The 144,179-nt window shown below is 37.7% G+C and overlaps 1 pseudogene; it reads left to right on the forward strand.

The window, feature by feature from the left end:
* Window positions 1–47,172: 47,172 nt before the first annotated feature.
* Window positions 47,173–114,576, forward strand: LOC130855005 (uncharacterized; annotated as a pseudogene).
* The last annotated feature ends 29,603 nt before the right edge of the window (window positions 114,577–144,179 follow it).

Below are 144,179 nucleotides of genomic sequence, written 5' to 3' on the forward strand. Positions count from 1 at the left end.
TGGTCAGGGATACAAGTAACTTGTATTTTTCTTCTTAATTCAACAGCCAACTATGGCACTCAGGCCAATTATTTTCCTTTTATTATCATAATTTCTTACAAGTGAAAAAAATCTGCATCCTAATTATAAAATGTAACAAGAGAGTTAAACCTTTTGGCCTCCCTGAAACAGGTGTTCTATAAATGTTAAGATTTTTTTTTCATATTAAACATGAGATTAGGCCTTTTAAAATTGCACTTTAATACCATCTTGAAGTCATGAAACTTACACTGATCACGTGTAAATTATGTACTCTTTGAATTCTTCAAGTACAGTAGGAGTCTGTGAAAGACTAGTTGGCAGCATTGTGCACAATCCTTCCTTTTCTGTGTGCAGATGATAAACAATGTGACTATATCTCTTTGTTATTTACTTCTCACTTTCCCTTACATCACTGATTCTTCTCAACCTTTGCACATTAGAATCACCTTCAGGGGAGAAGAGGAATCTTAAAAAAAATAGGTGCCTGACAAAACACTTACATAGACATTTCTGCAGAAAAAATATTCAAGCAGCCAAGAAGCACATGAAAATATGTTCATTAATCATTAGGGAAATGCAAATCAAAACCACAATGAAGTATCATCATCATACAACTGCATACCCACTAGGATCTTGACAATCAAAAATAAATAAGTAAATAAAAGTAAAATAACAAGTGTTGGCAAGGATGTGGAGAAGTTGACAGCCTTGTACATTGCTGGTGGGAGTGCAAAATGGTTCAACACTGTGGAAAAGAGTGTGCACGTTCCTCAAAAAGTTATGCATAGAATTATCATACGATCCAGCAATTCTACTCCTAGGTATACATGCAAAAGAAATAAAAATGGGTACTAAAACAAATACCCGTACACGCATCTTCACTGATGCACTCTTCACAATACCCAAAAGGTGGAAAGAGTCCTAGTGTCCATTAACAGATGAAAGGATAAACAAATTATGATGCATCCATACAATGGAATATTGTTTAGCTATAAAAAGAAAGGAATTACTACTACATGACACAACACAGACGAACCTTAAAGACATTATGCTAAGCAAAAGTAGCCACACACGAAAGGCCACATACTACATGATTCCACTTATACAAAATACCCACAGTAGGTACGTCCACAGTAATGGAATATATATTGATGGTTGCCAGGGGCTATGGAGAGGAAGAGAATGAGGAGCACCTACTCAATGTTTTGGGGTTTTCTTTTGGGATGTAAAAATATTGTAGATCTAGGTAGTGGTGGAGGTTGCACAACCTTGTGAATATACTAAATACCACTGAACTGTTCACTTTAAAATGGTTCATTTTATTTTATGTGAATTCATCTTTAAAAAATATAAATATACATATTTAAATATGTACCCACTCCTTTCCCTGGATCAAGTGAACCAAAATCTTTTGGAGGCCAGAATTTTGTAGTTTTAAAAGTTCTCCCAGTGATCTTATTGTGTATCAATGGTTGAATCTGGGCCGGTAGTTGTATCTTTATTAAGATGAGTAGCTAGATATTCAAAATCTTAATAATTTGAACTTTGAAAGTTACTTTTTTTGGTTATTTATTAAAAATTAATAGGGCATCTACTGTGCTTTGTACTATCAGTATTTTGGACAGATATTTACAAAGAAAGAAAGAAAGGAGAGGAAGCTCATTTTTATTGAGAGTCCTTATCAAGCACAAGACCTTTATCAAATATTATCTCAATGACTCCCACAGTAGCTTTGAGAGGTAGATGTTGGACTGTCTCTACCCATAAGGAAAAGGAGGCTCAAAGAAGTTACATAATTGACTAGGGTCAACTATCTGTTGAGGGACGAAGCAGAGATGATGTTAAGTTTGTAAGTTTGTAACTGGCATCCTGAGGTTCCTGACACAAAGGAAGTGATAGCGTGATTAAATGAACTGTGGATCAGAGCAGAAGCTTTGGAGCAAGACAGACCTGGATTCAAACCACAATTCTAAAAAAAAAAAGAAAAAACCACCGTTCTGCCACTTCGTTATCAGCTATATGACAGAAGCTAGGCTAACTAACACAGGTTTCCTCATCTGTACAACGAGATAATAATTTCTACCTCCTATAGTTACTGTAAGGATTCCATGAGATACTGTCTAGAAATCACTTTGGCATAGTGCACATCCCATATAAGCACTGAATAAAGGGTACCTGTTATTAATTTTGTTTTTATTTTATTTTTTACTAATACTGCTACTAATATCATCCAGGGAAGGATGAACTCTGACCCACTAGCCATCTCTTTTCATATTGGGCAGTAAATGTCATCAGTCCTGGACTCCCAACTATCCTATTTATTCTCCTCTGGGCAGCCTAATACTATTGTTCTCTCCTATTGTTCTATCCAAATGCTAATTTTTGAAACACTTAAAAAATTTTAAATAGCAGAACTTACTGGCACAAGTTGATCATAAATTCAACAGAGGAACTAAAGAGAAGTGTCTATTTTAGGGATAAACAAGCTAATTCTAATCTAATTTTGCTCATTCTTGTAAGTATATCTTTTGGTGATATGAACAGATGAATTTTACTGTAGGACTCACGTTTTTCTTTTTTTTGGAGATGTGTTAAAGGACAGATTCCAAGAAGCAAGAGTGTAATTATAGATTGAGCATCTCCTGTATGGCCTGACAGAAGTCTACCGTCACTTAAGAAGCCATTACAGCATATATTTAATGTCAGCTTGATAGAAAAAAACACTTTCATAGGTTCTCTTTGATTGACACATTTGAAATGACATCAGTTTCCAGCTTTAAAACCTACTGTTATTAGGTCTCTGTTGCTATTTATGTTAGAAATATGTGCACGTGTGTCAAAACAATATATCAACTTTGCTGATTGGCTGCATCTAGATTCTGTTGCCAAGGGTAACAGAACAATTGCTTTTAATCTTTCCTAAATTGCTTCTTGTTTTTTTTTTCCCTAAATACTTGGCGTTTTCAGAGATTTGTTTTTCACCCCAGAGCAAAAATAAAGAAATTTTATGTAAGGCAAAAACAAATACATATTGTCTGTGTGTTAAAAGGAAAATTAGATTCAGAAGGTATAGTTGGTATATATGTGAATTTGTATTGCCATCTATCACAGATACTGTGGTAGCCCTGATTATCAAGGCTGAGTTGATTAGGAAAAGAACATCTCCACTTCCAAATAATGCAGGACCCAACCACTTGCTCTTTGGGATCACGGTCTTCTCTCTTTTGTCAGAAAGCCAACTGCACAGATTCTTTATTGTAGGACAAAAATGTATATGAAAGAAAATAATGTCTTCAAAACTTTGTACAGTCTTTCCTGCCTTATTTGCTGAGCACAGGGTCATGAGCAAGTCCTTACTGATTATGATGAACTCAAACTCCAGTCTCTGGACCTTAGAAAGACTGAGAAAACTGATCTACATGCTCACAAACGTACACACTATGCCTGTAAATTAACCAGACAGATTCTTTCGTATAACCTGTCTTATTTTGTTATGTTAACAGCTCTCAAACTGCATTGGGTACTTTTTAGAAAGGTCCTAGACAGCACCTTCAGAGACTTTGGTTCCAGCTTCAGCCTGGGGTGGGCCCAGGAATTTGCAATTTAAAAGAGATTCTGAAGGAGGTACACATACAGAGTGAGGACAAAGTTAAGACACTGGGAGAACACCATCTAAAAGCCAAGGAGAGAGGCTTGGAACAGATCCCTCCCTCATGACCCTCAGAAGGAAACAGTCCTTCCAAAACCTTAATTTTGGACTTGTAGTCTCCAGAATTGTGACACGATAAATTTCTGTTGTTTAAGCCACAGAAGTTTGTGGCTTTAAGTTTGTGGCACCATGTTACAGCAGACCTAGGAAACTAACATACCTGAGATAAAGATTCAGCAGAGGAAGAATATATCCAAAGATCAGTGTCTCCAAAACAAACTCTTCCTATTTATGCGTTTGCCTCTGTTTGTAGCTGTCTTGCTTAATAGGGTAAAAAAAATCAATAGTCTTAGTTAAATATGATCTTATAATCATAGAAATGAGAAGAGGCCTTATTATTTAGATGCAATTCAAAAATTATAACTTTTATAAGTTATATGCATTCTAGAAGCTGATAGCTGTCCAGCAATACCACCCAAAGCAGCATTCTGAGATGCTGATAGCCAGAGTTTCAAATAAAAAATAAAATAAAACAAGTTGTTGTTTACAATTTGGTGAAGGGATATACTTTGCAAAAGAGAAACAACTGCATACACTAGCTGTGGGAAACAGCTTCTCATGGAAAACATTTCATTTCGGCAAGCAGTGAAAGAAATCATTTGGAACTAGCTTTCCAGGGTAGCTTCACAGGAATCAAATTTCTCTGAAATTGTTGTTTGCGTTGCCAAGTCTGTCTTTAATGTTGTCTCACCACCGCTTCTACTTTCTACCCAGAGATGTCTGTTATGGTACAACATTTGGCCAAGAGCGATATGATCCCAATCACCAAGCTCGGACTGTAATCTATCTGCATAAACCTGCAGACTGAGAGTTTCAGGAAAAGTTTACTAGGAGAGGAAAAAAAGAAAAGAAAAAGAAAACAAGAAAGCAAGGGATTGAGTTGTAGACTTAAAAACAAAAGAAGGTGTAATGTATGCTGTCACAAATTTCACCAGTAAAATAATCAATGTGAAAAGCCAGAGGGAAAGCTCTTTATCTATGATAAAACCAGCCAAAAGAACTACTGTAGTAGACTTTAAGTGATTTATTAAAAAGAAAAAAACAATATAATCAGATCAATATAATCAGATCTACATGCAAAGAGCAAAAATTAAAATGTAATAACACCACGTTCTTTATTTATAATGTGAAGAGCTGAGTGGAATAGAAGACCAGTTATATATTCAATAGAGTGGTTTAAAAAAAAAATGACAAGCTTGGAAGAAAAAGAGAATTTAAGTCTTAAAAAAGAAGTGATGAGAGGTGAGAAATATACCAAAACATTTGTCTAATTTCACAACCTTAAAGCAGTTTGCAGAATTTTTATCATACCACCAGATATAATTTAGTGTTTGGGGCTCAGGAAAGCAAGTTAGTTTCAATGTTCAATATATTTATATCATTGACTCCATGTGCCACAGAGTCCATTTCAGCAGGAGAAGGATGAAGCCCAGTATTTAGTTTTTATGTCCACTACTATTGACATGCAAACAAATAAGAAGAATTTGCTTACGCCTTTCCCACTGTAGAATTAATCCTAATCAATTGAATGGAAGTCTTTTCCCCTCTTTTAGCAATTACATTAAAAAAAAAGAAAAAACAAAACAAAAACAAAAGAACACCTGGAAACTCTTCCTGTTACAATCAATTTGATTTTGTTGCTCATTACAGCTTATTGTAGAACAAGATCTAAATTACTTTTTTGTCGAAACAAGAAGCCAGCTCTGTTTTTCCAATTTCTTGACTTTATTTCCTTTCTCTATCTGTCAGTCTCATTCTCTCTTCTTCTCTCCCTCTCTTTTATCTGTTCCCCCAATTCACTTTCACGATTTATGTTTACAAAAGTTCCCAACATCATGAAGGACATTTTATTCAATCTCTAGACAGCACAGTGTAGGATTCTTATGAGGATTAAAATAGGTAACCAAATAAATCACCCAGAAATAGACCCCCACTACTGTCATTTGTTTTTTAACAAAGGCACCAAAGCAACCCAATAGGGAAAGGAGACTCTTTTCATAAATGGTGCTGGAAAAACTGGATATTCACATAAAAAAATTAACTTCAACCACTACCTCATACCATAACAAAAATTAATTTATGATGGATCATAAATCAAAATGTAAAAGTTAAAATGACAAAGCTTTTAGAAGAAAATATAGCAGAATATCTTCATGATGTGGGGATTAGCAAAGGCTTCTTGGTCAGGTAAAAGAAATCAATAATCATAAAAGAAAAAAAATGGTAAGTTTCATAAAAATTAAAAAATTCTCATCAAAAGACTATTAAGAAAATGAAAAGACTAGCTACAAACTGGAAGAAGATAGTCACAGAACATATACCTGGCAAAGTACATGTAAAGAAATTCTATAATTCAAAAATAAAAAGACAACCTTATTTTAAAAAATAGACAAAAGATTTGAACAGACATTTCAAAAGAGAGATATACGAAAGGCCAATAAGTACACAAGAAAGGTGATTCAACATCATTAGTCATGAGGGAAATGCAAATTCAAATCAAAATGAGATACCATTACATACCCACCAGGATGACAGAAGACCAACAACAATAAATGTTAGTGAAGTTGTGGAGCAGTGGTGTTTCTTATACATTCCTGATGAAAGTGTAAAATGGTACAACTTCTTTGGAAAAAGAACTCAGCAATTCCACTTTTAGGTATTTACTCAAAAGAAACTAAAACATGCCCATGAATGACTTGTATAAGAATATTCATGGCAGCATTATTCAACATAACCAGGTAAAGCCTTTAGCACAATGCTCTACTGTAGTCAGCTCTTAAGAATTATCACTATTTTTTCAAGTTCTGCTCCTCCAGTTTCCTTCCTCCAGTTCTTGAGTTTATTTCTTCAGATCCATGTTTTATTATGACTGCCTAAAGTTAGTCCAGAAGGAGAGGGTTTCGAGTTGGTCATATGTCCAGGGAGGACTGGGTTGAGTAATCAGAAATCTCAAATATGTAGAAAGAAACAGACAGTCAGGGCCAATTCAACTGTGTGCTCAAGTTGGAGTGTCCATGTAAATGGAAATAATCTTCTTTCAAAAAGAACAGTGTAAAAAACAGTATATCTACTTAATTATCCTAATTAATTTAAAATATAAAAATAGAAATTATGTGTACAGCATATATGTATGTGAGTTTGTCTGAGGTCTGAAGTAAGTACATATCAACAAGTAATATTCTCTGGGCTGGAATATAGACATTTTTTATGTTCTTTTAAATTTTCTTATATTTTCCTAAGATTGTATAATATATATGCATAATTTAAAAATTGTAAGAAATGAATAGAATTTTTTTTATATAGTCTGTGTTCCTTAGAACAAAAAATGATGGGAATCTCAGCCTCGTAAGCTCCAGATGACGTACCTCAATAACATGAAGCCAGCAAAGATAAGGACTGGAGAGGGCAGGAGGAAACCCTACAAAAAAAATCTATCTATCTGTCTATCTATCTATCTATCATCTATTTGGCATTAGGCATTTCCTGAAATTGATGACACACGCACACACACACGCACATGTGCATGCATATAAATTATTATTTAAAAAATGGTATTGATGAACTCAGTGGCAGAGGAAGAATAAAGACACAGAGGTAGAGAACAGACTTGAGGACATGGGGAGGTGGGGAAGGAGAAGCTGGAACAAAGTGAAAGAGTAGTATTGACATTTATATACCACCAAATGTAAAATAGCTAGTGGGAAGCAACTGCCTAACACAGGGAGATCAACCCGATGATTGCTGATGACCTAGAGGAGTGGGATAGGGAGGGTGGCAGGAATGCTCGAGATGGAGGCTCAAGAGGGAGGGGATATGGGGATAAATATATAAATATAGCTGATTCGCTTTGTTGTACAGTGGAAACTGGCACAACAGTGTAAAGCTATGATACTCCAATGAAGATCGAAAAATAAAATAAAATAAATTATTATAGGAATTGGCTCATGCAATTATAGAGGCCATAATCTGCCATTTGCAAGCTGGAAAACCAGAAAAGCCAGTGGCATAATTCAGTCTGAGTACAAAGGGCTGAGCACCAGGAGCATCAAAGATCAAGGGCAAGAAAGGATAGATGGGGGCTTCCCTGGTAGCACAGTGGTTGAGAATCTGCCTGCTAATGCAGGCACACGGGTTCGATCCCTGGTCTGGGAGAATCCCACATGCCATGGAGCAACTAAGCCCATGTGCCACAGCTACTGAGCCTGATCTCTAGAGCCCGTGAACCACAACTACTGAGCCCATGCTCCGCAACTACTGAAGCCCACGTGCCTAGAGCCTGTACTCCAAAACAAGAGAAGCCACTGCAATGAGAAGCCCGCACACCTCAATGAAGAGTAGCCCCCGCTCTTCACAACTATAGAAAGCCCGCGCGCAGCAACGAAGACCCAACACAGCCAATAAATAAAAATAAATAAATTAAAAAAAAAAAAAAGGATAGATGCTCCAGCTCAAGCAGAGAGGAAATTCTCCCACTCTCTGTCTTTTTGTTCTATTCAGGCACTCAATGGATTGGAAGATGCCCACCTGCTTTGGTGGGGAGGATCTTCTTTACTCAGTCTCCCAATTCAAATGTTAATCTCTTTGGCAAACATCCTCCCAGACACACACAGATATAACGTTTGGCCAGCTATCTGGGCATCCCTTAGTCCAGCCAAATTGACCCACAAAATTAACCATCAGAGGACTGTATCCATTTGACAAACAAGCAATCCTTTGTGTGGTGCCCAGAAGAAAGGAAAGTAGAAAAATTCTGAATTGAAACAGACTAACAAAGCCAAAAGAAAACAAAAAAAGTGTGGGGGGGGAGGTGGGGGGACCCCAGGCTTCTTGGGATCCCCTGCTCTGCACATGGAGGCCTATGCTCATCTTCACTACCTACTGGAAACCTGCTTCTTTGGTGGCAAAGGCTCAGGCATTTTCCAGTCTGGGGTTCTTCAGCTCTGCAGTAAGAATTGACACTACTTACATAGGATGAAGCAGAACCTCTGCTGCAGGCAGATGAAGACCGTGTCCCAAGTCCAGCGTCCCCCATCCCAAGCCCTAGACCATAATTACTTTCTCTTCACTACATGCTCACAGTGTCTGTTCATGCCTAACTCATAGTAGGTGCTCAATAAACCCTGTTTGAATACATGAATGAATGAATATTCATGAGGTCCATTACAATAATTCTTTCTCTGTCTCATTCCTCTCCCTTCTTTCGACAAAAATCTAACACAACCTCCAAAACCTTCTACGTTTCAGCTCAAGGTAAGATGAGTTCTTTCCAAGCTCTCCTTCTGAGTCCCTGAGAGGAAAATGATATGGGCAAATAAAAAGTGAGCAGAAGCTTTGGTGTTGGTCAAATCTGGTTTCAAATTCTAGTTCCTCTTTTAGGAATTTCTCTGAGCTTTGTGCTTCTTCACTGACAAAATGGGAATAAAAACTCCCAAGAGATCACTTTAAGAACTAGATGAGATATGTTTAAATTCTTAGTACAATGCCTGAAATGTTGCAAGTACTCAGTAAATATAACTCTCATCCCTTAAGTTCTGATACTTAATCCTTTCACTATCTCTCCAATATTTAGAATTGCCCCCATTTTTACATCTTAGAAAATGCAAGAAAAAAGAGCTTAAGTATATTATTCAAACAGACACATTTCATGATAGAGCCTTTGGGAAGATCATATATTTTATAAATTTATTTATTTATTTATTTAATTTATTGGCTGTGTTGGGTCTTCATTGCTGCACACGGGCTTTCTCTAGTTGACACAAGCGGGGGCTACTCTTCATTGTGGTGCGCAGGCTCCTCATTGTAGTGGATGGCTTCTCTTGTTGCGGAGCATAGGCTCTAGGTGCGTGGGCTTCAATAGTTGCAGCACATGGGCTCAACAGTTGTGGCTCACAGGCTCTGGAGCACAGGCTCAATAGTTGTGGCGCACGGGCTTAGTTGCTCCGCGGCATGTGGGCTCTTCCCAGAGCAGGGCTCAAACCCGTGTCCCCTGCATTGGCAGGCGGATTCTTAACCGCTGCACCACCTAGGAAGTCCCGATCACTTATTTTAGAAACAGACATACTTAATCAGGGAAGGAATAGACTTGCACCAAAAAACAGAACCAATATTACAAGGACAGTGAAACAAACAAAATAACAAGAACAACCAAATAGGTTAGTTTAAAATGAATTTAGACACTAACCTCACACCTTTCACAAAAATTAACTCAAAATGAATCATGGACCAAAATGTAAAACGCAAAAGTATAAAATTTCTAGAACATAATAACATAAGAGAAAATCTACGTGACTTTGGGTATGGCAATGAGTTTTCTGGTACAATACAAAAAGCACTATTGATGAAAGAAAAAAATTGATAAGTTGGACTTCATGAAAATTAAAAACTTCTACTCTGCAAAAGACACTGTTAAAAGAATGAAAAGACAAGCCATAGGCTGGGAGAAAATATTTACAAAACACATAGCTGATAAGGGACTTGTATCCAAAATACACAAAGAACTCTTAAAAGTCATCAATAAGAAAACAAACAATCCAGTAAAACATGGGCAAAAGATTTGAACAAACACCTCACCAAAGATGATACACAGAAGGCAAGTAAGCATGCAAAAAGATGCTCCACATACACCATTAGAAAACTTCAAATTAAAACACAAGAAGATACTACTACATACTTACCAGAATGGAGAAAATCCAAAACAGTGACATCATTGAACATTGGCGAGGATGTGGAGTAACAAGTACAGCCACTTCGGAAGACAGTTTGTCAGTTTCTTATAAAGCTGAACCTAGTCTTAACATATGATCCAGCGATCACACGTCTAGATATTCACCCAAACAAGGAGAAAACTTACATTGACACCAAAACCCACACATAGATGTTTACAGCAATTTTATTCATAATTTCCAAAATCTGGAGGCAACATGCATGTCTTTTAATAGGTGACTGAATAAAAACCCATGGTATTTCCATATATTAGAATAGTATTTGGCAATATAAAGAAATGAACCATCAAACAATGAAAAGACATGGGGGTATCTTAAACGCATTTTGCTAAGTAAAGGAAGCCGGTTTGAGAAGACTACGTAATGTATGATTCCAACCCATATGACATTCTGGAGAAAGCAAAACTATAGGAACAGTTAAAAAAAAATTAGTGGTTTCCCGGGTTTAGGGGAAAAGGGAAGGGATGAATAGGTGGAGCACAGGGGATTTTTAGGGCAGTGAAACTATTCTGTATGATACTGTACTGGTAGATACATGACATTATGCTTTTAGCAAAACCCATAAAACTGCACAACGCAAAGAGTGCATCCCAGTGTAAACTCTGGACTTTAGTTAACAATAATGCGTCAATATTGGTTCATAAGTTATAACAAATGTACCACAGCAACACAAGACATTACTAACAGGGGAAACTGAGGGAGATAGAGGAAGTATATGGGAACTCTCAGTACTTTCTGCTTAATTTTTCTGTCAACTTAAAACTGCCTCCCAAAATAAAGTCTAAAATTGTTTTTTTTAAGAGAGAGATAAAGATAAACCAACTGAAGGCTATAAAGTCTAGTTGTTTATCTGTTTCTGCATCATTTTGATTGTTTTGTATAATTTTCATCTGCCCCAAACCCTCTATGTTTCTCTCTATACAACCCCCAACCTACACAAATGAGGCCCATATCTCTCTGCACCTTTCCATTCGTGGTTTTTTTTTTTAATTAAACACTCATTTATTGAGTAACAACTTTGTGCCAAGCACTATGATAATTGTTGGAGATATGGAAAGAGGAATAAGATCAGACTTGAGGATCTCACAGTCTAGTGATAGAGACATGTTAATTACAGTGGAACAGGATATTAAGTGCCATAAATAAAGGTAAGAAAAATCTCTTGGAACCACAATAACTCAGTACTTTGAACTCTAGAAGGCATTATTAAGCTATATTGTCACATCATCTGTTTTTAGTAATGCCCTATCTTGCTTTTGCCAGTGTCTCATATTTAAAATTTATTTTAAACCTCTCCCTCCTGTTCTTATTCTTCAGCCTTTTATTTCTTCCTCAAGATTGCTAACTCTTGCTGATTTTCCATTTCAGTCAAAATACCAGGCCAACACATATATGTTCATCCAACATAATCACAGTGATTCTTCCACGAGAAAAAAAAAAGGAGACATGAACTTTACTTAAGATTCAGTGTCATTAAGCAAGGGGATTAGCAACATGCGATCTGAAGACCATATTCCAAAAGAAGAGTGGTGTGGTCACAAGTGAAATGCTGATGTGGAGTGTAGATGAAGGAGCCAGCCGTTCCCCTCCCACTGCACAGCACTGCGCCAGGGACCAAGCTCCAAGGTGGACTGAAGATCGGGGGAGAGCTTTGAGCAGTGAGCATCTGGTCACAAACCCCCCCATGCTGTGTCTTCCCTCTGGCAGCAGACAAGAGGGAGAAGCAGGTGCTGACAGCTTCGTGTTTTCCATATTGCCAAGGGCAGGCCATATTAAACACTCTTGTCTTCGCCTTGGAGACAACCTATCATCAGTACCTCCCACTAAACTCCTGCCTACCTCTCTATGTGCATCTGGCATCTCCAGATTCCCACTTCATATTTTAGTGACACCATGTGGGGACTCTCCTCATATCCACATTATGGTATCCTGACTTTCTGCCTCAAATCATGCACTTTCTCCCTCCTGGAATCACCTGCTGGGCTTCTAGTCAAATCCTCAGCTAGTTTCTATCTCCAGGGATCTTTCCTCAACCAGTCTCCATCCCCAGGTGGACTTCCTCTATATTCTCTTTGTATTAAATGAACCTGTTTCCAATCCTGATCCTCCACGAGTCCAGCAACTTAAAGTCCAGTACTAAAGCAACATTATGTCTGTACTACTGTCTCTCTCCTTTATTGTGTAAATACATGTAATATAGCATAGCTACCCTGTCTACGTTTGAAACCTGACTACCATTTACTAGTCATTTACTCTGACTTTGGGGGCTGTACTTAAAGTAATTGTAACGTCAGTTTCCTCAGATGTGAAATGGGATAATACTTACCTTACAGTTTTGTTGAGAGATTTAAATGACTCGACAGATGATAGATAGATGGATGGATATTTTGAATGACACGACACATAGCAAGTGCTGGTTAAGTGTTAACTACCATCATCATCAGATTTGTAGTCTTGACAAGAGGTGCTTGGTTCCCTACAATGCCAAGGATTACCATAATACTTGTTTGGATTTATCTGATTTCCAGGTTATTCATATTCAGTGTTTTGTGTCCTGGTCTACTGACACAAACTCTAGTCCAAAGGGGGTTCTGGTGATTTGAATAAATAGAACAACCTTTCAACAGCACTCTGGACAAAAACCACAAACTCTTCTCTCAAACATTTGCTATTTAAAAAGAACTAGCTATTTATATGGGGCTGGGGCGGGGTGGGGGTGGGGAACCACAAAGAAATGAAGACAAAAAAATGAAGAAAGAAAGAAAATTGTGGTATTATTGGTAATGACCTTGCAAACATAAGAAATGTTCCTTAAAAGAATTTGTGAGGCTGTTAATTTTAGGAGATTATGTTCAAAATGCTGAATTTCTTTAGAATGACACATTTGTTGAGAAGAAAAGTGCTAAGAAGAAGGAAAAAAAAACTTAGGGGAAAAAAAAAGCTAGCCAGGGAACTGCAAGAAACTCAAGCCAATATGTAGCTTGCATCTGCTGGCAATACCCTCATCAAAGAAGGAAATAAGATACAAAACTGAAATTGCTATTCACAGGAACTTGATAAACAAAATAATCCATTCAGTTTAACAGATGGCTGTACAATAGTGTGCCATGACTAAAATATCTGACCCACCCACCTACCCACTGATAGTGCTACCAAAAACATCAATTTAAACTCAGCAACCTGAAATGTACCAAATAAAACTGGCTATAACTACAACATCAGCAAAATTATATTCATGCTGAAAAGACTGGACATATTCCAAGTGCATCATCTAAAAAGTGTACTTTCAAGTGCTTTATTCTCACTGCTTGGCCCAGGTATATATTTTGTCCTTACAACATTTTTACCCCCAGTTCAGTTCACTGGTTCTATAACTCTAACCACATAATCAAAACTACATTCAATCTAGTTCATCTCAAGAGATACTCATGTTACCTCTACTGTGTTCCACGCCCTGCGGTAGTTGTTAGAGATGTAAGGTAAATGACACATTGTCCCAGATCTTGATCTTCACACTCTAGGGCTGTTTACTTGCTTAGCAATAAACCGAAGCACCACTTTGGATATACCTGAGTCTCTGTAAATCTGGAATCTCTAAATGAATGATTCATGTTGACCTGCTGGTCAGTACTTTCTGGACTACCATACTTCCATTAAGAACATGCATGTCACCTAGTTTAAGGTTGCCATTATTGACTGGTCTAAAAGATTTGTTATAAGGCAAAAGAAACTTTATCACTTTGCAACCCAAATCTGATCAATAAAAAAGTTACTTATTATCTTTACTGCTTCCATGTATACAATTGAATATTTGAGCAATGGCTTAGTGCCTTTCATGGGTACTGTGAATACTACCAGGGTGAAGCAATGTCGTACTTCAGGAAAAACAAAACTCGAAGCACAAATGAAAAGTGTCAAAAAACTAATCACCATATTTCCCTGTTGCCTAATTTCTCGATTAACTTCTGATGGGCCTCTGAGACAATGAATAAACATGCTCAAACATGAAGGATTTTAAAAGGAGATGAACTTTTATTGCACAGTATTTCTGATAGCTTGTTCCTAAGCAAAGCAACTGTTGTCCCTGGGGACTCATTCAACATTCATTCGAATAGTGGAGAAAGAGACCCAGTTTGGAAGATGTTTTTCTGGAGTACAGGGGGACTTTGATCCTAGCTCAGATAACTGCTGCCCTCCATGGGAGGGTTTTCTGGCTGCTCTATCCCTCAGGCCAGGTGAGTCTCAAGGGAGGTGTCTAGTTGACCTCAAAGCTCAGCCAAGCAACTGATACCTGAGGGAGGGTCTTTGAGTGGGCAAGGGAGCCTGGCATCGAGTGTTATCATTCTGTCAGTCTCTCTCTTGGCTAGACACAGAGCACACAGGAAAGGGACTCCTAAAGGGAATCAAGTCTCACCTTGATTCTCCCCTCATTGTAAAATTAAAGGAAGGCAGGAAGCCAAAATACCATGATAGATTTTAGTCTCTACCATTGCATTTTCTCACTATTCTGGGATTGTAACAAAGTCTTTCCTTTGAAATTCCTGACCCTTGGCTTTTAAATACAAAAGGAAAGGTGAATATGTATGATTAACATCTTAGAAGAAAATAAAATGTGCCATACAGTTAATAAAGTAGGCATAGAAGAATACAAGTTTACATCACTTTGTAGAAAGCCATTTTTCTTTTAGAATGAGAGGAATTTGCAAAAGAATTGGAGCATCCCCTTTAAAATGTAAGAAACTAACCCAGATATTGACACTGTGAGGTAAAATTATATCTTTGTCATTATTTGTTGTATTTCTGGTATGGAACATCAAGGGAATCACTGAAGTTAACAAAGACATAAAAAATCACTTTAATGATAAAAATTTGATTGAAAAGATGAATATCAATAGACCTCCAGCCATTACAAAATTATCCTGCCATTCATAATTAAATATGCCTTTATCCTTTGCTCATGTACTCATTTAGTAAATATTTATTGAGATTTATTATGTGCAGCACATTGCTTTAGACAGTATAGGGCATAAAGATCTCAGTGACAGTCCCTATACGTAACGGAACAGATTGAAACTGTACATGGTAGGAAATGATAAATGCCAAAGAGATGACATAAACTAGAAGACTTAACAGACCTCTCAATGACCACAAGACCTATGAGCAGTTTTGGTTCCAACTACTTATTCAATTAAAAGCTAATTTCAGGATGGTAGGATATTTAGCCAATCTCCTCCTCTGTCACAAAGGGGAAAATGGGCTGCTATTGGCCCACAGAGAGACAATAGCACCCCTCACACCAGTCAGAATGGCCATCATAAAAAATCTACAAACAGGGACTTCCTAGGTGGCACAGTGGTTAAGAATCTGCCTGCCAATGCAGGGGACACGGGTTCAATCCCTGCTCCAGGAAGATCCCACATGCCGCAGAGCAACTAAGCCCGTGTGCCACAAATACTGAGCCTGCACTCTAGAGCCCATGAGCCACAACTATTGAGCCTGTGTGCTGCAACTACTGAAGCCCATGCACCTAGAGCCTGTGCTCCACAACAAGAGAAGCCACCACAATGAGTAGCGTGCGTATCACAATGAAGAGTAGACCCCGCTAGCTGCAACTATAGAAAGCCCATGTGCAGCAATGAAGACCCAACACAGCCAATAAATTAAAAAAAGAAAAAAAAAAGTCTACAAACAATAAATGCTGGAGAGCATGTGGAGAAAAGGGAACCCTACTACACTGTTGATGGGAATGTAAATCGGTACAACCACTATGGAGGACAGTATGCAGGTTCCTTAAAAATCTAAAAATAAAACTACTATATGATGCAGCAGTCCCACTCCTGCCTGGGCATATACCCAGAGAAAACCATAGTTTTCCCAGGATACATGCATGCCAGGGTTCACTGCAGTGCTGTTTACACTAGCCAAGACATGGAAGCAACCTAAATGTCCATCAACAGAGGAACAGATAAAGAAGATGTGGCATATATATATATATATATATATATATATATATATACACACACACACACAATGGAATATTACTCAGCCAAAAAAAATAATGAAATAGTGCCATTTGTAGCAACTTGGATGGACTTAGAGATTATCATACTAAGTGAGGTAAGTCAGATAGAGAAAGACAAATATGATATTACTTATATGTGGAATCCAAGATAAAAGATACAAATGAACTTATTTACAAAACAGAAACAGACTCACAGACTTTGGAAACAAACTTCCGGTTATCAAAGAAGGAGAGGGATAAATTAGGAGTTTGGGATTAACATATACATACTACTATATATAAAAGAGATCATCAACAAGGACCTACGGTTCAGCACAGGGAACTCGACTCAACGTTCTGTAAGAACCTATATGGGAAAAGAATCTGAAAAAGACTGGATATATGTATATGTATAACTGAATCACTTTGCTGTACACCTGAAACTAACACAGCATTGAAAATCAACTATACTGCAATATAAAATAAAAATTAAATTTAAAAAAAAGCTAATTTCAGGATGGTAGGATATCTAGCCAATCTCCGCCCCTGTCACAAAGAGGAAAATGGGCTGCTATTGACCCACAGAGGCATGATAGCACCTCTCCACAGATTCATGAAGGTGAGTGAAGGCAATTTGCCTGCATCTCTCTGTCTCCTCTCCTCTTCCAATCCTTATCATTGGGTGTGACGTATGACACTGGCTGCAGTAAAACAGCTCAGACAAGAAGAGAAAGAAAATGGCTTCTCTAGTTTTCTTTCAGCCATCTTGTATTCTTGTGTAGACCTCCCTGGCTCACCTGGAAATATGTGTTCAAAGATCCATCACCTAAAGGGAAGTCTGGCATTACATCTTGAGCTGATGGTGCTCAATGACGGCAAGAGCCAGAGGCTTGATGATGGGAAGACAGGACATATTTGCCTTTCCCTTTGAGTCCTCCAAAGCTAAAAGCATTGTTATTAATAAGAACTATAGACAAGCGTTCAGCAGCAGTGTGTGTCAAACACACACGTGTCAAAGGCATAAACTCCACATGATGGTTTTGTATCATAGATCAATAAGCCAGTGAAACATGTTGCCATGCGTGCTGGGCACCTGCTCAATGATTGTTTTCTTCAAAGGAGATTTTTAATACTTAAAATAACAAAACTAGTGGAAGAAACCCAAGTTTTCACCCTAGGATTATGTATCAATTATACTCAGATGTATCCATTCTTTCTCCTTTTTCTTTACTCTTTTTAACAATTCAGAATGCCCATGGTAAGATTTGATTAGGAAATCTGCTTTCTACCTTGACTTGTTCATCCCTGTGAATTCACTTGGACTCTTAATCTTCTGTATTTTTATCCTTTTATGAAGATTTTGCTTTTTATTCACTTTCTGATATTACCCTTCCGGAGACTTTCAGTGTGAACATCTTTTAAAATCATCCTTACGTCATGGTGCTCTTTTCACATATGTCCACCTACCTATATTTGTATTTATATATGCGTGCATATCTATATAAATATGGCTATAGGTATACATATAGATATACATCGCTCTCTCATGCCGGGGCTGCAGCATCAGCATGACCACATGTTCTGCATGGACTCTTCAACTGCCAACCAGAACATCTTTGATTGTTTTCAAGATGTACCCTCGCCTTTTCATTATTTTCCTGTGGCAGCAGCAAGAAGTCCAGAACCACATCTAGGTAACTAAAAATACCTCAAGGGCTATCTTTTTCCATAAAGACTTGGAGTTGAGCTATTTGAACAAGATATCCTCTGAAATTCTTCTATATGATATCTCCACTCATTCTTCCCTTGCCTGTTTCACTATATGATTAGCTTCTAATACTGACTAGATGAATTTTGCTATTGGTTAGCTATATGTTTTAACACTGATCTTTCATAATGTAATATACACGTGTTTATCCAACTGGTATACTAGCTGCACACTGCATTAGGCACCCAATTAGACCACAAATATCTCAAATTCTGTATCTCCCTAACTGAACGCATTGTTCTTTGACGTTTCTTCTCTTCTATTTCCCACCACAGTCAAAGGTAGCACAGCCACCCAGTCACTGCAGCCAGGAACCTGGGAGTTGTCCTTAACTCTTTACTTCTCTGAGGTTCCCTCACAAGTTCCATCCCCATTTACCCTCCAAAATCTAATCAGCCCTTAAGTCCTGTTGATTCTCACCTCCTAAATACCTCTCAAATCCACCCATCCTTCTATTCTCACTTCCTGAGTTCAAGATACATGATTCCCTTCTTGGACTATTGCTATAGCTCCATTATCTGTCATTCTGCTTCTATTCTTGCTTCATTCCATTTACAAACAACATCAGAAGCATCTTTGGAAAGTGCAAATCTGATCAAATTAGTTGCCTGATTAAAAGCCCTTCATGACTCCCCTGCTTCAGCATAAAATGAAATGCTCCTAGGCACAGCATGGGTCCTTCATGATAGATCCACCTTTATGGTCTCATCTATCTACTCCTCCATCCCCAAAACACACACCCTGTCTTCCAGCCATACAATTATTTGCAGTTACTTTTGCTATATGAACTACAGTTCAAGCTACCACTTCAACCTCTAAATTCACCACATCAGTCTGTATGTACAATTTATAGACTGATTGACTTAAGAACAGTAATTCATTATTTAAGGTACATCTCACTTCCTCTAGAAGCCTATTTCTACATCTGTGCTCCTCCTTCCTTGGGCCCCACAATAGAGAATGAACCAATCTTGCCTTTGTGCCCCAATTATATTCTGCACATACTTGTATCATAGTTCATACTACACTTTTTATTTATCTCTCTGCCCTCCCTCCCTCCTCCCAATTCTGCCATCACCAGGCTGACCTCTTTAAAGATACAAAGCACCTTTTATTCCTTGGTATTTTCATCACATCACACATTGCCAGGCTCATAGTAGGAATTGCACAATGGATGTGAGGATTTTTCAAATAATATGAATACCGTAAATTCAGATACAATAAAAAAAAACTCTATCAAGCTTAACTTAAACTTGCTTCTTGTGATTTTGTTAGGCTTATTCTAGTTATTTGAATTATAAAAGTGTTTACATTTTGGATAAATGAGAATTTGCTATATCTCTTTCCTAGCTGATATAATAACCATATTTTTATATAATAAACAATTTAGTGCTTCTGTGGAATAGTAAATTTGCAAGCCAATACATTTTGAGTATTTAGAAATAAACTATCTAGCACAAATTGACAACCACTGGGCAATGAATAACAAAATGCCTCAAAATTCTTGCACCAAAACATATACATAAGAAAACCCGTCCCTTAGAACTTTGTATTCCAAACTTGCAATAGATTATAAGCAGAAAATTAATAAGAGAATGAGAGAGAGGAACTGCTACAGGCAAACCTATAAGCTACGGCAAGAAAAGACAGCTGTTAGCCAGGCAGTAGACATAAAAAAGTAGATCTAAGACTTCAAAAGGGAAAATTATCCAGGGCCTGTAACAGTAGGAAAAACAGTAATTTGTGCCTTAACTAGCCTATGAATATTGCTGAATTATTCTATACAGGTAATATATAATATATAGTGCAGTGTACAGTTATTGCTTACATTGATAAAAATACCTTTTCAATTAAAATTATGTTCAGCATATTCTGAATAAAAATTAAAGGAATGGTGTAAAACACTTCAGAATTTTTTCAAAATTATTAATTTTAAAAAACTATTTAAACCTTATTTGCCTAAGATATTCAAAATAACTCATTCTTAAATATTTATTCAATTTAAATAACAAATAGAGGTATCATATATTCAATACCTAAATGCTATATGTGCTGCACTTTAACTAAAGCCTATAGGATAAGTACTATTCTATTATCCCTGCTTTACAGATGAAGATACCACAGCCCAGAAAGTTCAGGTAAATCACCTAAGGTCACTCAGCTAGTAAGCAGCTAAGTAGAGATTTGATACAAGATACTTTCATTCTCATCATCACTGAAATTTAAATAGCTGAGAGTTCATAAGATTATTTATTAATAAATTGATCTGTAGAAGTTCAACTTGAGTGCCTGCCTTCAATTCAGAAATTTGTGCCACAATTTAGTTTCCTTTCACAGTGAAAAAACACTTAAAATAATTGCTTCACCAAGATAACCTCAGCAAAAGCAGAAATCATCCAGGATGAAATGTTTCTTATGTAATGCCATGCATGTTCGCTAATAGAGATCTAAGCATTTACTAAAGTAAGCTGTTAGGAAAAAGCACATGAATTTATTGCTGTTTCTCAGAGGCAGTCAAGAGTTAAGCAGCTTTTTACTTAGGATATGATAAAGTCATAATCATCTACAAACAACAATGGTTCTTGTAAATGAAGACATACAAAACACATCAGCAAGAAACATAAAAGCCAAAATGACCGCTAGAATTAATATCTTAATGAAAACAATAAAAACAAATATTTGAGGAAATTTTTAATCTAAAGATAGATTAATATTAACCTTTTAAATTGTTAATGTAATCATTAAAACACTAGAAATGTCCCTAAGAGTTATTTATTTAAGGGCTTTGTTCTGGAAAGTCATTACATTATTCCAATAAAGACTAAAGAGGTTATTTTCTCTAAATTATTTAGGTGTAAGAATTAGCCTTCAGTCAGGTGTTCTGTTTATGCAGATGGCAAAATAAATTATTCAGAAATAGAAACAGGTAAAACAGATGGAAAAGCAGAGTAAACCAAGAAAGCCATGAGCAGCTGCTTAATAGGCCCTCAGTAAAACACCCACTTCTACATTATGGTCCAAGTTACCCAGTTAGGAAGAGTTCTAAATACATACACTGTTGTCCACTTCTCAAAAACACCTCTGGGACCTTGAATTCACTTCAGTGATACTGTATTTAAAATACGTCAACTGAAATTCTTTATGGAAACAAATGTCTTAACCTAAACCATGAAATATTCCTGAGAGCAGTTTTCCTACCAGATTGGAGAGTGAATTGTATTTCCAAATCACTTGACTCTTTTAAGAAAGTTCTAATTCTTATATTTATGCAACGAGAGCTGTATTAGGTTTTCTCCTAGCACCTTACACAAATTGATGGAGTTGCCCATTAAGACCCCCTTTTGACAGCAAATTTCTACCTCTTGCTTCACTGATTCACTGATTCAATGTCTATGGTAAAGTTGCCAGAGAGACCTACCTTTTGGTAAATTCTGCACTAGAAGGGTTTTATAGTGGCACACCATCATTATAACGTGGTGAGATGCTGAAGAAACTCTGGAAAGTAACCTGTTTACAGAAATGGACTGTTAAGGCAAAAAAATGTTCAGCTCTACATATACCTGTCTTCCTTCAGCTTATTTAATAAGGCAAACAGAGACTAACCACTTAAGGGAGGAGGTCAATTCAGGCATAGGAATTACAGGGACAGAAGAAGGAATGCTAAAGGAAAGAGTGGCAGCATTCCCTAGAATGAAGCACTCTAGCCTAGACTCCAGGAGACTGGTTTCTAGTCTTGACTCTGTCTTAATCTGGCCTTAAGACCAGGGCGTGTTAACTTCTCTCAGCACCGGTGTTTTTACTGACCAAATAAGAACGTCATGCTATCATCAAGCTTCGTTGAGCTCTTGTATTCTACCAGTCTTTATGAATTTGGAGAAGGGAAAAAGATAGCAGTGAAAGTAAATGAAATCCATAAGCAAAAGCACTTTGAAAAGCATCCTGTCTGCTTCTTGTGCTTTCACTTTTAATCTATATTGTAGAATTTAGAACTACTATTTCATAGAACAATTTTTAGGTAAAACGAACCAACCATATATGCTTTTCACAAACAGAGATTAAATGAGGAGAGCTATGGTATAAGCTAAACATCCAATCTTCTAAATGGTTTCTATGATTTGGGTGTTTGCTATATAGTATGAAAGCTAACCATTCAAATATTTGAACTGTTCACTTTCTACTGAAACCATTTGGTATTTTGTATACACTGCCTAAAAACACTTGTTTTGAACCAGTTTCGAAAAAGCATGTCTAAATAGTCACTGAAATATTTCAAAAGATGGATATTGAAGATGCTATCTTTACTGACATTGCTATTTTGTCTAAATATCACTTGAGCAATTACCATCAACCCAGGCCCTTGTCCTGGCACTATTCAAATCAAATTTGCTCAATTTCATTCACTCAAAAAAATAGTTTACTTTTCCCACATGGCCACATTGTGAAAGGGCCAGCACTGCTCTACAAGAACTCGTGGTCTAGTAGGGGAGACAAATATGTGAGCGAATAATTACAACTCAGTGGAATAGGCTACGATTGCTGTGCTGGCCTCTCAGTATTGGCCTCAGCCCCATTTCACTTATTTTGTCCTTTACTTAATATTCTTTCTTTAAGTGAAGTTGCTATTATAACCTAAGATGTTTATGTCAAAAGTACATTTTATATCATCTCTATAAATGGAAAATCAGAAACCTTTGTCAATAACAGCAACTCATAAAAGATAAATACATAACCACTGAAGTAAATATATTTGTTAGTGAATTACCTAAAACCCTCTTGTATACCATCAGTGGAATACATAGTATAGAAGTGGGACTTTTATTGGTCATGCTAAGAATCCTGGACTTTCTCTTAAAGGATTCTTTTTTTTTTTTCCATTTAACAAGAGTGTACTGAGCACCTATTATGAGCCAGGAATTATTCTCTGATGGTTATCACAATCTATGTAGAGACTTTAAATAGTACAATGACAGAAACAGCTTTGTAGTCTAGAAAGTTTAGTTTTTAATTTCGTTTGGAAGATTAACTGAAAGGGCACTGAGACTATGAGAGTAGGGGTTAAGACCCAAATGATGACCATAATAATTGATGTAGAGATGATGAGAAATACTTCAATGTACGTGCAAGAGGACAAGCCAACAGGACTTGAGGATTATTTGCTTGTGGGGAGTAAAGGAGAGGAAGGTATCAAGGATGATAGCCAGGTTTCTGTCCTGGGGAACGGAGTACAGTTAGCTACCACGTTCCTGGATTCATCTGGTACCTGGCATGTTTAGTGGATCATTAAAGGTCTTAATTACCACCTTAGAGATTTACTAATGATACATTATGGTATCAGTTTCATTATGCACTGTTATAAGGGTAAGTTTACCAAAATAACTGTATAGATATTGACATGTTGGGGAAGGGAGATAAATTGAACCAAGAGACTTAAGTCATGAAATAGACCCCAAACTGCATTTTGCCTTTCTGAAAAATTGAATTCACTCACAGACTTTGTACAAGGGCAGTCTAAAATGGCCTCAGAAAATAAAAATCCAAGGTTCTGAAAAAATGTGGTCCTTGAGTTGCTCATTCCCCTTTAAAAACAAACAGATGAGAACTGTCGTAAATGAGGAACAGATGGCAAAATTGTTGATACTCCGATAATGTCACTGGAAGCAAGTCCCCATCCTTCAGATGTGGCCTCCACTTCTGCTGTCTCAGTCAATAATGAGTGTTTCTGATGAAGCAAGCAAAGGTATAAAGATACCTAATTATTACTCAGAACAGAGATGTCAGTCAGCACAGTGAGAACAGCCACATTGACCTTCTGTCAACAGGAAGAGGATCCTATTACAGTTGCTCTTTGCTGTGTGATCCAACAAGTTATTATAGCCATTCTTTAGAATAAGCAAACAAGTCAAATAAACAGTCGCTTTCAGTAAACTGACATATAAATTATGGGACACCCTATGCATACTCTTAAGGTAATTACTTTCATCATTATAAAACTATCATTTAATCTTCTAGGTAGGACATATTGAAAGTTGGAAATTTATGGATATCATTGATAAAGTTGGTCTGGGGAGTCAGAAACCCCAAAATACTTAGATGTTTAACTGTTTAGGATCTTGGAATTTTTTAAACATTTTTTCTGTAGAAATGAAATCCAGAAAGAATAAATGACAGGCATAACTAGAAAGTGGCAAGAGTTGGGAGGAAAACCCAGACGTGCTGATTTCTAATCCATTCCATACTAACAAGAAGCAGTTTCCCTGAATGTCTCCCAGGCATGCATCCAGCTTTTATTTATTTTATTTTATTTTTTTAGGCTCCTTATTGGGATATAATTGCTTTACACTCTTGTACCAGTTTTTGAGGTACACCAAAGTCAATCAGCTGTATTTATACACATATCCCCACACTCCCTCCCTCCCGTGACTCCCCCCCACCCTCCCTGTCCCGGCCCTCTAAGGCATCACCCATCATCGAGTTGATCTCCCTGTGTTATACAGCAACTTCCCACTGGCTATTTTACAGTTGGTAGTATATCTATGTCTATGCTACTCTCTCACTTCTTCCCAGCTTCCCCTTTGCCCCCCGCCCCCCCCAACCCCATGTCCTCCAGTCCATTCTCTGCATCTGCATCCTTATTCTTGCCTTGTCACTGGGTTCATCAGTACCTTTTTTTTTTTTTTAGATTCCATATATATGAGTTAGCATACAGTATTTGTTTTTCTCTTTCTGGCTTACTTCACTCTGTATGACAGACTCTAGGTCTATCCACCTCATTACATATAGCTCCATTTCATTCCTTTTTATGGCTGAGTAATATTCCATTGTATATATATGCCACATCTTCTTTATCCATTCATCTGTTGATGGGCATTTAGATTGCTTCCATGTCCTGGCTATTGGAAATAGTGCTGCAGTGAACATTATGGTACATGTTTCTTTTTGGATTATGGTTTTCTCTGGGTATATGCCCAGCAGTGGGATTACTGGATCATGTGGTAGTTCTACTTTTAGTTTTTTAAGGAACCTCCAAACTGTTTTCCATAGTGGCTCTACCAACTTACATTCCCACCAACAGTGCAGGAGAGTTCCCTTTTCTCCACACCCTTTCCAACATTTAGTGTTTCTAGATTTTTTGATGATGGCCATTCTGACCGGTGTGAGGTGATACCTCATTGTGGCTTTGACTTGCATTTCTCTAATGATGAGCAATGTTGAGCATCTTTTCATGTGTTTGTTGGCCATGTGTATGTCTCCTTTGGAGAAATGTCTATTTAGGTCTTCTGCCTATTTGTGGATTGGGTTATTTGCTTTTTTGGTATTAAGCTCATGCATCCAGCTTTTAGCAATTAAATTCAAACAACATCTACTCTTTAGGAAGACCAGTATCTATACCCCAGCCCCAGGAAGCCATCTTTCACAGGTGGCTTCAATAGCATTGTTGAGAAAACAGCTCAAAGTGCCAAAGACATTGATGCAGGGTCCAAAGCATCATTTTTACATAGGAAGCACAATGCACTCAGGTTTTTTTAAAATGTATCTATTAATTTCCATAGTGAGTTCTTAGAATTTCACTGTAACAAAACAGACACTTCACCATTAATAAAAGAATGATTTTCAAGCAAATCTTTGATCCAGGAAAATCATTCTCATTCTATGAAAGAGCTACTGTGCATACGTTTACAAAAATGAGGCTAACATTTAAACACTTCTTCAGAGAATCTCACTTGAGAAAGGGTGGCTCATAATGGCTCATCAAAGAAATGTTGCCTCTCAGAATTGCTTTTTAAAGAAAGCTAAACACAGATCCCACCAACTTTTCAATGCTGACATAATTCAGAAACTGTTCTTCTACAGAAGACTCGGAAGCTCTAGCTTTACAGTGCCTGAGACTAAGGAGCAGGAGTTGGGAAACGAAGTATGTTTAGATATTTTTATGAGCAAGAAGAGAAACACCCCTAAGTACTCAACTGATTTTTTTATCCTTGAAAATATGTATGGTATATATAGAATAACCATCTCAAATTTAATATCACAGTCCTGTGACACTCCTTGACTAGGTTAGACAACAACGAAAGCTATACTGGATTGTGTCCATTTGTTCTGCTTAATGGAAGTATGAGAGCCCACTATGTGCTACCCAGTGCTGAGAGAATGAGTGGAGGATGAAAAGAAATGATATAGAAATAAATACAACAGGGTCACCAACTCCCAAAGACTCTAAAATGTAATAGAAAAGACAGATGTAAAAACAAATAATAGAGATGCTGAACATGAAAGTATTTGCATTCTGTCCTGGAAATGTGTTAGTGAGTCCTATCTCAGTCTGAAGTAAAGAAGGAAGTAATTTTGAAATCTTCTCTATGTGCAATAATTCATCTGTTCAATCATTTAATCATTCATTCAGCAAATGTTTACTGAGGATCAACTGCAAGAGCAAAGCAAAAATCCATGGCCCAACAAAGCTTCATTGTAGTGAAAGGAGACAGACAATAACCAAAAACAAATAAATATATGTTTTGATACTAGTACTATGAAGAGTATGCAAGGGGGCAGAGGTTATAAGAAGAATTAAGGATGCTACTATATAAAGGGGGTAAGAGCAGACCTTACTGATGAGATCTGAGCTGAAAGGAGAAAGTATTGAGGGAGTGAGCCATGTGGGTATCTAGGGCAAAGTGTGCTCAACACCACAAACACAAAGGCCCAGAGACACACCAGGGAGGCCCATGTGGCTGGAGCACGGTAAGCAGAGAACAGAGTGGTAGAGGATGAGGTCAAAGAAGTAACTGAAAAAATATATGCAGGTTTTGGACATTATCTCCAGCAAGACTCATTAATTTAATATTAAGCCCTATATATTTATATGAACCTCCATTATGTCTAATCTGAAAATAGCAGGTGATAAAATCACAGAGGATAATTTCTTATAATTAATATCATTTCAAGGCTAAAATATATGGAAGGTTGAAAAACACCTTCTACGTGCATCTCCATTCATTCCAATGAAGCAGGGTTGCATTGGGGACAAGGGAATGAAAGAAAAAATGAAATAACAGCAAAAATGACAAACCTTGTATATGTTCATTCACAACTATTATGTTACTAGCTCCTTCCTTGAAGAGCTGAAATTTTCTCTGAGGTTAAAAGATGTTCCTGTCTTCTTTATCATTCTTTGTAATCAGATAAGTAAGGAAGATTACAAGTGTCACATCCCAAGCCTGGGGCAGTATGCGACTGAGCAAAAAGCTGCTTTCTTTGCTGTAGTTTGTCATATGCATTTTCGCATCATGAGGTTCTTTACTGCTTGAAAAGTTAACACTGGTGAATCCCCTTAATTGGCCCTGACTGGTTGAACTTGGGAAAGGTGCCAATTATAGTCTTCCTGATTTCCAGGGTTTATAGAGTACACATTGTCTGAGAGATAGTGACATTATTTTCTGATTTACTTTTAAAGGTTTATACCACTGAGCAATAAAACTTGAGTATTTTAACTAACAGATCTTTGATTCATTAATCTGTTATAGTTCAGAATAAAAAAATTTTTTTGAAGGACATATTAAGTAGGAACGGGAAATGTAGAAGAAATACTGTTACTGTCTGGAAAAGAGAAAACCCAAATTCTAGTTATCTCACTGTAAAATTGGTCATGATGGTGAGGATGCTGAACAATTATCTCAAGGATTGCTCCAGATCCAAGATTCCAAAAGATGTTCTAGCCACTGATGAACTTTTTGCTCAGATGTCCAGGTCTGCCATTGATCTACAGCTTTCTCATTAAGAAATGTTGAACTGTTTTGCTGAGTCCCTGTTCTAGCATTTCTGAAGAATATTCCAGTTATGTGGTAGTGCCATTTATCAGAGAAAAGATATCATAGTAAGTTGCCATTTAAGGTGGATGTATGCTTTCATTCAAATTATTTCCTAAAATGGGTGTGTGCTTCTCACTATCTTTGGGGAGGGGGACGTATAAGAATAAGGACTAATATTTTAAGTTTTTATTCCTCCAAATGTAGAGACATATTTATATCTCTGTAACCCTTCTCTAAACCATTTTCATTATTTAGACAATTTAATTTCAACATGTGTTTGGCTGCAACTGCTCCAAGTTCTCAGTGCCCTATTCTCTGGCATTACCCACAACTTAGCCTTAATTGGAATAAATGTGTACAGCCACAGGAAGGTTTAAGTTTGGTAATGCTCCTTGAAACCACAGCTGTCTCCAACAAGCTTTCAACCCCCTTGGCTTCACAATGTACCACTCCAGTGAAGTCAATCCTGCAATGCCAGTGAAATGTCAGATTTTTTTGCTATTTTTTTTAATTGACTTTGAAGAATAGTTTGTATGTTCTAAGTGGATAGTTGTGCTTTTTTTTTTTTTTTTTTTTTTTTTTTTTTTGCTGTTCTTAATAGTTTCTCACTTTATTGCTTTGTGCTCAGGGAATCCAGTCTGTCTGACTTCAGTTTTCTGCAATTAGCTGAGATCTTATTTACAGACTAATAATACATGGTTAATTTTCTGTGCTATATATGTTTGACGAGACAGTGTATTCATTGTTTTTTTGATGTAAAGTTAAATATTAAACATGTTAATAATGTTATTTACAATTCTGGCTCCTTTCTGGTTTCTGTCTAATTGTTCTGTTATTTTCTAGGGAATTGTCTCCCACTGTGATTGCAGATTGTCATTTTTCCTTTGTAATTTTAACTGTTTTTGATTTATATACTTTAAAGCTATGTTCTTAGATACATAACGTTCATAACTGTTGTACATTATTGTTGATTTTTCCTTTTCTCAATGTGAAATACCCTTCTTTATCCCTTTTGATGCTTTTTTCTTGGACTCTATTTTGTCTTACATTAATTTAATAATACTTAAACTTTATTTTAGTTAGCATTAACCTGGTATGTATTTCTTGCCCTTGATTTTAAATTTACCTAAGTAATTTGTTTTGGATATCTCTTATAAATAAAATATAGTTGGGGCTTTTTTTTAACCCAAGCTGAGAGTCTTAGTAGTTGAAATACATATATTGTGATTACTTATATACTAGAATTTCTTCTTGCCATCATAACTTAAATTTTCTGTTTGTCACCGATTATATTTTTTGTCATATTCTCCTTTTGTTCTGTTGATTAGGGTGGAAAAGAATTATTATACTAATCTGGGAATAGAAAGAATAATTCTATTGATTTTCCTATATGGTTGGAAGGTTATGCATTCCAGTTTTTCCAGTTGTTACCCTTATATTTCCAACACATATATTGAAGGTATACTTCCTACAAGCGAGAAGATTCAATTAGAAATGAGATGCCTTAACATACTTTTATGATGCTATTCATCTCATCTATTGAGTTTTTGATTATAATATCAATTTTGAAAAGCTATTTTATTTTTTTAATTGGTGATACACACACATAGAAAAAAATCAGAAAGTACAAAGAGGGATACTGCCAAATATGAGCCTTTCTTTCATCCCTGTCCCCAGCCTTCCAGTTCACTTCCCCAGACACAATTGTTGGTTCTAATTTCTTGTGTATCCTCCCAGAGATAGTTTGTGCATATGCAGCCTTGGAGTCAGGTTTTCTTTTTTTTTTTTTTAAACACAGTAGTATCATACTCCATACGCTATTCTGCTTTTGTGTTATGTTTATTTAGTTTGCTTTTGTTTTACTTAGTACTATATTTTTATATATTCTGATATAAATACGTATGGAGCCATTTCATTTTTCCACTAATTCTTCTTGATATTCTTTATTTTAAAAATTAAAGAGATAATATATTCATTGAAGAAGCAATGTATTAACATTATTCATTTTTTAAAATTAAGATACACAATGTAAACTCTCTAGCTCTTACTCCCCTTTTGCCCAATTTCCAGCACCAGACCAGGAACCACTGTTTCTATTTTCTTGCAATGTTCCAGAGTTTTTCTGTGTAAGCACAATACAAATGTATATATTTTCCTCCTCCTTATTAACAAAAGACAGCATAACATATACTTGCCTTTTCACTTAATTTATCTGAAGAGAACTTTCAGTATCTTACCCATAGAGTTTCTACATTCAGTTTTACAATGGAATGGTACTTCATCATTTGCATGTACCACACTTTACTTAATCAATCTGCTATTAATGGGCACTTGGTTTAATTCTAACTCTTGGCAATCACAAGAAATGCTTCAATAAATAGCCTCTTTTGTATATTATTTCATTCACTTTGCAAGTCTATCTGTGCAAATACATCGCTTATATGCAAGAATATTTGTAGGGTAAATTCCCAAATATAGAATTATACTCTCTTTTAAATACACGCTTTTCCCGATCGCTATAATTCATTTAACCAGTTTCCTATCGGTAGATATTTTGATTGTTTCCAATATCGCACTAATCAAAAAAATTCTGCAACTGCTATCTTTACATACACACAAGTAAAATTTCATTTGTGCACATGCATATCTGTAAGCCGACTTCCTAGAAGTGTCATTGCTGAGTCAAGGGCATTTTATAACTTGACATGTATTGCCTGTCTTAACAGCTCTTTATACAGATTGGGCTGATATTATTCTCAGCAGCAATGTAGGGAGATTTATTTTCTCACACTTTCACCAAATCAGTGTGTTAGCAAAGCATTCAAACTTTACCAATTTATAGGCAAAAATGTTATCTAATTGTATTTTTTTCACATCTTTATTGGAGTATAATTGCTTTACACTGTTGTGCCAGCTTCCACTGTACAGCAAAGTGAATTAGCTGTATTTATACATATATTCCCATATCCCTTCCCTCGTGAGCCTCCCTCCCACCCTCCCTGTCCCAATCTAATTGTATTTTTAGTTTGCATTTTTCTTACCATGAGTGGGGTTGAGTATATTGTCAAATATTTAAGGACCATTTATATCCTCTTATTCTTGTCCATTTTAGTATTGTATTGGGGTTTTATTGATTTATATTAACGCTCCATATATGGAAGATATTAGTCTTTTGTGACAAATGTTTCATCTCCAAAATCTCTAGTTTATTTTTGATGGATGCAATCATCTCTTGGAATTCTCTGATATTAATTGCACTTATTTTAAATTCTTCTTCTGTTTGTTCTATTACTCCAACAATGCGGGCTGATCTTTGAAAATCCCTGTACGTCTACGTGCTGTGTTTACTCCAACCCAGCCTCAGTGATTACGGGCGAAAGACAGGGCCTGCTCGTATCCTGTTTTCTGGGTGTGGAGACTCGCCAGCCTTCCTGGGGAAAGGAAGAGCAATACCCTGGCCTTCTGGCTCCAGAGCCCTCTCACTTTATCCGGTGGGCAGGCTCAGCTGCTGCCCACAACCTGCGCAGGTGGGAGAGAGAAGGGGGAGGGCCTGCTCTGCAGCAGCCACAGGCGCTGCCCATTCCACCCCCTGAGGTGTGCCTGGGGACCTCCCCTTCTCAACAACTGACTCGGAGCTTGGCTTTCCCCAGAATCGTTCCTATCTGCAATAAGTGCTCTTTTGTGCGTGTTTTGGGCCATATTTTCTGCAGAATATTTCTCCTGTGATCTGATCTTATGTAAGTGGTTTGGTTTTTTGTTTGTTGGTTTATTTGTTTTAATATGTAGGAATTCCTCAAGATTTCTGGCCTGCTGTTGGCACTCTTTCTTTTCATAGCACTGCGACTGATTTTTCACGCTTAAATATTATTTCTGCCATTTTTCAGCACTTTTGGCCTCAAGAAAGGTATATGCTTAGGATACTATCTTGATCTAATCTTCCCAAATTTCTTTGAAAACCCAAAGATAGGAACAGTACCTATCTTTTTTTTTTTTTTTTTTTTTTTTTTTTTTGGTGCATGGGCCGGGAAGTACCTATCTTTTTAATTGCACAGCTTTACTCACTGTGGACCTCTTGAAGTCAGGCATGAAAAAATATGTAACTCGGTACTTGTCTAGCATGGTGTCTGGCTCATAAGATAATTCAATAAGTGTTTATTGCATGAGGAAAGGAAGCAAAGAAGGAAGGAAGAAAAGAAGGGGAAAAGGGAATTTTAAGAATTATTTCTATTAGGGCCAATTCAGCATGTTTGTATTGAATATTGAATTTTATTGAATACTACCTGCCAGGCACCGCTAGGCACAAATGCTATACGAATGAATAAAACACTCTCCTTGCCCCTCTAAAGAGCATATGTGTGGGCAAGAGAGATAGAAGAGGATAGAGGTATGCTTCCTGAAGCCCAAGAGTTAATATGCAACAGAAAACCTAATACATTGTAGCTAAGTCTATAGGGCTTTAGAGGAGAGCAGAGAATTACTTGTTACTGGGACAAATGGAGAAGCCTATTTCAAGGTGACTAAAACTAGAGGTGGAGGAGAAGAGAGAGGTCTAAACCAATGTTTTATTATCTGCACAGAAAAGTTTTGGCAGATGTATATCCAACCCTTCAATATACTCTCAGTCATACAAACAAGCAATAACTGCATATTTTTAAAAGATGGCCTAAAAGTTAGTTTCTTGGAAATACAAATGACAGATAAATTATTGCTTGCAAAACTCATTTCAAATATTGTAATAAAGTATCTTTTGAACTTTGTTAACTTTACAGTAAATTTTGCTTTCAGTATACATTAGGCTTGATGCATTGAAGTTATAGGAAAGTGGCTCGATATTAGCAGGAGAGAGGTTTGCGTCTCTAATGGGTGCTCAACTCTGATAAACTCAATAGCTCACTCTGCCTTCCAGGAGGAATACTCCAGCGCGAACAGTTTTCATCGGCTTAGCCTGATACAAAGAGCAGGGCCTAGGATCCCCACAACCAGGATCCTGGGGAGACAGCAGAGAGGCCAAGGGGAGAGAGTCTGCTGTGCTTCCATCTGAGGTTAACCCTATGATCTGACAGGTGACATAATACACTAAACCCTAAAAGAATGTTTTCCAACAGCCTCTGAATTTTGCCTTTTCATATTCCATGGTATGTAAGATTGGGTTCTTTAGATAAATAAGCACACCTACATGCCTGTACAGATACGGTAGAGCCCAGTGGTGAGGCAGCATTACAGTTATCCAGAATGTGGCCATCGTTTTGTAGGATGGTATGAAATGAGAACATAGAGGAACTACCAGTAGGTAGTGGTCAAGAGCACAAGCCCTAGAGGCAAATGCCTTGGAGAGCATAATCAAGTTGCTTGACCTCTTTTTGCCTCAGCTTTCTAGCCTAAGACATGGGGGTATCAATGGCAGTTTAGCTCTTATAGCTGTAGTCAGGATTAAACAAAATCATATACTTAAAACTCTCAGCACAGTTCTTGACATATAACATGCACTCAAAATTATTAGCTATTTGTTATGATTAATCTCTTCAGACCACCCAGCTGAAATACGTCAAATCAGACATTCTTAAAGTATGGTCTGGGGGATACCAGAATGTTCTTAAACCCTCTTAGAGAGTTAACGAGGTCAAAATGATTTTTACACAAATATCTTCATAATGGTAATAAATACATGATTTGCCTTTTTACTCTCATTCTTTCATGAGTATATTGTGGAGTTTTTCAGAGGTTATATAGCATATAATACCATAACAGATTAAATGCAAAAGTAGATGTGAAAATCCAGCTATCTTCTGTGAAGCCAGACATTAAAGATTTTTGCAAAAATGTAGAACAATGAAGCTCTTCTCACTGAATGTTTTTGCTTTGGAAAAAAATAGTAATTTTTTCATAAAAATATGTTCATGTGCAATGGGTTTACTATCATTTCAAATAAATCAATGCATAGATATGTTACAAATTTCTTAGTTGAAATTTCTAATTTAGTAAATATAAATATATAAAACCCACAAATAAAAGTTCTTCAGATGTCTCAATAATTTTTAAAAGTGTATAAAGTGGTCCTGGGACCAAAACATTTCAAAATATCTGTTTTAAATCACATAGGTAATCACTAGGATAATTTCTTTTTTATCTATTTATACTGATTTTTAATACATATCTTTTATTTACAAAGAGGTAGGGAAGATTTAGAGTATAAAAATAACTAAAGAGAAGGATTAAGTGTGCTATAATTAAACCATTCAGTGGTAGCCATTATTAATATTTTGGCATATATCCCTCTGGTGTTTAGTCCATTCACATATCAGGCATATAGAATTAAACTGGTATGATATGATACATATTTTGAAACTTTTTTTACTTAAAATATATCATAACATCTATCCATATCATTAACTACAATAGCCTTTATAAGGACTACATTATCATTTATTTCATTAAGATTCTATTTTTAGACATTTACATTGCTTACATTTCTTTATGTTATAAAAACTATTATAGTGAATGCCTTTTTTATAGTACTTGATTATTTCTTAGAATAAATCCCTAGAAGTACATTGTTGTGTCAAGGGTATGCATATTTTAAGGCAATGTGCTGCCAAACTGCTCTTCAGAAATATTATGCCAGCACATGTTAGCAGCTTATATTTGACTCTCTTGTTATTCAGCATTATTTCATATCTTTGGCAATCTGATAGCTTGAAAGCAGTATTTTATGGTTTTAATTTACATTTATTTGATTACTAGTATGTTTGACTATTTTCTCATATGTATCTTGGCTTTTTATATTGGCTTATATATATATATATATATTCAGTTCCACTAGATAGGATAAGATAGCATAGGATAGGTAGCATAGGGTAGGATAGGGTAGAATAGGAAGAGTAAGGTAGGATAGGATAGAATAGGATAGAGCCATCTGAGACCCTCTCAAACAACAGTATCTACAGAGTGCTAGATGAGTGTGGGGTGAAGCAACAGACCCATCAGGCAGTGGGCTAGTCTAAAGTCGGGTGGGGATGCGTCATTCCAGGACGCACGCCATCTTCTTCCCGCTCTCCTAGACTCCTTCCGTCCACTATCTGCGGCTAAAATAAGTGAGGTGAGATCCTTGGGGAAGACACTGGAAAGCACTGGGCAGAGCAACAGCCCCCAGCTAGGGGCTTATCCCATTGAAGGACTCCAACAGGAAGTGAAAGCCATGCTGATTGTATAGCTCAGTCCACGTAATGGAGGCAAAAAATTCCGTGGAGCCAGCCTCACATCTCAAACCAAGGCAGCAACACCAAGCTCCTAAATCCTCCCTGTCCTCTATAAGAAGGGCGAAGGAAGTGGGTTAGACCAAGGCTGTAGCTGAGAGGAGCTGGAGAAGGGATAGGCCAACTGAATACCAGCTGCTTCTAATGGATTTTAATGCCACTAATCTCATTCTGCCCCTGACACTCCAGGCAGAATCCTGCACATATTAGCTGAATGAAAAAAACAAGTAAATAAATGATAGATGAAATTTGCAAAATCCATGAAGCCAAGTAACAAATAATCCATATCCTTAAGAACTTTTAACTCTTGAAAATAAAGATTTTTTTAACTAAAAAAATAGAAAAAATAAAGTCTTTACCTCCATTTATGTCAATGGTCATTGCATCTATTTAAAGTTTCCTACCAGGAATCCTAATGAATATTTAAGCCGTTCTGATCTACCTTGCCAGTTGGTTCTTAGGGGGAATTAAGCAGTGGATTAAAAGAATGGTTACTTTGGAAGCTTTGAAGTCTACTGTTTTAGGCTGTATGATCACAGGAATGTCTCATCCACTTCCCTTTCTCCTTTCTTTTCTAATCTTTTGCTAAAGAAAAGTAGCTATAAACACACCAACCTATGCTGCTATAATGATTTTCTTGGTTAACACTGTAGTTAAGGTTACATACTACAGACTTTCATTGTAATCCCTCATCTTCACTAGTTCCCAAGGTTTTGAACATGTCTCTTCAGCCTAAAGCTCTCCAGGCTTTGTTCCTTATTCAGATAAACTATAAACTCAGTCTATTCAGCTGCTTCTGAGAAGAGAAAATAAGAGGTATAATGTTTTGCCCATGAGTGTCAGAAAGGCTAACTTACAAAAGTTGACATATTCATCATGGCTATGTGTTACCTGGGAAAGATGTCATCATCCAGGGAACTGTCAAGAAATCAAAAGACCAGGAGAGAATAATCAGGTGATGTCTAAAAGCCAATTTGGCTCTTTTAATTGAACCTATTATCTTCACAATTTCAATATGTCTGAAAAACAGCCTATTAATAGATGGGCCAGATACTAGAATTTTCTAGTATACACTTGAGGGTTTAACTTTTGTGAACAGATAATACTATTTTGTAGTTTACTTTGGTTTAAAAATTAATATTCAATTCATTATGGCTACAAAAACAAAACTTCCTTAAGCTTTTAAATTTACTACACAAAACTTATAAGCCTAACACATTTCAGCAAATTTTAAAATCCTTAGATTAATATTTGGTCCCATTTACAGACAATTAAATACCTTAAAATATTCTTAACCATATTTATAAATTCGATATATTAAATTTTCCCTTTTAAGTATAATTTTGACTCAATAAACCCTTCCAAAGTGCTTAAGTAAATCATGTAAATGTCATAAATTAAATTTTTAACTTAAAAATCTTATCTAAACCAATTATTCAATGCCATATTTAAAATTTGAATCATATGCCTGGCATTTATTCTAATAAGCCAAATTCTCATAAACAAATTACAAATGTTTAAAATACCAAACATACAAAAGCTTAATCACAAGCACCTCAGACTCATACGGAAAGAATAGCAGTACACGTTTATGGTCTTGTCATAGCTCTATATGTTAACCTTCCTCTTCCCTGTTACAATACAGTCCAGAATGACTTTGATCATCTTGATATTCCATACAACACACTAGTTCACTTTCTTAATGAGGTCATACTAATTGGATTGGTGAGCTGGTAGTGGCAAGTACTCTGGATGTCCTAATTAGACACATGCATATCACAGGGTAGGACAGAAAACCTATAAAGATTCAGGGGACTGACACATCAATACATTTTCTTATGATAAATAAAAAATCTTTTTCCAATGTCTCATTATGAAAATTTTCAAGCATATAGAAAACTTGAAATAATTTTACAGCAAACCCCTGAATATCCAACATCTAGATTCTATAATTCCTACTATAATTGCTTTATCATATTTAATAAAGTATTTAGGAGTTCAAAACTCTGGGACATGTCAGGAAAATAAAAGGACAATTGTTGCATCTTCACCCCCTACCACTAAGGGAAAAAACAGTGTTTAGCGACCCATTTTGAATTTTGGTGGCAGCATATACTGCTCTTACGAATACCATTCTGATTTAATGTTGGACAACTTAAAAGGCTGACATTTCTGATGGAGCCCAGAGTAGAAAGAAGGCTCAGCAGCAGATCCAGTCTGCACTGCAAGCTACCCTCCCCTCCAGACTATATAGCTCAACAGATTCAATGACACTAGGGGTATCCATGATGAATACAGGATCCACAGTGAATACAGGTGTGGGATCCCTAGAAAACAACAATTCAAAAGCTACAGTAGAGAGACTTCAGATTTTGCAGCAAGACTCCGTCTTCTATGGCAGAAACTACATACTTTTTTCGAAGCAGTCCCTGGCTGCTACTAAGCCCTGGTAGAGACTAAATGCCTGACCAAGTGGCTATGTGAATGTTGCAGCCCATCATGAATTGGCGTTTTCAGACCTACCAAATTATAAGGTCAGAAATGTGTAGCAGCCATCAATCACACTATAGAAATGGTACAAAATCAGAACTAAGAGAAGTCAGAGGATACAAAAAGCTACGTGAACAGGACTTCTGACTCCCACGCCACTTAATTCTGCTATACCAACACCTAACCTTTAATTCATACCTAACATCTTGTTGAAGGGATGGGACGTATGCCTAAAGCCAGCTGATGCAGGAGGAAAAATCTTGGGCCTAGTTCATAGCTGGGTCAGCACAACACATTAGTAGAAACTAAAAATGGTCTTTTCCTATACTATAGTCCTACTTGGAGGATGGCTCTAAATGTCAGTTGTAAGGGACAATCCTTCAAATGGATAGAGCTGGGAGCAGTACCTTTGATTTTTTTACTTTATACGCAAAAAGAAGTAGCTTGAGAAGTATACACATGGACTCCTGATTATTGGCAACTAGCTTGGCTGGTTGGTCAGGGCCTGAAAGGAGCAAGTTTGAATGATCAAAAGGAAAACAATAGTCTAAGGAAGAAGCATATACTGGACACACTGCAGCAGGTACAAAGTATGCACAGATCTTCTATTGCCCCCCAGAGAACATCCAAGTCAAGGGAGACACTCAACCTATGACTCATCTTGTGGATGCTGGCCAGCTTCCTTCCTCTACCACCCTCATGCTTGCATAATGGGGCCAAGAATGGAGTCACCATGGTGGCAGGAATAGAGGCTTTGCATCGGCTCAATGGTATGGACTCCCACTCACCAAGGCAGATTTAGCTGCTGCTACTGAACACCCAACCTGCCAAAGTGTTAACAACCTGATACAAAGCCCATGACAAAAGAACAAAGTTTGAGATCAGCCAGACACTTGGTGGCAGGATGGTTACATTAGACCTCTTCCACCCTGGAGGATGCTATAATTCAACATCACTGTAATTGATACTCACCTATGTCTGTGATTTCCCTATCTGCCATGTCTCTGCCAGCACCACCATTCATGCGAATACAGAATGCTTAATTTACTGTCATGGGATTCCCACATAATATCACTTCAAACCAAAGGACCTACTTTACAGAGAAGGATATGCAAAAAAACAATGCATGACCAAGGGATCTATTACTTCTACCACATAGGACAGTACATCACCTGGAAGCAGCCAGCCTACCTGAATAGTGGAATTATTTAGTAAAGGTTCAATTATACTTAGTAAAGGTACTAACTCAAGACAAAGACCTCAAAGGATTTGGGACATTGCTCAACAAAACAAAGTAGACAAACAGCTGTGATGTGCCCCCCCAAAACTACAATAAACAGGTCTAGACACCAAGAGATAAAAGTAGGATGTGTCCCTCTCACCATCATTCACAGTGGTTTACTTATAGAATGTGTGCTTCCTGTCCCCATGTCTTTAGGTTTTACAGGATTAGAGGTCCTGGTACCCAGGGGAGTACTGCTTCTACTAACAGAAACAGTGAGTGTTCCATTAAACTGGAAGCTATGAAACTTTGGGTTCCTCATGCTAGTGACCCAGCAGACAAAGAAAGGAGTTACTACACTGGAAGGGGGAAGAGGGTAATTGAATATGATTATCTTGAGCAGTAGGGTTTCTTGCTACACAATGGGGTTAGAGAGAATATGTCTGGAATACAGGGGATTCGCTGGGTGTCTGTGGGTACTTCCATGCAAGGTGATATTGGTAAATAGCCAATTGTAGCAATTGCAGCTCAACAGGGACAAGGAAATAAAGGCTCATATCCCTCAAGGATGGAGATGCTGGCACACCACCCAGCAAACAATCTAAAGGAACTGAAGTGCCAGGCAAGGATGAGGGAAATCCAGAATAGGCATTGAAGGAGTTAGATGATGAATAGCAATTACGACCTCAGGCCCAGTTGCAGCAGTAGGGTTTGTAACTTGTTACACTAACCCAATGTATTAACCTCATTTGGGAAGCAACTGCAGCTGCCAACATTTTGAAGATTCAGTGACAAACCGGTCTTAATATGTGGTGCAAGCAAGGGGTGGACTGTATTCTTGTTCTCTGCCTCACTTTCTTTTGGTCTTACTTCTGATTCCATTTGCAACTGTGGCAAAGGGGTGAAGAGTTCCAATACTGACCACATCTTGTCTCAAGCATATCTTTGGCTTGCCATGGTGTCTGTCTGATTCTGAAGGAGTGGGATATCCACAGGCATTTACTGGACATGGATGCTTGCACAGGCCAAGTACAGTGGAGTTAACAAGGCAATCCTCAACCAATAAGAGATGGGAGCCAAGGGACAAGTGCTTCTACTTGCTAATTCTGGCATCACCTCCCAAATAAACTACCTGAATGCAAGTTCTTTTCTCAAGCTCTGCTCTCCGGGGTCACCCAGGCCAAGAAAGAAACCAATGAGAGTCAACACTATCTCTTGCAAATACGATATAAAATGCTGCAGAATAACAATAACAGTTTTCATTCTGCAAACCCATCAGCTTTAAGAACAACAGAAAATATCAGTTTTGACTCACTCCAGCCAATCCCTCCTTTTATTAAGTCAAACATTAGAGCAAATATACTCCTTTACAAATTCTTCCTCAGCAGAACTTAATAATAAAGAGAAAGTATTATAGAAAAGAAAGTATATTTGTATTTGTTTTCTATTGCTCCAGCAAATTACCACAAACTTAGTAGCTTAAAACAATAAAAAAGTCGTATCTTACAGTTCTAAAGGTTAAAAGTTCAACACAGGTCTCACTGAGCTAAAATCAAGGTGTGAGCTGGGCTAAATTTCCTTCTGTAGGCTCTAGGGAAGAATCTGTTTCCTTGCCTTCTCCAACTTCTGAAGACTTACCACATTCCTTGACTTATAGTCCTCTTCTTCCATTTTCAAAGCCAGCAATGGCATGTTGAGTCCTTTTTATATCACATTACTCTGACTTCACTTCACTCTTCTTCAGGCTCCCTCCTCTACTTTTAAAGACCCTTGTGATTGTCCTGCGTCCACCCAGATAATGCAGAATAACCTCCTTATCATAAAATCACTAGATTAACAAACTTAATTCTACCTACAACCTTAATTCCCCTTTGCTGTTTAATGTAGCATACTCATAGGTTCCAGGGACTAGGACTTGAGACATCCCTTGGGGGTTGGGTGGAAAGCATTATTCTGCCTACCACAATATTAAAAGAAAGAGAAAATTTAAAAATTTTCTTTAATGTCTACCCCCATATTTACTTTAGGCCCAAATTCTCATTCAATTTAATTCAATGCCAATTTCTTGGTTGTAATTATGTTAATTTATATCAGATTGGTGAGTCCATTTTCATTTTATAGGTGAACAGATGAAATATGAAAAGTAAAAAAAAAAAAAAAAGACTAAAAAAAAGTAAAAGGGAGAGAGGGAGAGAAGGAAGGAAGAAAGGAAGGAAGGAAGGGAGGGAGGGAGGGACACTTCAATTTTCTTTTCATGTATGAAAAGTATGCTTAGCTACTGGACCCAAGGTCATTGGGTTGTTGTGAAGGTTAATTTTATGTGTCAACTTGACTGGGCTAAGAGATGGTCAGATAGCTGGTAAAACAATATTTCTGGGTGTGTCTGTGAGTGTGCTTCTAGAAGTGACTAGCATTTGATTCAGTAGATTGAGTAAATGTGGCAGATAGCCATCAATCTGTTGGCAACCCAAATGGAACAAAATGACAACGGGAGGGCAAATTCTCTCTTTCTTCCTGAGCTGAGACACAGGAGCTCCTGGTTCTCAGGTCTTTGGACTCCAACTGGAACTACACTCCCAGCTTTCTTGGGTCTCCAGTTTGCAGATGGCAGACTGTGGGACTTATTGGCCTCCATAAAAGTATAAGCCAATTCTTATAAGAAATTTCATATGAAATATATCTCTACATATCCTAACGATTCTGTTTCTCTGAATAACCCTGACTAATACAGTTGGAGAAGTGTGTCTAAGGAGGAAGCACCCATCTTCTGGAAGTTAATAATGTTATTCAAACTCAAAATTCTGAGGAGAGATTCTGGTCATCACAGCTACTAAGAAAAAATCTAGTCAAGTACAAATTTTCACTAGTATTATTTCTTAAAAATTATAATTTAAATTATTTGCACATTGTAAATTTTTCTGGCTAAAATTTTCTTGAAACAAATCATATTCTTCTTGATTCTGATGACAGAGACAATACTGAAGAGTCAATGGCAGACCATACATGTTTTGGGAAAACAAATGGGCATTAACTGATAAAATTTATTACATAGCCATTTTCACTCATTACCATTCATTGCTCTCATGTGAATTGTTCATATTTTACAATCTCCAAATCTGATCTGTAAGATTAAATGCGATGAAATGTTTCAATTGACAACATGTTATATTTTATTTCACTATTGATCTTAATCCATGTGATTAAGGTTAATTCTGCAAGACATATTTCTTTTGAACCAGTAAATCCAACAAAAGTGATAAAGAAATGGCAACGAGGTAACATCCTGAACATGCATTTGGCACTTCAAAACAAATGGATTGTTAAAAAGTTATTTGAGATTAGTTGAGCATGAATAGGTATTTATTGCTTTTTTCTTGGCCAGAAAATTTTAGAGAAATAAGACTAATGGTAGAAATATTTCCTCTTGTAAAGCATAATCATTTTTTAGGAGATTGGCTTTAAAAATATCCTAATGCTTTTAGATATTGTGTCTTTCTGGTTATGCCAAATATGTTTACTTTAGGAAGCTAGTGTATGAACTATGATGCATTTAGTACAGGGAATTAAAGAGAAAACTGGAACCAGAAAAATGTTTCAGGAAGGAAAGGTAGCACTTGTGTCTGTTTAACTATGCCATTCCTCATCTAATAAGATACTTTGAATCCCTTTAGAGACTAAATTTCCACTCCTGAAATCATCTATTCCTAAAGAAGCCTTCCCTCTTCCTGACTCTCAAATTATTTCCTGTTTTGATTCTCCTGGCAAAAATACCTATTGATGTGCAAACAATATTAAGGGAAAGAGTTATGAGTCAGATTTAGTTAATCATAGTTATAAGTGGAAACTGAGGGAGACTTCCTGTAAGAAAAAGTATTGAAATTGAGTAATTTGTGTTTTTTGTGATTTGGGTGTGGGGAAGGTTGGAACTGGAATTACTCAAGGGTTAATTTCTTGAAAAAATGGAAGGTAATTAAATTACAATTAATTTTATCAGAAGAACTGAAGGTAAAACAGGAAATGTACTCCAATATGTTAAAAATAATGTAAGTTGTCCTTTTTCCAATGTTTCCTTGATGTAAGCAGTAATTTAAAAGTTCTGGAGAAAGTAAAGTAAATATATGAAAAAATTAATCATAAATTACATTTTAAAAGTCACTGACAATGTCCAGTCAATCTACAGACATTAGTCTCTTTAGCTGTTTTATTTTTCATCATATTCATTAATGAAATTCTGGCATACAAAGGCTTCACCAAATTCTAGTAATTCTTGAAGGAAAAATATCTAGGGCACAACAGTTAGAACACTATAATGAGGAAGATGACAACATAAGGAAATCTCTTCCATCTGTACACTTCTCTGTCTACAGAACTCTTCGATTAGTCACAATCTCATCTGACTTTCACCAACTCCCTATGAACTTGGTATTGCTGGGTGGGCACCTCTACCCATATTTACAGAAAAAGAAAGTGAACTCAAGATGTCTTAGTTACTCACCAAGTAAATGCGCATCTGAGTGTGAAACTTTTATCCAACTTACTAGGTAACTGCTCAGAGAATTCATTACCTAAAGACATAATAGGAATTGAAGACATAAATACACCTTAAAAAGGCTGAGATAAATTTGATATATAACAAACTTCTAATGGGTTATAATGTGCTGTTTTACATGCAGCTATTTAGTTCCTTTTTTAAGATAAAAAAAAACTTCCTTTATGAAACACTTTTCATATTGCATGGCTTTGTCTAGTAAAAACCAGACATACGTATTTACCATATTATATCTAGAATAAGTTTTAGCAGGAGAGTTCTTTAAGTATAAGTAACATACACACATTCTTTTGGTGATGAATAAGGAAACTATACTACTGTATATTCTTGTTTTACTTTCTTGAGTTAATCATAGCTTATTATTAAAGCGAACATGAAGCATATCTTAATACCAATACTGACGCCTACCATAACATCTGCACTGTATATAGTGGTTCGTCTGTATGTAAAGATTTAATATAACCATCTTCACATATTCCCATTTCTACTAGAATTATCAGATTAGAAGGTTGGCTGATCTCCATTTCCAAACATTTCCATGTTAAAAATATTTGTACATTATGACTGGTGCCCTTTTGAGGTTTTGAGAGTTTTCAATTCAGAATAATATACCAAATCCCAGCTAGTCAAAACACTAAAAATTGAGCACTGCTCTCTAGGATTAATATTAATAATTCCATCTAATGAGTATCTGTCATGTACCAAGCATACACTAGTCAATCTACTTCATTCAACCCTTACCTCCCCCCAAAATCTCGATAAGTAGGCATCATCACCCCATTTTACATATGAGAAATATGAGACTTGGAGAACACATGTAACTTGTCCAAGAATATGTGGCTAATAAATGGAGGATCTGGCATTTGACCAGGGTCAGGTAATTCAAAATTCTTGGACTACTAGTTTAATGATGAAAAGATATTATCACTTTAACAATTATCACACAAGCTTTATAATAAGGAAGAGCTTTGTTTACCATGATATTAAAATGCCATTATTACAAGAAACCCAGTCACACTGAATTTCTCTGCAAGTGTCTCTTACACACATTGTAACTATCCTCTCTTCTTAGAAGATAGCCACTTCTGTCAATATTTTCTTAAATGACAAAACACAATAAACTTTCAAACAGTGTATTCAAAACTGTAGAACAGAAGGCAAGAAATATTTTGGCACACAGATATTATACAAAATATTGGCAGATAACTGTATCTTGTTGTAGTGAATCACATAGATATTAAACAAGTTTATCAGTTGAAAAGAGACACAACTTTTCTTTCAATCATGGTAGACCAATCAAATGACTGCATGAAATTCTATAGCTATTTACTCTAAGCAAGATAAAACATGACTAATGGACAGAACCATTAAATTTCAAAATTAAAACAATCTCAGCACACATTTGTAGAAGACATGGAAATAATATTTAGCTTAACAGAAGGAACAACCAGAGTCTTCCTATCCAAAGATTCTTTTATCAGATTTAGAAAGAAGGAAATTACTGATGGGCTCTTGACTCGCAGTGAATTGTGGGCCCAATATTGTGGCTGGCAGGTGTCCCTAAGATAGGGACATGTAGGTGTAACAGCTGCACCCTGAGACAGTCACACTGCACCTGTACTTTCCTCCTGGTAGGTACAAGTGGCTTCTCTCCTGCCTGCCCAGCTCTGAAGGCAAGCTGTTAACTGGCCTTGCCTTGAGTTCTCCCCAGTTGGGAGGGCACTGAGGCCCCCCACAGATGGAACTCTTGGCTGGTATTATTTGGAGATCCTGGAGTCAATGCTAAACCCCAGACCAAGGGATGAGGGGAAAGATCGATGGGAAAGATAACCTAGGTCCAGATCCTATTTCTGCACCTTACTTTGACATCTTTAAAGAAATTACCCAACCCCTGGGTGTATCTGTTTGCTAATTTGCAAAATTGAGATAGAATAACAAAAATATTAACAGCATTATGATGATTAGTTGATATAATGCCAAATGCCTTGACATAGTGGGTTCTCCCTTCCTTCCTTCCTTCCTTCTTGCCTTCCTTCCTGTATGTCTACAAATTTATCCAGGGCTCCTCCTATCTCCTGGGCGATGGGACTGGGAAACTTTAGAGAAAGCACTTGTCTGTCATTTAAGGCTTGCACTCTTCAACCTCCTCATTTGGCTCCATGTCCATTTTTGAAGTTTCCCTTACGAAGGGTTCTGAATGGGGAAGTGAAAACCAGTAACCCTCCTGCTCAGTCTTTTTGCGGAGCCCTGGGGTCACTGCAAGCAGGCCTGGGGAGGCTTTTTTCACTAATGTTGAACTAAATGATGCATTAAATTGGGTGAGGGCTGCCTTCAGGTGAAGATGAAAAGGACCCTGGCTGCCCTAGGAGAGAACATTTCTTCCAGGATGTTTTCAACTGCACTTTTCCATTCCACTTTAAATAGCGCAGGTGACAAGGACTTTATGTGCATAACCCCCTGAACCAGCCCAGCAGCCCCGTGTCACTTTCTGCTACAGAGAAAGAGAGAAGCGAAGATTGTGCAAAAAGAGGTGCTTCAGCTTTCCTTTCAATTTTTTTTTCCTTCCTCATTCCCCCTTTGGAAGGAAAGAAAATACAAGCACAAAGAAGGTACCACTTATTTTACCAAAACTTCAAAAGACACCAAATTCAAGTCTCCAGGTAAGCTTCTGGAGCATTCCAGTAACCTTTGATTATAGTTCCAATTAGGATAAGTTTTGCTAAAATGAGTTAGGTATTTCTCTGTATCTACCATGGTGGTAGAATAGAGACAATCAGTCATTTACTGTACACGTCAGTGGAGGGTCGAGGGGAGACTTTTAGAAGATGTGGGTCCCAGGCTCTCCAAAAGGTCAAAGGGCAGATAATTTCACAATAAAGGGCAGTGAGATTTGGACCTCAAGGTTATGGGAGAAACCCTGCTATCTGATCAGAGCACAAATTGCTCTCAGGTTTGGCTGTCAATCACAGCAGAATAAGTAGACCATTATATTTTACTGTCCGCTGCTTGCATAGACTAAATGAGAGCAGTTTGTATATTTTTGATCACTTTCTTTGTACTTTGTGCTGTTAAAAAATGAATATGGCATATATCTAGTTTGGTCATCAGAGCTTTGAATATAAGACAAATTGACAGAATACTTTTCGAAATATTTTTTTAATTTCCCTGGCTATATAAGAGATAAAGCAGTTTTTTGAACCATACAAATATGGATACTGTCTACCTCTAAGCTTACATATTTCTACAAATAAATGGTAAAGCAGGGTTTAAATATAGGTCCTGTCCAAACTCCTACCTCATACAGCTGCTGTGAAAATGAAATGTAACAAACTCTAAAAACTAAGTTAGAGCAATGCTTGGCATATAATAAGCACACAATAAAGGACTCTCCTCCAACACAAACACACACACACACATTTTTACATTTATCCACAGTGCCCTACTCACTCCTTACTCCGCAGCCAACTGAGACACAGGAGCCCAACAACTGGTTAACCATTGCAAAGTAGAAATGACAGAGGAATCGACAAAGCCGAGGCTATAGAGAAGGGAAGAAATAGTTTTTAAGATATGCTACCTGGAGGAACAACAAGACTCTGCAATAGCCTAAATGAGCATTTTTAAAAAGCGCATGGAGAGAGACACCAGGTAAGGGAAATAGCACTGGCTCAGTGGCAGGTAGGGAAATAACAAGATGCTGCGTGCAGCTGAGCTCCGCTATCCTCTAGACCTGGATACGAGACTGTCTCTGAGTTCCCTTTCCTGCAAATACAGGTCACAGGTGAAAAGATGATAAGTCAAAACCCTGAGTGGTATCTGAAGGGAATAGAAACAAGGTCTCCTCTTTGTTTGCCCTGGGATGTAGCCATATTTCCTTATGACCATGAGCCCTGTCTGGCTTGCAGACTATATAATTTTCCTATTTTTTCCTCAGAAATGACTCACAAATACTATATTATTTTACCCTATGCAAATTGCTTTCCATAAACCCAGAGGAGAAAAAAAGTGCTTGGAGCCATCATTATAAACATGACACATCTGTTTTTAATAAGTGACGAAGTATAATAAAACCTTTGCTTTGGGGGAATATCCAGAATTTTATCCTGAAGAAAAATTGTATCCATCTGGTCCCAAGAGAGCTGGTTTTTGCATTAAGTGATATTTGTTGGTTGGGTGATTGGAGAGTGGGAGTGAGGAAAAGGGGGAAGTTGTTAGATCCAACACTTATCGTTAAGTGGAGTAGTTTCTAAAAATGCAGCATCCAGAAACTGGTGAGTAATCCTTCTTCGTCGTGCAATATTATGTCACCAGATCTGCTGATCCAATGCACAATAAAATTAATCCTCCATTCTGCAAATGCTGGTGATACGGCAATCACAGATGTGCTGAAACAGAAGCGTTCGTGCCAGGCAGAGTTCAGGAGCCACAGACCGGGCCAGTGTTTGAATTTCCGGTCCATGGTCAGTTCCGAGCCGACAGTATCTGCAGAGGGGAGGAGCTGGCTGAGGATTCACTAGACTGTCTTCCAATTCTTTCTATTTCCTCTCTTTTCCTAGAGTTGCTATTGCACATTGTTTTAAATTTCCTGCCTATCTGGCAACATAGCAATGATGAAGACAGTGTGGAACAGCAGGGTGGGTATAGAGTAGAAGCAGGTGAGGGAAAGGAGCTGACATTTGTGGGCATATACACATTAGGCCCCCTAGATTTAAACCTCACAATAACTCCTCACGTTGTACACAACTAGCCTTTGACAAAGCTTTATTTGGGACCCAAATCTGTGCAACCCCCAAGCTCTTTCCACTATGCCATGCTGATCCAATCATCCCATGGTCTATGCTTAAATTCTTCTTCTCAGTCATACCTATTGATTTCCATAAAGGGGGAACCAGGTGAAGGGAATTTAGGGTCAACATAATGTAATAACTCGGGACTATCATTGGCAAACTAAAGCAAGAGTTACCCTTAACTCACAAGGCAGTCCATTATGGCTGTTCATTACTCCATGATATCAATGGCGGCCTTTTTTCAGAATCTGGCCACATGCCCATGGTATCAACACCCAGCCCCTTGAATCTCCAGAAGAGAGATCCTGACTGGTCAAACTTGGGTTACATGCTCATTTTATAGCTAGAGAAAGGTAGGATACCTTGACAGATTGTCTGCCAAGACCCTATGTTGGGAAAAATTGGGTTGCTGTTATCAAAAAGCCAAAATAAAAGATATCCACTGGAATAGTACTACAGAAACCTGCAATTACCTTGTTCATTATTTAAATTTTTTTATCTGTCCCTCTCCAACCACAATGTAAATCCCATGAGGGGAGGGGAGTGGTCTATTTTGATCTTTTCTGTAAACCAAACAGGCACAGAGCCTGATACATAGTAGGGGCTCAATAAATGTCTGTTACATGAACGGGCCAGGCAAGATCCATATGTTGCCTGAAGTCTCGTTATGAGACCTAAGTGAGTAGAGCTGCGTGCTTGCTTAAAGCCCAGTGATTCAGACAGCCCCTATTAAAACTTATTCTTCTATCAGTTGAATCTCGAAAATCGAACATGAATCCTAGTAGGTCCAACAACAGCAAGGAGAAAACGGCCAGCTGTGACTTTAGCCCCTTCACAGAAACAACACTCACCAATTCTTTGTGCTTGGACAGCCAATCACCACAGTCAGGTAAGTTAAGCCATTCCCATCAAACCACGTTTTAATTTTAATTAAACATCTTTTTTTTTTAAATAGCTCAAAAATCTTAACTACCAAATACAATGCTGTATCTCCATTTCAGGTATTTATGACTGATTTAGCTTATATCTCAATGCCACAGAAGGAAATCTATTTTAATTAGAAGGTTGACACATTTTTCAAATGGAAATCAGAGATTTCTTTCACCTTATTTTTACTAACCTACTACTCCTTGAAAATGTCATTTTTGTGTGTTTCTTCTCATTGCCCTTCTCTGAAGCTTATTTCCCACTGTCATCTCTAACACTGAGTACAGTCACTACCTGACACAAGGCTGGCACTAAATAGCTGTTGCACTTAATGAATAAATACATCAACATGATATTCTTTAAGTCAATTTGAATTATACGCAACTAAATATTGAATACTAATTCTATGCCAGTCAGGGCACTGTTGGGAACCCAGAGGAAAGGTGATGTTAATGTGCTTATTAACACATATAGTTATTTTTTTCCCCTCAAAGACTCACTCTCAGTAAGATTTACAGTGAGAAAACAATAGTAAGGAAGAACGAAATCACGTCTAAGGAAATAATTGTGTGTTTAGCACCGCCACACACACCCAGTGCCACTGGTATGTAGCCTCTTTGGGGCAGGACCACATGAATATTTTCGTGAGCATTTTGCCCTCCCAGCTCCCTGCCTTCATGAGACTAATTAAAAGTTATACTTGACGACTGTGCTGTATAAAGATGGATATAAACCAAGCTGGATTCATCATCATATATTCAACATCATGTCCATTTTTTTCTTCTTGTTTTAAATGGAATTCAAGTGAAAACATTTATGTGAGCCACTAAAAGTACCGTGGGCTTATGGACACTGTGCCTACTGAATAAGTGGGCCCTGCTCTGGGGGCCACTTGTAGGGGACCATTTCCCCACCAGAGCAAGACCTGCTTTCTTCTTTGCTGATGGAATACAGTTTCAAAGCAAGGAGCTGGTCCAGAGGTTCTAGCTGGAATTTGAACTCAGGAGGACTCTCCTTTTCTTGTCTGACTTAAGAAGAATAAGCTAGATCTAAGGGTGGAAATCCCTGCCTGCATAACCTTCCACCAGGTCTTAATCATGCTGACTCTTACCCTTCCTGTGGCTAAGCTGTGGGAAAATTATGCCTCCAACAGCCTGGACAGAGCCCTCCTCTTGTTTACGTAAAGACCCCAATTAAGCTAGAAATAGAATTTAGCACTGCAAACATTGTTTAAAAAATGTTAAGACATCCAGTTCAGGGCTCCTGTTCATTATTCTCTGCTGAAACCTAATATTAGTAACAGCACGTACCAAGGACCTGGACCATGAATTAATAATGAAGCACTTGTACTGGAAAATATGTGAGCACCTAGTTACTTTATTTGGCAGGCACCCGTAGGGACGGGAGTTTGCTCTGTCTTAGTCCCTTCAGTGATAGCTTTCCAGGATAAAAGCAGTTATGAGTTATTTTAGAGGGATTACCTGCAGGGGAAAAGATAACCAAATATCCATCTACCACCCACTCTCTTCCTCGGCTTTGCTTGCTGTAGATGCGTCTCCTCAACACTTTTCTAACCTGAACCATTTCTTCCATGAAACTTTCACTTTCCTCAAGCACTTAGTCCTGTTAATGTTTTAACACCTGTAATTTCATCTGGTTTATTCCACCTCAATATTATCAATAAAAGTGCTATAAGGACAAAGAATTGTACAGGCAGGCGATGTGAGATAGTGGTTAAGGACAGAGGTCCCAGATTAAATCAGATGTAGGTTGGAATCTTATCTCTATGGATCACCACAAAACAGTTGCATGATCTTGAGCAAATCATTGAACTTTTCTGATCCTCAGCTTCTCCTCTGTAAAGGGGTAGGGGGGTGGTAATAATAATTACCTTTCTGGATTAATGTAAGGATTAGGATAAATGCGGTGGAGTACCTAGTACAATGTGTATACAGCAGGCATTTCATAAATACTAGCTGTCATCATCATCATTATTTTCCCCACTGCCTTCTAGTATCCCTACAATCTAGCATAATATTTGATGCATAGTAATGTTTGCTGTATAAATCATGAAATATATTTTATATGTAACCCTTTGATCCAAGAAGAATGGCTCAAGAGAGCAATTTGTTTTGTTTGGCTTGTTTTTTGACAAAATTAATTTTCACCTGAGTTTCCTCCTTCTTTAGTGTATCATCCCTGCCTCCTGGAGGCATCTCTGAATACCTGATAACAATGTATCAAGGACATTTTCCAGCGGATTTTCCATTTCTGATTTTACTTCAAGGAAGTTAAGAACAAATTCTCAGCCAGAAGTGTTCGCAGCACCTATTGTAGCAATCAAGAGAAATGTAAACCTGAACATAAAAATACATTTGTGTACAGATGTGTCAAGCTTTTAGCTCTGTATATGTGTTACCACAACTTTAAGGATTATTTGGTTTATTTCTTGCAAGGTAACTCACTCACCTGTCCCCTAAGACCAGGTTTTCTGTTCCTTCCTGCACGTGTAAAAAAATGCCTTTCTACATCTGCAGAAAACAAGTAGCTGTTGTCATCACTATACGTGCCCTGTGAAACCTTAGCAAGGTGATAGAGTTACACATTCCGTTCCTTTAAGAGGAGCACAGCATTTCAGCTCCATCATAGGTTACTGCATCCAGTGGACCTGATATACTTGGCTTTTGAGTTCTGTGGATTTAGACATTAAATTATTTTTAAAGACAAAATAAAACCCAAAACACTTCAAAAGCAAACCAAAAAAAGATAAAAGGAAAAGGAAGGCATTAGAATTCTCTCTGCTGAGGAAAACCAATTCATAGGGAAACATCCCATGGTTGTTTTTCTTTTAAGCTATTACATAACTGAGTGTAGTATGTGGTACAGGAAATAATTTTGCCCACACACCTGCACAGAAAAACCCACATCAACAAGTTCGCTTCAGCCATCAATCTGTGGGACCAAGAGCTAAGCCTGAAAGCAAAGGTGAAATAAAATACGAAAATTGCACAGCAGCCGCAGAGGAGTCAGCTATCCAGAGGCCCCTGCTGAAACCCCATCTTTAGGGTAGAGTTTCAGACGCATTTTGATGTTTTGGTCACCTGACCCAAACTCTGGAGCCCAATTGGCCTCCGAGTTTACAGGCTAAGTAATGATGTAACCAGAGTGTGTGGGAACCAGAAGGATGAGACAGATACAATTTTTCCCAGTCGTTTATTAGACTTGGCTACTAATTCTACTTGTTCTTCGATTTGACTGCTGGTTATCAGGAAATTGGAACTACTTAAAGGACATAATGAGTTTATCTATACCTGGGGTAGAATTTAGTCACATTCATGTAAGATTAAACCACAACTACAGAGAATAGTAATTTGTGAAATTCATTATTTATGTTTGAATTTGGTAGCAGATCTATTTTAATGTATCTAAATTTTGTTTTACCTATACTCCTTTTTTTTTTAACTAGACATCATTTACATCATTTACAGTATCATTCTTATGTTGCCTGAAAAACAAAATCCATTAAAATAAATGTGTTGGTTTATCCATATCTTTCTATTCCTTTTCTTAATCTTACAGAGTTTTTGTCTAAAAAGAATAAATGTTTATACACCTATAATTTGTCACTATGGCAACTTTTGGCTTTTAAAATGCTGATACTACATCAGAGACAACCAAGAGAAGAAATTATCCTTGTTTGACAAGAATAAGCAGAACCAGTTTGGCAAACTTCAGGTAAACCAAACATAGCAGGGCAAGGATGCCTAAGGATAAAAAGTGTTTGTTATTCTACTCATATGACTTCATGTCAAGGAAAACTAGAGCATATTCAGGTTTCATGCCAAAAATGGGAGATCTAATGCTTATAGAAAAACTTAAAGGGAATTTTGTTTCCTCTAAATTTCCTATACCTGTCCCCCTGTGCCTCCTCCACCAAAGAAATCATTTATGTAATTTCTATCACTCACAGTATACTATCTTTCTGATGTGTTGGCATGAATTTGTAAAAAGTTTTCCAATTCATATTTCTGAATCTCTTGAGGACAGTCGCGCAGTTGTACCTCACAAGATCTTATCAACAGTTTCACAACAGACAGAAAATATCATAGGTCGCAAAACTGATGGTATAATAAACTCCCAATTTTTTTAATTAACTGATGTTGCATTTTGGTGGCATTTATACTCACAGAAAGTATTTCACATTCTCAAAATACTTAAGTCTAGTTAACAAAAATGTCTTCAGGAAAGAAATTCCTAAAAGCACTTCTTTATCATTCTCCTTGTGTATATCATGTCCAACACATACGCAATAGACATGGTGTCTGACATCTACTTAAACCTGTTGAGAACTATATCAAATATTAATGGGGATTAGTGTTAGAACAGGTGTAAACATAGCAAATAATCTGCTGAAAGTACATACTCACATTTCCATATGTTATGCAGTAAGCAGAGTCATTTAAGAAGCAAGATACTCAGGGAGATGGTGTTCAGGTAGCAAGTGTCTGACTGGTGAGAAGTAAACACATCCTGGATATATTTACTTCATAACACCAGCGTATACATACCTACCCAACTCTGGCCCTTAAGCTTCTCCTCAAGAGACAGGTCAAGTTCAAAATATGCAATTTTATTATGAAAAGCTTCTAAAACATAGATAAAAATGATTTAGTACTTCCAGGTGCACTGTAATTCTTGGCAGAAGAAGTTAATTCCAGGTGTGTAATCTCCTAAAGAAATCTGTTGTCAAAGCTGGATAAAACCATCACATTACAAAAATAGAAGTTCACCCATGAACAAAGTACAAGGTATAGCTAGGAAAACTCTGCTCCGTGCAGAAATTACAGCATAAAAGTGAAACTCCCTTTTACTTATGTAAACATTGCTTGGTTTTGGGCATCATTTCAAAAGAGGTAGAACTGAACATGCACAAGCATATAGAAATATGACATACTCTTGGTGGGAGGTCTGAGGTGGAGCCCTAGTGCCAAGCCAGACTCTAATACACAGACAAAGGAAGAAAGAAGATGCATTTTATAGGTTACAGATTTTTTCTCCATTTTTTTTAAGCAGCCAAACCAACCAAATAACTCAATCAACAAAACAGAGATGTGCCACACAGTGGAAAATATTATAACAGCTTGAATAACAAGGGGGCCCTGGCAGGGGTGGGAATGTGGGTGGAGGGGGCAGGGAGAGATCCCATATTATGGAATATTTAAACTTTGTAATTCAATGCACATTTATTAATTGGTTTCTTTTTAAGAGGTACTTATTTATGACAGGTTTATGAACAATATAGCATGTACAGAGCACTGAAGTTCTCCCATGACTTGTTTTTATTTCCATATGTTCAGATGAAATGAACATCACATTTAATAGTAGTACTAGCTGCTCTTGAAGTGTTTGCCAGTGCTGCATCCCTTGGGAGTTGTTACCACCAGATTAATATCCTGTGGGTCACTTAATTTAAAAAACCACATTATAGAGGCATTATGCGATTAGATGTACTGCTTTTACAAGCCAGTTGGGGTATGTACTTTACAACTGGTTCAAAAAGGCTGTTGAGGCTATAAAGACCTCTAACCTGGAGTCTCCGAGAGGCCAATGACTGTACAGACACATGGACCAGCAGAGAAAAACGTGTCCTCCATATACCATCAGAGACCGCCTTGAAAACAGGATCTAAAAGGAACAACTTGCTGAGTCAGAAACAGGCCTAAACAGCTGGTCGGAACTGGCTGCTTCAGAGAGGGAAGGAAGGTGCTATCAATATCCCCCATCAGGCCTGCTTGTCACCAAATGCTCACAGTAAATAGAGAATCATGCTACTTCCACATTATGCTATCAACACCAAGTTCTATCAACTCTAAAGTACTTTACTTGTGAATTTTTAAATGTTCTTCATTCTCCCTTTAAACACTTTCAAATCTGGGCATTGGACAGACCACCCAAAACAAAAGGAAGTGTGCCTTTTGAGCGAGCAAAAGGAATTTGTCACTGGCTCCAAGGACACCCTGGAATAGGATGCCCAGCATTTCCTGTAGGAGTTTCAAATGGCATCAGGTGCAGAGGCTCCAGGCAACACGGAAGCATCAATCATCATTTGTGGTCCACTGCTGATTATCTGTTAAGGAGATAATACATTTAGGCTTCCTCAGGCCAGACCCAAAGAGGCCTCAGGCTACCATCAGGAGGGAAAGAAACCCTAAAAGGCATCCAGGTGGGTCACTGTGAGTTGGAGAACCTATGTCTGAGGCACATTGTGGGTATCCTGGTTACTTTCCTTCATTAGCACAAGTCTGCATTCATTACTCTTCTCTTTAACTGCCCTGGACCTTTACAAATACTAGAGACTGAAATAGCTGTTTTAAAAACAGTCATTTTGTTCAGCCCTTCAAACTGTGGATGGGTATGTTCTCAGGAAAGTTTTCATCAAGTATAAACTGAACTGATGAACAGTGAAGTTCATTTCACTGTGCAGAGGAAAAGGAGTTTATTAGGAGTAGCGGCTGCAGGAGATAAACTAGACAACAGAAATGGTGTGCCTATGGATTTGCCAAAGCTAAACATTCCTGACAGCCTCCCTGTAAGTACAACTGGGTTCTTATTTTTTGGAGGAAGATGAGGTCTTAGAGAAAAAAGGCATTGCCAGTGGTTGCTTTTGAAGCCCTGCTTATAGGTTTAAGCAGTGAGGGTCACAAACCTTTCAGCCCTATGACAACTATCCAGATTTGCCCATTACTTTATTTTTTAACCTGACTCAACAAGAAAAATGTGGTGGTGAGAATGGGGAGGGATGAAAAGATGAATCATATTCTTTGTATTCTGTTCTGACATTTGCCACATTTCTAAATTACCAATATTCCCAGTCTCAAGAGGATGCATGAATCTTTTGCTCTACTCATCTTTTGATGAAAAACTGATCATTTCCAATGGGCTGAATAATTGCTGAAAAGGATTTCCAGTTTCTTGCATTTGTACCTTTGAACCAACAACAGGTGGAGATCACTGTCCCAAACACTTGTATACTGCTCCAAACTGTGCCCAGCTTGAGTGGGTCACAGAATATCAGTGTCTGTTTCTTTATCTGTAGAATCATGATATTATCTCACCTGCCAAATTCACAAGGTTGTTGAGAAGAATTGAGTTCACGACTATGAAAATGCCTTCAAAAATATGAAGCACCACAACAAATCAAGGAACAGTGGCAATTGTGAAGATGCTAATGATGACAAGAGAGGACACAGGTGGAAACTGTGTAATTTATGAAATTATGGCTTAATATTTTTCATGTGAGTATTTTAATATTTTGGAGTATCCAAGATTCAGTTGCCAGTAAGTTTCTAAGCACAATGGTGATCCTTGAATGAAACATTTTAAATATACAATGTATACTTTTCAAAAGAAAATTCATGATATGCATATTTCTATATTTACTAGCATCACCAAAGGTAACAAAGATGCTAATGCAAAGTGCTCAATATTTTGCAGCTTCTGGAAGTTATCTTTCCTTGCTTTGTCTACATAATGACCTCCTCCTGCATAATGCTTGGGAAGACCTGGGGAGGATAATTTTTATACACTTAGCCTGACGGAAATACTGTCCTGTCCTATTCAAGTCCTGGGGTTTCTGTCAGAGGATGAAATAAGTATGCATCTCAGTATCATCACCCAAGAGATTTCACTTTTGACCCTCTGGTTCTGCCTCAGGTGGCTACTAAGTGATGGAAGGATGAAAAGTAGGAAGAGTGTATAACAGTGAAAGCTAAAAATATATCCTAATAGAAACTATAGTTTTCCTAGGATGAGGATAAAGATTTAACTTTGCGATTATCAATTACTAACCCATTAAACAAGCAACTGCACTATAAAAATTTGTCTCTCTGGATATCTATACAAATCTCTGTCCATAGTACCCTCCCATCACTGTCTAAGGTAGAGGAAAGAGATATTGATTTTTCTGCAAACTTCCACACTTTTAAGTTGACTAGCTGGAAATCTGCTATTCAAATAGGAAGCTATGTCCAGCTTAGCTAGCTGAAGTTGCCAGCAGAGCTTTAATGGATGAGACATTCAAGGACCAAAAGCACTGCTATTTGCCACATTTCTAAAATACTACCATTCCTAGTCTCGAGAGGATGCATGAATCTTTTCCATGTCTCAGATCAAACGCAGAGGGCATCTTCTTCGTGCTGCTCTGAGATAAACGACAATTATTTACACTCCACCGTACTACTCAGACACTCAAAATAAGGCTGGAGCGAGAAGAACAATGCTATTCATTGAGAAATGAGAATTATAGCATTCTGGATGGATAGATATTTATTATCCCTATTTTCAGATAATCAAACAGAGAACCCGAGTGCATGGCTTACTCTGCAAATGGAGGGTGGTAGAAAGCCTGTATCCTAGTTTTCTTGTCCACCTCCAACATCCTGTCCTAAGATTTCAAGTGTTCTTGCTTTTCTCCTTTTGCCCATTATATCCTTGTCTACGGGGGCATTTTCAACTCTGCCAGTAGTGTCTGTGAATCTGTGCTCTGGATGTCAGGACCCTGTCGAAGAGGTTTGCTAATTATCCTAACTCCCCCTGCTGGAGGGTTTAACTACAACCAAACTCAAAACCCTCTTCTCATTTGAACACAGTAACTGTTAACAATATTTTTCAAGTTAATACACATAGTAAAAGAAGATGCATGAACTTTACATGAGAATGTAACTCACTAGACGATGAATAGATTGGAGGTTTGATATTTTTAAAACTAGCCTTTGTGATTAGATTTGTAGAATACAAAATAGATACATCGGTCTAATTTTTCACATATTTTTTTTGTTCCCACCCTCCTTCTCATTTTGTGGTTTGCAATATTTTCCTTCATCTCTAAGCTCTAGACATCTACTTAATAAGTACCAATAAAGAGTGGATGTTATCCTTAAACAGTGGTAGCATTCCCCACCTGCTAATTGCTTTATTTGTACTGACTGTTTCCGCCCTCTCATCAACAGGGGCTTTAGCATAAAGGGCAATGAAGTAGAACGTGATGAAGTCAACAGGAGCCAGCCGAGTGAATGCTTCTATAATTACACAGTAGCCTGGAGTAGCTCTTCTCAAATCAAATTATGAGCCTGGATTACCTAAAACTCTCAGGACACAGCTCAGGTTTTCATTTGTCTGCAGCCATCTTTCCTCTTGCCTTTATTCTTCACAGACGTTATCAAAGCCCCAAGTCCAAAGCAATGAGACACTGTGGAGAATGTCAGTTTCCTAAATGGTGTGCCTGACCCCAAGTGCTTTATAACTGAATTTAAAATTTTTTAAAGTTTTTTTTTTTTTCATTTACAACCATCCCTGTCATTTGCATACCAAATTTATTCCAAGCTGAGCTTATTCATGATTCTTTGGCAACTATTTGCTCTTTGTCACCATCCTGATCACCCACAAGGCAGCTAGAATAAGAGTCACTGAGCCTCGGCAATGTTTGGATTCTTGTTTGAACACCTGACCATCCCCAATGAGATGTACACTGCACTGGAAATAATATAGAATAAGAGGACCAGACTTGAGGGTAGGTCATCTAGAGTAGGAATTCAAATGTGCTGTTGACTAGCTGGGTGGCCTTGAACCAGTCTCTTAACTTCTCATTTTCTCCATCTGAAACCCAAGGAAACTGAACTAGATAATCTCTAAGGTCCCTTCTAATTCTGCGGTTCCATGTATTCATAGCACTACATGGATGATATACACAAGAAACTTAGTATACATTTGATTGCAGTAGCTAAGCAGAGCAAGATAATCTATTTCTCAAATGGTTTAAATGTTTATTAAATCAAGATTTGGTGCACCCAAGATCAGGTAAAAAAATGAACAAAATGAGGTAAAGTTGGCTGGTTGATGGTTCCTGGAGAGAGAGAGCTGAGGCTCAAGGCTTAGCTCTGCCAGGCTAAAACTTCTGAGAGCAGTGGGCTAGTTGACCTCTAAGTCTTTTCCAACACTGAAATTATGGCTCAAACATAAAAAAATCAAATTGCCACATTCCTATATGTAATATTCAGTGTATTTTACTACATATATATTCTTGAGGAAAATGGATATTGGTCTGAATAATTGTGAAACAAATATTCTCTGTCCCATATTACTCTACATTGAAGAATTTACAGTTGGCTTACAAATATGTATCTATAGTGGGCATTCCAATGGGGAAGACAGGTAAGATTATAACCATCACAAAGGTAAGGGAATTTTTAGATATGGTCATCAAAGTAATGTGTTCTCACATCACATGCCAATTTGTTGACCCTTAGCTACCATCAAAAAGCAAATGAGAGTTTTAATTTCATGGCTAACATCTTAATTTAGAAAGTCACACCAAACTACACTGAAAATATTATCTGCATATCCATTTTTTTAAGCTATAAGTTTCCTATACTAAAGCCTTTTAAAAGCCACTCATTAGCTAAAATATTACAAAACAAGCTGTTTTAAATTGAATCCACTTGAGAACTAAAGGACTTATTGATGCAAATTTAATTTACTTTTCCATATTATTATTCTTAATTTAAAAATTATAAGCATAAGTGCCAACACCTTCTAAGTAATTTCTATATTTACATAAAACACAAACTATATTCACAAAACTAAAACACCCAACCAGTAAAATATCAAAAGAGCCATTCGATGCATGAAATGGCAATGCCCCCAATATGGACAAAGTCCCTGTCCAGGACCACTACTGTCTTCTGTGAGGTTAACTGAGATGGAAGGTAAAAGAACACCATTTGGGAATGCATTAGATACACAGATTATGAAATAATTTAAAGCTTTCAAGTGCACAAATTATACACAGAGGTAACAGGAATTTGATTTAAGTACTGCAAGTCAAAGTAGAACCCCTCATTCCAGAATTTTTCTGAAACACGCTGAAGAACTTTTAAAACTACTTTGCAAACCTTGTAAATCTAGTTTACAAAAATATTAAGGTTAGCCCATGTGGGGTTTGCTCTTAACCATTATTTCTCTCTTTTACTTATTGTTGAAGCAGGTGAGGAAAATAAATTTTACCAAGAGTTAATTATATAGTATTTGCCATTCTCCAGTTATAATAGCCTCTGCTTTCTATCTCATTTACTTGCCATGAACAACACTACATCTGACTTGTTGGCTCCATAAAGGTGGAAATTTATGTGTGTCTATATATATATAATATGTATTTTATACACATATAATATTTACTTCACATACATACATACATTACATACATACACACATAGCACACAAAAGGAAGTATTGTCTGGTTCAGGCTGTTCTTTTTTCTTTTTTAATTTTCATTGGCATATAGTTGCTTTACAATGTTGTGTTAGTTTCTGCTGTACAGCAAAGTGAATCTGCTATACGTATACATATATCCCCTCATTTTTGGATTTCTTTCCCATCTATGTCACCACAGAGCACTGAGTAGAGCTCCCTATGCTATACAGTAAGTTCTTATTCGTTATCTAGTTTATACATAGTAGCATATATGTGTCGATCCCAATCTCCCAATTCATCCCACCCCTGGTTCCCACCTTGATATCCATACTTTTGTTCTCTAAGTCTGTGTCTCTATTTCTGCTTTGCAAATAAATTCATCTGTGTCATTTTTCTAGATTCCACATATAAGCAAAATTATACGATACTTGTTTTTCTCTTTCTGACTTACTTCACTCTGTATGACAGCCTCTAGGTCTATCCATGTCTCTACAAATGGTACAATTTTGTTCCTTTTTATAGCTGAGTAATATTCCATTGTATATATGTACCATATCTTCTTTATCCATTCCTCTGTTGATGCACATTTAGGTTGCTGCCATGTCCTGGCTATTGTAAATAGTGCTGCAGTGAACACTGGAGTGCATGTATCTTTTTGAATTATGGTTTCCTCCGGGTATATGCCCAGGAGTGGGCCTGCTGGGTCATATGGTAGTTCTATTTTTAGTTTTTTAAGGAACCTCCATACTGTTCTCCATAGTGGCCGTATCAATTTACATTCCCACCAACTCAGGCTGTTCTTTTTTAAAAACGATGTACTGTTTTTTGTGCCTTCATTTCTAATTAGCAACTTACTCTCACAACTTTCTCCTAAGTAAGCCTATAAAATATTCTTGTCTGGAATAATGATTAGACACTCAGTATCTGAAGCCAAGCTATGGTTGAAATCCTGGTTCTGTTTTTCCTTATCTGATAATCTTGGAAAATTGTTTAACCTCACTGTGCCTCAGTTTCGTCATCTATAAAGTGGAGATAATAATGGCATCTACTTTGCAGGACTGTCTGAGGATTAAATGAGTTTATATATGAAACAAATTTAGAATAGTACCTACCACATAAGAAATATTAGACAATTAGATATTATTACTACTATTGGTTTAACTTATACTACAGAAACATATCTACAATTAAACTACTCTCCTCATTAAAAATATACCAAGTATATAAAGTCTTCAAAATATAAAATTTCATATTCCATCTTCCCCTTTACCCCCACCATTCTCCACTAAAGTAGAAGTTTTATTACTGTTATTTTCCATGAATACTTATGCAAGGAGAATTCTCAATTACAGACAGATATTCTCCAATAGAACTTTCTTTGATGATGGAAATATTGTATATCTGCCCTGTATAATACGGTAGTTACTAGCCTCATACAGCTAATGAGCATTTGATACGTGGCTAGTTTGACTAAGAACTGAATATTTAATTATATTTAATTTGAATTTGAATTAAAAGAGCCACAACAAACATATGGACACCAAGTGGGGAAGGCGGGGAGGGTTGGGGGGGAATGAATTGGGAGATGAGGATACCAAATTGTGCACTCTAAATATACGCTGTTTGTTGTCTGTTAACTATATCTCAATAAAAGTTCTTAAAAAAAATGAGATACAATTGACATACAATAAACTGCATATATTTAGTGTACAATTTGATATTTTTTCTTATTAGTAATGTATATATATCAATCCCAATCAGTTTGTTGGTTTTTGTAGGGTGAGTCTACCTGAGTTGGGAACTAGTTTGTTGGTTTTCGTCTTGGTTTTGTCTTGGTTTTGTGTGCATCGATGCTAAAATTTGTGCCTTTTGTATCGGAAAAAAAAAAAAAAAAAAAAGAGCCATAATGGCTAATAGGGCTACCATGTTGGACGGTACCATTATGAACCATTTTGGAGTCACACCTAGACTTGACTGAATGGCCCTGACACTTCCTACCTCTATGACATTTAATCTCCTGGAGCTTCAGTTTCTCAATATATAAAATAGAAGAGTAATATTTATTACCTAAAATAAATGCAGTAGTATTTGTAAAGGGCCTGGTGTAATGCAGTTTATAAATATTATTTTTCCTGATTCTCTGCTCTCCTTTAGGTTGGTATTATTTGGAACAACTCTTAACAGAACCAGGCACAGAGCAGAGAGAAACTTTTAGCTCTTCTTAGGCTTCAAAATGAAAAACACCAGCCCCTCAATGTTCTCACTTGCTCCATTGTAATTGTTACTGTTAATCCTAAGTAAAAATGTGATGTTCTGTTTTGACACAGACCCCTAAAAATGCCTGAGCATCTCTCAAAAGGTATGAAACTAAGAGAATCCTCAGAACCCTCTCACACTCATAGAAGCCCAGCAGGCTGTGGTCATGGAGAGCCCATTTGTACATATTCCCCTGTATGGTGGCCACAATCCAGGCTGCCTCTTGTTGCCTCTGTCCAAAAGTAATCCCTGTGGGCCAGTGTGCCAATAATCTTGTGATCTGGCATCAATATTTTCATCAAAAAACAAACAAACAAAAATGCATCTCAAATAGTTGAGGGCTCCCAGGAGAACTTCCTTATATTGAAAAGTCCTCACAATTACATTTCCATAAAGTGGTAGAAAAAAATTTCATATATCACAGAAATAAAAGCGCAGTCTCTTTCAGCACCTTCAAGGAGATGGTCATCAGGCTCTGGAATACACAACCTCAGGACAAATACAAGCAGAAAATTGCAACCCTGGGTCTATTATGAAGAACTCTGGAAGTACAGATTGCAGTATTAGCATTCCTAATATTGGGACTTGACTTCAGAATAACAGGATGGGGTCCAAGATACTTCGACAGAAGCCTCAGCCCTTTTCTGAGGTTGTCCTCTCTGGTAAGAAAACCTTTTTCTATCAAACCTTTTGCTTTTCTATTAAACCTTGATGCTTTAAAGATTTTAGCCAAGTTGGCTCCTTATGAGGTCCTGAGCATGAAGACTTTCTAGACATCCATAGCTTCATGAGACTAATGTAACCTGATTGTAATCCAAAAATAGGAAAGACTACAAATCTACTCAACCATTATAGCCTGTACACCAGATAAATTGTGGCAAGGAGAAATGCACTGATTAGAAATATTGATTTCACCCAACTCTGGACTAATATATATCTAAAGAGAAGAGAACCAAAACAAACAACGCCCCCCCCCCCCCAAAAAAAAGGCTAAATTATGTGAGACAGCATGGTGCCATGGGAAAAGCAGTGGCTTGGTGTCATGAGACCCACTCCTTATCATTCAGTGACTGGGAGATCTGGATCTAGTTACCTGATTTTTCAAGGCTTCGTGTCTGTAATATGGGGATAATACTACTTTATTTTGAGGATTATAAGGATTAATTAGATAATTTTTAGAGGGCTTAGCACAATAACTACCATAGGATCGACAGTCAAAAAAGATTTGTCTTCTTCCCTCCTTCAATATTTGAAAATATTATACTCGTTCCATTTAGCATCCACAGTTAACCCAGTCTCTCCAAAAGTACCTACTTAAACTTTTACCGAGATTTCAAAAATGAACTAATCATATATTAAGCCAAGATACCAGTTTCAGCAAACTTTGATGAAGATTTAGGATTTAGTACTCTTAGGTCCAAAATGAATAAAGTTCAGCGAGAGAGTAGCACAGACATATATATACTACCAACTGTAAAATAGATAGTCAGTGGGAAGTTGTTGTATAACAAAGGGAGTCCATCTCGAGGATGGAAGATGCCTTAGAGGACTGGGGCGGGGAGGGTGGGGGGGACTCGAGGAGGTGGGGAGTCAAGGAAGGGAGGGAATACAGGGATATGTGTATAAAAACAGATGATTGAACTTGGTGTACCCCCCAAAAAATAATAAAAAAATAAAAATAAAAATAAAATGAATAAAGTTCAGGTTATCAGGATTTGATTTTTCCCTGATACATGAATTAAAGGAACAAGACATCCATAACACAGGCCTTGGGCATCAATTGCTTGGATTACCACAATTTCTTCCTCACTGAACAGCCTTTTACTATTGTTACTAAGAGTTCTTCTCCACTATGGATTTTGACTACATTAACCCTTTTCTCCTCTAAGAGTTTTTGCAAATATGAAGCAAGACCCTTGCGAATGGCTTCTAAAACCTCTTTCGGGTCATAATTACACCCAAGAAGACCTCACTTTCTGTGTTTCCATTTGCATCCCTTGATTGGCTCGTCTCATGCCAGCTTAACCATCATCTTATTCCTCTACTACACAAACGCACCTCTAACCAGGCCTCAATGTTTTAGACAGAATTAAACATGGAAGGCAAAGAGTTGAAAAAACTATTTTTCAGGCCCATTTCCACTTTGCAGTGTTTGACTTTTAAATTATTAAATTCAGCTTTCTAAACCATCACATCCTCCCCCTCCCATCACAGCCATTCTATTACTTTCAACAAATGCCAAAAAGAGAATACACACCCTCCTCTCCCCATAAACTCGCCTGCACAAAGTTTTGAACAGAATAGAAAGTAAACCTCTAGTTTCTAATTACTTAAAACTGTGATTTATAAGAAGTCTTCCTGATCTTTAGCCACTTCACTTGTAGGGCACCCAAGCCCACTGATGAACATGTAATTAGCACACCATAAATACCTGTTAATTGATTGACAATGTTAATATTATTCATTCTTTTCATTTCACATACTTGCTCAGTGTTTTACCTGTTGTCTATTTATCCTCTGTTCCTACCTCCATTGTTGTTTTCTCTAAAACTACAAGCTGCAAAGTGTAGGAGCCACGTTTCTTTGACTCACTGTGGATAATGGGCTGTAGAGAGATGCTTAAACAGGCTTTTCAATTGATTGATTAATAGAACGATTGATGGATGGACGGAGGAAAGGGTGAATGCATTACAGCATTCTCCATTTGCTATTCCAACAGGCTAAATTTACCAAAGGGGTCCGCTCTGTCCCTGCTGCCTGAACAAAGCGCCAGGGGTAGGTGAGTGAGAGGGGTCAAGGAACAGCCGTCCCTACTGCACACAATAGACAAGGGCGTCTTACAGAGGATAGGACTGCTTCTTCGGCTAATTGCTGTAAAACATCTTTTGAGGCAAGGTGGTTATTTTCTATTATTTCTTGGTCATTTTCTTAGGATAACTTGTATTTTTTAAGTTATAAAAGGACAGAAATCCAACTAACAAGCACGACACTTTTTTTAACGCTACATGTTTTAACTTTGAGGCTCAACCAAATGCAACTGATTCTCCTGCCATCAATAATTTTGTTTTCCAAGTCAGTATACATTCAGTCTACAAATGGACTTTGTTTCATAAACCTAAAAACGGACAAAAGATACACAAAATATTTAAATTTTTATATTGCCAGATTTAATTTAGAATGCATGTTAATTTCAAGTCCAAACTAATGATCTTGGGGCTCAAAAGTGTAATTTTTTTTTTTGGCAAGATTGTTTTAGCCAGACAGAGGAACAGGTAGGACCAGACATATGGAAACAAGCAATAGATCTCAGGGTTTTCATGAATTCTGGCTAGAATAGAGCCGTGTCTCTGCTCCTATTTATTTCTACCAGTACTACGTGTGACACACAAGAGGGAAAAGTTCCCTCAAGAGCTATACCCTGTGATTATTTCTGGGACACTAACTAAAAATCCATCACTCTCTCTGCCACTAAAGAAAACACACCAGAATCTAGTACATGAATAAACTAGAATAGTCAAACTACCTTTTAATTATTCATTCATTCATTCAAAAATATGTATTGAGTACCCATTATGTGCCAGGTATGGTTCTGGGCACTGCAGATACACAAGTGAGAAGATACACAAGTTCTCTGCTCTCATGAAGCTTATGCTCACACAGTTTTGTCTCTTCTTTGTTAATAATTAACTAATTGGATACAGTGCACCACTGGTATATTCATTCTGTTCTAAGGACTGTGGTTAGAATAAACAGAAGGAGAATCTGAGTTAATAGAGGGATATAACTCAATCCTCAACAAATCCTCAACACCCACTATGTACGAGGGACTGGCCAGTACAGTACCTTTGCCCTTCCTTTAGCATTGGGACCATCACAGTAATATGGCTCTATAACAACTCTAGAAATTTGCATTAACCATGAATGGTTAACGGAGGCTTCTGGCTCTTAGAGGAAGCTGCCATAATATACCATCCTAGAAGAATATTTCACGATAGATTTATGTTAGATTGTTAATTTAAAAAGCCGTTTATAAAACACATGCAGTACAATACAGTTTTGTTAAAAGTGAAAGTAACTATTCAAGAAAAAGATGGTAGAATACATAGCAACATGTTGGCCATTGACAGCTCTGGTTAGGATTGTGTATTAAGTGTGTGAATGCATGCAAATGTATGTGTGCTGGTGCTTTTCAATGTTTTCTGAAGTTTCTACAATGAAAGAGTTTACTAAATTCTTTGCATAGGGAGAAAATTTTTACCCCTCCTTCCAAAAAACTACATCAAATATCACTGCAACAGAAGGTGGGCTCTAATGACAGAGAAGCCAGCCTCCTGTCTAGGCAGCCTCCTTTCGTACCTTATGAGGGAATGTTGTTTGACCCTGTCCATACTTGGAATAAAGCTCTGAAGTTTTTCTTGTCAAATTTCCTTTGGGCCTATTGGCCAGCATCAACCTACTGACCATAATTTTTTAAATCCTGCTGTTAGGTAGAGGATGTGGATACTATTTTATCACCTATGAAGAGTTGGTAATTTTTACAATAGCACTTATTTTATTGAAATAAATTTTACATTCTTCACTCTGTCATCAAAAGAAACTTATCACAATGGTATCAAACATAAGACATTTCAACAAGCAAAAACTTTTTTAAAGGTAGTGGGGGAGATTTCTCAATTAGTGAAGGTGCTATCTTCACTTTAGGTAGGTAGGTAGATAGGTAGGTAGGCAGGCAGGCAGGCAGGCAGGCAGAAGGATAGATAGATAGATAGATAGATAGATAGATAGATAGATAGATAGATAGATAGATAGATAGATATAGATAGATGATAGATATAAAAAACCTGCTATATATATGTGACCTGCTAAAACAAAAGCAATGACATGGCATCCCTTTTTTCATTTTAGTCTTTCTTCCAAACTGAATCATTCTCCCCCCCACCCCCACCCCCTTTGGAGAAAGTACAAGGTCAGTGGAGAGAAAATAAATGTGTAAACTCAGTGAATCAGCTTGCCACAAATTGGCAAATACAGTTAATGGTTAATTATCTGCAAAGACTTCAGCCTTGTCACTTTTCAATTTTCTGGTCAGCATTTAAAAAAAGAAACCAACACTAATTAGTAAAATAATTTTTCAGGTCTTTATAGAGTTGATTCTCTAGAAAGCTCTTAGAAAAGCTTGCTTTTGTTTCATGTTGTTTTCTTTTTAAATAATATAATTCCCTTACTCCTACATGAGAGCTAAGAGCACTTGCACGCTCAACCCACCTCCTAACCAGAAATATTTTTTAAAAGATAACTAATTTTTTTAAGCACAGATCTAGGTGCTCTGAGTTTCTGCTGCCACTCATCTGTACTGAATGGTAAAAAGAGAACGTAAACCTCCCAGATAGAAAGTTGTATTTGAGTTAGTGTGAGATTTGCTTCACCCATGTGAATGATCTTGGGATAATAACAGAATCAGAGAAGATGATAGCTACATCTAACAAAGGGGCAAAATTATAGATATACATGTAGACAGTTCAAATTAACTACAGTTCCATTTAGAAAGGAATCTCCTCCCGAGACAAGAGGGGTTGAGTTCATCTCCCTGCTTCTCACTCCCTTACCTTTGAGCTTTTGGGGGGCCAGAAATGCTAACCTTAATTAATGGAAGATCCACTAGACCCCAGGCAAGGGTTTGGGTCCCAGGCCTGGGTCTCCTCCTGTGCCTCTCCCGGGAGTAACGAGCAAGCGGCCTTCATTACTGGCAGCTGAGGGGAAGGGTCACTGGGAATGGATTTGCAGGGCCCTCATTGAGCGATCACTCCATGCTGAGAGGAGCTGGCGTGCTCTCGGACACCTGGTCATTAACATTGCTAATTAGCAGCCATTAATCAGGGTGCTTGCTTTTTGTTGTTGTTGTTGCATGTCACCGGCTCAGAGGAACCAAGTGAATAAGAAGATTGTTTCATTACCTCCACAAGAGGTGGAATGAAAGCAGTTCCCATCAGCTCAAGATGAGATGGATTAAGGGAAAGGTTAGACCACAGTTTGAGATGAGCTGGGGGGGAGGTGGTGGGGGGGGGGCCGCGAGACCTGAGCTGTCTGCTCAGGGAAAATCAGTCACCTATAATTAATGAAATCTTCTGCAACCTAATTCTAATCACCGTGTGAGCGTTCCTCCAACAACCAAAGTTTTGAACTTTAAGAGCTTTATTTTCTTCTGTTAGTGCAGGGAATTATCTTTAAATCATTTTAATTGTTTGGAACTCAATAAGTTTGATATTTCTGCCTTCCCGTTCTAAAGTCGTTTTCTCCTTCTAAAAGATTATGACATAATTTAAAATGCTAAGTAGTTATAATTAAAGTATTTTTAGAATATCTTCATTATTTTACCCAAATGGATACATTCCAACCAAGAGTCAAAGGGTAATCAAAAAATTATAATTCTACAGTTTTTAGAATGAAAATAATAAAAATAAGTAGTTTATTCTTACTCCTAAGTGCCCTAAAAGGCAAGAAGGAATGAAAAGACTCTATATTGATTTGTATATAATGACACTGAGAAGAATAGCATGTCAATGAAAAGGGCTAAAGATTGTATGAGTCTGTGTGTGTCTGTGTGTAAATTGTTTTCTGTTGTTAATTCAAACGCAATATGATGAACATGTTAATGGAGCATTTTCTCTTCTGGAATGTGGGGCATCATGTGTGTATCGCACATTATCTTAATTTCTGAAAAATGGAAACCTTGGTAACAGGTTGTGTGTCCCAGTGTTGTCATAATCATTTTTTATCTAGGAAAAAAATATTGTGAGAATACATATTTAATTAGCATTTAGTAAGCTACTATGAATTCATTATTTATTAAAATGTGCTCCTCCAGGAGCTGCAAAGCAGACTTCCTCAATTCATGAGGGGAGTTCTGTGTATTAAACAGTGAGTACTTCATCCAGCCTTTTGCTGTGTTTCTGCTCTGAGTGTCTCTGTGGTAGGTTACAGAATGTGGTTTTCAGCGACACTAGTGACTAGGAAGCAGAGATTGCCTAAGTATTTATTAGCACTGTGGCCTCATTTGGACATGTGTAATAAATATATATTTGCACATATAATACATACCCCTGCACTTTCAAAGCAGAATTATTCATTTAATGTGTCCTACATTTCCAACCAATAAAAGGCGAAACCTGTTTTTTTGTACTAATTTTCTCTGTTTACAAAGAACTATGAAGTTGTTGGGGGAAGGAAGCAAGTGTATAAAACTAAGGAGCATTTCAATTGGGTTGGAAATCCATAATATGATTTCTAGGACTTCATGGGAAAGTTGAACGCTCAAGGGGAAATTACACAAAGAACAGCTGAGAAAAAGTTGCATTCTGGCACAGAATCATGCAAATGGGGCACATTCTTCAGTTTTCTCATGACGGATTGCCTCTGAAACCTCTGAGCCAAGCTGCAGCAATGCTAATGAGGGAGATGCATCAATGAACAGTGTCATCCCAGGGGCTTCCAAAGGGGACAAGGGGGATGGGGAGGGGGCCCAAGAGGGAGCTGGAGGAGGAAGAAGGAAGAAAGAAAGAAAAAAGAAAAAAGGGGTGGGCAGAGGGGGTTAGAAAAAGAAAAAGAAGGGAGAGCAGTTGAACTTTGAAGTATCTGTGCTAAACCATTAAAAAACAAAACTTAGCAGGTAGAGATGGAAGGTACAAAATGAACAGCACTACAATTTCATCCCTTTAAGATTTGAGAAAGTTTAAGAAACAAATTAGGATGGGAGATAGAAAACTTTTTAAAGTATCTGCCTGTTGGACTAAAACCGAAATTAAAGTTGGGAGCTAAAATGCTGTACTGGAAACTAGATTGTGGTTTCTTTATTAAGGACTCTAGACTATAATGGAAAAGAGTGAGGACCATCTATGCCAGAAAAAAAAAAAAAGTAGCACTTAGACTTAACTTCTTTGTGGTTGTAGATTTCTCATTTGAATAATGAAGAAAAAATTGTAAATGCATACATTTGTAGCTCATCTACCACAAATGAAAGACCGTTTGCTTGTCATTCCAATTGTTTGGAAAGATTTTTTTTCTTTAAGTGCATATACACAAAGATAATTTTTTAAGAATATTTCTCTTGAGATTAACAAATGATTGCTTTCATTTTAGAGATCTGTGAGCGGATTTCTCCTTCTTCATTTCCTAAATCCATACATACCACTTGCTTCCAAGCCCACCTAGTGAATACAAAATTATTACTAATTCACTTTGCATTTTCCTTCCATTCTGGGCTTCCAATGCACTATATTTCTCATGGAACTCAAATCAATAACTATTTATTGGGCACTTATTGTATTTAAGGCACTTTAAGTTATTTTTATAGAGAAACCTATAAATATATACATATAACACTGTTAAGTTTCAGGTCTTTTAAAGTGGTGTCAAGTTTGCACACATGATGAATAACTCCCTTTATGATGATACCACAATGAACACAGCCAATTTGGTATTGATGTCAGTTGTGTGTTACCCTTCCAAAACGTCCCATTAAAACTTACCCAGTGCTGGTTTAATCAAAGTACGGTTGAAATGTATTATATTTTTCCTTTCATTGGGTTATTTTATTAGCATATGGTTTTTAAAATGTAAACAGCTGACAGTGCCCCTGTTCGCTAGCACCGCTATTACAGTTCCTTTATTTAAGTAAATAAACAACTCAAATAGAAAAGAAATGGCTGCAGGAAGTTTAAACTCTCTAATCAATGAGTATATAAGGAGCTCTGCAACAATATAGACTGATGCTAAAATCAGGTTCCTTTTATTCTTTTGCTCGATTTCAACCAATAGAAACTGCAAGATTCAGAATTAAAGCTGGAAAAAAAGATCCCTAACTCACTCTATTGTGTATTACAGTTCATATGGTATAGTTTCCAAGACCACCCACAGTTCTGAGACTCCTTAATGGAAGATTGTATCAGCTGCTGCACCTAATGACAACTAGATGAGTTAAGAATGAAGTGTTAGCATTCACAGTACTTGTGGGCATAAAACAGATTATTCACATCATTTCAAAGATAACCTTTGTAGCAAAATGCATTCATTCATGTAACACATTTCTAACAACTCAAGTACATTTTCTATTGAAATTAGCTTAAAAAATTAAATTTCTCAGAAAAAAATTTTAATCTATTGCATTATAGGATCCGTTAACATGTATTTAGACAATTTTAAATTATATATTAATGGAAACTGCAAAGCGTGTTTCTGGCATCTCACAGTGTCATTTAACAGCATAATTATGAACAATGCTATTAATTGGTAGTTCACTATTGTCCATCACACACCTAAGAAATGCCAGTGTCTCAAAAAATTTTCCCTCTGAAAAATCTCTAAAGGCAGAGAGGATACATTTGAACCACAAGACATCTGGGAGTAAAGACTGAGACAGCTCCTCTTCTTGCTCCCTGCCTTCTTTTCTAAAAAGGGACACTTCTTTGAAGTCTCCTGTTCTATTTATTAAATCCCTATGATTTTTACTGCACAATATGGCCATGTTCATTTTAATATAAAAAGGATTTAAATTATGAACGATTTAGTTTGCTTGCTTGCTTTTAAACCTTTAGAGTAAAACTGATACTCCAGGAAGATGCACCATATTAATCCCCCGAAAAACTGTTATCCAGCGTAAGATGGTACCGCAATCAATAAGCCTTTTGGGGCTAAAGGACTCTGGTCTTAAGCCTTACTGCAGACTAACTGTCGCTTTGGGCATGTAAGTCCCTTAGTTGCTTTGGTCCTGTTTCCTTGTGTAAAATGAGGAGGGTAGACTAGGTGTTGGTCTTTAAACTCTTCTCACTTTGGGGATGCTACAATAATTCTGGTAATGTATTTTGTTTTTTACAATGGAGAATATTAATGACTACTTAAAGATTAGTGTAGATTAACTCTATGAATCTTTTCCAATATAAGAATTTTAAGAGAGCATGGCCTCCATCTGTAAAATATAAAAAGAAAAACCTACTTACTCTTATGGCAAATTTACTCCAAAACTTTAAATATCAAAACCTGGAAAAAAATCCCCTGTTTGTTTTTCTCTTTGTTTTTGTTTGTTCAATAAAACCATGTTTAATTGAAAATAAGTAATCATAACCCTTTATTAACCAAAGCTTTTTTCTTGGAGCATAATTCCAAAAGAAAGATGCAGAAAGAGACCAAAAAACCTTGTAACAAATTTTCCTTTCATTTAAAAAATGTCTACAATTTGTACACAGTTATTCACTAGACTCAGTGTCCAACATACTCTACATCCTGCACTATGGCATTTTGGTTTTTGAGCTCAGGCTCTGGAATCAAGCCTGGGATGAAATCCTACCTCTGCCATTTAGTTATGGCGGTATTTATCCTCTCTAAGCCTCAGTGCTCTCATCTGTAAGATAAAGACAATAATAACATGTCATGTTTGAGGAGAAGGGATTCAATGAGATAATATATATCAAGTGCTCAGCACAGTATCTGGCCCAAAGTCAGTACCCCATTAATGTGATCATTTATTAATCCTATTACCAGATGATCAGAATCAAGGCTCCCCTTTACATTAAAGGCCCACTGTCGAGGTAAGACAAGTACATGAAGCACACTGGAAATAAGAAAGTAATCCTAACTTAGCCAAATGGTATCCAGATTATCTTCCAAAAATATCTCCTTCGATCAAAACCAAAATGACTTCTATGCGTGCTACCCCTCTCCTCTGCGTGATCCCACTCCCGAACCACTCTTATAGCTCTTGGCCAGTACGAACAGTCCCCTCTGCTGGCCCGGTCACTACCTGCACATTCAGAATCAGTCGCTAGGGATCCTTGCTAGGCCACCTCCTGTCCTAGGTAACAAATGGAACCCACTCACCTGTACCCTCAGGCTCGGCCTGGCCCAGTTCACCCTCACCTTTGTACCTCTGTTTATGTGCCCGCTCCACCCCCGCGCAGTCTCTTTCTTCTCAGGTTTCACTTTGCGCTTTTCACTCCTTCAGTGGCTCCCTATTTCATTCAGCATCAAGCCTAAATTCCACGTGGCTCTCCAGAGCCTTCTTTACTTCTTCAGACTCAATTTCCATCTCTGCCCTCCACCACCACCCAACGTCCAGCTATGCGGAACTACTAAAAGTTTTCAAAACTGCCCATATTCACCTTCACCTCCAGGTCTTCAGGGGTTCTCTTTTTTCTTGTATACGCTTCCTCTTTCTCCCGGAAACTCTCCCTTCAGACTCCCCATAGCTAATTACTTTTTAGCTTCAGTTCTCATCTTATATGGGAGCCTTTCCTGACTGGGGAAGATTTGGTTAGGGGCTGCTCATGTTTCCATGGCATTCCGGTCCTTACCCTTATCAGAGTTTTTATCAAATATCATTGCAATAGACTATGTGCTTGTTTTTCCTACTCCAAATAAAAAATTCTTTGATAGCACGGGCTGGTTTACCACTCTCAGACCCTAGCAAGAGCCTGTCACATATTAAGTTCTTAGAAGATACTTGTCAAATAGACTTCTTTTATATCTATCATAGTACTTTATATAATTATCTGCACTGTCCAACATAAAACAGATTATATGTCATATTGATTATGAAAATCATTTTTAATAAATTGCATCAAGATTTTAGAAACTGTCATTAACTAGCCAACCACAGAAGGGATACGGCCCTAATGAAACACGTCAACACTCACCTTCTCACCATACTGTCCTGGAGAATAAATAAAAACATGGACATTGCAGAGAGATCCTGGAAGGTCTACTAAACTTAAATTGAAGAAATATTTGATAGATTATTTATGCATCTTCAAGGCTGTCCTTCCCATCCTAAAGGCTGGAGAATGAGGTGGGGCGTGGGGGGGGGGGGCATGTCATGAGAAGATAAAGAGCATAGAATCATTAGGAATAACTGGGAAGATTTACATATTGAAATATAATTGCTTGTGTGGAAGAGTTTGGGACATAAACCTCTTAATAATATTTTGTTTATGATTAAGAAAAACTGTGCGGTTTTCCAACCCCTGTACCTCTGTAGAGTGTGGGTGGGTGAGTGGAGGTGAGATGGGCAGTTCTCTTCATTGTCTCATGACTCACACTAATTATTTAAGAAGTTCTTTTCTTGATAGCCTCAACTCTGATTTTACCCCGGGTTTTACCCAGCCAGATCCTCTCATACATCACCTGCCAGTAAAGGAAAATCTCAGATATCTCAGTTCTGATCACAAACACTTTTTTCTGGAATATCCATCTCACTTCACTTTTGACCTTGTGCCCATTCCATTGTCCAGACCTTTGATCCTATGTTGGCTTCCATTTTTGGCTCCCATTATGGATCCTGGAATTTGGTTTTTCTTAAGTTTTCCCCCTTGATGTTCTTTTAGAACTCTGGTTCCTTATGCTCAATGTTTGATTAATTCCATCTCACCTCCACACACCCACCCACACTCTACAGAGGTACAAGGGTTGGAAAACCTCACAGTTTTTCTTAATCATAAACAAAATATTATTAAGAGGTTTATATCCCAAACTCTTCCACACAGCAATCATGAAATCACAGTTGAGTGTTGACATGTTTCATTAGGGCCACTAGTAGACTCAAATTCCTCTTAAAGACTAGGTTTTCTTATCACTCTTTTACCAGAAATATATATTTCATATACATCAAGAGCCAACTTAAATAATAGTCATCCTGGAACCAAATATCCATAATGGATTTTGGACCACCTGAGCCCTCAGCCACACATGGGCTGGTATTTCCCAAAGTGTAGAACATGTGCCATGTGTGGGCACGCTGCTGGAGATGAGCAGATGCAGACAGCACACTGGCATGACACTAAATACCAGTAGTCCACACAGTGAGTGGGAAAGCTATTCTCCTGTTGGCTCTCTTTCAATCCTTCTGATTACAGTAAGAATAAAAAGTCCCAGTGCTAATCTTGAACACCTTTCCTATACTTTACAATACCTCTAACACAAATGAACTTGGCTTTAATTTTTTTACTTTAATAGTTATGTTTGTATGGCTTATCACATTTGTTTACTATTTATAGTAGTGGCATGTTAGTTTCCTTTGCAAGTAAACTACATTTAAAAGGTAAGTCCATATAAAGAAAATACTATTTAAATAATAGTACAGGTAATGTGTGGCCGCAATAATAAAAAATTGACAATGGTCATGAATTGCTGAATTTGGTAAACAATAAAAAATAGGCCAAAGTTGTAGATCAAAATTAGATTTAGATTTAGGCATTAGTAATAATTTGTATATTTTCTGACCCTCTCTTTAAATTGGCAATAAAAACATTTTTATTAATTCTCTAAGCATTTCTTAAGGGAATTAAAAAAAATTAAAATCTCTTCGTACTTTTATCCCTGGCCCTTTCTTCCCCAAAACCATGAAATGATTGTTCCATAGACTACAGCGCTCATGGGTCAACCAAAAAAAAAAAAAAAAGGATCCTTTAGTCCCATAATTACCAAAGGAATAAGCAGAACCTTGAGAAAACAAGCTGGTGTTCAAGAAAATAATTTTCATTGCCAGCACCGAACCACTGGCCTCTTTCTTAAGAAGAGGATGAGGCCCGCAGGGTAATAAAAGGCCTATAGAACCACATAAAAGTTCCACATGTGCTACTCGCTAAGTGGCCTCTAAGGGGGTAAGGCCTGGAAGGGGGCAGGGGAACAGGGCTAAGAGCAAGACAAAAAAAAAAAAAAAAATCTTGCTTCTGGAGAAGCAGCTCATCTGACGCAAAAACCTAATTAACATGACAGGTTCCTGTTTGCAGAAGAGCTTGTTATCAGTGAAAAACAACAACAACAATAATCGTAATAATAATAATATGAGCCCTAGCAGTCAGGGTTTGTGCAATTACAGTGTGAATTGCATGAGAGGATTATATGAAGGGCTCTTGGCTTAGAGCGGGAAGTAAGACGCTTCAGCTTGCGAGGCGCAAGCAGCTGCTTGGGAGCCGTGCACCTGCCGGTTCCAAGGCTGTTTTCACCTCGAGAGGAAAACAGGCCCCTTCTCTTTCTCTTTCACAGCCCCCAATCCAAAAACCACCTCTAAGAAGCGGGTGGGGGGTGGGGGAGGGATGGGGAGGAAAAAATGGAGAGGAGAGAAAGGCGGAAGAAAATAAAACTGAAAAAGTTCGTAACAGCAAGAGCGGCTCCCCCACTTAGTGAGAAAATCTCGGAGCAGGAGAGCAGAGGGAAAGGTAGGGGGTGGGAGGGAGGAGGAGGAGGAGGACAAGTGGGAGGGAATGACTTCATTTTAATGCAGCAACAGCGCGATCTGATATTGGCAAAGTTTCAAGGAAAATGGGGGGCGAGGGGGCGGGAGGAGAAGAAAGGACTCTTTTACTGTTTCAGGCGGCTAAGTCTTCCCGAGGAGCATAAGCTCTGCTCGACATTCTGGGAATAGCAATGAGGCACACACAACAATCAAAACACACTATAAATCTGTTTGATGATTCAAACACATCACGCATCTGCACCCACAAAATAGGACTTCAATTAAGTAACCTTGCAGATCTGAACAGGAAAAGAAGAGAGAGCGTGAGGATTTTTAATTAGTAACTCCCAATACAAGCAGTTCTGTAAAAATTAGGTGTTTGCCCTACACTTTATTCTAAACTGAGTTGTAAGCGTGTGTGCTGCTAGAGAACACCGGACAGCTCCTCCCTTACATTGGCTCCAAGTTGTGTTTTCCTTCCTTAGCAAGAAGACTAGAGGAAGTTGCTTCAAGGAGGCCTTTACCAAAGGAGTGAAAAGAGCCTCCAAGAGGCTTTTTCATACACATTCACACAGATACATGCATAGCCACAGACCTTTTCCAGTATTTCAGGAAAACTCCATATGGTTTATTAAAACAAAACACACACACACAAAATACAAAAAGAATAAAAGCCCATGTCTCACATCAGGTCAAGGTACAAACTACAATTTCTGTTCCCCAGAATTTTTACTGACAGGATTTCTATTTCTACGGTAGGGATAAATTATTTCACTACACAATTACTATTTGGTTTATGAGCATGTGATCTATCATATATGTTTGTATCCATACTACAGAATAACACACAGTTAGCTGTGAATGACGTACTTGAGTTCCCCAAAAAAGGCCTTTTTTTGTTTTTAGAGAGACCCAGATTCACTTATTTCAGAGTGACTTCCAAATAAGCTTGGCCTGGTCTCTGCTTGCTTTAAAAAATTCAAAAGGAAATAATTCATATTGAAAAGTGGGAAAGCATTTGTGAGGCTCTCTCTTTGGAATCTTAGAAATACTTCTCTCTTTTACTGAAAATTTATTCTACCTATCAACCTAAGCAGAAATTTGGAGGAATGGGAACAAGTTTGTTTTTTTTTTTGAACAAGATTTTGACAATTCCTTGACTATATTCCCCACCGCTCCATAAAAGGCTCCAAATGTATCAGTTATCTGACAAAACATAAATAAAATCTATTTGAAATACAAGCATTTTTCTCAACATGAATCTCTGAGGCTAATACAAAAACTAGTAGAATAAGAAAGCCAAATGTGCAAATTAATAAAACACGAAAATTAACCAAATCATTCTTTATTTATTCTGAAAATATAAATGAATCACAGAAAGGGAGAGTAGAGTTCAAGAGTAGGAGCATGAAACTAAAAATTGCCTCATCACATTTGTACTTTCAAAGAGTAATTTAAGCAACTGAGGGGTTTGAACCACAGTGGCGGTTATACTGCTTAGAAAGCATCCAACTTTGGGTCAAAAAAAGAGTTTGAAAGGAATGCATGCCAAGGACATTGTGTATACCCATCAGTCCCAGTGAAAACAATGTCCCTTTTAAAAGCCTGCAAGCCTTAGGTAAAATATGAAATAAAGGATGGACAATTTTGTTCATCATGGAAGTGGGAATTACCTGCATGTAACCTGTAGAATCAGCAAAGTACGGGGACTCTACAATACTACCCCTCTGTCAGTTTCTCCTCAATAAATGGGTAAAGCTTTACCTCCCACTCAGAATGAGGCATGATTTGGGGTGAGTTCTTCCCTAGTGGAAATGAGGAAGGGACTGGGAGGCAAGGGACCTGAGAGGCAAGAGTCTCAACCCCAACTCAGTGTGGCCTTGAGGACATAACTTGCTGTCTCTGTCCTCAGTATTTTCATCTATGAAACGAGAAAGTTAAATCATTAGACAGTCTCAAAGATGTCACCTGATTCCAAACTCCTGTGATTTCATGGGTAGAACCAGATAAGACTGATAATACATTTTGCACCAAGTGGTAGACAAGGAGATTTCTATTCCTCTCCCACTGCCAAGATTAGAATCCCCAAAGGGGTGAATTCCAATAACTCACAGCTTCAGTAGAAGCTCTTCAATTAGGCTGAGTAACCTTAAAGGAGTCTAAAAGAATAAAAGGAAATTGTTTGATATGGAGTCCCTGGAAGTTCTGACCACTCACCCATCTTTAAAACCCCAGTATTTTTCAAGGTACATCATGTGAGGCTGGGTCAGAATTACAGTGGAGAATGGGTGAGAGCCAAGTTTTTGGACTGTTCGTAACCCCTTCCCCCAAACTCAAACTCACATCCCACAGTGAGACACTGCTATTAACAAGAGTGTGTCCTCCTCCAACACCAGCAGAGCGAAAAGATGGCGGCGAAGTAGAGAGACATGGAGTGCATCCCTCTCCACAGATGCATTGGGAATGCACGGAAGGACGCAGTCATTCCCACAGAGAACGAGCTGAACACCAGCAGACGGCCTCGGACACCAGAAAGGACTGCGGGGAGCCCGACATAGCCGGTAGGGAGGCATCTACGAGGGCTCAAAGAGGGTGAAGCGGCGGAGCTGTGGCAGACGGGAGGGAGTGAGAAACATACGGAGGGTCTGCAGCGCAGCTCAGCGTTCCCGGACCCAGACATCGATCCGCAGCTGAACGGTGGGTCCAGGAGCGGGAGCGTGGGAACCGGAGAGCTGGTTCAGGGTGAGAAACATTGTTGCCGGTAGGGTGACAGACCGAGAGGACAGGAGGGAGGAGGTCCGCCGAGAGGAGTGCCCGTCCCTGAGAGCTGCCCAGCCATGATGGCGGCTGGAGGCTGCAGGCTCACGGGCGGGGGGGGGGGGGGGGGAGGAGCCGCGCGCGTAGCCTCTCCCTCTCTTTCGGCGCCTCTGCAACAGGCAGTGGAGAGACACCCTGCGGGCCACCTAAGGCGCTCAGGAATAACAAGCACCCTCAGGCGCTCGGGCGGGGCTAGATTAAAACCCCTTGCAAAGCCAGCAGCAGGGAGGCTGCCGAGAGAAAAAAACAACAACAACAACAACAGCAACAACAACAAAAAACCCGAGAGAGGCCCAACTCTAAGACTTTCTGTGTACACCTGAGCCACCGGCGTCCCTCTGCAACAGGCACCTCCAAGCCTGACTGAAACAACAGTGCGCCACTGCTCACTCACTCCCAGGAGAAGGAGCCACTATTGTACCCTCTCCCTCTCCACACACCAACGCTTACAGACGAACAATAAAGGAACCTCTGCTGGTCACAGAATAGCGCAAAAAAAAAAAAAAACCCAAGGCAAGGAGAAGGACACTTAGAGCTGAGACGCTAAGGAAACAGAAATAGTAGTATCAATACCTATTGAACTGGTCCATTCTGGGATCAGTTCTGGATTTTTTTTTTTTTCTCTTTTTCTCTCTCTCTCTCTTTTTTTTTTTTTTCTTTATTAAATACGATCTTAGCCCTAAGGGATCTACAAGTTTTATAACATAATTTTTAATGATATTTTTTATTCTTTTTTTTTTTTTTTGCCTTTTTATATACTTCTATATCTAGCTAAGTTTTTGGTAGTACGAACAATATATCTCTCATACTTTCCTTTCATCCCTATCTTTTATACATTTCTATTCCTTTCTTTTTATTTGCATATTTCCAACCACATTACGCTCTTCTGTCCCCCTTTCTTCCAGCCATTTTAAGTTTATTTTATCTTAACATACTTATAAGCAACACTATCGGTCTGCTCAGACTCCTTGCTCTATTCTCCAGATGACGCGCTGCCTTGGTATTTAATATTAGGCTTTTGTCTTTATCTTAGTTCTTAGTACAGTTGTCTAATTACATTCTGAGAATCTCCATTCTCTCTGGTGGTACTCTGGCTCTTTTCTATATTTGACCCTAGCTTACAAAATCTCCCTGGATTAATGTTTGTATGTGTAGGGTGTTATTTGTTTGTTTGTTTGCTTTTGCTTTTGTCTCTGATTTGTTCTGTTTCAGTTGTCAATTTCTGTTGGGTTTCTCTTTGAATATCTGATAGCACACTGGGGATCTGTCAGGTCTTTCTAGAGACTTATGTCCTAACGGATTCAGTAATTGTGTTTTTATACATGTATGTGTTTCCTAGACTTAATATTCGTTTAATCCAATACTTCGACATTAGTGTGAGGCTTGGACAGTCTTCTATAAACACCTCTATCTCCAGGACAAGCAATCCCAAAAGTTTGGACAACCATGAGGAAACAAAGAAACCCCATGCAGGCAAAGGAGCAGGAAAAAAACCCACAAGACCAAATAAATGAGGAGGAAATAGGAAAAATGCCTGAAAAAGAATTTAGAGTAATGATAGTAAAAATGATACAAAATCTCGATAACAAAATAGAGAAAGTACAAGAAACAGTTCATAAGAACTCAGGAAAACAAACAGCAATGGATAACAAAATAACTGAAATTCAAAATACTCTAGATGCTATAACCAGCAGAATGACTGAGGCAGAAGAACGAATAAGTGAGTTGGAAGATAGAATGGGGGAAATAAACGCCACAGAGCAGGAAAAAGAAAAAAGAATAAAAAGAATAGAAGACAGTCTCAGAGACCTCAGTGACAACATTAAGCGTACCAACATTTGAATTATAGGCATCCCAGAAGAAGAAGAAAACAAGAAAGGGTCTGAGAAAATATTTGAAGAGGTTCTAGTGGAAAACTTCCCCAACATGGGAAAGGAAATAATTTACCAAGTCCAAGAAGCACAGAGAGTCCCATACAGAATAAACCCAAGGAGAAATACACCAAGGCACATACTAATCAAACTAACGACAATTAAACACAAAGAAAAAATATTAAAAGCAGCAAGAGAAAAGCAACAAACAACATATAAGGGAAAACCCATCAGGATAACAGCTGACCTTTCTACAGAAACTCTGCAGGCCAGAAGGGAATGGCAGGATATACTGAAAGTCCTGAAAGAGAGAAACCTATAGCCAAGAATACTCTACCCAGCAAGAATCTCATTCAGATTTGAGGGAGAAATCAGAAGCTTTCCAGACAAGCAAAAGTTAAGAGAATTCAGCACCACCAAACCAGCCTTACAACAAGTGCTAAAGGAACTTCTCTAAGTAGGAAACACAAGAAAAGGAAAACACCTACAAATACAAACCCAAAACAATTCAGAAAATGGTCATTGGAACACACATGTCAATAATCACTTTAAATGTAAATGGATTAAATGCTCCAACCAAAAGACACAAACTGGCTGAATGGATACAAAACAAAACCCTTCTTTATGCTGCCTACAAGAAACCCACTTCAGACCAAGGGATACATATAGACTGAAAGGAAAGGGATGGAAAAAGATATTCCATGCAAATGGAAGTCAAAAGAAAGCTGGAGTAGCAATACTCATATCAGACAAATTAGACTTGAAAGTAAAGACTATTAAAAGAGACAAGGAAGGACACTACATAATGATCAAGGGATCCATTCAAGAAGAACATATCACAATGGTAAATATCTATGCACCCAACATAGGAGCACCTCAATACATAAGGCAAATGCTAACAGCTATAAAAGGGGACATCGACAGTAACACAATAATAGTGGGAGACTTGAATACCCCACTTACATCAATGGACAGATCATCCAAACAGAAAATAAATAAAGACACACAAGCTTTAAAGGACACATTAGACCATCTCGACTTCATTGATATTTATATATTCCATCCAAAAACGACAGAATACACTTTCTTCTCAAGTGCACACGGAACATTTTCCAGGATAGATCACGTCTTGGGTCACAAATCAAACCTCAGCAAATTCAAGAAAATTGAAATCATATCAAGCAGCTTCTCAGACCACAACACCATGAGACTAGATATCAATTACAGGAAAAAAACTGCAAAAAATACAAACACATGGAGGCTAAACAATTCACTATTAAACAACCAAGGAATCACTAAAGAAATCAAAGAGGCAATCAAAAAATATCTAGAAACAAATGACAACGAAAACACAACAACCCAAAACCTATGGGATGCAGCAAAAGCAGTTCTAAGAGGGAAGTTTATAGCAATACAGTCCTACCTTAAGAAACAAGAAAATATCGAATAAACAACCTAACCTTACACCTCAAACAACTAGAGAAAGAAGAACAAAGAAACCCCAAAGTGAGCAGGAGGAAAGAAATCATAAAGATCAGAGCAGAAATAAATGAAAAAGAAAGGAAAGAAACCATAAGAAAAATAAATAAAACTAAAAGCTGGTTCTTTGAGAAGATTAACAAAATTGATAAACCATTAGCCAGACTCATCAAGAAAAAAAGGGAGAAGATGCAAATCAACAGAATTAGAAATGAAAAAGGAGAAGTAACAATGGACACCTCAGAAATACAAAACATCATGAGAGACTACTACAAGCAACTATATGCCAATCAATTGGATAACCTGGAAGAAATGGATACATTCTTAGAAAAATACAATCTTCCAAGACTAAACCAGGAAGAAATAGAAACCATGAACAGACCAATCACAAGTATGGAAATTGAGGCAGTGATTAAAAATCTCCCAATACACAAAAGCCCAGGACCAGATGGGTTCACAGGTGAAGTCTATCAAACATTTCGAGAAGAGCTAACACCTATCCTTCTCAAACTCTTCCAAAATATTGCAGAAGGCAGAACACTCCCAAACTCATTCTACGAGGCTACCAACACCCTGATACCAAAACCAGGCAAAGATGTCACAAAAAAAGAAAACTACAGACCAATATCACTGATGAATATAGATGCAAAAATCCTCAACAAAATACTAGCTAACAGACTCCAACAGCACATTAAAAAAATCATGCACCATGATCAAGTGGGGTTTATCCCTGGGATGCAAGGATTCTTCAATATACGCAAATCAATCAATGTGATACATCATATCAACAAATTGAAGGATAAAAACCATATGATCATTTCAATAGATGCAGAAAAAGCTTTTGACAAAGTTCAACATCCATTTATGATAAAAGCTCTCCAGAAAATGGGCACAGAAGGAAATTACCTCAACATAATAAAAGCCATATATGAAAAACCAAAAGCCAACATCGTTCTCAATGGGGAAAAACTGGAAGCATTCCCTCTAAGAACAGGAACAAGACAAGGGTGTCCACTCTCACCACTATTATTCAACATAGTTTTGGAAGTTTTAGCCACAGAAATCAGAGAAGAAAAAGAAATAAAAGGAATACAAATTGGAAAAGAAGAAGTAAAATTGTCACTCTTTGCAGATGACATGATATTATATATAGAAAACCCTAAAGACTCTACCAGAAAACTGCTAGCACTCATTGATGAGTTTAGTAAAGTAGGATACAAAATTAATGCACAGAAATCTCTTGCATTCCTATACACTAACAACAGAAGAGCAGAAAGAGAAATGAAGGAAACTCTCCCATTCACCATTGCAACAGAAAGAATAAAATACCTAGGAATAAACCTGCCTAAGGAGGCAAAAGATCTGTATGCAGAAAACTTGAAGACATTGCTGAAAGAAATCAAAGACGACACAAACAGATGGAGGGACATACCATGTTCCTGGATTGGAAGAATCAACATCGTGAAAATGTCTGTACTACCCAAAGCAATTTACAGATTCAATGCAATCCCGATCAAATTCCCAATGGCATTTTTCACAGAACTAGAGCAAGAAATCTTACGATTTGTATGGAAATGCAAAAGACCCCAAATAGCCAAAGCAATCTTGAGAAGGAAAAATGGAGTTGGTGGAATCAGGCTTCCTGACTTCAAACTATACTACAAGGCCATAGTGATCAAGACAGTATGGTACTGGCACAAAAATAGAAAGGAAGATCAATGGAATAGAATAGAGAACTCAGAAGTAAGCACAAACACATATGGGCACCTTATCTTTGACAAAGGAGGCACGAGTATACAATGGAAAAAAGACAGCCTCTTCAATAAGTGGTGCTGGGAAAATTGGACAGCAGCATGTAAAAGAATGAAATTAGAACACTTCCTAACACCATACACAAAAATCAACTCCAAATGGATTAAAGACCTACATGTAAGGCCAGACACTATAAAACTCCTAGAGGAAAACATAGGCAGAACACTCTATGACATACATCAAAGCAAGATCCTTTTTGACCCACCTCCTAGAATCATGGAAATAAAATCAAGAATAAACAAATGGGACCTCATGAAACTGAAAAGCTTTTGCACAGCGAAAGAAACCATAAACAAGACTAAAAGGCAACCCTCAGAATGGGAAAAAATAATTGCCTATGAAACAACGGACAAAGGATTAACCTCCAAAATATACAAGCAGCTCATGAAGCTTAATACCAAAAAAGCAAATAACCCAATCCACAAATGGGCAGAAGACCTAAATAGACATTTCTCCAAAGAAGACATACAGATGGCCAACAAACACATGAAAAGATGCTCAACATCACTAATCATCAGAGAAATGCAAGTCAAAGCCACAATGAGGTATCACCTCAAACCCATCAGAATGGCCATCATCACAAAATCTGAAAACAACAAATGTTGGAGAGGGTGTGGAGAAAAGGGAACTCTCCTGCACTGTTGGTGGGACGGTAAGTTGGTACAGCCACTATGGAAAACAATTTGGAGGTTCCTTAAAAAACTACAAATAGAACTACCATATGATCCAGTCATCCCACTCCTGGGCATATACCCAAAGAAAACCATAATCCCAAAAGAAAGTTGTACCATAATGTTTATTGCAGCACTATTTACAATAGCCAGGACATGGAAGCAACCAAAATGCCCATCAACAAATGAATGGATAAAGAAGATATGGCATATATATACAATGGAATATTACTCAGCTATAAAAAGGAATGAGATGGAGCTATATGTAATGAGGTGGATAGAACTACAATCTGTCATACAGAGTGAAGTAAGTCAGAAAGAGAAGGACAAATACCAAATGCTAACTCACATATACGGAATCTAAAAATGGTACTGATGAACTCAGTGACAAGAACAAGGATGCAGATACAGAGAATGAACTGGAGAACTCGAGGTATGGGAGGGGGCGGAGGGTGAAGGGGAAACTGAGACAAAGCGAGAGAGTAGCACAGACATATATATCCTATCAACTGTAAAATAGTCAGTGGGAAGTTGTATAACAAAGGGAGTCCAACTCAAGGATGGAAGATGCCTTAGAGGACTGGGGCGGGGAGGGTGGGGGGGACTCGAGGGGGGGGCGTCAAGGAAGGGAGGGAATACGGGGATATGTGTATAAAAACAGATGATTGAACCTGGTGTACCCCCAAAAAAATAATAAAAAAAAAATGCTATTAAAAAAAAAAAAAAAAAAGAGTGTGTCCTATTAGGTGCTAGGAGGCAAAAAAAATGAAAAACTGTGGTGCTGCCTTACCTCCCACCTAGCCAGATTTCATCCATCCCTCAAGCTTCCGTTTTCCTTCAAGAAGATTTTGCAGACCATTTCACATTAATCCTCCTCCTTTACAAATTGGTAACCATACAGAGTATAGCATTCATTTGACATTAATTATGCCTTGCGGCATCTCATATTTTTAACTTTTAAAGCAGCACTTCCTCAAATATGATATTACTTCAGTTTTCCTCAGTATGATTCTGTGGTCAGAATCTGGTACATGCTGGATAAAACAAAGTTGAGCAAATTCTACAGCAAAATGTCTCAGGGCAATTAATTAATTAACTGATGTGCATTGTGACCCTCCAAGTGGTATAGACAGCACTTGGTCTTCCCAAGCTTACGTTGAAAAAAAGGCTTTATCAGAACCCTCCTACACTGCTGGTGGGAATGTAAATTGGTGCAGCCACTATGGGAAGCAGTATGGAGGTTTCTTAAAAACCTAAAAATAGACTGCCATATGATCCAGCAATTTCACTGCTGGGCATATATCCAGGAAAGAAGAAAACTAATTCGAAAAGGTACTTGCACCCCAGTGTTCATCGTAGCACTACTTACAATGGTCAAGACATGGAAGAAACCTAAGTGACCATCAACAGATGAATGGATAAAGAAGATGTGGTATGTGTATATATACACAATAGAATATTAGCCATAAAAGAGAATGAAATATTACCATTTGCAGCAACATGGATGGACCTAGAGATTATCATTCTAAGTGAAGTCAGATAAAGAAAGATAAATATTATGATATCACTTATATGTGATATCTAAAAAAAAAAATACAAATGAACTTATTTACAAAATAGAAACAGACTTCCAGACAAAGAAAACAAACTTATGGTTACCAAAGCGGGGGGGGGGGGGGGGGGGGAGTAAATTAGGAGTATGCGATTAACAGATGCACACTACTATAGATACTAAAACAGATAATCAACAAGGATTTACTATATAGCACAGGGAACTATATTCAATATCTTGTAATAACCGATAATGGAAAAGAATCTGAGAAAGAATTTATATGTATAACTGAATCACTTTGCTGTACACTTGAAACTAACACAATATTGTAAATCAACTATACTTCAATTTTTTTAAAAGTCTTTATCAGAAATATTGTCCAATCTGTATAACAAGTTTTCATTTAAGAATTAAGATTCAGAAGTTCACTTATTTATTGGATCATTAATGCCACAAATTTTTACTGAGTACCCACCTGGTGAGAGAAAAAGTGGTTAGGAAGTTAGAAAGCTTTCTCAATGGGGTAACATCAGAAGTGAGGATGGGAGGGTGCTATTGAATTACTGACATACGTATAATGATTCACAATTTATAAAGTTTTTCTCATTTATTGTTTATATATATTATATTTTATATATATTCTCATATACATTTTTATACCCCCTTGAGCACTGCCACGTTAGATACCTCTCGAATTTATTTCTGCTTTAATCTGCCCTACTGAGAAAGTGCATTTCCTTTAGAATTTTCACATACATTTTTCCTGTCTGTGAAATATTTCTATCCCAAGCTCAGACGATAGTGAAAGGCAGTATCTATGAACTTCTCAAGGTAAGCAGGTAATCTTTTTCAAATTAGTGAGGTTTAAACATTGAAAGCTCTGTGATCAGTACAAATCAGATGAAAGAACTTTTTGTTTGTGGCTGGTAAACGTTTGAATTGGGATTCCTCGGTGGAATAACAACATAGAGACCCTGGACCCTGGAAGGAAGCCAGCTTGACAAAGACAATGTAGTTTTGCCTGATGAGAACCCTTAGAGACGCTGCCACTGAAGTTAGGATGAAGGCTCACCTTGTTGGCTATTGGGTATTGCTAATCTTTCAACCTGCATGATAAAATAATTTATAGCACGTGTTGAACATAGACCATCCAAATCTATTTGAAAAAAACCTGTGGTTTATTTGGATTCTGTAATATTTGCACCATTATCAGTTCCTACCCATATGTCAACGTGATGGGTCACCTACTGGGACACCTCTGATTGCTCCTTTAAGACAGAAATAAAATAGCCTATATTCTTCCTTTCTAGGATAATTTATGAGAAACAATATAAGGTGGGTCCTTCCTGTCCCTACCAGGCACAGGAAAGAAGGATCCTTCCTCTTCTTCCATTGCTTCCTACCTAGCTGTGTAGAGAAATTTTCTTTGGATTTTTAAAATCAAGCATAGGAAACCCGGTGGTGGGAGGTGTTGGGAGGATGGGACAGGGGAAGGGAGGGGTAGCGTGTGGGAAACAGAGCTGCTACGTGCGTGGCAGGCTCCCCAGTCATTCTGTCGTCAAAAGAGCGCTAAACTAGTAGTCAGCCTTAGTACTGGCCCAGCTCTACCTCTTACTAACTGTGAGACATTTTCCTTGCCTTCAAATGGAATAATAATGTCCTCCCAGTATCATCCCCAGGGTGCTTAAGAGGTTCAAATGAATTGAAATAGGTGAAAGCACTGTGAAAAGCTTAAAGCAACAAGAGCAGTATCCACAGCCTCTCTTTACTATGTATGCTATTTGGTCAAGAGCTTGGGCCCAGAGTCAGAGCCACCTGAGTTAGAATCCTGTGTCTGCCTCACAGCAGCTGTATGACCCTGGGCAAGTTCCACTCACTGAGCCTCATGTTCTTCATCTATAAAGTGGAGAGTACTAACCCTCAAAGCATGGTGAGGATTTAATGAGATCATAAATGTCACACCCTGACAGTGTCTGGAATAGAGGTCTCTCAATGAACACAGGTTCATATCATTAGTGAAGTGCTACTGCCATGTGGATCACCTTATTGCTACAGTGTGGGAGAATGAGACACATCAAGTGTGCTTGGCACCTCCATCAGATATAAAATTTGTATGTCACTTCCTAGTTGGAGCCTTTCCTCACTCTCCCAGCCCTGTCCAAGTTCATTAGTCTCTCTCCCATACCACCTGTTTCAAATATTCTATTATACCTTCTAGGCACCATTTTGTAATTTATTTACTTACACATGTCCTCTATTAGAATATAAGAAACTTGATGGCAGGACTCTGCCCTATTCATTTCAGAATCCCCTGTGCCTAAGACAGCACCTACCTCATACACAGTAGACACTTAATAAATGCTTATGGAATCGGAAACATGAATATATGGTATTCTGCTGCAAGTCAACCCCCAAATAAGTGATGGAGACATAAACACAGAGATGACATGATACAGGGTAAGAAACAGCAACATACTGGGGGTCTAGGATAGCCTTAACTCTTGCATTCTCTCCCATTCACTCTATTGTATTAACTTAGGCAGATCTGGTGCCTCTGCTACTCAGTTCAAGCAAACATTCATAACTCAGTTGTTTTACTGGCCTTGTAAGGACAATAAAAATGAAGTGAGACAGTTTGGGAAGTAAATTTTTGAAATTCAGTTAACTCTACCTTTCTCCAGATTTTGCATCCTTAATATAATGTCACAAAATCCTGAACCCCAAACCAACAAGAACAAACATAAACTGTCTCAGAATCAGGAGATTAAAGCAGGGACTAGGCCTAGATGAAGTTGATGGCTTCCCATCAACAAACAGTATGATTTCCAGATAGAACTGCTAGACCCTCAAAATTTTTTACCCATAAATCTTTCCCTCCTTCCAAACTAGCTTGAAATTCTTGCCATTGTAAATTTATGCCTATGCATGTGGTAGGCAAAGGGGTGGGCTGGACATGGCATCTTCAGAAAAACCCTTGCAGAAATGCCTGTTATCTTTTCACTTGCCTTTTCTCATTAGCATATTAGCATCATGCATGGAAATATTCCTAGTAAGTCATAAAAAAGTATCACTATTGACACAACAATTTATCAGGTCAGCTTTTTGCACCCACAGAAGACAATCTGGCCTCAGGGAAAGAGGAACTGGAAAGGATTTTAGTCATGGGCATCAGATTGCTGTGGGAGTGGAACTAGGTGCAGCCTGGAGGAGGTGGACCAGGGAGAGGTGACTTAATCAGAGCCTGGGGCCTGGGCAGCTAGGGAGGAAGAGTAATAATGGAAATCAGTGTCAGCATTCAATCCTGCTGTCCCGGAGTCTACTCATTGGTCCTTTTGTTGTGGTTGTTTGCAAGTCAGCTTTAGTGAGTGCTGAGAATGTGCTAGCACTAGGACAGGTAATGGTATACAGTGGTGTGAATGCAGATAAAGTACTTCCCCTTATGACGCCTACAATCCTAGTGTAAGAGACAAACATTAAACAAGCAGGCATACTGACTAATACTTCATTTTAAAACATGCTAAGAGCTATAAAGGGAAAAGAACAGTAGATTATGAGAGAATGATATAGTCTACCTTTTGGATTGAATGAAAAAGTAAATTTACCCTGAAACTAACGAAGTTTCAGCTTGAAAGCCTCTTGTTTATATGGGCTCTGTCCAAGGCTTTGGAGATAGTGGGAAGGGAAGCCTATAGTGTGTTCATATAGCTGTATGTTTTTATAAATTTTGCAAATATGAGCTATTTTAACTGCAATCAGTTCAGACCTCTGTCTCTTTCCATTCTGATTTCCTCTGTCATATTTCCCCTTACATTGTGTTAAGGGCATTTGGGGAATCTAGTTAGAAGAAAACTGAGATGGGGGTACATCAATTGGGTTTGATGGGACATGGTACAAAGTGTAGTTAAGTGACTGCGAGCATCCCAGTATAAGAAATGTTTCCAGGAACAGTCCTCCCAGACTTTTTACCAATTCATACAGCAGGATGACACAAGGATGCAGGCCTGGAGGGTATCCCCTGATGTAACTCTGTCCTCCCCTGCCTGGCACCAGAAGTAGATAGGTAGTGAGGGAGAAACCAAATATGAAGTGTAGGGGGCAAGATACAGCTTTTGCCCTGTGTGAAAATATTACTACCAAAAATTTGCACAGCATTACTAATAAAAATGTTATGAAGCCGAAATAAACTTTTCTAAACTGTCAATAATAAGAAGCAAATTTTGATTACTATAGAGGAAAGCTAAACTATCTTTCTATTCTCACCATATTCTCACTATGGAAAATATTACAATATCATTGTCATATGAAGGGACAATCAAAAGATAGGTGACCATGTTAATTATAATTCAGTAAAAAAAAAAAAATGTAGCCACAGAATGTAGGGAAAAAACAAAGCATTATTTATGGTACTAGTTACATTTTTAAATTTATCATTTTTTTGTGATTCTTTTATCTAAATAAATATTCACTTTTGAGTATAAATTTATATTCATGATTTTTTTCCTTAAGGAAAATCCCCAAATTATATAAGCTTCAGGCCCCACAAAATCTGCCTCTGGTCACAGCTTCTTGGTGGAAATGACATTTCACCTGAAACCCAAGGAAAGTGAAGAAAACATCCACAAGAAAAGAAAATCCGGGGCCATGGAAAGAGCATGTGTAAAGGCCTGGAGGTAGGATGAGCTTAGAGAGTTCACACGTAAGACAACAAATCCTGTTTATTTACAACAACACGTTTTATTATAAAAATAATGTATCTTCATTGTTGTAAATTTGAAAAGCTCAGAGAAGTACAAAGAAGAAAAAAAGAACCACCATATGCATCCCAATTTTTTACTGTAAAACTAAGATTGCTCCAGTTATACCACAGGGCTCTGAATCACGTAGGATGGCTCTAGAATGATCTGGAACTAGACAGGTTTTTAGAGCATTGTGCAAATATAAAGAATCTGGTCTTTCTCATCATCGTCATGACCATCATCATCATTATCCGCGCCCAGTCAGGAAAACACATTAAATTTTAAATTTTTTGCAAAGGTCATCTGGCTACGGAAATACACATGCACCTTTGTGGCAGTAAAGACATATGTGAAGAGGGGTCCCTTGGGATTCCTAATTAAGTGAATACTTATTGTTCTGCTGCTCAGCTCCCTCCCTTATTCTAGAAACAGTCCCTCTTCTTTTAGGAAACTAACCCTACCACTGCTTCAATCATGTGACCTTCGATAGAAAGTGGCAATCACTGTTTCTTCTCCCAACTCCCAACTTCAGTTAATGAGTTTGGGAATGAGCACAGATTTGGGCTAAGCTGAATTCAACTGCATGATCTTCTAGCTGGAGCTCAGAGAGGATTGGCTCCCTCTGTGACGGCAAATATAGGAGATGTGGGCCTGAGAGCAGTAGAAGGCCATGTTTCAAGCCAAATAGAAGTTGGTCTGAAAAAACAAGGCTGAGGATCTAGGAGAGGAGCTGAGAAGAAAGATGAAAAATGTCCTGGTGACCATACCCAGAGAGTCTCTATTTCTAGGCATCTCTGAGACCAAGCTGCCCTCACCTGCCGATCGGCTAGGTGAAACAGTAAATCTCCCTCTTGTTCAAGTTAGTTTAAGTTGTGTGGCTGCCTTTTGGAACCAAATTATCCCCAATATGCTAAATGTGAATGCCTCCTGTGGATCTTTACCATGTATAAGTCACTAGGCTGGATTCAGGGTTACTAATAAAGTAGAAAGGGACAAGAACTAACATATACTGAGTGTCCAGTGCATTTCAGGGACTATATACAAATTATTTAATTTATCCTTACAGCAACTCTAGGAAGTAAGTATTGCTTTTTTGAAACTGAGTTTTAGTGTGGTTGGCAACTTGTTCTCACAAGAAGTAACAGAGACAAAATTTGAACTCAGACCTGACTGTATATTCCAGTCTTATTCCTCTGCTACATGTTGCCCATTATAGGATCTTGTAATACAATTTAGAAGAGAGATATTTATGCAAAAAAGCTAATGAGATATGAGCTGATACAAACAAGGAGTGGCAAAAGAAAGAAGGATTGAGTATGGACTGACCCACTGCTCAAAGGACCACCAAGTTCCAGGTACCAAATTGGAATCTTGAAGCCCTATTGCTGATTTTAAATCCTGTCCTTGGCATGAACTTAAAAATGTCATTGTTACTAGATAAGTGCTCCTCATTTAAATATGTTCAGATCTATAAGCTGGAGGTAGAAAATAAAATCTTCAAAGACTTAGCAATTCTATTGGAGTAATGTTTAACCAAGTCTATAATAAAATGTGGAAGGATCAGCAAACTACAGCTATCCAAAGACAGGGCAAGGAAAATGGGTCTAAACCTCAGCAGAAATTACTTAAGTCCTTTATATGGGAAAACTGTTACCTGATAGTAAGGGCTGTTAAACAATGAAATGGGTTACCAGGGCAAGCTCAGGAATCTCCTCATCTACAGGCCTTTAAAATAGTAAAATTTTCCTGGTCTGAATGGCTTTACGTGTGGTCTTCCTCCAAGCGGGTGGGGTTAGGGAGCTACAGAGGGAGGGATGACCCTCTAATTCCCTTCCCAAAGCCTGGGATTCTCCCTACCTGACTGTCGTTACCTGGAGGAAAGGGCTCTGCCATTCGATAACCTGCCCCCCTCTCCTAGTTCTTGCCTACTTTAGTAATGCACTCATTCACAATTGCTGTAGAAATGATTGAAATATTTAAACATAATGGAGGAAGTTTAATAGGGTCCGGTGGGAAACCCAGGTGTTTAGATCAGCTTAAAAATAATAACCACCTCCCCTGCTGGGGACTTTCTATTCACAATCAGCTCTGCTTTTCTTCTTAACCATAAAGGCTACCTCAGACAGGAAATTATTCACGTGATTGGTCTTTACAAGTGCTGTAGGGTTTAAACTGAGGGCTGTAGAGGTCATTAGTGGGCAGCCATGTGATTAACCTTTGCTAGCCCGTTGCTTTTCACACTTTGTTAACAGCTTCCATTATTGCCCCTCTGAGTCTTAAGGAAGCTGTTTATTGACAGTATTAAAAATACATAGCTACAAATTCTTAAGAGCCTTGTGTTAAAGAAAGAAAAAAAAAAAAGCCCTCCCAACATCTTATAGCCAGCCGACTGAGGAAATGGGAAACCTCTAATTTGCCATAAAGGTTTATCAAGAACTGCATTAAGTAACACCACATTTAGCTCAATGGCAGTCCCTGACGTTGCTCCTTTCTTTCGTATATATACATGTGATGGTGACACCAGAGAATTTTAAAATTTGAGGAGGGACCTATAAAACCTGTGGATGTATTTGAGGCTTGGATCCTGTTATTTCTGAGGAAATTAGGTTATATGTGTTTGGGGAGGAGAGAAGGAAAGGGGTTGATAAGAAAAATGTCTCTCCTAAGGCAAAGTCAAGCCCTCACCCATGTAAAATGATCAAGAGTTTCAGAAAGGATTTTTGTGTGTGATTCAGTTCTTATTCTGATGGGAATGAATGATGGTTGTTTCGGTTTTCACCCCTTTCCTCACCCCTACCCTGGGCTATAAAATGTCTTGGGAGGCATTTCCTAGAATTGTTTGTGCAAGAAAGACCATATTGATGTCTCCCAACCAATGATATGCCTAAACCCTACTTAAAGGATGGCATTCTTCAAATGATCCTCAGTCTACGACGCCTCCCACTGCCTCCATGACCTTCCTGAGAGAACCGAATGGCCTTTCTATGACCCCCCACCTCAGCATAAGATTTCTTCCCAAGCACTTTCCTTTTACTTTCTGAACTCCAGGGAAGAATTTAACTCCCTGATTCAGAGGTATCCAAAGCTTTCCCCTCCCTAAGTCAGCATTTACATTCAAGGGGGTAAAAGGCCCAGAAGATGATTCTTCAAGAGATTTATTCCTTGGTTTTATATATATGCATATATAGTACATTATACATACACACAATAAATAATACATATGACGTGTGTGTGTCTGTGTGTGTGTATAAAATAAATGAGTAGGAAAGGAAATCACTAGAATTCCACATAAAATTTCTGTGCTCAAGAGATTAAGGGAAAGGGACAATGCACAAAAAGAGAGATGATTCTCCTTCAATTGCCTTGACTTTTTGTTTGTTTCTATTTTGATGCTATTGCTTCTATTTATTCATATGCTGTTTAAAATGTGCAGCTATAGACCCAAACTCTTTTTCTGAGAATAATCACAGGGCAGGTATTATTTCCCTCAAAGAAAAATACAAATTACTTAACATTCCGATTAAAAGAAGAAAAGCACAGTAAGTGGTACTACTGCCTTCTCCCAGAACTGTTACATGCTATAATGATCTCTGATGTTTGTGTGAACTGTCCTACAGCCAGACTTTAGTTCCTGCATGTACACTGGTCAAAAAAGCCAAACACACAAACAAAAATGGTTTGATTTCCTTTTTGAAAAACCTTCATATCTTTTAAAACTAAAAGACCACATATTCCTATATTTCATGATGGAAGGGTAGAAGGGAAATTGTTGCTAGGATAAGACTTTGTATTTTATGTCAAATTGTATCTGGAAGCTCATTTTAAAAGTGGAATTATAACCCGCCCACCCCCCAAAAGCAGGGATTTGAGATGAAAATGCCAAAATAACTTTAATTATAGGTTTGCTGGGGGGGTGTGACATTAAAATATCAGTCAGTGGAAAACTTCACATTGCTAATGTGTCACTCAAAAAATTTGAAATTTGTGTTATACCATTACTATTTATTTGTACATTCTTGGTCTCTTTTCTATCTCTTGCTAGATAAGAGCCCAAATCACTACAACAGTGGTCCAACATTTTCATATTTCTTTTACAACCAGAGTTAAATATAAATCACCGCAGGCTTCTGAATGTAAAACCTTGGTTCCACTTATTGCAGATTTTCAAAATTGGGCTGAATCATATATAATTTTTAATATAGAAAAATAACAAAATTCAATTTGACCTAAAATCTTTCTATTTTTTTTCCACAAAATTCAAAATAATATCGTGGCACTAGGAAAAAACATACAGTAGCCTCTAACATCAAGCTAGTATTTCTTAACCTAGACTTATGGTAGACAATAAATAGTTTTATCTGCTCCCTTTCCCAAGCTGCATGAGAAAGGAAACCATGAAAACTGGCCCACCATAAAGCAATGCTTTCTAATCTCAGCCAAGCTCTCACTGATCCACAGCAAAGTTTTACACATCCCTTGTTGACTAATTATTATAGGAAACCACAGTGGCTATTTTAAACATCCATCCTCAAGGGGCCACCCCTTGACTTCCTTCAGTCTCACTCACAGGGGATGACCTTCAGGCCTGCTTCACTGAGGAAAGTCAGGCAACATGAGCCCCTTGCACTGGTCCTTGACCAAACTAGGCCTGGGCCTTGACCTGCCTGGCTGGCCTAGCTGGGCCCAGCCTGTGCAGTTCTCTTAAGTTCTCTCCACCTATGCTCCCCACCCACACAAGGCAACCCCAACTGGACAGTTCATCTTTCTTTAAGGCCAACTAACCCTGATCTGGAGTCTATTACAACTCTTAACAGCATCTTCTATCTCTTCTGCCAGTGGTCCCATCCCTATGTCTGAGAACATGGCCAGCTCTCTCTTATGCTTATAAGTTTCCTTTGAGATCTCTCTTTCTACCACCGTGTCCACTTCTCCAAGGCTTTACCCTTGGCCTTCTTCCTTAGTTCCCTCTTTTACAATCTCTGTCTTCACTGTCTTCTTTGGTAATCTTATCACATCCAGAGCTTCTACTCTGACCTTTAAGCAATGAATTCCTCAATCCCTATACTCACATTTTTAACTTTCAGAGCCATTGATTAATTCCTCAAACTAAAATCCTCTTTCCCCATCGAATTAGCCCTTCTTCTCAACTTCCTCATTTCAATAGATATGTCATTAATGTCCCAGAGCCATGGGTGTTTCTTCTCTCTCCATGGCAAATGAACTGTCATGACATTTACAATGAAATTATGAGTATTATATCCTTTCCATGGCCAAAAATTTTCTGTGTAATCTCTGTGACGTCGTACCCCTGTACTCTCCCCTGGGGACTGATTAATCAGCTAGGATTAAAGAATTATGAGTAGCTAAACTACAGTAGTGACATTAGACCGAGGAAAAGACAGGCTTGAGAAGTGATTAACAAGCAAAACCAAGAGAATTTGATGACATTTATAGAATCAGCAAGGGTGAAAGTATAATGGATTATTCCCAGATTTCTGAAATGGGGAACCAGGTGTCTTATATCAACAATATGAGACAAAGAACTGATTTTGGAGGAGAGACAGTTCAGTTTAGGATGTGCTTAAGTTATGGTGTCTACAGTGCAGACTGAAAGATCTACATGAGGCAAATGGAAATATGGGTCCAGAGCTCATGGGAAGGCATTTAAAACTATATGACTAGAAGACACAGGGTATGAAGAGTAAGAGCAGAAGAGGGACCCAGAGACCACTGGAAAACACCAATGTGAAGGAGAAGAGACTCATGAAATAGAAGGACAGCAAGGTAAGAAGGGAATTGTGGAAGCCAAGCAGGAGTTTCAAGAATAAGGGGGAAGGCTTCCTAGGTGGTGCAGTGGTTAAGAATCCACCTGCCAATGCAGAGGACATGGGTTCGAGCCCTGTTCTGGGAAGATTCCACATGCCACGGAGCAACTAAGCCCGTGCACCACAACTACTGAGCCCGTGTGCCGCAACTATTGAAGCCCAAGCACCTAGAGCCCATGCTCCTCAACAAGAGAAGCCACTACAATGAAGAACCCCCACACCACAATAAAGAGTAGCCCCCACTTTCAGCAACCAGAGAAAGCCCGTGTGCAGCAATGAAGACCCAATGCAGCCAATAAATAAATTAATTTATAAAAAAAAGAAAGAAAAAAAGAATAAGGGGGAAATCAAACGCAAGTATGTTGCCTAATACAAAAAGTTTAAGATGCCATTGGATTTGGCAAGTATGTCATTAATGAATTCAGTGAGAGAAGTTTCAGAGGCAAGGTGGAGGCAAATGTCAGGCCACATTAGGCTGAAGAATATAGGAGCCAACGCAAGGGGAGGAAAGAGACTTCAGATAAGTCTCAAGCTGTTGAAAGGTAAAAGAGAAAATGCAAGAGTTAAAGGGGAATACAGATGGGTTCTTTCTTTTTGATGATAGAAAGACTTAGTTGTGACGGTATGTTGAGAAGAAAAAATGGCAACTTGAGAGAGAAAGAGATTTTCAAGGTCTCCCTGACTGACACTGGCTAGTTATTTCTGGCCTTATCTCTCACTTCTCTCCACCTCACCCATGCTGCCCCCAAACCAGAGCTTCCAGGTTGGAGGAAGACAATGGAAGCGGAGGAGGTAGACAAGAAACCTGGGATCCCTGCCTCATCATTATGCCTCCAGCCAGCTCCAAATACCTGAACTGCAACTGGTGGATGATTCATCATTTCTCCAGGTGTAGTGCCATATGTTTACCCCACCCAGATTGCATGTTGCTTGGGACTCAAAGGGTGTTTAAGGAATAGTGCATGTACCTTGGAAGAGAAAACACTCCATGTGTCTTAAACTTAAAATGATGAAGTTTCATCCTTCCCCAAAGCTCTCTGTGTTCTAAACAAATATGTATTTGTGCATCAAAACGCATTGAAGATTCTTAGTACACTGTAAATAAATTTTAAGCTTTCAGGTACCAAATTATTTAATGCCCATTAATATCATCCCTAATTAGAGAAGAAAAAAGAAAGGAAATCTAGTCTTCACAAATAATTCCGTATTTATCTTGCTCTCATGACACCCATGCTTCTCAGAAAAGCACTGCAATATTTTTTATAATCCTCTTTCATCTTGAGACTCCTTGATCTGCACCTGTTTAATTAGCTCTGAGATAATAGCTACTGACATGGCACCTGAAGCAGGTCACCTGGCTGTGTGACTTTGAGCAAGTCATTTTACTTCTCAGAATGTAAATATCTTACCCCATCTACTTTCAGCTCAGTTACTTCATGAGATCAAATCTCACATTATACCCTATCACTCACTCTATTTCAAGCGAGATATACTGCAAACCTATTGGAAAAATCTTTTGAGATATATAGGAAGATTCCCATTTCAGTTTCTAAGCCACAGCAGAAAGTTGGAACTTAGAACTTTTGGGGAGCTTTCATAAGTTCAAATAATGTTACTGTAAACTGCTATTGTAATTCATTTTTCCATAAAGATTACCTCTGTTGTACTAGCAAGTTCAGCAAGACCTTGGGTTATCAGACAAATAAATGCCACTTCAGTAAGTTATTGCTGCCTGGGGCCAGTTTTAACTTGCATCATCAACTTTTTTCCTGTCTAAAATTCTACTGTAAGTTTTGCATTCATAAACCCTGTTCCCCCTGGCTTTATTGCTTGCCCTCTTATGACTTCCCCCTCCTCTTCATTGGTAAAGAGAGCTCCATTGTGTGTAGTAACACTAGAGAGCTTCACCCAGTGATGTAAAAGAGTCACATTCAAATAGCGTTTTAGGTAAAACAAATGCAAAAGCCCACTGAACATTTCCTTACTATGTGAAAACTGTGGCCTGCATCTTTGCACCACAGTTCTGGGAATTCAATTAAAAAGAGGTGTGTGTTCAAAAGTATATGACTTTGGCTCCCCTGTATGATCAGGAGACAATAGAGGGACACTAAACTTTGTCACAATTTTTCAAATTTGTGGTTCCATGCAAAATTTCACAAACTTTCCATCACTTGAACTGAATTCAAAATGGATTCAGAAAATATGGTACATGTCTAAATGAAAATAAATGTTTCAACAGTCTTTTTTTCCCCTTTAAATGATGGTTAAGTGTATAACAAAAGAAGACAACAAACAACATATACATACTCATCTGAAAAAGCCAAAAAAAAAAAAAAATGCCACCCACATAACACAGAATACCACACACATAGTCACTTTATGAAGAAAAGTCAGATACCATGTAGGGTAACTATTGAGTATCAATGACATTTTTTCTACCCCATACAAATTACTCCTGCTAAAGTGCATCCAGCTTGTTTTTTGTCAGTGTTTTCCTCCATTATGCTGTCAAGTGTAGATTAAGGACACATTCTAGGAGCATTCCTCATAAGAACATTTCTCTCAGTGCTACTTAAACATGGCCTCTCATGTACATCTTCTGCGTCACTGGCCTTTGATAATCAGCAAAGTATCTCCGCCTGAAGAAAACGAGTAGAATAAGCCTCTTCTAGGAAAAATCAACGAGTGTAAGTAGGTAATGGAGGTTGAGGGTACAAAGCTCAGAAACCTAATACAAATTCTCCTTAAGGACATACCATTCTCCTGTAACATGAGAATGACTGGCATGGCCCTAATACATCCCCCTTGCATCTTAAATGATTCTAGAGCAACTTTCAGTAAGTTGCTGGAACTGATGCCTTTAAAAGCATTATCCCAGTCCCTCATGTTAATAAAGAGAAACCTGATTAATCCCACAAAGCAGATTATACTGATTTGAGGAAGGGATTCTTTTTTTTTTTTTAATTTATTTATTATATTTTTGGGGGGTACACCAAGTTCAATCATTTGTTTTTATACACATATCCCCGTATCCAAGGAGGGGATTCTTATACTTATATCAAGTAGGAGTGTGCCCGATATTTGAGAATTGGTAACTTGGCAGAGAAGTAAAATGCACTATGAAGTTCTGAGTCCTCCACATCATCTCCTTTGTGTAACTCATTCTCTCCTTCTAATTCCATGCTAAGCATTTATTCATTAATTTAACAAATATTTGCTGAGTACCTTTGCCAGATACCATTCTATGCAATGGAAACATAGTAATGAAGACAGCAGACAAACTCCTGCTTGTGTTCTTCACCTCTCTCTCCGGCTTACGTATCAAGCTAAAGTAGAGCTGTCTTCTTTCTCCCAAACCTTGCTGATCTGCACTTTTACTTAGGAAGGGGGTCAGTTGTCTGAGAAGGAAAACGCTCTTATTTATGAGAGTAAGCAAAGGTCGTCAACAATCATACATTCATTCACTCAACAATTACTGATGAGTATCCCCTAGAGACCAGGATGTGGGCTTCAAACTGGGAACAGCAAGATGAAAACCACCCAGTCCCTGGCTTCACAGGGATTATATATTTTTGCAATATCTTATATATGAAAAAATCAACAATAGTTTTAAAATTGAATTTGAATTTTTGAAGTCTGTTGATAGCTGAGAGTTACTTGCTTTTCTTTTTTCCCAGGCCAAGTATTTCTCCTGATGCACTTAAGTGTAGACTCTAGGGATAATGATCATTTTCAAAAATACGCTACAGCCCAGCTTGAAAAGGGTAAGCTAGACCTGGACGTGCCTCTGAGTGTTCTCACTCCATTCTCCATAGTCACAATTCCCGCTATGTTTTCAATTAGCCACAGTAACTGAAATTAATATTCCATTACACTTTTTTTTGATCATACTTTAATTTAACCAACAATAATGACCAGGGCATAAAATAGCCCAAGTCCTTTGTTTAGGATTTGGTGAACAGTACCATATGCCTGACCTCAACCCTTTAGGGAATGGACATGCAGAAAGTATTTACATGGCTCCTCAATTTTATTTGTTATTTTCCTGTTGCTTTTTTTGGTCTATGTGGCTTTGTTTACTACTACATGCGGGGAGTAAGGCTAGAGTCAGGGGTTTTGCTTTACTTCTGGAATTATGGCATTTGAGAATGCTGCCCCATTTGTCATCCGTTATGCCTCTTTTCTGCTAAGTATTTATTTCTGGTCAAAGTATACACAAAAATTAACAAATTTTTCTTCTTTCTGGTTGAGTGTGTGTGTGTGTATGTATGTGAATCAGCAGATAAATAGACAGCTACTTTAAAGTGTTGATATCTAGACATCCCACCTAACGTGTGAGGTTGACAATCTGTAATCCTAATGCCCCGTGGGAGGCATGCAGGTCCCTGGTGGTAGCTCTCTGTCATTTCTCACCAGGTAAACATACTGTGGCTTTGAGCCAGACACTCCTGAGAGCAAATCCTGGCTTTACCTTTTAGCAGTATGTGACTGGTTACTTCTTAAGGTCTCTGAACCTGTCTGCTCAACTGCACAATGAAAGTAATAAATGTTACTGATCTTGCCGACTGGGTTATGAAAATTAGAGATCATATATGTGTTGAAAAGAACACAGTATCTCTACAAAAGGCCTTTAATAACTGGCAGGCATCACTAGCATTATCGCCATTATTTTTTCCAAATTCTCCTCCATTATTTCCCTCCTTCCTATCCCCTGACCTCTTATTTCCCTTTCTCCTTTTCTTCTTGCTTTCTCATTCTCCTTTTCTATACACTCTCCTGCCAGTGCCTCAGCTCTGTGAGTGGTACCCAAACACCCTCCAGCAACACTCAGAGACAAAAGTGTTGCAGATTCTTGTTCTCCATGACCAGCCAGAGAAGAAACACCAGAGAGAATGCCATCTAGCAAATACTATCTCATGTAGAAAGATGTCCAGTGCATCCAATCAATACAGTGTAGCTGAAGTTACCCTATTGTGTGAAGATGCTGAGTTTCTTTTATGCAGGTAATATCAAGCCCCACAAATTTAACATTCCTTCATTCATTTATTTATTCCTCTAGAAAGTGTATTAAAGATATGTAATGCGCTACATCTTCTGCTAAAATTGAAGTTACGAAAAGTTTTTCTTTTTTTTTTAAATTTTATTTATTTATTTATTTTTTGGGGGGTACACCAAGTTCAATCATCTGTTTTTATACACATATCCCCATATTCCCTCCCTTCCTTGACTCCCCCCCCACTCGAGTCCCCCCCACCCTCCCCGCCCCAGTCCTCTAAGGCATCTTCCATCCTCGAGTTGGACTCCCTTTGTTATACAACAACTTCCCACTATCTATTTTACAGTTGGTAGTATATATATGTCTGTGTTACTCTCTCACTTCGTCTCAGCTTCCCCTTCACCCCCCGCCCCCTCCCATACCTCGAGTTCTCCAGTCCATTCTCTGTATCTGCATCCTTGTTCTTGTCACTGAGTTCATCAGTACCATTTTTAGATTCCGTATATGTGAGTTAGCATACAATATTTGTCTTTCTCTTTCTGACTTACTTCACTCTGTATGACAGACTGTAGTTCTATCCACCTCATTACATATAGCTCCATCTCATCCCTTTTTATAGCTAAGTAATATTCCATTGTATATATATGCCACATCTTCTTTATCCATTCATTTGTTGATGGGCATTTAGGTTGCCTCCATGTCCTGGCTATTGTAAACAGTGCTGCAATAAACATTATGGTACAAGTTTCTTTTGGGATTATGGTTTTCTTTGGGTATGTGCCCAGTAGTGGGATTACTGGATCATATGGTAGTTCTATTTGTTTCTTATCTTTATATCAACTCACTCTACAGATATTTGTTGAATAAATAAGTGAACAACCCGAAGCTTCCAGTTATGAAGACATTGAAAAGAAAAAAATAAAATTTACATTCATGAATGTAGCTCATATACACATACTACAGCTTTTTTAATTAAAATGAGTCAGCAACCTCTATGTGTCAGGTTCTGAACTAGATACTAAGGTACAAAGATGAAAAGATAAGACATGGTCCCTGCTTATCATTCATTCATTCAACTTGGAAACATTTTCAAAAACCTACTTTGTGCCAGGAATGAACTTGGGGCTGCAGACACAGCCCTGATCAAGGCAGACATTGATGTTGATCTCATGAAACATTTCCTAGTATGGAAAATATAAAAGAAAACAAACATAACACCCCCAAAAAAGAAAATAATTACAAATTATGAGGAGAGCCATAAATGAGACAACAATGGAGTGAGATGGACAGGACATCTACGTTAGTTTAGTGGGAGACAGAAAAGTAATCTGATAATTATAATTCACTATTTGTTTATCTGCCCATCAACCTATAAGTTTGTTTTTCTCTCCTTCATTCCCAAAAAGTTTTGAAGAAGCAATAAAATATTCTAAGAATAGTAAAGGAGCACACAGTACAATATGAACACAAATGAATGAGCAACCCAAACTCTATGGGATCCCAATATTAACACAGAAACACAGGAGGGCAAGTAACACACTAAGTAGAAGGGCCAAAAAAACAAAAACAAAACAAAACAATAAACCAAAAACAGGACGAGGCAAGTAATGGGGTGGGGTTGGTGGGGAGCCACCTACTTCAAACTCAGGCCAGTAGGGAGTGGTAGCAGCTTTTACTGGGTAATATAGTCACTGTCACTGTGGCACCCAGACCTTGGATCTGCATGTGTGGTTTCTCAGTACCATCTTAATTGCCCTGGAAACTTCCAGCGCCTGGTCCCTGAGTCTGCTGCTTGTCCTGCTGCTGAAAGAGCCCTGATTTGGCATCAAAGGACCCAAGCTCATCATCCATGTCAGCTATTCACGAGCTGTGCCACCAGGAGCAGGTCACATCCTAGCTCCAGTCTCAACTTCCTCTGCTATACAGTGGGGTGTATGTGTCAGAGCACAGCTATAGACAGCAAAATTCACTCTAAATTGTTAAAACAAAAAGCAGTTTATTACTAAGTATTAATAGCTTTCTAAATCACTAGAACAGCTAGATGACCAGGCTCCACACTGAATTTCCAGGTATAGCTTCCAGGCCCTAGAACCACTTAACCTCTGGCATCTTCCTTGCTAGCAATATAGATTCCTCATGCCTAATCTCTCCCCCTATATTTAACCCTGTGACTAATCTAAGTCTCACGAGAGTACAGGTGATAAAACTAAAATTGCATCCCAAATCATAACTGCAAGGGCATGTGGGAAATGTCATTTTTAATTGTACAGCCTCTGTAGATCAGGAAGACACACCAGAAGGGGTTGGAACAGGTGGAGCCAGCCAATCCCCACAATTTGCCACAAAGGACAACAATGCATCCCTCACAGGGTTTTTCACAAGGAGTGGTGTTTGTGAAGATGTTTCCACTTAATAGACACTGGCTTGCCCTGGCCAGCATTCCTTGTGCCCTAACACCAGGTCCCAAAGATACTGAGTCCAGACACCTACCAATGCCCTGTGGCTGGAACTTGCTTCCAGTAAACCACACCTCCTATCTGAAGGACGCTGCTGGCTTACAGCATGGCTCTACCCAGAAACAAAAAGGTCTCTGCCCACCAGCAGATAAAAGCCCACAAGGTAGAGCAGTGAGTGCTAGATTTCAGCCTTGAGAGAGTACGGTCAAAATCCAAAAGAGGGGACAACTGATTTTGCCTGGAAGGTTAGCATGAACCACTGTTAACGATTTGGAACCATTTCCTCCCAAGCAAATACTAACCAAAAGAAAGCCAGTGTAGCAAAATTATCACACAAAATTTACTTTAAAGTAAAAAGCATTATTAGTAATAAAAATGGTCACTACATAATAATAAAAGCTTCAATTCACAGGAACATATAACAATTTTAAACTCTTAGGTATGTATTATACTTTCAAAATGTGTGAATACAAAACAGAAATCTGTTAAGAGAAATTTATATGTTCACACACTTTAACACACTTCTCTCAGTAACTGATAGATCAAGTGAATAAAGAACAGTAAGGATATAGATTTGAACACAAATAACAAGCCTAATCCAAAGGACATATTATAGAAACCTGCATCCAACTACTTGTTGAACATACAAGGGCTATTTACAAACATTAACCATGCATTAGGCTAGAGAGCAAGTCTAATAAACTTCAAAGGCTCTCTATAGGCCACATATTCTGGCAACAACGCAATAAACACAAGTTTTCAAAAAGAATAAAATAAAAATCTATCTCATTAAAAATTTTTAAATACATTTTAAATAATTCAGAACAGAAAAGAAATCATAATGGAACTTAGATTACTGTATAACATTTCAAAAGAATGATATATGAAAAACTAACATATCAAAACTTGAGTGACGCAGCTAAACATTTCTTGGAAAAAAACATAGGTTTAAATGCTTACAGCAGAAAAAAAGACACAAAATTAATGAGTAAAACATACAGCATGAAATTAGAAAATGTTTAGAATTAAACAAAGACAAAGTGGGGGGTCACTGAAAAAACTAATAAAATTGAGAGTTTTCTAGCATGTTAACAAAGAGAAAAGAGAGAAAGAATAAGTGAACAATATTAATGAAGAGGCCATAACTACAGATGCTATGTTAATTTAAAAGACAATAAATTGATAGTATGAATAATTCTATGCTAATAAATTTTAAACATAGATGAAACAGATACATTCTACAAATATGCAATTTAGCAAAAGTGAATGGAGAATTTTTTTCAATTTAAATCTAAGAAAATCTGAATAGGTTTATAAAAGTATAAAAGCATGTTTTACCCTAAAAATGCAAGGTTGGTTTAATATTAGAAAATATTCATAACAGATAATGGTTTAGGTATCCACATTAATAAGTAAAAGAAGAGAAATAATCTCCATACATGTAGAAAATTCATCTGAATAGATGCAGGAAAAACACTTGAAATAAATGCAAATCCACTTATGATTTTTTTTAAACCCTTAGCAAATTAGGAATAAAAAGACTCTTTTTAACCTAATAGAGGATAACCATAAGCTCCTACTGCAAATGTCATACCTAATGGTGAAATGTTGGAAATAGGAAAGATAAAAACATATTTCCTTTGAAATATGTTCACACCTCTATTATAGCTATTATGAATTGCAATGATCTACTGACATGTTTGTCCTCCTCTCTCCTAGCTACCCCCAACCCTGCACCCAATGCTCCATATGGTTCCTAGCACACAGCAGGCATACCATTCATGTTTGTTGAATGAATGGATGGATGAATAAAGCAGAATTCCTTAGCGCTAAAATGCAGGTTGCATAAAGGTCACCAGGTAAGTTCTGATTCCCTAGCTGTATCCATTTAGCACTCAGGGACTCTTTGAATGGAATTTGAGTACTGCAAATGTGTTGCCCTGTGATATTTAAGACATTGCAGATGGCTCTTATATCTTCCCAATTCTACTGTGTAAACATCACACCCCCAACTTGTTTTCATTTACTTAACCTTTCTGAGAATCAGTTCTTCCCCTTGTAAGTGGAAATAATAATAATAGTATGTTTGCCTCGCAGGGTTGTTGTGAGAACCAAATTAATGTTCATGAAACAGTTACTTCAGTGCTGGTCATCTAGTAAGTATACAATAAATGTTGCCTGTGGTTGTAATTATTAATAATATCGCAGCTATTTCAGATTTCCATGGTATCTAGTATAGTACTTTGTACATAAGAACAACTTCTCAAAAATGTTTGCTAAATAAATGAATGATCAGTCTGTGATGCTGAAATACACCAGTGGCCTTTATGCAATTTGCATTCACTCATTCATTCATTCAAACTGAATTGCAGGCCTGCTGCATGTGAGATGCTATACTAAGCATTGGGAATACAGAGATGAATAATCATTAAGATATGATACTAGCCTTTGAGGAACTCACAGCAATTGGAAATCACTGGACAGCATAAATTTTTTTTAATTTGAAAATTTTGCATTGGCAGCTCTCTCTTTTTATGCCTACCTCTCACAAACAAGGTACAGTGACCCTTGTCAAGATGGAGTCAGCATGGAGAAAAATCAAGCTTATCAGAGCTGAGATCCTCTCACAAAGACTTGAGTTCAGGAGTAAGGCAAACTCAATTGGCCCTAGTGGTTGGTCTTAAAAGGCAACCCAGAGAATCAACGATATTGTATTCAAACAGAGTCATGAGCTGAAGCATGACTCCGAAAATTATTGGCAACTGAAGGTCCCATCTCAAGGGTGGGCCATGGCCATGAGGGATGGTACATAGGGTACCAAATGGAAGTCATCAGCAGAAGGCATGTCCCATGCATAAAGGTCCTGACCAACACACCAAGACGTGGGAGAATGAATTTGGGAGAAGAAACAATACGAGGAAAGCAATAAAGAGCAAAGTCCTTCATTAGGAAGAGAGATATCAGGAATGAGAAAGGTGATCTAAGCCTCAAATCCCAGAAAAAAAGTTTCACATACCATTAACTTATCAGACAGACTTGGGAAATTGGTATAATAATGTCACATAGTTTTATATTGCTTAAAATAAAAACAAATACCCTATAGGATATAATAGATTTTTTCCATATTTTCCAATTGCTCAGAACCTTTTGAGAGCCCTGAAATACCTGGAAAACATTTTGCCTTATGAGTTTCAACTCCTCAAGGTAGAAATTAGAAAACAATTCTCCCCAGCAACTTAGCTGCTAAGATGTATACATGAGACCTAGGATCCACCTATCAAACACAACCAAGAGAGACTTGTTTTGAAAAGAATACAATGTAAAAAAGAAGGCCTATGAAATTCACCTTCTAGAGAACATGTGGCAAATGGGTCCAAATCTTGGAGAGCAGAAAAAGGTGAAGGTCCTGGTGCCTATTCCCTATGGAGTTGAGGCATGGGATGTCAAGAGTGGTACTTTTGCCAGTGAAGGGTCTTGTAGCATAACTGCCCATTTTTTCTAGTTGTGTAGCATTCATCCAGAGCCTCTAGCTCACCAGAAGGTTGGGGAGCTTTTCGTCTTAAACCAGCTTTACTGGATTCTTACAACCAACAATCTTGACATATGTAATAGGTTAGACCAATATCTGAGAAAGACTGACCCCTGAGGAGGGACAGAGAGTGTTGTTATTTGGGGCTGATATGGATACCTAGGACCACCTTGGGTCACTAAATGCCAGATGTCATTGATGGTAAAGGAGGCAGAGCAAGCACTTGCTCTATCAACTGTGCCTGGCTCACCAGACGCTGTTTCTGCAGAACATGCCTTAACTCAGGGGTTGACATATCATACACTGTTTTCTCTCTCAAGAAATCTCAGGAATCAGAGCTGGCCTGCAGTCTGCTGGGTGGAAGATCCAGGAAGGGAGAAGAAAACAAGAAGCTGGTGAAATGAGGCCAAGTGTAACTGCCTCCACCCTACCTTCAGAGCCTCCTCCATTTCTCTCCATCTGAACTCAGTGTTAACATTCTAAGAGTTCTCCCTGCAACCAGGTATTTCTAAGGCCTGACAACACAAAGGAGAAGGGAAAAGGGAAGCAGAATTTTTCTCATTTATTACCAGAGAACTTCCTTACTGCTTTTAGAGAATGATTTTTTTTTTTTGCTTTCTTCTTATTCCTGTGGCTGCTATGAATTCTCAAGATACATTTGTTATAAGAAACATCACTTCATTTCTTCACCTTGATATCAAAGGCTTATACTGTTCACACTCCTGTGATAGGATGGCTAAAGAATCCTCTTCTTAGAATAATCCCTGAGCTAAGCACCAGGGCATAAAGATGAAGAAGACCCAGCTTCTGCCCTCAGGGTGCTGGGTTGAGTGGGAGACACACAGATATACCACAACAGAATATTCAAGTATAACAGATGCATAGACCAAGTGTTAGGGAAGTCATGCTCGTCTTCAACACGGGTGAGAGGAGGGAAGCCTTTTGAAAGCTTTACAGAAAGGAGTGACATTTTGGCCTTTCTGCATGAACAGAACTTTGATGAAAAAATGAAGACATCCCAGGAAGAGGAAGCAACATAAACATAGGCCTGGAAGTATAGAATTGCAAGTCATGTTCAGGAAACATTGAATACTTGCTGGCATAATGTGTGTGTGATAGAGGAATGGGATGCTGGGAAGACAGACTGTTCTCTGAGCTTCTTTCTCAATTAGAAGGAGCCAGATATTATGCTTGTTGATTGAACGATTACGGTACAGAGTCACAAAAAGTTGAAACAGAAGAAAAATAAAAACAAAACAAAAATCCAGAAACTTCACCTCAATATTCTATCCACAAACTCGTCAAAAGTCTCTGACAGAACTCCTAATAGTGCTTGGTAAAATATGATTTTTTTAAACAGGGATGAGGTTCTTTGATAAGATGTAATAAAAGTACTTTAATTCAGTTAAAAATCAGCATAATGATGATGGTGTGGAACTCAATGGAGACTGAAGTGCTACTAAATTATGAAGAGAAAGAGGTTGTAAAAGGGAAATAGTCAAACTTGGAACACTGAGTTTATGCTCTAGACCCTGAAATGGCTACATTTTCAGGATACTCCAATTTCCTCTTGACTGGTTCACACACTTCTAGTTCCTTCTCTATCTCACCCTAAGGCCTCTTCGCCTCCCAGAAAGTGGGAAATGCCCCTCTTAAACAGATCAAATGAAGCAGGGAGAGAAACTATATATTTTAGTCTGAATCCCCCATCAGCTCAGAAAGAAGGCAGCATTGACCTAACTTAGCACCATATACCTTACCTTTCAGCTGGTACCTTTGTGTACCCTTGGCTGATGCCAGCAACTTAGCCCCATGTCTCCCACTCAGCTCTCCCAGGCTTCTTAGAACTCAGATTCCCAAGACAAAGCACAATTGAGGCCCAGTTAGTGCTCAAGTTTACTGAGAATTAAGCCATAGGCAGATACCATCAAAACACATTTCACTTGTGACCTTTCACAGCCAACGAATTGGATGGATTTTCCTTTGCCGGGATTGAATTTAAAACGACTTCCCAGGAGCGAAAGGTCAGCCCATGGAATCATGATATCCAGTTAAACACAGCTAAATAGAACATTTTAGCATGACAATAAATGGAGTTATATTTAGCTGATCTGGGAAACTATCTGGCCAAGGGAAAAGGAGGAGTACAGAGACTCCTCATCTACCACCCCTCCTCCCCCAGATGGAAAAAGTAATGGAGTAGTACAGACGAGCACAAAGGTGAGGAATTTTACTAAATCTGTCCAGTGAGACCACTTCTGCTTTCCCAACATTTACCATGTTCTGAGTAGGACGTTTTGGTTGAATTGCATAAAGGCTATATTGTCCTCTTGACACACACGTGAAATTCCTATTAGCATGACTGGAGCAAGATGGGCTCCAAAGGGAGAACATACCCTCAAATAACTTTCTAGGCAGCTTTGATTTCTAGATATGTATAAGGTGAAAGCACATTAGCCAAACTGGCTTTGATAACAAATACATTCTTTTTCAACGAGGAAAGACTGAAGGGAAAAAGTAGTTGGCACTCGTTTGCCCTTAACTTGAAATGCCCCATGCTATTTTGAAACAGCCTCATATTTTGCTGTTGTTAACTAACAGATGGTTTTGTTAGCTGATGACTGTTTCTCTAAATAACTCCCCACAATAAAAGGCTGTGACATATGAGAGCAAAATGGGGACGGTAAGTGGTAGCCTTTTACCTCCAGAATCTTACCTTGTCGTCCATCCTGAAATTTGATGTGTGTAATTGCAGCCACTGGGAAGGTGTGGAGTGCTATAGCATCACAGATCTGCCAACAGTTAGAAGAGATTATAGGTGTATGTTGTTTTCTTAGAAGGGAAAAAATATATTTAATTGAAACCAATTTAGAAATCAGGATCTCTGTGAGTTTAGAGTGAGAACGTTTTCAATGAAATACTGTTTCATTCTGGCTATGAGAGACCCACAACGTTCCTCTCCCAGGCTAAGTGTGCTATTTGATAGGGAATCCACTGTTTGTTCTTGTGCCCCAAGACCCTATCTACTACACAATGAAATGGTACCCTAGAATATAATCTACAGTGATTTAGCAAAAACCATCAGCCACAGCCTTGTGGAATCCATCTAATGTTGTTTCACTTAAGGTGACCCATCTCTCTGCTTATAAGGTCTTTTTCATATAAAGCTGCCTTCTTTCATTTAATTTTTTTTAAAAATATCACCTGATCTTTTCACTTATCTTTTATTCTGCCTTTGGACAGTCCAAAATGGGCATGACCCAACCTGCTTGGGCATAATATTGGCCACTTTCCAATCTCTAGCTGAGGGAAAAGAATGGCCGAAGGGCATTACTAAACTCAGAGAACTGATACTCAGGCCTCAAGCCCTTGGCTCCTAAAGGTCTATTTGGTCCAGCCACTTTGAATCTACCCTCAATCTGGGAAGATGTTTATACCATATAAATAAGAATATAGCCTTTGTATAATTCAACAAACAGGTCCTACATAGAACACGAAATCAGGATCCCTGTGAGTTTTGGGAATGAATTATGTAAATGTTAGGAAAGTTGCCATCTTACCTCTCCAACTTTATCTTGCTCTCTTCTCTCAATATATTGCTGACCTCTCAGTGTTCTCTTAATACCTTCCCCTAGCCTCTACTGTGTGGCACACTGATCTGTTATGCCCAGAATCCAAAGACAGTTCCATTTCCTGCTTATTGATTTAATCTCTCACACTTGGTTCAAAAGATTCCATAATGATTTTAGCCTACCACTAAAATAAATCAACTCAATCCGTATTCTTTCCCCATAGATGATCTCTCATCCAGGTCTGTGACCACTCATTACCACTCAACCCCACTCTGCTCTATACCCCTCTAGGACCATAACTCATTCCAAAAAGTCCATGTCTTCAAGAGGTCTGGATAAGCATAGATTACCTGAGACATTTCCTTTTAGGTACAGCTAGAATATTGTTGCAGTAATCCCATCATTGAGATGACAAGATAATGGTGAACTATAGTATGGCAGTGACAGTAGGAAGGAAGAAAAATAGTCGTATTCAAAATAAATTTTTGACAAGACGATAACTGGTTAACAAAAGGGAATAAAAAGAGGAAAAGATCAAGTATGACTTTCAGATTTCTGACTTGGAAAAGGTCTTTGACTGTGTCAATGTCTACTCACTGAAGACTCAAATTCTTGGGAGGGTAGGATTAGTCTTACCTCGGACACGTGTCCAAACAGTGCACATGACTCCCCCCCCAGAACAGCATGGAAGGAGGGAAGTGAAGTCCCCAGAAGGAAAACTGCAATGTTAGTAACAAAGAAAGGGTAAGGGCTGCTGGGTGGACCCGAACCACAGATCTCACCGTAGCCCATCTCAGAGAAATCGGTTCTGAACAGAAACAAGCTTTGGCTTATGAAACCCATTCATGCAATTCGACTCATATTGCCAATGCAGCATAAAATCTTACACTCTTAAAATTTTTAATTTAGAAAAAAATCTGATGTAAGAGCTCATACTCAAAAATATATTTCCCAACCCTGCCACTAAAAGCATTTTGCCTGCAGCGGGAGCAGCACATGTATACACAACTTGCCAACATGAGCCCTCATAAAGCAGAGATTATGGTTTCAAAGCACACTCAAAGGAACCAGGACTCCTTGGAAGATACCTGGCTTCACATCTTAGGACAGCAAAAATTACGATGGTGATGGTAATTCCTGTGGTTATAGCAGAACAAGACTCTTTCTAGGATGACAGAATGTGCTGAAACGACAACAGATCCAGCTGAAAGAGCTGCTACTCACCAAGCCATGATGATTCAAACATCCAAACGAAAGTATAATAACAGTTATGGTTAATTAGAACAATTGAGTCTGTGGAAGGTAGAATTCATTATAGCACCGAAACAGAAAAATTAATTTAGAATGCGTCCGGAGAGTCGGAAGTGGCGCTGTGCGCAGGCGCGGCAACGACGTTGGCGTTGCGCGCCCTCAGGTCTCTGTCATGAGGGCGGTCCGCTGAGCGCCTGGCCTCCTCTGAGCCCACCCTCTTGCGGGCAGCTGTCCCTATAAGGGTCTTCTCGGCCCTTGGTCCTTTCCTCTGTCGTTACGGGGAATAAGTCGCTTTCGAAACCAGGTAGCCCGCTCCCGGAAAGGGGACGGATATTTGAGACCCTCTCATCTTCCTTCCAGGGGACACTGCGCCCGGTGTCGGCGGCATCCGCGGGTGGCGGTTTTGTCAGGTGTCTGTCACCTTGACAAATGGCTAACGGACAGGACCATTGCTCTGGTGAACATGGACTTTTAGGACTAACCCTTGTGCGGTTGTACAGTACAAATCAAGGAAGGATGGTGGCGTCAATGCAGTACGTTATGAAGCTCGTGAGCTTGGGGTCACTAGAAAAATGTGGGCAGTTGAGGCTAAGTTCTGTCCGGATCGTCTACTGGCACAAATTCGTGAGTCCTGTGGGAAAAGCTGACCTCGCCGAGTACCGCGAGGCCAGTGTGGAAGTGATGGAGCTAAAGTCTCATTTTGCTGTGATTGAACGTGCCAGCCTTGACGAGGCTTATGGAGGCCTGACCAGTGCTGCACGAGAGAGACTACAAAAGCGCCAGGGTCAGCCTGTCAGCCGACTTGTTGCCGAGCACCTTGCATTGAGCAGCAGAAGGGACCGTTCAGAAAGGTACTTCCATAGAATCATATTGTTTGTGCTTCCTACCTTTGGAAACTGCTTTGTTTGGTCACTCTTCTCCTTCTTGGATTGATTGAAAGGAAACTTAAAACTACAGCCTGAATGAACCACAGGGACTCACGAGGAAGGATGTGCAGATTCCCTCATCTTTCCAGGTAAATGGATGTTGAGAAGTTGTGAAAGCAGCCATCCATTAGCTTTGTTTATGCTCAACTTTGTTGAACAAATTCTCTTAGTGCATCCGGTTTTTCACCTTGTGTTTGTGCCCTTTGAATCTCGTTTTAGACATCCATTTTTATCAGGAGTTCCTAAAGATATTCCTCTACATGTTTCTTTTACTTGCCTTATAGCTTCTTTTTAGGTATTTCAGCTATATGGAGTTTACCTTTTTATTTGATCTAAGGTAGGGAGCCACCTTAATTATTCTTATAGTAAGTCAGTTTTCCCAACAATTATTTATTAAACAATCCATTCTTTCTTAACTTCTTATATATAAGTTGGTCCGTTTCTGTAGTATCCCATTAGTCTGCCTGCTTCTGCTCCAGAAACATAGTTTTTATTACTGTTTGTAGTATTTCATAATATTTGATAAGGACTCCCCTCTGCTTTTGTTTTTCAAAACTGTCCTGGCTATTTATGCACCTTTATTGTTCAGTATGTGTTTTAGAATACATTAGTTGAATTCCTCAAAAATCCCGATGGAATTACATTGAATTTACATATTTAGAGAGGATGGTTATCTTAATGTTAAATTATTTCATCCATAAACATATTTCATCATTTTTTCAGGTCTTCATTATGTCCCTTTTAGTGATTTTTTAAGTTAAAAATTTTGATTTATAGTTCTGCTTCTTTTGAAATCTGGAATCCGGTATATTTTCCTTTTTCTCTCTCATCTAAACTTTTAATTGATATAATATACATAAAGTGTACAAATTGTGTACACTTTGATTAATTTTCAACCCACTTGTATGAGCAGCACCCCGATCAAAAAACATCAGAACTCTAGAAGCCATTAGCTGTCCCTACATTATCCAATCTCTCCTATATTACCACTGTCCTGATTTCTATTTAGCTTATATTTGAACTTTATAAAATAGAAATCATGCAGTATATACTGAGTCTGGCTTCATTGACTCAACATTGTCTTTGTGAGATTCATCCATTCTGTTGTATATAGTTGAGTTTGTTTCCTCTCTTTGCTCTGTGTATTCTATTGTATGAATATACTACAATTCACCCATTGTGATGGATATTTGGGTTGTTTTTAGTTTTGGACCACTAAGAATAGTGCTGCTATGAATATTCTTGTAGGTATCTTTTGGTGAACAAATGTATGGATTTCTGTGGGGTATATGACTAGAAGTGCTCAGCTGTGAATATTCAGCTTTAGCTTGCCTATAGTCAGCTTTGCTAGATACTACCAAAAGTTTTCCAAAATCATTGTACCAATTTATAATTCCACTAGCAGCATATGAGAATTCCACATCTTTGTCAACACTTGCTTTTTTCTCTTCTGCATTTCAACCATTTTGATAGGTATTTAGCGATATATTATGGTTTTAGTTTGTATGTTCCTGGTGTTAATGAAATTAAGCACCTTTTTGTCAGTTTGATGATCCTTCTTCTTTCATGAAGTGCCTGTTAGAAGTATTTGCCTCCCCCGCTCCCCTTTTTTTTGACTGAATTGTCTTGTCTCATTCAAGTATAGGACTTTATATATTCGGTATATGAGTTGTTATGAAATATATGTATTAAAATACCTTCTGATTTGTGGCTTGTTTTTCACTCTCTTAGTGGTGGCTTTTGATGTATAGAGGTTCTTAATTTTAACTTGGTCCAATTTGTCTTTTTTTTCTTTTATGGATAGTATTTTTTAATGTCCTGTTTAAGAAATCTTTACATACCTCAAGTTCATGAAGAAACTCTATGTTATTTTAGAAGCTTTATTGTCTTGCCTTTTATATTTACATTTACAACCCATTGTGTGTGTGACTGTAGGGTGTAAGGTAGCGTTCAAGATTCCTTTTTTTTAATTATATGAGTATCCAATAATAATATCTTTATTATTAAAGCTTTACTTTTTTTCTATAAAGGTCTTGCGCATTCATTATGTTAGTTCCTAGATGCTTTAATTTTTTTGTTGCTATTGTAATTTTGCATTTTTTTCAATTATGTTTTCCACTTGGTTAGTGATATGTAGGGCAATGATAAGTGATTTTTTTTTTAAGTTCATCTTTATTCACTTTATCTTCCTGACAAAAACTTGAGATATAATCTGCTTGAAAGTGCTTTAATAAATAAAATGTACTTGATGGTTTAAAATATTTCTTAGACTAGAATAAAATTAGGTCAGTAAAAACTTGCTTTTGTGGTAATATTAGATTATGGTAGTTCTAGATACCAGATATAAGGGAATCTTGGTCTTATTTGCTTTTAACCAAATATAATGAAAGTAGAATTCAGCTGGATATCCCACAGCAAAGCATTCTGCATCTACATGCTTTGTAAATACATGTGTATTTTTAATGTACAGCTATATACTTGTTTCTGTGTGTGCAGAAAAGAGTGAACACAGAAAACTTGAATAAGTCAAACAGATCCAGAAAAGGTAATTACAGTACCAACAACAAGGACTGAAAAACACCATTGGCCACAGATAATAACCAACTAGAAAAGAATATATCAGTTGATCAGTCTGCATGATCATACACAACAACAAAAATTTTTTAAAGGGGTGGACAGTGTGTTACATGATGAATAATTAGACCAAAATCCCAAAGAAGAGAATTAACTGAACAAACTTGATCCTTTGATGTCTGGTAGAGAAAATCTCTAGGTGACCTTACTAATTAAAATTAAATACTGATTTGATATATAATTTGGTTCCAGTAGTACAAAACTAGATTAATATATCAAAGTGGCAAGACAATACCCAATTTGGGGAAAGGAGACAATCCAAATTTGGCAATAAAAAAGATATAAACGGTATTGAGTATTTTTTTTTATGCAAAATTCCCTGGAATATGAAAGAAACCAGCCCCTCTAATACCAAGTCAAACCTGCAGCCAACCACATATTTTCACAGCCCCAGTTTTTACCTTCATTTCCACTGTGCTGTGTTGATAACGTATTAGCCTTCCTTAATCCTGTCCAAGTTGAGATGTGCTTTGCCTTCATTGAGACTAAGGTACAGTCTCCAAACCTACTACCATCTATAGGTTCTCTTTCATTAGAAATACATATTATTGATTATTCTGATATAAGGAAGGAGGGAAAAAGAAAAAAAATTTAAAGAAGGAAGGAGAGAGAGAAGAAAGAAGGGAAGGGAAAGGAAGAAGAAAGAGGGAGGGAGGGAGGGGAGGGAGGGAAGGAGAGGAAGAACATAAAGAAACCTTCTGAGACACCAGGTTGCTAAGAATTGGGAAATACTCATGAGCTACACAAGCTTATGAGATGATAGTTAAGTGGGAAATAATAATCATTTAATTGGTTTCCTTATAAATGTAGATTCTATTCAAAACACAGATCTGTCTGCCTTATTCATTCATATCATTAGTATCTAGAACAAAAGTGGCACGTAGTAAATGCTCAAAAATATTTGTAAAATAAATTGAATAGATGAATGAATTCATAAGTGTGGGTACTCAGGTCCAATTTTGCCATGAGGGTTGCTCAACATGATAGTTATTGTGAAGCTGTGTTAGTTCAGGTACTCCTGGAAGCAGATACAGAGATGGACTTAGACGAGCAAGAAATGTATTGGGGGAAATAAATTGCTGTGATTAGTAGGAAGGAAAAGGCTTTGTATCACAATGCTGTTTTGTCACTTGTGAATGGAGAGAGGAAAGGAAGGCGGATTGGGTAGGAAGAGCCTCAGACTGCAGTGTAGCTCAAGAAAATCTCAGCCAGGCCAATGGGGAAACCCCGAGCAAATATTAGAGGAGTCCCATATGGGGCCAAAATCACCTGGCTCTGCAGTATTTGGTGCACAGAACCCCTCCTTGGCTGTTATTGGCTGTGAGCAGCCCTAGAAGAGCATGAACTTGGAGTTGAAGACTGTGGAGGATCCCAACGTTGCAACATCTGGAGGTTGTCTGCTAATTACACTCTCAAGCAGATTCTTTCTTGATGGGGGATTGAGTGGCACACCTCCATGGCCATAGAAACTGAAAGGCTCCCTGTTTGTAATGGTGAGTCAACCAGATTCAATATCAACACTAAATCTTCTCTCCTCATTTCTACCATGAACTCTGGAAACTTTTTCTCCCTGAATACAGGAGATTATTCTATTCTTCCCATGCAATGTCTGCACGGATTTGGAATCTTTCATTTATGCAAATGTTTCTTTCACCAAGAGAGCTGACAGATGTCAACCTTTTAAATTACACATAGAAAGGGCAGCTCTGTTGCCAACCATCAAAGACTACAAGGTTATTCCATCATTTTACAAATATCCCCCACTTAAGTGGTAAACTTTCAGTAAATGTCCATATCTAGCTTGTAAACCAAAGCTGGCGTCTCTTTGCTTCCATACCTAATTCTGGGAAACTTCTTCCCTCTATTAGTCCAAAATGAGGGATAAGACACATGTACAAATAAGTATGATATGTATTTTATAGGTATATAATTTTTAAATATCCAAAATATCTAACAGTCACATAACACTATAATGTAGATAGTGAAAAGTGCTGATGAAGTACAAACATATGCAACGGAAGTTCAGAGAAAGGAAAGAGTACTTCAAACTGTGAGGACTGGAGGAGAGTTTCATGGAGATATCATTTGCTCTGGTCTTTAAAGATGAGTAAAATTTGTACATGTGGAGATGAGGTAAATGACATTGACAGAGGAAATCACATGCACAAGAGCATGAAGCCAATAAAGTACAACCTTGTGAAAAACAAAAACTCAGAGCATAGTAGTTTTCATGGCAGTAGGATCAATTAACTGACAAGTTTCAGGCAGTTCTTAGTTCCTAAGTTTGAAATCTAAGTTACTGTCAGCCTGCTAATCACTAGTACATGTACTATTATTATTGTCTTTTCATAAGTTTGACATCAGAAAAATTCACTTGAGCGTAGATCTGACCATTGCCTCTTGGCCATCAGGTCCATCCTGCCTTGAGGACACATTTTATTAGCATACACAACATATGCTAAAAGACTGAACTGAAGACACCCATAAAGTGTAGCTATTGCATGACAGATAGAGTGTTTAAAATAAGTTTAAGGTGTCATTAGTTCAAGTGGTGGCTCTGACACCAAATAGCTGCTCTTTTTGACTGATCTAAGAATGAACACATTCTCTCTATACGGTGTTCCATTAGCAATTTTAATTGCATGCTAAGCTTTATAATTTGTTGCTGTCATTTAGGTTCATGTACTGTACTAATATTTATTCTGCATATTATATAACACCTTATTAAGTTTATTGCCTGCTTTCTATAAAATTTTTTTATCAAACTTCATGTGAGAAGCTAACTTACATATCTATTAAAAGTAGTGCTTGAGTTACAGATTCTGTTAGTATTCTGAACAGAGTTTTTAAATTAAGTCTATGGAAGGAAAAAGGAGATGGTTTGCTTCCCAAATAGGAAAAAAAACTGTATAAACATCATATTACACAATATATATGCCCTGAGAACCATGAATAATATAAATGGTAATTACTTGGGTTGTCTTTTCCATGCCCTCCATGGAGTTGTCTCTGACAAATGGGACCAGAATATGTACCCTCCTTTAATTCACATTCAGTAAGTGAAGGGAGATTCACTGTAAGCGCCTAGCACAATGTCTCAGACATTAAAGCTTAATGAAAATGTTTAATGAAATAAATGTGTAATACTTAAGGTTTACTTTCTAAACATCCCCTCCATCACATTATATCACATAGTATATGCTCAATAAATCACAGTGATGGTAGAGACACAAATTCAAAATCTAATTGGAGAACAGCAGCAAATTTCTCATGACCATCTCACCACATATCATTGCCTCTCCTTTCATTCTTTCTCTACCTCTCAAAGGTAGAGACTTTTGGACTGCTCAAGCTCAAGATGGTGGAGTAGAAGGCTCACTCCTCCTTACAAAAACATCAAAATCACAACTAACTGCTAAACAACCATCCACAGAAAAACATTAGAACCTACCAAAAAAGATAGCCTGCAGCCAAAGACAAAGAAGAAGCCTCAACAAGACAGTAGGAGGGGCACAATCACGATAAGATCAAATCCCATACCCGCTTGTGGGCAACCCACAGTGGATGTACCATGGAGGCTTTCCCACAGGAGTGAAAGTCCTGAGCCCCACATCACGATTTCCAACCTGGGGATCTGCCAACAGTAAGAGTAACCCCCACAGAATCTGGCTTTGATAGCTAATGGGGTTTGATTGCAGGATATCCATGGGGCTGGGGGAAACAGAGACTCCACTCTCAGTGGGTGCACACAAGATCCCGTGAGCACCAGAACCCAGGGGAAAAAAATCAGTGATCTGATAAGAGACTGGGCAAGACCTACCTGCTAGTATTTGAGAGTCTCCTGTGGAGGCATGGGCTGGCTGTGGGTCACTTCAGGGACAAAGACACTGGCAGCAGCAGTTCTGGGGAATACTCATTGGTGTGAGCCCTCCTAGAGGCCACCATTAGCTTCACCCAACAGCCTATAGGCTTCAGTGTTTGGTTGCCTCGGGTCAAAGAACCCACAGGGTGAGAACACAGCCCCACCGATCAGCAGACAGGCTGCTTAAAGTTTTCCTGAATACAGCCTTGCCCAACAGAGGAACAAGACCCAGCCCCACCCACCAGTGGAGTCCCTCCCATCAGGAAGCATGCACAAGCCTCTCAGACCTAGCCTCAACTACCAGAGGGGAGACAGCAGAAGCAAGAAGAACTACAGTCCTGCAGCCTGGAGAATGGAAACCACAATCAAAGAAAGTTAGACAAAATGAGACAGCAGAGGAATATGTCCCAAATGAAGGAACAAGATAAAACTCCAGAAGAACAACTAAGTGAAGTGGAGATAGGCAACCTCCTGGAAAAAGATTCAGAATGATGATAGTGAAGATGATCCAGGACCTCAGAAAAAGAATGAAGGCAAGGATCAAGAAGATGCAAGAAATGTTTAACAAAGACCTGGAATAACTAAAGAACAAACAAACAGGGGTGAACAATACAATAATTGAAATGAAAAATACACTAGAAGGAATCATTTGCAGAATAACTGAGGCAGAAGAATGGATAAGTGACCTGGAAGACAGAATGGTGGAAATCACTGCCACAGAACAGAATAAAGGAAAAAGAATGGAAAGAAATTAAGACAATCTAAGAGACCTCTGGAACAACAGTAAATGCACCAACATTCACATTATAGGGGTCCTAGAAGAAGAAGAGAGAGAGAAAGTACCTGAGAAAATATTTGAAGATAAAATAGCTGAAAACTTCCCTAACATGGGAAAGGAAAGAGTCACCCAAGTCCAGGAAGCATAGAGAGTCCAAGACAGGATAAACCCAAGGAAGAACATGCCGAGACACCTAGTAATCAAATCAACAAAAACTAAATGCAAAGAAAAAATACTAGAAGCAGCACGGGAAAAGCAACAAATAACATAAAAGGGAATTCCCACAAGGTTATCAGCTAATTTCTCAGCAGAAACTCTGCAGGCCAGAAGGGAATGGCATGATATATTTAAAGTGATGAAAGGGAATAACCTACAAGAATATTCTACTCACCAAGGCTCTCATTCAGATTCGATGGAGAAATCAAAAGCTTTACAGACAAGCAAAAGCTAAAAGAATTCAGCGCCACCAGACCAGCTTTGCAACAAATGCTAAAGGAACTTCTCTAAGCAGAAAAAAGAAAAAGAAAGAAAACCACAACTAGAAACAGAAAAATTACTAATGGAAAAGCTCACCAGTAAAGGCAAACATACAATAAAGGTAGGAAAGCTTCCACACACAAATATGATATCAAAACCAGCAATTGTGAGGAGAGCACAAATGCAGGATATTGAAAATGTATATAAAATTAAGAGAGTAGCAACTTAAAACAGTTTTCTTTATGTGTAGACTGCTACATCAAAACCTCATGGTAACCGCAAACTGAAAATCTACAATAGATATACACACAAAAAGAAAAAAGAATCCAAACATAACACTAAAGTTAGTCATCAAATCACAAGAAAAGAGAACAAAAGAGGGAGGGAAGAAAAAAGACCTACAAAAACAAACCCAAAGCAATTAACAAAATGGCAATAAGAACATACATATCAATAATTACCCTAAACATAAATGAATTAAATGCTCCAAGCAAAAGACATAGACTGGCCGAATGTACACAAAAACAAGACCCATATCTATGCTGTCTACAAGAGACCCATTTCAGACATAGGGACACATAGAGACTGAAAGTGAGGGGATGGAAAAAGATATTCCATGCAAATGGAAATCAAAAGAAAGCTGGAGTAGCAATACTCATATAAGACAAATAGACTTAAAATAAAGACTGTTACAAGAGACAAAAAAGGACACTACATAATGATCAAAGGAACAGTCCAAGAAGAAGATAAAACAGTTGTAAATATATATGCACCCAATGTAGGAGCACCTCAATATATAAGGCAAATACCAATGGCCATAAAGGGAGAAACTGACAATAACACAATAATAGTGGGGGACTTTAACACCCCACTTTCATCAATAGGTCATCCAGACAGAAAATTAATAAGGAAGCACAGACCTTAAAGGACACGTTAGACCAGATGGACTTAACTGATATTTAGAGCATTCCATACAAAAGCAGCAGAATACACATTTTTCTCAAGTGCACATGGAACATTCTCAAGTGCACATGGGTTGATCACATGCTGGGCTACAAAGTGAGCCTCAGTAAATTTAAGAAAACTGAAATCATATCTACCATCTTTTCTGACCACAATACTATGAGATTAGAAATCAACTACAAGAAAAAAACTGTAAAAAACACAAACATGAGGAGGCTAAACAGTATACTTGCTACTAAACAACCAATGGATCACTGAAGAAATCAAAAAGGAAATTAAAAAATACCTAGAGACAAATGAAAATAAAAGCACAATGATCCAAACCCTGTGGGATGCAACAAAAGCAGTTCTAAGAGAGAAGGTTGTAGCAATACAATATTACCTCAGGAAACAAGAAAAATCACAAATAAACAAGCTAACCTTACTAAGCTAACCTAAAGCAATTAGAGGAAGAAGAACAAACAAAACTCAAAGTTAACAGAAGGAAAGGAATCATAAAGACCAGAGCAAAAATAAATGGCATAGAGACCAAGAAAACAGTAGAAGTGATCAATGAAACTAAAGCTGGTTCTTTGAAAAGATAAACAAAATTGATAATTGTTAGCAAGACTCATCAAGAAAAAAAGAGAGAGGGCTCAAACCAATAAAATTAGAAACGAAAAAAGAGAAGTTACAATAGACACCACAGAAATACAAATGATCTTAAGAGACTACTGCAAGCAACTACATGCCAATAAAATGGACAGCCTGGAAGAAGTGGACAAATTCTTAGAAAGGTACAATATCCCAAGACTGAACCAGGAAGAAATAGAAAATCTGAACAGACCAACCAGTACTGAAATTGAAACTGATTTAAAAACTCCCAACAAACAAAAGTCCAGGACCAGATGGCTTCACAGGCAACTTCTATCAAACATTTAGAGAAGAGTTAACAGCTATCCTTCTGAAACTATTCCCAAAAATTTCAAAGGAAGGCATACTCCCAAACTCATTCTATGAGGCCATTATCACCCTGATACCAAAACCAGACAAAGATAACACAAAAAAAGAAAATTACAGACCAACATCACTGATGAATTTAGATACAAAAATCCTCAACAAAATACTAGCAATCCAAATCCAAGAATATGTTAAAAGGATCATACACCATGACCAAGTGGGATTTATCCAGGGATGCAAGGATTTTTCAGTATCCACAAATTAGTGTGATATACCACATCAACAAACTGAAGAATAAAAACTATATGATCATCTCAATAGATACAGAAAAAGCTTTTGATGAAATTCAACACCCATTTATGATTTATAAAAAAACTCCAGAAAGTGGGCATAGGGGAAAAATACCTCAACATAATAAAGGCCATATATGACAGACCTACAATTAATATCATACTCATTGGTGAAAAGCTGAAAGCATTTCCTCTAAGATCAGGAACAAGACAAGGATGTCCACTCTTACCACTTTCACTCAACATAGTTTTGGAAGTCCTAGCCACAGCAATCAGAGAAGAGAAAGAAATAAAAGAAGTCCAAATTGGAAAGAAGTAAAACTTTCAGTGTTGGCCGATGACAATACTATACATAGAAAATCCTAGAGATGCTACTGGAAAACTACCAGAGAACATCAATGAATTTGGTAAAGTTCCAGGACACAAAATTAATACACAGAAATCTGTTGTATTTCTATACAGTGAGCGCCAGAGTCAGATAATCCTGGGTTTGAACCCCAGCTCTTTTGTCTTATATGTTATTCAATCTGTGCCTCTGATTCTTGAGCTATGAAATAAGGTAATAATACATATTTTATAAGGTCATTGTTAGGGTTAAATGGAAAATGTATATATAGCATCTTGTATAAAGTAGGTACTCAATAAATGGTTGTTTTTATTCCTAAATTATTTCATTTGTTTTTCTTATTTTCATTCAATATCCTTTAAAATTGCCCTAGAATAAGCAGTTACATGCACATTTAGCAACAGCATTCCTAAAACTCTCTTGTCATGTCACTTCATCATTGGTATGTGTAGCAACCTTCAAGTCAGTCATCAGAGTCAACCAATTAAGCATAGGTTTTCTTAGAACACAACTTAAGGAAGTGACATGTCTGTCACACAGTGTGTGTTTCAGATGGTGAGTTTTACATTTTAAAATAAAAGAACCCAGAGTCTGAGTTGTGAATAAATTACTGCTACTTTAAAATGCCTTTTTAAAGTCTTGTGTTTCTTATCACTTCTGATGAATAAAAATACTAAACAAGTGGAGAGGTGACAGGGAAGAAATTAAATTGATGGTGTTAATTTATGACCTTGTTTCATCTGTTGTTGAAGAAAAAAATCAACATAGAATGGGTGAGGAAGTACAAGAGGGAATGAGAGATACATTTGGCATTGTAGTATATCAAGATACTGGTATCTATAGCTCATTTTTTTAAAGTCACTGAAAATATACAAATTTTAGAAAGTAAATGAGGAACTTCCCATCAAGAAGCTTATACCAAATAAATTAATATTTTGTTTAACACAAATATAAAGATGTATTCAGATGCCTAGCATATAGTGTCAGTAATAAACCTAGAAGTCATATAATCCAACATAATTTCTCCAAGATATATACTGACTTCATGTCCTTTTACATCTATATAAAGCAGCAGAGAGAAACAAATTCTTGGTTTATTCAAATCAGTGTAAGTTGGTTGATTTTCCTATCTTGTCTCCCTGAAGTAAAGAAAAAGTAATTAGATGATTTCTGAAAAATTAAACCATAGTTACTAAAATCTTCAAAATGAGTCCTGCTTTATATGTTTGTTTTTGTTGTGGTTGTTTTATGTTACTGTTGCGTAAAAGGAAATCTACTTTTTAAAAGATGTCCAGGATGATCTGAGAATGAGTGAGATAGATCCAATTAAGACCTCATTACAATGGAACATAATGTCTTCAAAGAAAAACTCCAAGGCACACCTAGCCAAACATCAGGGGTTCATTCTCCCAGAGGGTGGAACTGTCTGTGACGGTAAAGAAAAAAAAGACCTATATTCTCAAGGTCAATGAACCAGAGGTGCAAATATAGTTAACGATGTGTTTTTACAACAAGTCCCTGCTTTTGCTTTCATCCTTACTGAGACCGTGGTCATTTTGACATTTCCATATTTGATGCTAACCTAACAGCTAATGTGTGTTTTTAAATGGAATAGCTAAAGAATTTTAGAATAGAAGCTTTACCACAATGCAGCTTTTAAATATACTTTCAACTATTGTTTGATCTTTTTGCAAGGAAAACTTCTTATGAACTCTAAAGTATTCTTTCATCTATTCCACTTTAGGTGACCTGTTCATTTTATTTTTACCTTCATCATGCATATCCATCACAAAAAAAATATATGCTTTATTTGTTTTATCCAGTCACAGCATTTCATTTTCAATTTGAGCTTATATGTTCTCTGGGTGTACATAATGTCAAAAAAGATAGATTTGCATGTCTTACCTGATTTGCAATTAGGGTTATTAAGCAGCAATATATCCAGGAAAGATTTTGTGTAAGCTAGGTTCTGCGCTCCTTGGCAACAAGTAAAAAGAAAGAAATCCAGGACATTTCCTTCACAACAATCTCCTTCCATCTTATAGTCTTTTGTTGAGTCTTTTCATTTTAGATTTTCTTCCCAAGAAAGTAGGTAGATATGACTGCCGGCATCCATAGAGCCTTTTGTTAATACTGTAATGACAGAAGTAGACCATTGAAAGATGTGCTTGAAGTATGCAATTTCCAGTTTCTTTTGAGTGATTCAATATACACTCTTTGCTTTCAATTCAGACTAAACACAATCAAAATATACCTCTAGAAATTATGAATTTTATGCTTTCCAATTCCACATTTCCCATTTTCGTAGAACTGAAAAAGGAGGTTATCAATATTACACCAAGGAAAGTGTGGGAAGGAGGGGATCTCCTTTCTTTTTTAATAATCCATAAGAACTCCATTACATTCATGGTGATTAAGAAAAATCATCCCATTTTTATCATGATATCAATAATCCCATTTTTATCATGATACTACTTCATTGTATAATGTACCCAAAATATTGGATGACACACTCTGGCCATGCTGCTAGAGTAATTTTTACTATCCAAATATAGTGATATGAATACTTAGAAGAAAAGTGGAGATTGGCATATTGATTCCAAAATGGATTTTGCTACATATTTCCAAGTACTTCAAAACCTAACACTTAATTCTGGAAAGTAATGTGCTAATCATTTTTTTCAATAATTAGGAAAAAATGCCTAATAAAAGGACACATGGTTAATATTTTTAACCTCTGATTTTGTTTTATTTTATTTTAGGTTAACCAGCTTTTTCTCACATTAAAGAGGAAATCAACACTGATTACTGGGATCCAGTGGAGGCCCTAGTCAAAGGTATTCCCCTTTAAAGTGATGCTTAACATTTTGTTGTTTAAGGATCATCCCTGTCTACTCAGTGGTAGCAGTTCATATTAACAGTCGTTTATGATGGAATGGGTTTTAGAGGATTTTAAACAAAATTTTGGCAAAAAAATTTTGGGGAAGAATGCCTGAATGCACTAAGAAATTCAGAATACCTGGAAATTTGGTGTTGATAGGGTAACGGCTCTTAACTTTTTCACCTCCAATGACATATTTTATTATTTATATTGTTCACCATAACACATAAATTTCTACAGTAATATAATGGCTAATCAGATCTTCTCTTTCAGTGTTTGATGAAGCTTTAGGAAAATTATCAAAGCCTAGTGAATTTGGGCTTAAGTGCACATGGGAAGGTTGGCGATTGGAGATTATTACCAATTTAATATCTTTAAGAGTTATTGAATTACTTAATTTTCCATTTATACTTGAGTCAATTCTGGTAATTTACATATTTATAAAAAATCATTCACTTCATTTAAATATCAAAGTTATTGATTTAAAGCTATTTATATTAGTCACGAGATTTTTTTTGTCTCTGTAATTATATCTCTTTGACCTTAGTATTGTTTTTATTTGTACCTCTACCTTTTGATTTTCTTGATCAGTTTTTCTAGATTAGTCTATTTTTAAAGTACTTATAAAACATTTGTAAAATTTACCATCCAGTGGGCTACATAGGATAATCAAAATAGAAAAAATAGATATCATAAAGATAAATGCTTAGAAAATAATGTGTTCTTTATATATATTTTTAATTGTAGTTGCTATATAATATGTTACAAATTTACAGTATAGTGATTCACAATTTTTTAAAGGTTACACTTCATTTATAGTTATTATAAAATATTGGCTGTATTCCCCATGTTGTACAATATATTCTTTTTCTTCAATTTGATAGTTGATGCATTTATTCTTTTCTTATCCAGTTTTTTTGTTGATGTATAGTAAATTTGCAATGTGTTAGTTTTAGGTGTACAGCAAAGTGATTCAGACATATATATAAAAGTCCTTGTTGTTTATCTATTTTATATATAGTAGTGTGTATATGTTAATCCCAAACTCCTAATTTATCTCTCCCCTCCTTTCCCCTTTAGTAACAATAAGTATGTTCTCTATGTCTGTGAGTCTATTTCTGTATTGTAAATAAGTTCATTTGTTTCAGGATTTCCCTAGCAGTCCATGCTTCCAATGTAGGGGGTATGGGTTCAATCCCTGGTTGGGGAACTAAGATCCTGCAAGCCTTTGGGTGTGGCCAAAAAAAAAGTTCATTTTTTTTAGATTCCATGTGTAAGTGATATCATATGATATTTGTCTCTCTGTCTGATTTACTTCACTTAATATGATAATCTCTAGGTCCATCCATATTGCTACAAATGGCATTATTTCATTCTTTTTTATGGCTGAGTTATATTTTATTGTGTATATATGCCACATTTTTATTCATTCATCTGTGGACGGACACTTAGATTACTTCCATTTCTTGGCTCTGGTAAATAGTGCTGCTGTGAACACTGGAGTGAATGTATCTTTTTGAATTAGAGTTTTCTAGATATATGCCCAGGTATGAAACTGCAGGATCATATGGTAACTCTATTTTTAGTTTATTAAGGAATCTCCATACTGTTTTCCATAGTGGCTGTAACCAATTTACATTCCCACCATCAGTGTAGGAGGGTTTCTTTTTCTCCACATCCTCTCCAGCATTTGTTATTTGTAGACTTTTTAATGATGGCCATTCTGATTAGTGAGGTGATACCTCATTGTAGTTTTGATTTGCATTTCTCTAATAAGCATCTTTTCATATGTCTGTTGGCCATCTGTATGTCGTCTTTGGACAAATGTCTGTTTAGGTCTTCTGCCCATTTTTTTTATTGGGTTGTTGGGTTTCTTTTTATATTAAGCTGTATGAGCTATTTATATATTTTGGAAATTAATCCCTTGTCTTTCACATCATTTGCAAATATTTTCTCTCAGTCTCTGGTTGTCTTTTTGTTTTCTGGGTGGTTTCCTTTGCTGTGCAAAAGCTTTTTAAGTTTAATTTGGTCCCATTTGTTTATTTTTGTTTTTATCTCCATTACTCTAGGAGACAGATCCAAGAAACTATTGATGCAGTTTATATCAAAGAGTGTTCTGGGTATGCTTTCCTCCAAGAGTTTTATAGTATCTGGTCTTACACTTAGGTCTTTAGGCCATTTTGATTTTATTTTTGTATATGGTGTTAGAGAATGTTCTAATTTCATTCTTTTGCATGTAGCTATCCAGTTTTCCCAGCACCACTTATTGAAGAGACTGTCTTTCCTCCATTGTCTATTTCTTTTTATATTTTCACATTTTCATATTTTAAGTTTTTGAGTGTATTTATAATAGCTTTTTTAACATCTTTGTCAGCTAATGTCCTCATCTCTGTCTTTGCTGGATCTATTCTATTAACTAATTTTTTTCTAGTTATGGGTCACATTTCCTGTTTCTTTCCATGTGTAGTCATTTTTGATGACTAGACAATTTTTTTTAATTGTCATATTGAGTGTCTGGATTTTGTTGAGTGTCTGGGCTTTTTTCTTTTCCTTTAAAGAATATTGAGTCTTGTTCTATAGGGCTGTTATGTTACTTGCAGACAAGCCTGGTCCTTTTAAGGCTTGTTTTTAGGCTTTCTAGGGTGGGTCTAGAGTAGCCATTTTTGTAAAGTTACTTAGCCCGGGAAGTAGTTAATGCTTACGGTTGAGAGTTGGAATGGAAAATTTGATGCTTTATTAAAACATGAAGGTCTTCAGCCTGCCTTTTGATCTTATTACTACATAAATGTATCTAGATATTTAAAGAAAAAAATTATATAACAGTACAGTATTTCAAGAGATATAGAGGTTTTGGTTCAAGATGGCAGAGTAGAAGGACGTGTGCTCACTCCCTCTTGCAAGAGCACCAGAATCACAAGTAACTGCTGAACAATCATTGAGAGGAAGACACTGGAACTCACCAAAAAAGACACCCCACATCCAGAGACAAAGGAGAAACCGCAGCGAAACATTAGGAGGGGCACAATTGCTATAAAATCAAATCCCACAACCACTGGGTGGGCAACTCACAAACTGGAGAACAGTTATACCACATAAGTTCACCCACAGGAGTGAGGGTTCTGAGCCCCACATAAGGCTTCCCAGCCTGGGGGTCTGGCAATGGGAAGAGGAATCCCCAGAGAATCAGACTTCAAAGGCCAGCGGGATTTGATTGCAGGACTTCCACAGGACTGGAAACAGAGACTCCATCTTGGAGGGCACACAAAAAGTAGTGTGTGCACCAGGACCAGGGGGAAGGATCAGTGATCCTATAGGAGACTAAACCAGACCCACCTACTGGTGTTGGAGGGTCACCTGCAGAGGTGCGGGGTGGCTGTGGCTCACCATGGAGATGGGGACTTTGGCAGTGGGGGTTCTGGGAAGTGCTCATTGGCATGAGCCCTCCCAAAGTAGGCCATTAGCCTGGCCAAAGAGCCTGTAAACTCCAGTGCTGGGTTGCCTCAGGCCAAACAACCAACAGGGTGGGAACTCAGCCCCACCCATTGGCAGACAAGCAGATTAAAGTTTTACTGAGCTCTGCCCACCAGAGCAACTCCCAGCCCCACCCACCACCTGTCTCTCCCATCAGGAAGCGTGCACAAGCCTCTTAGATAGCTTCATCCACCAGAGGGCAGGCAGCAATAGCAAGAACTATAATCCTGCAGACTGTGGAACAAAGACCACAGCCACAGAAAGATAGAGAAAATGAAAAGGCAGAGGACTTTGCACCAGATGAAGGAACAAGATAAAACACCAGAAAAACAACTAAGTGAAGTGGAGATAGGCAGCCTTCCAGAAAAAGAATTCAGAAGAATGATAGTGAAGATGATCCAGGACTTCGAAAAAAGATGGGATGCAAATATCGAAAAGATGCAAGAAGAATTTAACAAAGACCCAGAATAATTAAAGAACAAACAGAGATAAGCAACACAATAACTGAAATGAAAAATACACTAGAAGGAACCAATAGCAGAATATCTGAGGCAGAAGAATGAATAAGTGACCTGGAAGACAGAATGGTGGAAATCACTGATGTGGAAAAGAATAAAGAAAAAAGAATGAAAAGAACTGAAGACAGCCTTAGAGACCTCTGGGATAACATTAAACGCACCAACATTCACATTATAGGGGTCCCAGAAGGAGAAGAGAGAGAGAAAGGACCTGAGAAAATATTGGAAGAGATTATAGTTGAAAACTTCCCTAACATGGGAAAGGAAATAGCTACCCAAGTCCAGGAAGCACAGAGAGTCCCAGGCAGGATAAACCCAAGGAGAAACACACCAAGACATATAGTAGTCAAATTGACAAAAATTAAAGACAGAGAAAAGTTATTAAAAGCAACAAGGGAAAAACGACAAATAACATACAAGGGAACTCCCATAAAGTTAACAGCTGATTTCTCAGCAGAAACTCTGCAAGCCAGAAGGGAGTGGCACGATATATTGAAAGTGATGAAAGGGAAGAACTTACAACCAAGAATACTCTACCCAGTAAGGATCTCATTCAGATTCGACAGAGAAATCAAAAGCTTTACAGACAAGCAACAGCTAAGAGAATTCAGCACCACCAAACCAGCCCTACAACAAATGCTAAAGGAACTTCTCTAGGAAATACAAAAGAAGACAAGGACCTATGAAAACATCTGGGAAGACATTCAGGAGTCTTTCTGAAACCTTGAAAATGTTAAAGTATGTGGGCCAAGCGACTGGATGCAGAATGTCCTGCTTGAGCAGTGGAGGACCTAAGGGTGCTGGGCGTGGAGACTATGGGGGCATAGGCAGAAAATTGACCCTCTCTGGGGGCACAGCCCCTTTCTCACTGCATTCCTCATATCACCCTGTTTGGCCCTGGAGGATGGCTGGTTAGCCAGAGACGGGTAAGATTCCTCAGGGGAGGAACAACCTAAGACAAGCACAGCTGCAGAGGGGCCAACAGGGGTGGGGCACAGACCCTTAATCCTTCTGAGAGAGGTCTCCTGCCCCCAGGGCTGCTTTGCTCTCCACGCCCAGCTCAAATCGGCACCCTGCTCAGATCCACACCTGCTCAAATCGGACCCAGGAGGCAAACAAAGATCATTGCCCCAGTCATGTGAGGCCTTTGATTGTTTATGGGATTAACCTGGGAGTGTTAGACCCTTAGGCTATGCCGAGAACTCAATAAAAGCAATGTGGGCTCAACCAGCAAGGCTCTTGATCCTAGAGGGCTTGAGTCCCCCGGTCCCATCTTTCTCTTCAGTCTGTGTCTGTGTCTTCTTCAAGCTTGTGGCACCCGTCACTCACCTCAAGTCGCCAAGCTGGTCTTGGCAAAAACAAACCCAAAACAATTAAGAAAATGGTAATGCGAACATACATATTGATAATTACTTTGAATGTAAATGGACTAAATGCTCCAACCAAAAGACACAGACTGGCTGAATGGATACAAAAAAAAAAAAAGACCCATATATATGCTGTCTACAAGAGACCCATTTCAGACCTAGGGACATATACAGACTAAAAGTGAGGGGATGGAAAAAGATAATTCTATGCAAATGGAAATCAAAAGAAAGCTGGAATAGCAATACTCATATCAGATAAAATAGACTTTAAAATAATGTTGAAAGAGACAAGAAAGGACACTACATAATGATCAAGGGATCAACCCAAGAAGAGGATATAACAATTATAAATATATATACACCCAATATAGGAGCACCTTAATACACAAGGCAAATGCTAACAACTATAAAAGAGGAAATCAACAGTAACACAATAATAGTGGGGGACTTTAACACCCCACTTACACCAATGGACAGATCATCCAGACACAAAATTAATAAACACAAGCTTTAAATGACACAATAGACCAGATAGATTTAATTGATATTTATAGGACATTCCATCTGAAAACAGCAGATTACACATTCTTCTCAAGTGCACATGAAACATTCTCCAGGATAAATCACATCTTGGGTCACAAATCAAGCCTTGGTAAATTTAAGAAAATTGAAATCATATCAAGCATCGTTTCCAACCACAACATTATAAGATTAGAAATCAATTACAGGAAAAAAAATTGTAAAAAACACAAATACATAGAGGCTGAACAATATGCTACTAAATAATGAGGAGATTACTGAAAAAAATCAAAGAGGAAATCAAAAAATACCTAGAAACAAATGACAATGAAAACACAATGATCCAAAACCTGTGGCATGCAGCAAAAGCAGTTCTAAGAGGGAATTTTATAGCAATACAATCCTACCTCAAGAAACAAGAAAAATCCCAAATAAACAATCTAACCTTACACCTAAAGAAACTAGAGAAAGAAGAAGAAACAAAACCCCAAATTAGTAGAAGGAAAGAAATCATAAAGATCAGAGCAGAAATAAATGAAATAGAAACAAAACAATAGCAAAGATCAATAAAGCTAAAAGCTGGTTCTTTGAGAAGGTAAACAAAAGTGATAAACCTCTAGCAAGACTCATCAAGAAAAAGAGGGAGAGCACTCAAATCAATAAAATTAGAAATGAAACAGAAGTTACAATGGACACTGCAGAAATAAAAAGCACCATAAGAGACTACTACAAGCAACTATATGCCAATAAAATGGACAATCTGGAAGAAATGGACAAATTCTTGAAAGGTATGACCTTCCAAGATTGAATTAGAAAGAAATAGAAAATATGAACAGACCAATCACAAGGAATGAAATTGAAACTGTGATTAAAAATCTCCCAACAAACAAAAGTCCAGGGCCAGATGGCTTCACAGGTGCATTCTATCAAACATTTAGAGAAGAGCTAACACCCATCCTTCTCAAACTCTTCCAGAAACTTGCAGAGGAAGGAACACTTCCAAACTCATTCTACAAGGCCATCACCTCGCTGATACCAAAACCAGACAAAGATACTACAAAAACAGAAAATTACAGACCAACATCACTGATGAATTTAGATGCAAAAATCCTCAACAAAATACTAGCCAACAGAATCCAACAACACATTAAAAGGATCACACACCATGATCAAGTGGAATTTATCCCAGGAATGCAAGGATTCTTCAACGTATGCAAATCAATCAATGTGATACACCATATTAACAAATTGAAGGATAAAAATCACATGATCACCTCAATAGATGCAGAAAAAGCTTTTGACAAAATTCAACACTCATTTATGATAAAAACTCTCCAGAAGGTGGGCATAAAGGGAATCTACCTCAACATAATAAAGGACATATATGACAAACCCACAGCAAACATCATTCTAAATGGTGAAAAGCTGAAAGCATTCCCTCTAAGATCAGGAACAAGACAAGGATGTTCACTCTCTCCACTACTATTCAACATAGTTTTGGAAGTCCTTGCCACAGCAACCAGAGAAGAAAAAGAAATCAAAGGAATCCAATTGGAAAAGAAATAAAACTGTCACTGTTTGCAGATGACATGACACTATACGTAGAAAATCCTAAAGATGCCACCGGAAAACTACTTTAGCTAATCAATGAATTTGGTAAAGTTGCAGGATACAAAATTAACACACAGAAATATCTTGCATTCCTATATACTAACGACAGAAGATCAGAAAGAGAAATTAAGGAAACATTCCCATTCTCCATTGCAACAAAAAGAATAAAATACCTAGGAATAAACCTACCTAAGGAGGCAAAAGACCTGTACCCAGAAAACTGTAAGACAGTGATGAAAGAAATCAAAGACAACACAAACAATTGGAGAGATATACCATGTTCTTGGATTGGAATAATCAACATTGTGAAAATGACTATATTATCCGAAGCAATCTACAGATTCAACACAATCCCTATCAAATTAGCAATGTTATTTTTTACAGAACTAGAAAAAGAAATTTTACGATTTGTATGGAAATGCAAAAGACCCTGAATAGCCAAAACAATCTCGAGGGGAAACAAACTGAGCTGGAGGAATCAGGCTCCCTGACTTCACACTATGCTACAAAGCTACAGGAATCAAAACAATATGGTTCTGGCACAAAAACAGAAATACAGATCAATAGAATAGGATAGAAAGCCCAGTGATAAACTATGGTCACTAATCTATGACAAAGGAGGCAAGAATATACAATGGAGAGAAGACAGCCTCTTCAATAAGTGGTGCTGGGAAAACTGGACAGCTACATGTAAAAGAACAAAATTAGGACACTCCCTAATGCCATTCACAAAAATAAACTCAAAATGGATTAAAGACCTAAATGTAAGGTCCTACAGAGGAAAACATAGGAAGAACACTCTTTGACATAAATCACAGAAAGATCTTTTTTGGCCCACCTCCTAGAGTAATGGAAATCAAAACAAAAATAAATAAGTGGGACCTAAGGAAACTTCAAAGCTTCTGCACAGCAAAGGAAACTATAAGCAAGACGAAAAGACAACCCTCAGAATGGGAAAAAATATTTGCAAACAAATCAACAGACAAAGGATTAATCTCCAAAATATAAAAACAGTTCATACAGCTCAATATCAAAAAAAAAAAAAAAAGAAAATAACCCAATCAAAAAATAGGCAGAAGACCTAAACAGTCATTTCTCCAAAGAAGACATACAGATGGCCAAGAGGCACATGAAAAGCTGCTCAACATCACTCATTATTAGAGAAATGCAAATCAAAACTACAATGAGGTATCACCTCACACTGGTTAGAATGGCATCACCAGAAAATCTACAAACAATAAATGCTGGAGAGGGTGTGGAGAAAAGGGCCATAGCCACTATGGAAAACAGTATGGAGGTTCCTTAAAAAACTAAAAACAGAATTACCATATGACCCAGCAATCCCACTACTGGGCATATACCCAGAGAAAACCATAATTTAGAAAGACACATGCACCCAGTGTTCATTGCAGCACTATTTACAATAGCCAGGACATGGAAGCAACCTAAATGTCCATCAACAGATGAATGAATAAAGAAGATGTGGTACATATATGCAATGGAATATTACTCAGCCATAAAAAGGAATGAAATTGGGACATTTGTAGAGACATGGATGGACCTAGAGACTGTCATGCAGAGTAAAGTAAGTCAGAAAGAGAAAAACAAATATATATTAATGCATATATGCAGAATCTAGAAAAATGGTACGTATCAACCAGTTTGCAAGGCAGAAATAGAGACACAGATGTAGAGAACGAACATATGGACACTAAGGGGGAAAGTGTGGTGGGGGTGGGGGGAGGTTGGGGTGGGATGAACTGGGAGATTGGGATTGCCGAATATACGTTACTAATAAGAAAAAAATATCAATTTGTACACTTTAAATATATGCAGTTTACTATATGTCAATTATGTCTCAATAAAAGTTCTTAAAACAAAAAAAAAGCTCTTAGCCCTAATACTAAGGTGCAACCCTTTTGAAATCACTGATAAATTCCCTGGCTGTTGAAGGAAATCTCTCTACTCTGCGTGCCTCCGCTCAAATATTTCCTAGCCCCTATTATAGCTTCCTTATAGTTGAAATTTCCCTAATAATTTGTATTTATCCATCTGCATGGATTCTCATGCTATGAATATGTAGCTTGCCATTCAGGCAGACTCAAGGAGACTCACAGACAGATCTCTGAAGCTCTTTCTCTGCACACCTCTTGTCTCTCTATGCTCTGCTCTGAAAATTCCAGCTGCTTCAAAATCCTGAAACTTTGATCTCTGTCTGCTCAATTCAGTAAGACTGCTGTGCTCTTTTTAAGTTTCCCATTTCTGTGCCATAGAATGTAAATAAAGTGCCTCTAGGAAAAAAGCCAATATGATCATCAAGCAAACTTTATGTGTTTCATTCCTCTCAGGGGTCATATTCCTATGTTGCCTATTGTCTAATATCTGAGAATAATTATTTAATATACTTTGTCCAGTTTTCTAGCTGTATACAGTGAGAGGGTAAATACAGCTCTAGTTACTCAACTATGGATTAAGAGTGGGGTCATGACTATGTTTTTTAGTTCTAAGGTTCCTAATCAACCTCTTTTCGTATCCACCTGTTCTATTTTACTCCTTCCTGTTTTTGTTTCAAAATTTCTTGCTTTTGTAAAAAACTAAGTTATTTTTTCACTTATCTCTTTAACTATCCTAAACATATTTATTAGAAAGTCTTTGTCACACTAATTCCATCTGTGATGAATTCATGTTTCAATTAGTTATTTTCCTGACTTTCATAGAATTTGCTTTATTTGTGTTTGGAATATAGTTTGTAGGTTCATTTGAATAGAAAGATTTTAAGTGAGTTTTGCATTCAGGACAGAATAGTGAAGTGATTAGCATATGTGCTCTGAGCTTAGACTTCTAGGTTCAAATTTAAGGTCTGCCACTCGTTGGCCAAGTGATCTTGGCAATTTATTTAGCCTCTCTGTGGCTCGGTTTCCTCATTTGTACAATGGGATAATAATAATAATAACAATAACAACAACAATAAGAAAAATAAAAATACTGACTACCTCATAGAGTTCTTCAGATGATTGCATGAGTCATATATTCTATGTTTATAAATCACTCTGTGCCTTCCATATAACAAAAGTTTAACAAATGGCTCTTGATATTTTTATGGTTCTTTCTCTCACTCACTCTGTCTCTCTCTCTCTCTCTGCGCTTGTATTTACCCATGGGCATCTAGCACTTTTGAGGTTGCCTCCCACCTGCCTGCCAGGCTCCTGCTCCAGAATTGTTGTACATTGCATTTTAGAGCTCTTCTCTAATAGTGATAAACAAGTGATAGATTTCCTTTGTGCTACCTTCCTCTCACTAAACGACTCCTCACCTTCCTGGAACCTGACACCTGCTTAAGCCAGAGCCCCTGGTAGTGATCAAGAAGGGGACTTCGCAGTCTAGTCCCTGAGTTAAAACTGTTTGTCTTACTCTGACTGCTTATTTCATGGAATCATTTCCCCACAGGACTCCTAAAGCCACTGCCTATTTCTAGGTCTGGAGTGTCCAGGCTTGTGAAATCGGCCCCCCACTGGTATACAGTGATATTTATCTTGAATTTTCATCTACCTCTGTCTACGGTTTTCTGTTTTCATATTCTGTCTACCATTGCTCTCTTATTTGGAGTGAAGTGAGTAGAAACTCATCGAGCCATCCTGACTGGAAATCTTCCCCCCTTCTCTTTTTTTCCTCTCTTTTACTTTTTAAAATTTATCCTTTTCTTCTCTTTTTCCTACTTCTTCATGCATTTTCTAAATAAAGGCTAAAAATGCATAGTAAACATAATTTAAAAGGTAAAGAAATAGAGACTTCCGTTTTCACAGAATTTTTTTTGTTTCCACTCTTCTTCTGTCATCTTTTATAATGCTCATACTAATAATGCAGAAAACATAGCTAATATTTTGTATATATACTGAGGTGGTGATCCTTAAAGGAAAACTAAGTGAGAGAGCCCAAGGCCAGAGTTCTGACTTTGAGGGGATTCAGGAAGGGAGAGACTCTTGGTGACCACCACCACAATCCCTACCCAACTATCTCAGAAGTAAAAAATAACTCTCACTCTTCACAAAAGATAATGATGAGTCACTGTACCCATTCAAGCTCTTTGGAAGTCAGGAGGGTGTTCTGTGGCATTCAAAGGCAGTTGTTCCCTTTGCCTGTCTGATATTTCCTATTCCTGTTTGTCCTTCCTTATTTCCCCACCTTTTAGTAGTGATCATCTCTCTTTGTATTATTTGTCTCTCTATTATATTTTAAATCTCTTTAAAGTATTTGGAAATTAAAACATGAAAAGATGAAAGATCCATACTAGCTACCTAATGTTACATAACCAGATGTTCCAAATTTAGAGACTGGAAACAAACATTTGTTATCTCAGTTTCTGTGAGTCAGGAATCTGGGAGAAGCCTAGCTGGGTAGTTCTGGCCTCAGGGTCTCTCACGAGGCTGCAACCAAGGTGTCAGCTGAGGCTACCAAAATCTCAGGACTTAACCGTCCTAGTTCACTCACATGGCTATTGGCAGGCCTCAGAATTGCTTTCAAACTCACTCGTGTGAGTCCCTACACAGGGTCACCTTATAATATGGCAGCCAGCTTTCCTCAGAGCAAATGGTCTGAAAGAGAGCCTGCAAGATAGAAACCAAAATCTTTACATAACCTAATCTCAGAAGTGATATCCCATCACTTCTGCCATATTCTATTCACTAGGAGGGAGTCAGTAAATCCAGACCACACTCAGGGGGAGGGGATTGCATAAGAGCATGAAAACTAGAAGTCAGGGATCATTAAGGATCCTCTTAGGAGATACCTAAGGATCTTATAGACCAGAGGGTCCCAAATTTTCATCATCAAGAAACACTTTAACTTTCCATGTACTTTGTGTTTTGAATTTTTCTTTCTGGAGATTTTATTTATTAAGTAATAGATTATTTCTTCACTTTTATTCATATAAAACTATAATATACAATACAGTAAAGAGCAATAGTTAATCAGCAATATTTTAAATTAATGATATTATGTAATTAATTAGATGGCCAACACATTAATTCATTTATGGGGCCTCATCTAATATAAATGTCCCATTTTGTTTAGACTTTTTGAAATACTGAAAATTATGTCCATGAGAAACTGGGAAGAATTCTTTTATGAATTTTTAGAGGTTCAAATAAACCAAACTAAGTAAAATTGATCTAGTCAAACCCCACTATTTTGTAGATCAGGAAATTGGGTTCCAGAAAGGCCAGTGTTGGAGCTGGAGCTATATTCTCTATCTCCTGGCCATGTGCCCACTACAGCACCGTGATGTTGTTGGTGTTATTCTTTTCTCCCAAAGACCAGCAGGGGGCATGTAATAAATCATAATGATGATTGTAATAATGATAATAATATTTATATGGCAATCCTTTTACAATGTATGTAAGAATTCAGATCACTATTTTGTACATCTTAAACTTATATAGTGCTGTATGTCAAATACACTTTAATAAGGTGGGGGGAGTGGCGAGATTGATGAGGTAAAGCTAGTGTTATTAAGCAATCTCACCTTAAAGGGATTAACTTGTTTTAGCCAAGCCAGCCACAGTTAATGGAGCATTTTACTCTACTCAATACAGATCAGATCCTGGTTTTAGAATTTTTTATTCTAATTGTTCAAAAAATTGACTTTGATTATGTTTAAGGGTAGTTTACTATGCTAAATAATTTGCTTATCAGCTAGAAAATAGGTTGAAAGCACCACTGTAAACATGTGACTCACTGATAGTTTCAATGTGAATGAAAATTAGTAAATGTGGATGGTGGCCTAATCAGTTAATCTAGTTAAAGCCTTGTTGGCCCCATTCACCAACACTAGGACTGTGAGCTTTGCACACTGACAGGTTTTCCACGCCCCAGCTCTTGGTGTTAAGTACCAGATCATTGTGGCTCAATGTGGAAGAGCATGACTACCATCTGTATTATTTCAAAATTCACAAGCTACAAGATATTAAGTTTTACCTTCCCATCTCCTAAAGTAAAATAGTATAAAGAAACTATACTTTGTAGTCTTTACCCAGTGGAGCTTTTTGAGATAAAGTAATTAAGAAGTTAATCAGGGACTTCCCTGGCAGTCTAGTGGTTAAGACTCCACACTGTCACTGCAGGGGGCGCAGGTTTGATCCCTGGCTGGGGAACTAAGATCCTGCATGCTACACTGCACTGCCAAAAAAATTTTTTTAATAAAATAAAAGGGTAAATTAAAAAAAAGTTAATCATAGTTGAATTTTGGTGACAGACGTTGCTGCCTAACAGCAGAGAAGATACAGTTGCTCTGCTCTTCTAATATGCAGGCTGTTTCCTCTGCACCCTTCTGTCCCCCACCTGCACAGTAAAGGCCTACTGTGCTAGTGACTAACTGGCTAAACTTAATCCAGGAGAATTATTAGGAGGCCCACTGCACCCAAAGGCATGTCTTTCAATCCATATTTCATCATTATTAAAGTTGATGTTTTGAGGTCCCATTTGTTTATGTCCTATGTTTTTCCTCTACTGACTCCGAACCCAGATGGCCTGATAAACAGGTGTTATTTATTGGTTCTCCCAAAACCCCAAAGTCAAGTTTTTATAAATGCAAAGCTGTCTTATTGCTTCAAATATACTAGAAATGTTTAAAACTGTGTTTTCTAAAAAAAATTTTTTTTTAATTGATCATAGAGAGTATTTGAGAAGTGTGCACCAAAAAGAATAAATAAACAAAACCCTATTTGGGTGTTTCCCTGGTGGCACAGTGGTTAAGAATCCACCTGCCAATGCAGGGACACATTTTTGATCCCTGGTCCAGGAAGATCCCACATACCACAGAGCACCTAAGCCCGTGCACCACAACTGCTGAGACCTCACACTGCAACTACTGAAGCCCACACACCTAGAGCCTATGCTCCGTAACAAGAGAAGCTCAGAAGCACTGAGAAGTGCCTGCACCACAACGAAGAGTAGCCCCTGCTCCCTACAAGCCTATGCACAGCAATGAAGACCCAAAGCAGCCAAAAATACATAAATACGTAAATACATAAATTTATTAAAAAATAAAATAAAAACCTATTATAACATTTATAAAAGGTTGTGAAAACTAGAACATAAGTAGTTTATGATTTCTTTAGTCTGAAGGAATAAGACCTGCTGGAGACAGAGTCACTAAATGCTTGTAGTGGTAGGGGTGTGTGTGTGTGTGTGTGTGTGTGTGTGTGTGTGTGTGTGAAGCCTGCTGTTAATGAACATATTCCAAGCAATGTCTCAACTGTGACTAGGCTGGTTCACTAGCCCATGACTAACAAATTCCTTTAAAAAACTTTCAAACCTTACCTATTTAACACTATGAGAGGCTTCTATAATATTTATATCTATTATCTCTGCAAGAATCACCTCTCTAAGATCAGAATAGGAGAAAATGATCACGGAAAAAGCAAAGACGAAATACAGTATTAGGAAGAATCAAGGAGAAAAATGAAACATTTTTAGAGATGCTATTTGTTGTTTTCAAAAAGTCTGGAAAGCCAAAGCTAATGGGAGCTGCCTAAAAGGTGAACCACCTTTCCTATTTGGGAAGGCCAATGGAAATTGGACTCAGAATATCTGAATTCAAAGACAGGCTCTACATTGAGCATTGTGTAATCTCAGCTGAAGCTTTTCACTTCGCTGGACTCCTGTTTCCTTATAAAATGACATGATGTCAGTGATTTGTCTATGGAGGCCTAAGAGTTTTTTGGAGGCAGTTTTTTGCAGTTCAGTAGGAAGAGATGACGAGGTTGAAAAGATACCTCCACCCTCCTCAACTTCAACCAAAGGAGCTCTACTTTTGCCTTCTCGTGCATTGTGCTTCTGAATATAATATGTGTTGCCAAAAGTATTTTGAAACCATTGGTCTAGCAAAGGTTAAAAAAATCAGCATGAAACTATATATCTGGGTTGGTAAAGATCCATCACAGTACAATAGAAAATCACAATAGAAAATCTAGATGATCCTGAAAGGTCAGTATCAGGCCCTTCCCCTACCTAAAGATACTAGAGATGCAGGCTTAGAGACATCTTGCTGAGCTCCAGCTGAGACTCAGGAATGACTCTAACAATCAGGCAATGCAGGAGAGTCAGCTATCTAGGATGCAAGAAATGAAGCAGCCCTGGGAAAGTTTACTTTTTAAACATATTTAATTTTATAATAATGCATAAATAATTTTAAAAGAGGCTAATAATATAGAAATATAGAGACTAAGTGTAAGATTTCCTCTTTATCTGCCCATCACATAATATCACTCTTCTCATCGTAGGTAATCACTATTTTCAATTTGGTTTGTGCTCTCACAAACCTTTTTTCCTATGTAAATGTGTGTGCACATACATTGCTTTTTTAAAAACCAAATGATATGTGTTGTGCAATTTGCTTTATTTACTTATTAATATGGCTGGGAGTATTTGTGTATCAGTACATGTACATCCATCCCTTCTAAAATGATTTTATTATATTTCATAATATATATATGCCATATTTATTTAATAATCCCCAAATTGGGGCTTTAAAGTTGTTTACAGTTTTCTATTAATATGAACAATCAGCACCATTGTACATATGTCTTTATGTACAAATGTGTGTTTCTGTAGGATAGATTACTAGAAGTGGAATTATGTTAAAGAGTATGAATTATCAACACCAGTGTGTTTCTCTATATATTTTCCAACAATGAATATTAATTTTCTTAATTTTTACCAATTTGATTATAAAAATTTTGATACATTAATTTGTATTTCCCTGATTACTAGTGAGATCATCATTTCATCTATTTGTTACCCATTTATGTTTGCATTAGAAGAAGCACTAATTATGGGAATCTAAAGACTAGATTTCAGTCCTAGGCTTGTAATTAGCTATACTTTGATGAACTAAACCCACCCTTCTGAACCTCAGTTTCTCAATCTAACAAATGGAATTAATAATCCCAGTCCTGTCTTTCTCCACAAAGTTCATGTGAGGGTTTGGTAAAGTAATAGATGAAAAAGCAAGTGGAAAACTCCAAAATGCTAGGCAAATAGATGAGATTTCTT

This window comes from Hippopotamus amphibius, chromosome 6 (genome assembly GCF_030028045.1).
Source record: "Hippopotamus amphibius kiboko isolate mHipAmp2 chromosome 6, mHipAmp2.hap2, whole genome shotgun sequence".
In the NCBI taxonomy this organism is placed as follows: domain Eukaryota; kingdom Metazoa; phylum Chordata; class Mammalia; order Artiodactyla; family Hippopotamidae; genus Hippopotamus; species Hippopotamus amphibius.